Source organism: Pelophylax lessonae (assembly GCF_965119305.1).
Source record: "Pelophylax lessonae genome assembly, chromosome: 6".
Lineage (NCBI taxonomy): Eukaryota > Metazoa > Chordata > Amphibia > Anura > Ranidae > Pelophylax > Pelophylax lessonae.
The window spans coordinates 97,011,846-97,156,024 of NC_138773.1; the positions used below are offsets into that span (position 1 = coordinate 97,011,846).

The 144,179-nt window shown below is 44.1% G+C and overlaps 2 protein-coding genes across 2 annotated transcripts in view; one reads left to right on the forward strand and one right to left on the reverse strand.

Moving 5' to 3' along the window:
* SUN1 (Sad1 and UNC84 domain containing 1) overlaps positions 1–31,268 on the reverse strand; it is a 135,659-nt gene extending 104,391 nt beyond the window's left edge. The window contains exons 1-2 of the mRNA XM_082260650.1: positions 31,071–31,268; positions 14,683–14,779 (exon numbers count right to left, since the gene is read on the reverse strand). Of these exons, the coding sequence (XP_082116776.1) occupies positions 14,683–14,759 (77 nt within the window). The 5' untranslated portion in view covers positions 14,760–14,779; positions 31,071–31,268. The remainder of the gene's footprint in view (positions 1–14,682; positions 14,780–31,070) is intronic.
* A 21,364-nt stretch (positions 31,269–52,632) lies between these two features.
* On the forward strand, positions 52,633–104,720 carry LOC309557686 (uncharacterized protein; the record flags this gene model as incomplete). Its single annotated transcript, XM_082260466.1, has 5 exons — positions 52,633–52,833; positions 91,773–91,808; positions 91,902–92,024; positions 98,483–98,601; positions 104,592–104,720. Exons 1-5 carry the CDS (start codon positions 52,749–52,751, stop codon positions 104,718–104,720), a joined length of 492 nt encoding a protein of 163 aa, XP_082116592.1. The 5' UTR covers positions 52,633–52,748.
* Positions 104,721–144,179: the final 39,459 nt, after the last annotated feature.

The following is a 144,179-nucleotide window of genomic DNA, read 5'->3' on the forward strand; positions in this document are numbered from 1 at the left end:
AGGGGGAGAACGAATGGGCCACCTACTGGACCCCCAAAAAACAAGGGGGGGGTCACCCTCCGAGCCCTCCATGGAGGGCTTAATAGGAAACAGCCCCCTTAAAAAGAGCCAATTGTCAGGAAACACAGGCAGTGAACCCTGATGGTCCCACAGCACTAAAAGGAGCAGGTGCCCCACACAATAATGGCAGCAAGGCTGTCATTCACAAATGAAGCGCCCCCACAGTGTCACCCTTCAAAAGGGAAGGCGACAAGCTGACCAAATGGCCTAGCAGGCCGCAAGCCGAGGCCTAAATTTTTATGGAGGTCTAGCCGCAAGTGCACTGAGGCCTCAACAAGGCAGATGCCCAAAGGAAGAGCAGGGGCTTCAGTTAAATGCACTGGGGCCACCCCCAACAGAGGCGCCCGACTCGGCTGCTTGGCCTAGTAGGCTGCAGCCTAAATTTTTGTGGTGCCCAGCCGCTTAAACGCAAGCCCCAGCAAAGCCGACCACCCAGGGGCAGCGGAGGGGAAGGCGGATGCCCAAAACAGGAGGCAGTGGTCTCAGCCACCTGCACAGGGGTTGCCTCACAAAGTTTCCAACGAGTAGGCCGCAAAGCCGCCGCCTAAATTTCGGCAGGTTCTGGCCGCTTGAGGCACGTACCGGCAGCAAGGATTCCAAAGAACATCCCTGCCCTAGTCACCAACCCCACAGGATAGCCCTGCTCAACCCCCCCATTTCACACCAGGCAAACCCGGTCAGCAGCAACTCCAACCAGCCCCCCTAGAGAGCATGTGGCAACAGCCAGCTCATAACCCGAAAGACCCACAGTGACCACTGAAACTTTTTAGGGGGGGGGGCGGGGGGGAACCGGGGGGTCCCACATCCACCCCAAAACCCTCCAGTGGTAGAGGGGGGGGGGGAACATCTACTTATTACACCAGAAACAGGGTGGGCACCGATCAGGACAGGACACCACTCCATCGTAATGTGGGTGCGGTTTGCCAGGAGGAAGCACTGCGTTTGAGCTGTTCCCTTGCAATCCACGGACCAGGGAAGCCTCAGACTCCCTCCCAGGAATCCCCTCACTGCGGCAGCCAGCATGGACACAGCAAACCAGGACCCCCAGGAATCAGATGCACAGACGTTTAGATTTATCTTACAAGCTTTTAAACAAGCTTTCCCTTGTGAGAAAGTTTTTTACATTTGATATTAAATTTGTTTCCTGCTGCACTTAAAAGGCGCTGTGATTTTCTCTCCTTTCTATCTCCAGAGTTGCTTCTACCTCCTCCTCCACCAGCAGCCGCAACAGTGAGCAGCATTCAGATGGACTATTTTTAAAATGTTTCCCTTAAACCCCCCCCTTTCTAGATCACACCCATCTGGTGTTGTAGTGACTTTGTGAACCAATTTATTTGTATTGAATAGGGATTATGACCCAGAATTCTCATCCAGGAAGATTGAGGGGGTTTGCTTAAATCAGAGGAAACTCCCATGAGTTGGTATATCCTTGTTTGGAACCTAGAGCTTTCGTAGAGATCTGGGAGGAATGAAATCTCCAAATCCTGGGTTTGTGTTTTAAGAAGCATCAGCATACCAATTGGGCAGGTGTTTGCTGGACTTTAACCACTTGCCGACCGCCTCACGCAGATTTACTGCGGCTCGGCTGCGCATAATCATGTAGATCTACGGGAGCCAGACTGTGGGAGGAGCGGGCACGATCGCAGTGGGACTCCCTCGGTCTTCAGGGAAACTGAAATGTAAACAAGGCAGGCGGCTCTCCTGTCAGACAGGCACAATGAGATTGTGTCTCTCAGCTAAGCTGACACAATGAGATCTTGTGTCTCAGCTAAGCTGAAACACCGATCTCTGTGTGCATGTCACAGAGCCCCCACCCCACCCCTCCCCCCCACCCATAGTTAGTAAGCACAATTTAGGAGCACGCTTAACCCATTGATCACCCCCAGTATTAACCCCTTCCCTGCCAGTGTCATTTATACAGTAACAGTGCATATTTAGCACTGATCACTGTATTGGTGTCACTGGTCCCCAAAAAGTGTCATTTAGTGTCATTTGTCCGCCGCAATGTTGCAGTCCCGCTATAAATCGCTGATCGCCACCATTACTAATAAAAACAAAAAATAAAAAGTCCAAAAATCTATCCCATAGTTTGTAAAACGCTATAACTTTTGCACAAACCAATGTACACTTTAGGACTTTTTTTAACCAAAAATATGTAGCAGAATATAAATTGGCCTAAACTGATAAAAAAAAAAAAGGGTTTTATTTTTTTTTTTTTTTTTTTTTATTGGGAATGTTTTATAGCAGAAAGTAAAAAATATATTTTTTTCCCCAAAATGGTCACTCCATTTATAGCGCAAAATCTAAAAACCGCAGAGGTGATCAAATACCACCAAAAGCTCTTTTTTCCCCGCAAAGAGAACATTTGTATTTGGGTACAGCGTCGCACGACCACGCAATTGTTAAAGCAACACAGTGCCGAATCGCAAAAAATGGCCTGGTCATTAAGGGTGTAAAACATTCCGTGGCTGAAGTGGTCAAGGAGAGACCTGACTAGAAATCTGGGCTCCACAATGGCAGACAGAGGAAGTCTCTGCCCAGGAATAAGGAGAGCTCCACCTATGAGAAATGATTAGTCTATAAATTTAAATTAGTCTATAAATTTAATGGTAAGTTTATTTTAACAGTGAGAGACAGAACTAAAAAAAATCCTGAAAAACGCATTTTAAAAAAAAAGTCATGATCTGATTTTCATTTTAAAAGTGAAATGAGTATTTCATCCCCTATTAATTAGCAAGATTTCTGGCTCCCTGGTGTCTTTTATACAGGTAACAAGCTGAGATTAGGAGCACTCTTAAAAAGGGAGAGTTCCTAATCTCAGCTTGTTACCTGTATAAAAAGGCACTTGTCCACAGAAGCAATCAGATTCCAATCTCTCCACCATGGCCAAGATCAAAAAGCTGTCCAAGAAAGTCAGGGACAAGAGTGTACACAAGGCTGGAATGGGCTACATGACCGTCACCAAGCAGCTTGGTGAGAGGGCGACAACAGTTGGTGCGATTATTGGCAAATGGAAGAAACAAAAAAATAAAAAAAAATTGTCAATCTCCCTCCGTCTGGGGCTCCATGCAAGTTCTCACCTCATGGTGCTTTAATGATCATGAGAACGGTGAAGAATCAGCCTAGACCTACCACGGGAGAATCTGGTCAATGATCTCAAGGCAGCTGGGACCATAATCACCAAGAAAACAATTGGTGACACACTACGCCGTGAAGGACCGAAATCCTGCAGTGCCTGCAAGGCTCCCCTGCTCAAGAAAGCACATGTACAGGTCCATATGAAGTTTGCTAATGAACTTCTGAATGATTCAGGTGGAGAACTGGGTGAAAGTGTTGTGGTCAGATGAGACCAAAATCAAGCTCTACGGCATCAACTCAACATGTTTGAAAAAGAAGAATGCTGCCTATGAACCCAAGAAAACCATCCCCATCGTCAAACATGGAGGTGCTAAGGGGACAGAACAACTTCACCACATCAAAAGAACGATGGACAGGGCCATGTACCATCAAATCTTGGATAAGAACCTCTGTCCCTCAGCCAGGGCATTGAACATGGGTCGTGGATGGGTATTTCAGCATGACAAGGACCCAAAACACATGGCCAAGGCAACAAATCCCACGAGAAAAAAAAAAGAAGAAGAGGAGGAAGCTGAAGGTTCGAGTAACCAAACGTCAGCCACAAAACCTTGTAAGCGATCATCTATCGTGAAACGCGTTAACCTGGCATGTCTCTTAGGCTACATTCACACCTGAGCGTAGCGTTTTTCGCGCGTTTTTTACCGCGATTTTTGCGGCGATTTTTACCGCGATTTTTGTGCAGGCGTTTTTAGATTGAATAGAGATCAATGGAAAACGCCTGTAATCTGCCCAAAAAGAAGCTCATGTACTTTTTTGAGCGTTGGGCGTTTTGTATACAGCTTCAAAACGCTCAGATGTGAACAGGGGCCATTGAAATGAATAGGATTTGTCTTGTTGGGCGTTTTGAGAGCTGATCCTAGAGCAGAAAAACGCCCCAAAAACGCCCCAAAACGCCTACATGTGAACGGAGCCTTAATGCACTGTGTGCATGGATTCGTTTATGAGGAATAAAAGACATTTTTGATTTCATATATTTCCGAGTGCGGTCCAACTTCTTTGGTTTGCGCTAGTTTTGCCACCAAGTACTAAGTGTTTTGCGAAAGGGTCAAATACTTATTTCAAGCAATAAAATGCTTTATAAAACTTTTTTGAAATGCTTTTTCTGGATTTTTTTTGTTATTCTGTCTCTCACTGTTAAAATAAACCTACCATTAAAAAATACAGGCTGATCATTTCTTGGTCAGTGGGCAAACGTACAAAGTCAGCAGGGGATCAAATACTTTTTTCCCCTCACTATCTTTGGATGGAAATGCTGAAAACCCCTGCAAGGGAAACCTGCTGATTTTGATTTCTGGTACTTTGAACTTTTCCCCTAAAAAGAAGAAAAGCGAGAATCGATGTCCTTAAAAGCTCTACTAGTTGAAGCTAGTTCTCACAACATGCTAATGAATACTAATCAGGATACACATAAAAGTGTATAAAATATGACATATGGGGTTTGATTTACTAAAGGCAAATAGACCGTGCACTTTGCAACTGCAGTTCCTGCAGAGCTCAGTAAATGAAAGGAAGCTTCACTTTGCAAAGAATACTCAATCACGTGCAAAAACAAAAAAAAAAAACCTGCATTTTGCTCGCACATGATTGGATGATGAAAGTCAGCAGAGCTTCACTTAATTTACTAAGCTGTGGAGCAACTGCACTTGCAAAGTGCACAGTCTATTTGACTTTTATAAATCAATCCCATTAGGTCTCATACTTATGGGGTTACAGTGACTGTCCAAAAAACAGGGTGATCCCATCTTAACTGTCAATGTCTTTGGTCTCCAAATAGGGTTTGCCCATCATAACAGGGTCTTCAGGGTCTAGGCTCTAAAGGGATGGGCCATAGCCCTGGCACGGTATAGCACTCTGTGGCCGACTACACATGTAGCACCAAGAGCCAAGGTAAGCACCCAAGCAGTATCCAGTGTTCTAAGCAACACAACAGGTTGTCTTCAAAATGTGGGGTTGGGTATGACTCCCAAGACTTTACCAAGGTTGCACCAATCTTTATGCACCGCATCGATCGCAGTATCAGAAGGAGTTGATTGAAGATTCTAAAAGTAAAAATTTAACTAGTTAAGCCAAGAGTGATTTCTCCGTAAACAAGTGGACCACCTTAGGACACAAAAAAAAAAAAAACAAAAAAAAAAAACGGAGGACTCACAGAATGGGGTACAATTATTTGGGGGGGGGGATGCAATTACCTGAAAGTAACAGCCTTATTAACTCAAAGACCAATAATACACACTGGTGCACTTTCCACTCTTTTCCAGGGCAACATAAGTACATAACTATTTCCCAATAAATCCTATGTAACTGTTCACACTCAAAAAATGGGCACGATTCGATCACCGAAATTACGTAGCTCACCGCCGCGCTAAACGTGAAGAAAACCGATCCGATTACCCCATGAAAACAATGTAAATCAAGCAAAAAAAAAAAAAAAAAAACCTACAATGTGGTTTTAACTTGCTGCTATGAAGCAGATGATGCAAACATTGAAATATGGGTGGAACTCTGCTTTAATTCTCTACATATTAAAAAGTAACCCCCCTCATATAGGAAACGCCTAACAAATTGAGGTTACATTCCAGCACCATTTCAGATATGTTGTCTACCATATATGCATCTCTATGCAGTGTTCTCCGGAAATCCCACATTGTCAGACTTCCCAATTGAGACATGAAAACTATGTGTTCAGCTATTAATGCCTTTTTGAAACAAACACTTTACTTTTCTCTACCGATCTCTAGATTCCAAAATGGATTCACTCATTCTCCTCCCACCATTTTAAACTATATTTTCTGCCTCCACAAGATTAACTGAAAAAGCTCACAACATTTCCACCCAAACAATAGAATTCCCATGTCCTCCTCACCAAGCTGTACCATTGCCACACACACACACACATATATATACATATATATATATATATATATATACACACATACATATACATATATATATATACATATATATATATATATATATATACACACATACATATACATATATATATATACATATATATATATATATATATATATATATATATATATATATATATATATATATATATATATATATATATACACACATACATATACATATATATATATATATATATATATATATATACACACATACATATACATATATATATATATATATATATATATATACACACATACATATACATATATATATATATATATATATATATATACACACATACATATACATATATATATATATATATATATATACACACATACATATACATATATATATATATATATATATATATATATATATATATATATATATATATATATATATATATATATATATATATATATATATATATTACACATATATACATACATACATATATACACACACATCTATCTATCTATACACACACACACACACACACACACACACATTTTTTATATATATATATATATATATATATATATATATATATATATATATATATATATATATATATACACACACATACACACACACATATATATATATACATACATACATACATACATACACACACACATACATACAACATTCATAGTAATGTGACAAAAAGTATATGCATATTTATCACAAATAACCTAAATACAATTGTTCAGTCACTTCCTTTTCTGTGCTACATTACAATGAATTCCTTCAAAACCCAAATATATTAAAGTTTTAAAAATATAGGTCATATTAAAATGTAATGTTGAAATGATTGGATGATACGTTTAGGCCATATAATCTGAGATACTAAACACTCTACAATATGGCTACAGTTAAGTGCTGTATTTATGGCAAACAACCTTATGGCTGGTAACAGAACATCTGAGCATTTACATGTATACAGGGAAGGATGTACATCCATAGACACAAACTGTCCAAGAGCTCACACCCATCCTTGAATGCATATAAAGACTCAGAAGGGTTACCACCGTACATCCACAGCTTGGCATTGATGGTTAGAACAGGTGGATGTACACCAACAGCTAAAACCCTGGAGAGCGGAAATATACGCTTCTAAACCCGGTATACAGCACTCTGCAACTGTTTAAAAGAGCCCCTAAAATTGATGTCTGAATTATGCGACTAGTTGGATGTAGTCACTGTTCAGCTGACAATTTTCCATCCGGCTATGTACATTTTTCAATCAAAGTCTGTTAAGCCTGGCGATGCCAATAGGGCCACCTGCAACTTGAATCACAGCAGATTTGATAAAAATCAGCCAAAATCTGAGCAGTGTATGGACAGCTTAAGGCCTCATGCACACTGGATGTTATAAACACACCAGTAGGATTAGCTGTGGCATGCCATGTAAAAACGCAAGTTTTGCATTAGCGTTTTGCCGCATTTCACTTTTTTTTTTTTTTCGCAATACTATACTCCCACAAATGCTTGAGGCTCAAAAAGGCTCGACCGCTATGTTTTTACAGCTGAGAAATTGCTCTTCAAAAAACGCAGTGGTTCTGGGGTTTTTCCCCCATCCTGAAAACCCTCCCCTGCCAAAAAACACTGATGACGCCTGTGTGTGTGCATGGATACATTGGATAACATGCTGGGAGTTTACTGGCCGTAGATATAACACTCCCGATGGCCAAAACAGCAGCTGTAAAAATGCCCAGTGTGCATGAGGCCTAAAACAAAATGCATCTCATTACTATAAAAAAAAACAAAAAAAAAAAAAAAAAACCACACACACAATTTTTTTTTTGCTAACTAAATAACTTTGTTCTGTGTTTATGTCTACATACTATCACTGGGTGGGGATGTTGTGAGCATCCAAATCCAAAATGCCAAACAGCTGACTCATCTGCAGAGGCACAGCTTACTGCCAGTTTACTAGCACCAGAGCAATAGCCAGAGTCTTGTTAGCAAACAAAACTAGCAGAACAGCCAGTGGCTTCACTGCCACATCTATCAATCATATATACAGTTCTTCAGCTATGAAGTGATGTATAGCCATACTTTTGTTAAACCAGTCTATTTTTGCCATGTGTCCTTTTGGGTGGGAAAGAGGGAGGAATTTCACTTATCTTCTTGCCCCATAGAAAAAGAAAATTAAAATATCTACAAAGTGACAGGAATGAACCTTTTAGACAGTTACCCTCACCCCTTGGTCTGATGACAACTGGAAAGTTGGACATCCCAGCACTGAGCGACAATGAGCACCAGCACAGCAATAATAAATAAAATTCCAAAAGATTCAGGCCCCGTTCACACTGGGGCGACGCTACTTCCCCAGGCGACCTCACAGGTCACGGCTCGCTGCTCGCCCCGCGGCCTCGGAGCGGCTGGCACGGACTTCATAACATTGAAGTCAATGCAGGTCGCTCCAGGTCGCCCGAAAGAAGCTCCGGACCCTTTTTCTAAGTCGGAGCGACTTGTGTCGCTCCTATTAGAACGGGTCCACAGCTTCTCTATGCCAGGCGACCTACGGCGACCTGTCAGGCGACCAGGTCGCCCCAGTGTGAACGGGGGCTTACACCCTTCTCCATTTCACTGAAATTGAAACACCGCCCCCCGTGTCCCTGATATGGAGATTTACCCCTCTATTTTTACATGCAAACATTGTCTAGGTGTCACTAGAACAGGAGGTGTAGGTAAATCAGTGAGGACAAACATTTCAGCAATTGTCTAAGATGGCAAATCACTTTGCTTTAGGAGACTTCCTCATTCGAGTCTTCAGGGCAGAAAGACAGGGGGGGGGGGGGGGGGGGGGGACAACTGCCCTATTCTATCCAAAGATGGACAACAAATTGGCAATACATACACTATATTGCCAAATGTATTGGGACGCCTGCCTTTACGCGCACATAAACTTAATGGCATCCAAGTCTTAGTCCATAGGGTTCAATATTGAGGTGGCCCAACCTCTGTAACTACACTGCTCAAAAAAAAGTAAAAGGAACACTTTTTAATCAGAGTATAGCAGCAAGTCCATTAAACTCCTGGGTTATTGATCTGGTCAGTTAAGTAGCAGAGGGGGTTGTTAATCAGCTTCAGCTGCTTTGGTATTAATGAAATGAACAGGTGCACTAGATGGGCATTAAATGAGAAAGCCTCCAAAAACAGGAATGGTTTTAAAGGTGGAGATCACTGACATTTTTTTCCCCTACTCATCTTTTCTGTTTTCGCTAGCATTGCATTTGGCTAGGATCAGTGTCACTACTGGTAGCATGAGGAGATATCTGGACCCAAGAGAGGTTGCACAGCCAGTCCAACTCCTCCATGATAGCACATCAATAAGGTTTGCTGTGTCTCCGAGCACAATCTCACGAGCATGGAGGGGAGTTCAGGAGACCGGCAGCTACTCCAGGAGAGCTTGACAGGGCCGAATAAGCTCCCCAACCCACCAGCAGGACCGGTATCTGCTCCTTTGTGCAGAGAGGAACAGGATGAGCACTGCCTGAGTCCTACAAAATGACCTCCAACAGGCCACTGTCAGACTTCATGAATGTGGCCTGATACCCTTTAGTGGGCCCTGTGCTCGCTGCCCAGCACCCTGGAGCTCGATTGGCATTTGCCACTGAACACCAGAATTGGCGGGTCTGCCACTGGCACCTTGTGCTTTTCACAGATGAGAGCAGGTTCACCCTGAGCACATGTGACAGAAATAAAAGGGTATGGAGAAGCCGTGGAGAATGTTATGCTGAATGATGCTACAGGCAGCATGACAGGTTTGGTGGTGGGTCAGTGATGGTCTGCGGAGGCATATCCATGGAGGGACACACAGACCTCTACAGGTTAGACAATGGCACCCTGACTGCCATTACATATTGGGATGAAATCCTTGGACCCATTGTCAGACCTTACGCTGGTGCAGTGGGTCCAGGGTTCCTCCTGGTGCATGACAATGCAGCCAGTTCCTGGAGGATGATGGATTTGATACCATTAAATGGCTCCCCATGCTCGCCTGACCTAAATCCAATAGAACACCTCTGGGACATTATGTTTCGGCCGCCAGGTTGCACCTCAGTCTGTTCAGGAGCTCAGTAATGCTCTGGTCCAGATCTGGGAGGAAATATCCCAGGACACTATACGTCATCTCATTAGGAGGATGCCCCGACGTTGACAGGCATGTATACAAGAACCTGGGGGCCATACAAACTACCGAGTACCATTTTGAGTTGCTGCAATGAAATTTCGGAAAAATGGACTATCCTGCTTCATATTTTTATCACTTTGATTTTCGGGGTCTCTTTGAATTCAGTCCTCTGTAGTTTGATCATTTTCATCAAACGATGTGGCATCCTTTTGTTCCTTAACCACTTAAGCCCCGGAAGATTTTACCCCCTTCCTGACCAGGCCCCATTTTGCAATTCGGCACTGCGTGACTTTAACGGACAATTGCGCGGTCGTGCGACACTGTACCTAACCAAATTTGACGTCCTTTTTTTCCCCACAAACAGAGCTTTTGGTGGTATTTGATCACCTGTGCGATTTTTTGATCACGCGCTATAAACAAAAAAAAAAAAAAAAAAAAATCACAATAAGCATATTTTGATTGATTTGCGCAAAAGTTTTGCGCAAAAGTTATTGCGTTTACCAACTATGGGAAAGATTTGTCTTTTTTTTTTTAACGAGTAATGGCGGCGATCTGCGTTTTTTTTTGCGGGACTGCGACATTGCGGCGGACAGATCGGACCCTTGACTGACATTTTTGGGGGTACCAGTGACATACTACAGTAATCAGTGCTATACATATGCACTTACTGTAAAAATGACACTGGCAGGGAAGGGGTTAACTTTATTGGGGAAGGAGGGGTTAAGTGTGTCCCTAGGGGCGTGTTTCTAACTGTGCAGGGATGTGGCTTTACATGTAACAGCAGAGATCTACGGTCCTACATAGCAGGACCGTTGGATCTCTGCTGTTACACAGGGAAGAATGACAGACTGCTTTGATTACATTAGCCGCCTTTCTACCTTCACGGCGGACGATCGCGAGAGACAGGTCCAAGGTCAGGTCCAAATCATTTGGTGAAGGTGAGACCATGGTGTGGGGTTGGGCTTGGCCCCTTAGTTCCAATGAAGGGAACTCTTAAGGCGTCATAACCAGATATTTTGGACAATTTCATACTTTGTGGAAACAGTTTGCTGCTGGCCCTTCCTGTTCCAACATGACTGCGCACCAGTGCACAAACATGGTCCATAAAGACATGGATGAGCAAGTATGGGGAGGAGGAACTTGACTGGTCTGCACAGAGTTCTAATCTCATCCACTAGAACATCTTAGGGATGAATTAGAGCGGAGACTGCGAGCCAGGCCACTCGTCGAACATCAGTGCCTGACCCCACAAAATGTGCTACTGGAAGAATGGCCAAAAATATCCATTCCCATAGACACTCCTAAACCTTGTAGACAGCCTTCCCAGAATAGCTGCAAAGAATGGGCCAACTCAATATCGAATCTTACGGACCAAGACTGGGATGCCATTAAAGTTTATGTGGGTGGAAAGGCAAGGCGTCCCCAATACTTTTGGTAATAGGGTGTATACGGTTAGGCATAGTTTACATGGTCAGTACAGTGCCTGTGCAAGGGCCGTGTTTACCTGCATGACAATGCATCCGCATGCAGGTAGTCCCATTTGTGTCCAACGGGATGCAGGGACTGTGCAGGCACAATTGCTGCTCCCAATCCGACAGCCGTGCAGGGGCTCAGCCCTAAACGCACATATGAATTCTGCAAAAGCTTTGTCCCAATTAACATGAATAGAAGGACTGCCTCCAAAAGGGATGCATGGAATACCTGTGCATCCCTGGGCCCTTTCTTGGGCGTATGCTGTAGTAAGCCCATCTGAATAATGTCTTAAAGTAAATCCTTGGATTTAAATAATGCTGTGCCTCAGACCACAACCATCCCTGCTTACAGAAACCTTACATAGTTACATAGTTACATAGTTAGTGAGGCTGAAAAAAGACACAAGTCCATCCAGTTCAACCTATGATGTGTGTGTGTGTGTTTGCTTTTAACCGTACATTGTATACCCCTGTATGTTGTGGTCTTTAAGGTGTCCATCCAATAGTTTTTTGAAACTATCAAGGCTCCCCGCTGATACGACTGCTTGCGGAAGATAATTCCACATCCTTACCGCTCTTACCTGTTGAAGCACATCAGAATAAACTGCTTTATAAACAGGACTGTTGCAGGTCATCTTCAAAATGAAGAAAAGCAATAAGCTGGCTACGTTAGTGGCGGCTGTAAGCACTAATTTGTCAGAAGATACAAAAGTAGTCAAAATAAAAACAAAGACTACTAGAATCTGGAACCTATTCAGTCAGAGGATTTTACACATTGACAGAAGAAATCCCTAACAATTGATGTAATATTTACCACATTTTAGAGCTGATTTTGCAGGGTTGAAGTTAAATGACTAAGGGCTCAATTCACAAAGTTAAATACCGCATGATTAGCTTTAAAATAACTCCTGCAGTATTTATCTCACAAGTATTCCATTTAAGGGGAAAAAAAAGAAAAAAAAACACGTTAAATACTGCATGCATTAAAATGTTTAATTTTGCAGTAGTTAGCATGTTTTCCTCCCACCTTATTTTACCATAGACTGGACTGCCAGGACAGTTCAGCACAGGGTTGGGTGATTTCCCACTGACAGCAAGATGTAAATTGAAGAGAAGACCGTATAAAAAAAAAAAAAAAAAAAAAACACACCACACAACAAATAACATGCGGTTCCCCAACACAATGGCTGCTACTATCGAACAAGCTTTACAAAAGTTTATAGGGTTTTAAAACCAACATACACGGATAAGATTTATATTGTATTCCTCTTTTACACAAATGCACATGAAAGGCTGACTGCTATAGGGAAAAAAAGCTGGGATAGGTATGTAGCACAGGCACCAAGAGGTTCCAACAAGCAATACTTCAATTCCTTGGCCAGCCTTTCACAACCCCTTATGTTCCTTTTGAACCTTCACTATTATAGGCTGCCACACAGCCCAATAGGAATGTGAAGGAGGCAAGAAAGAGTACGCAACTTTAAGCAGCATCAGGAAGTGTCAGACCTCTTCCCCTTTAGATATATTAAAGCTATGTAATGTTAAGACCAATCTAATTAAAAAAAAACAAAAAAAAAAAAAAAAAAAACACAAAAAACACCAAACATGCACACATGCAACAAGCTTTCAAAAAAAAAAAAATAAAAAAATAAAATAAAAAAAAAAAAGGGAATCAAGCGAGAAAAAAAAAAAAAAAACAAACACACACACACACACACAACACTAAAAAGCTAAGGCCTCATGCGCACTGGCAGTATTTTCTCCCACTCCTGGACACCTTTCCTCCTTGCAGTGGTGCTTTGGCAGAAAATAAAAGCACAGTGGCTAACTGGTTAGCACTTCCGCCTAGCAGCACTAGGGTCGTTCAAATCCCAACCACCTGCCAAAACGCTGCCGCTATTAAATGCCCCTGCCTCCAAACTAAGTGCATGGACACATAGGCTAACATGCAGGGGAATTTAGGAGCATGAAGAAAAAAAAAAAAAAAAAGAAGAGTGTCAAAAACGTCCAGTGTGCATGAGGCCTTAAAAGTCATGGTCCATTTAGATTTGATCTTAGGAAGCCAACACTAGTCAATTTTTTCTCAAGGGTTTGAATTGCTTTATGAATGTGGTGAAAGTGCTTTTGTGGTAAAACACCCTTGACTGGGTAATCAAAGATGGCATCAAAAATATTGTGAAGTGACAGTGAATAATTCTTGTGTATAAAGAACAGAGAAAGGTGTCGAGAGTGCATATAATTATTTGCACAGTGACTAAGCTAGTCTTAACACAAATACGGTAAGACAATTTACACCTGCAAAACACTATTACACTTCTAAAAAGCCAACACATTACAGGGTACAGGGGTCCTAAACTCCCCTTTGAACTCCTAAAAAATTTGAAAAAAAAAAAAAAGAGAAAGTAAAGAAAATATAATGCAAAGAAAATTGTCATCAATTAGTGTCATTGAAAATCCACAAAGAGATTATATATATATATATAGTAATAAAACACTTTATGGCTGTATTTTCCAGTGCCAAAACTGCATCTCCATCCTCGGTCTCCATTAATCTGGCCTTCACAGCCTGTTAATCATGGGTCAAATTTAGGAACTGCAGAAAAGACCAATGTAAACCATCCAACAAAGCTATGCATTAGATATGGAATGCTTCCTGGGTTATATATCCAATCATGTTTCAGATGCACATACATTAACCCTTGACTCCGTTATGGTGTCTTGGCTGATTGCTATGGGTTACTGCTCTCAAAAAAGAACCTTTAGTCATGCACTGATGAAGTTCAAAAGATGGCCAAGCATACCTATTCCAGTATCTGTACAGTTTTATCTTAAGTGCATTGTCTGACCAAATGAATCCCACCCAACCTTCCCATCTCTAAGCACGGAACAACGATTGCTTTCATAGTATTTAAGAACAGTAATAAATGTGCCTTTGTGAAGAAATCTCACCTTAATGCATACGTGTACCCAGTATTTTCTGGGACATACTGGGGAGGCGCATAGGTGTGTAGATGGGAATAATCCATTCTCAGGGTTTCAGATCATACTGCAGGAAGGGAAAGTTCAATAGAGAAGAACAATGTCGAGTTAAATTATAAATACACACCTTATTAATCAGTTCCAAGATGCAAATATGAAAGCTGCAGCGCAAACTCCAAATAGACAGGCTTCTAATAAAGGACACTTTACATGGGAGTAGCAATTTCAAGCAAATTCGGCATCTGCTTATTAAGCACTTTAATTTTATTGCTGCCAAAAATCACAAAGATACTTGAAGCATGGGTGAGCAACAAAACTACATCAACTTTATCAAAAAGGCACAGCCGTACAGGAGGTCCAAAAATACCATATTCATAAATATTTATAGGAAAAATGATCGTAACAGTTTCCCTCGAGGCTCAGCTACCACACCCACAGCGTGAGTCATGAGGATGCTAGCTGGTTTCCTAGACTCCTCCAAACAGACTCACTTTTAAAAGAAAACAAGAACTGAAAATATTTAATTCGAAGAATGAAATTGACCATTTAAGTATAGTCAGAATTACAAAACCTTGCACACTTTGTAATACAGTACGATGACAGAAATGTTCAGTAAATCATTCGATGAAACATCTGTCTTATCTGAACAAGTCAGAAGCATCTATCATTGAACTTGACAACTAGTGGCCGACAGTCAAGAAGAAATCTGAGATATTAAAACATTAAACATAAAATCCCAAAGTACATTAAGTGTTTGGTCCTGTTTGGATCTGTCCACTTATTGCTAAGCAGCGTGATCAGACTCTCTTAACATTCTGCCCCCCCCCCCCCCCACACACACACCTTCCGACCACCCTGCTAGAAAAGAGACCGATTTGTGATCGTTTCTGGCCGCAGGGGGGCTCTGGGGATCAGAATTCCTGACAGAGCTTTGGGGCTGTATCCCAATCCGGCTGCTTGTAAACCTGCATAGCCCTTGCAGGTGGATCACACAGGGCCACAACGTTGAGTGACTTTTTTTAACACTGGTGTGACCAGTGCCATGTATGGCACAGACCGCAGCACTACTGGTTCACAACCGTATAAAAGACTGCAAAGAGCTGTGTGAGCTGCCTGAAGCTGCTTGTAAAACATTCAGCCTCAGGAGGTGGGTCACAGCATTGCAGGTTAGGTCAGCTTTTTATGAATGAACTGCCAGCAGCACAGGGCTGTGAAATACATGGCACTGGCCCTGACTGTGCCCATTGTTCATTCATAAAAAAAGATCACTCAGCACTGCAGGGCTATGTGATCCACAAGTCGGAGTGGGGTGTATTTACAAGCTGCCAAAGCTGGTGTGATCTTTATTTTTAAGGAAGAACAAGCAGCAATGATTTACTTTCAGGAATGACCAATCAGTGCTGTTTGCTCATTTCATAAAAGTAAGAGATGACTCCCCTTAGGGAGGAGGAAGGGGCTCAGTGCTGGTTCTACCTCCCCCCATAGGAGTGCCCATAAATTGGGCTTTAGAATGGGGTAGAGCTACAGCCAGCAAGAGAGGGGCCTACAACCTAAACAGAAACCCCAATTAGAACAGGGCCCAGTGCTTATGAAATTGGTCCCTTAAGGCAGTGGTCCTCAACTCCGGTCCTCGGGGCCCACTAACAGGCCAGATTTTAAGTATTACCTTGGGGAGATGCAGACTAGAATACTGCGCAATCACTGAGCAGCGAATGAGATCACCTGTGATGTAATTTAGTTATCTTGCAAACCTGGCCTGTTAGTGGGCCCTGAGGACCGGAGTTGAGTACCACTGCCTTAAGGGATCCGATTTCTAATCTAGTAGCAGCAAAATTAGTAGAATTCAAGGAGCAAGTCAGTATAACAGAAGTTAGAAGCCAACTCTTAAAGCGGTAGTATACTCCGCTTTTTAATTTTTACCTACAGGTAAGCCTATAATAAGGCTTACCTGTAGGTAACATTAATATCTCCTAAACCTGCACGGCTTAGGAGATAGTCACCCTGCATTCAGCCACTGACACCAGCGCTCTGAAGATCCGGCGTATCCTGCCGCACCATCAGAGCTCCTTGCAGGAAAGTGAACTCCTGCACGCATGCGCAGGAGTGAGGTCATCGCAGCTCCAGCCACTTACAGCGCCGGAGCCGTCCAACCGGAAGAGATGCTGAGGGAACATGTCAGCTCCCTCAGCAGTATCCGGCCAACCGTGTGGGGCTTTGTTCTAAGGCAAGTATTTCATAATGTGCTAGTATGAAAGGCATTAACTAGCACATTATGCCATTGTCCTGCAGGGTTTTTTTTTTTTTTTTTTTTTTACACAGGGGATACAACTTCTTTAACCCACTTCCAACGCACCCGCCGCCTTTTTGCTGCGGCAGGGTGGCTCTCCTGCACAACGTTGGTCGCGCGCGGGAAGCTAGGGGGGCGAGCGTGCGTCGTGCTCCCGCCCCCACTTGGCAGTGGGGAAGCCGATGCACGGGTCAGGCAGCTCCGATTGCCACCTGACACCTGCGATCGCTCCCTGCTGAGAGAGAAGTACGTCAGCGGTTGTAAACACAGCTGACCGTTCTCCCTGAAATCATAGAGCCCAAGTGATCCTGCTATACGTCTCTTTGGTCATTTCAGAAGCCACGCACCCCACAGTTAGAATCACTCCCCTAGGCTCACATTTAACCCCTTGATCACCCACAGGGTTAACCCCCCTCCCTGTCAATGGCATGATTACAGTAACATTGTCTCCAGTTGTCCATCAGATCAGTCGGGGACTCCCCTCGCAGAAGATCGTCCAGGTACCCCAGTACCGCAATCCCCTGCTGACTCAAACAAAGAATGCCAGCACCGGGGCAAACACTTTTGTGAAGACCCGAGGAGTGGAGGCAAGACCAAAAAAGGTCCACGCCACAAACTGATAATGCTCCTCGCCCCCAGGAACAAAACAAAGATAGGAAAAAAATTCCATTTGTAGCCTTTAGACACTTTTTGTAGCGGCTGACTTATTTTCTTTTTTGACAGGTGGCTGGAACTCAAAGTTTTAATAAAATCAGAGCATGACAAGTTTTACTCAGTTTGACTACAATGTAGTCTCCCTTTCCTTTGCACTCCTGAGTTGGACTACAAGCAGCGGTTTCATTGCAAACATATCTGCACATTCTTCTGTATTCGCCACAGTAAAATGATGTTCAGCAGCCGCGGTTCAGCAGCTGCTGCAGCACTAAGGTAGTCCCTACAAAATGTACACAGTGAAGATTAGCTGCGGGAAGCCCATGGAAAGCAATGGGAGTCTGGCAGCTCCCACAGCTACCTGCAGCCACTCGAATGTAATTGCTATACAGCAATCACCTGCGAGTGATCACCCCAGGGAGCAGACAGTGTGTCCAGGGCAGATCACTTGGAGGTGATCGGTGCATAGCATGTAAATTAGCTGTGGGAGCCATTAGCCTCCCATTGCTTTAAAAAGGCCTGCCTCCCGAAACTAATCGCTGGGACCCCAGCTGGGGTTCTTGTACGTACATGCTATGAGGCCAATATGCAGTTGTGAATGTAAAATAAAAAAAAACACCATATTTCATTTACAACATGCTATAAAAACTATTTTTCATTTGGATTTGGTTTTACTTTAAAAGAGGAAATAAACCCTCCTCTGACACTTGTACCTATAGGTACTGTAAATATCTCCTAAACATGTACTGTTTAGGAGATATTTACCTTACATGCAGCCAGTGATGTCACTGGCGCATGCGCTCTGAAGGAACGGCCGCTGGTGCCGTTCCTTCAGAGCCCCGTGCTGTGACCGTCGGCTCCCGCGCGTGAGTGACGTCACCGCGGCTCCGGCCAATCAGATGGCCGGATGCCGCGATCCCGGAAGTCGGGCGACTGAACATGTTGCCCGTCACACAGGTAAGCGGGCAGCATGGCGGGGGCTCGTTCTAAGGTAAGTATTTCATAATGAGCTAGTATGCGATGCATACTAGCTCATTATGTGTTTCTCTTTCAGGTTGTAAAATAAAAAAAAATTAAAAAATTAGTTTACAACCTCTTTAAATTTCTCCACAGTGCCTGTGGCTACAGAGCTCAGTGAGGGCTTATTTTAAAGCTTTTTTTAAGGTCCATTAGACTATGTAAATGTAATGTCCATAGTCTGGGCACAAGTGCATTTTAGGTACTCCATGTTATCTAATCAAAAGTTCACAGGTTTGATTTTAACACAATTTTATTTATTTTGTTGCAATTTTTTTTTCCTGGCTTGATAGGTCGGATTAAAGTGGCTTCAGGTATTTTAAACATCAATCCAATTATTCCTTTATGTTCAGATCTGCCACTGTGATGGGTAACAACTTCACATTCCAATGAAAAAAAATGTAAACAATAGGCTGCTAATCAACAGTTCTGGCAATGAACAAGATCAAATAAACTGCACAGCTAGGAAGCACTCTGCATGTCATTTCCTAGAGGAAATGTTCAGAGTCAGTCAACTTGCATAGTGTAGGCCTGCAATCATTTCAAAGTCCACCTGCTGTAGTCATGGAGAATTAAGAACAAACAGCTGGAGCACTTACACATTAAAATGACCTATCATAAAATAACTCCATAGTATTTAGGCTTTATTATATAGACTGCCATTGCTGTTTTTCTAAAAAGGTTACTAAAACCACAATAATAAAATCAGTCTGTATATGCAGTAAAGCAGGCTTGTTCTACTCTGATCCTCCCCTTTTTCCACTGTCCCCAATCCATCTCCTGATAAGACAGAGCCTTTTGAGTCACACTGCACATGCTCAGTTTGACGTGTATTGCTTGAGTTTTTTTTTTCCTTGGGAGGGTGCATGTGATCAGCACAGGGCCAATCAGCGCTGTCCAGACAAAGGGTCAGGGGTCCTGCAACCTCATAGGACAGTCAGAGGAGAATGAAAACTCTTCCTACAAGATTTAACCAGACCCTGATAGAAGACAAAACACTATATATTGCTGAAGAGAAAAAAGTTATTTAGCGCTGATGAGAAAAGGTATTTAGCAGTTTATAGTTCCTAAAATGATTGCATTTCCATGTTCTGTGTATTGTGGGAGACCAGGCATAGTGAATGCAGAGTCCTGGTTTTAGTAACACTTTACCAGTCATAATGATGCATAGAGTGATTTTACTTTCTTTTAAATAAACATTATACTTACTTGCTCTGTGCAATGATTTTGCAGAGCAGCCCTAATCCTCCTCATGTGGGGCCCCCTGCTGGCGCTACTGGGTCCAAGTCATGGCAAGTGCCCCCATAGGAAGCTCCTTGTGTGGGCTCGATCCTGAGCACACTGCCTAGGTCTATAGACACTGACAGCGCAGCTTGGCCTCGCCCCCTCACCACAGGACTTGAATGACAGCAGCAGGAGACAATGGTTTCTGCTGCTATCACTCTGCCTTGTGAGGTAGAAGAAAGTGGAGCACTGCTCTCTGGCACAGCATTTGATAGAAATCTGTCTCAGGTAAGTATAATGAGGGACTGGGAGGATCTAGAACCAGTTTAATGGTCTCAGAAATCACTTCACTGAACAAGTGCAGAGAGGTAAGAAGTACTGACACTCATTTAAAGAGTGCGGAAGGTCAACTCAAGTATTGCCGCCAAACCCTGTCAGGAAGCATTTTTATAAAGGTAACCAGTGGAGGCATCTCTCAAAACAGATATACTTGTTTACACCAGACTGTTTTTGTAGATGGAGAACACCCAATTTAACCATTATCTCCAGAAGTTTAAACTGCAAACAGTACACCATGTATGCAAATGGTTAGTGAATGGCATTCACAGTGATGCCGAACAAAGTATTTGGTGCACAAGAAATAAAATAACACGATCATTAGCGATTAGTTGGAGGGAGCTTAAAAAGTAAATTGAAATATTACACCGAGGATTTAACCATTTAATGTCTAGATTAATTGCTGCCTACAGCCAAGTAAAATATTATTATACAAATATGCAAGTGATGCAACTGCTAAATAGTTACAGGTAATGTATCCTATATTATCACTTGGTAGCAAAAAACAATATTTCTGGAATGATAAAACTGGAATTTTCCTGGAACACCGAGGTTCCTCCTATTTTGTGTAACAAAACAGTTAAGAAGGTATTTTTACCCCTAATAATGAGGGCCAGTTTACACCAACATGTAAGGGTAAAGCCTCATACACACGCATTGAAAATTGGCAGGGAATTTTCGGCCAATGTCCGATCTGCCGATTTTCGGCTTGTTAGTATGATGCTTCCGACAACCGACCGACTTTTCGGCCGAAAAAAATCTGGTGTGCAGACTATAAAATTTTTGTTGGCCGTCAAAACACGGCCGATTTTTGTGCTGTCAGTACAGATTTGGACAGGGAAAAATCTTATGAGCAAGACTGGGCATGCTCAGAGAAGAAAACACATAGAAAGCAAACCAACACATGACATCACTTCAGAAGCAGATTTTTGTTGGGCGAGAAAATTCGTGTGCAGTCTAGGCACATTCCAACCAACAAAACACCACTCTGGACAAAAGACGGACGACCGGTCGGCCGATAATTGTTGCGTGTGTACGTGGGGTTTAACATGCACAATTTTCGCACGCAACATGCATCAAGGAGTGCCCTCGCATTGCAGTAAGGCAACACTAGTACAAAAAATAAAAACATCAATGGATAAATGAAGAGTCTATGAATGGCACACAGTAGTCTTGTACGGAAAGTATTCAGACCCCCTTAAATTTTTCACTCTTTGTTATATTGCAGCCATTTGCTAAAATCATTTAAGTTCATTCTTCTTCCTCATGAATGTACACATAGCACCCCATACTGACAGAAAAACACAGAATTGTTGACAATGTTGCAGATTTATTAAAAAAGAAAAACTGAAATATCACATGGTCCTAAGTATTCAGACCCTTTGCTCAGTATTTAGTAGAAGCCCCCTTTTGATCTAATACAGCCAGGAGTCTTTTTGGGAAAGATGCAACAAGTCTTTCACACCTGGATTTGGGGATCCTCTGCCATTCCTCCTTGCAGATCCTCTCCAGTTCTGTCAGGTTGGATGGTAAACGTTGGTGGACAGCCATTTTTAGGTCTCTCCAGAGATTCTCAATTGGGTTTAAGTCAGGGCTCTGGCTGGGCCATTCAAGAACAGTCACGGAGTTGTTGTGAAGCCACTCCTTCGTTATTTTAGCTGTGTGCTTAGGGTCATTGTCTTGTTGGAAGGTAAACCTTCGGCCCAGTCTGAGGTCCAGAGCACTCTGGAGAAGGTTTTTGTCCAGGATATCCCTGTACTTGGCCACATTCATCTTTCCCTCGATTGCAACCAGTCGTCCTGTCCCTGCAGCTGAAAAACACTCCCACAGCATGATGCTGCCACCACCATGCTTCACTGTTGGGACTGTATTGGACAGGTGATGAGCAGTGCCTGGTTTTCTCCACACATACCGCTTAGAATTAAGGCCAAAAAGTTCTATTTTGGTCTCATCAGACCAGAGAATCTTATTTCTCACCATCTTGGAGTCCTTCAGGTGTTTTTTAGCAAACTCCATGCGGGCTTTCATGTGTCTTACACTGAGGAGAGGCTTCCGTCGGGCCACTCTGCCATAAAGCCCCAACTGGTGGAGGGCTGCAGTGATGGTTGACTTTCTACAACTTCCTCCCATCTCCTGACTGCATCTCTGGAGCTCAGCCACAGTGATCTTTGGGTTCTTCTTTACCTCTCTCACCAAGGCTCTTCTCCCCCGATAGCTCAGTTTGGCCGGACGGCCAGCTCTAGGAAGGGTTCTGGTCGTCCCAAACGTCTTCCATTTGAGGATTATGGAGGCCACTGTGCTCTTAGGAACCTTAAGTGCAGCAGAAATCTTTTTGTAACCTTGGCCAGATCTGTGCCTTGCCACAATTCTGTCTCTGAGCTCTTCAGGCAGTTCCTTTGACCTCATGATTCTCATTTGCTCTGACATGCATTGTGATCTGGAAGGTCTTATATAGACAGGTGTGTGGCTTTCCTAATCAAGTCCAATCAGTATAATCAAACACAGCTGGACTCAAATGAAGGTGTAGAACCATCTCAAGGATGATCAGAAGAAATGGAAAGCACCTGAGTTAAATATATGAGTGTCACAGCAAAGGGTCTGAATACTTAGGACCATGTGATATTTCAGTTTCTTTTTTAATAAATCTGCAACAATGTCAACAATTCTGTTTTTCTGTCAGTATGGGGTGCTATGTGTACATTCATGAGGAAGAAGAATGAACCTAAATGATTTTAGCAAATGGCTGCAATATAACAAAGAGTGAAAAATTTAAGGGGGTCTGAATACTTTCCGTACCCACTGTACATAGCCATATGTAGCATCCGAATCAAAACTAAAAGATCAAATAACCAACTATTGGAACAATCCAAAATTTAGAGTCAACAGAAACTACATGTGGCACTTAGGACCGGTCTCAAAGCAAAATAGTATCCTGTAGCAACTACCCTCATAAACAAGCCATTTAAGCAGTATTAATCACTTGAGGACTAGGCCTTTTCTGGCACTTTGTTTACAAGCTTAAATCAGAATTTTTTGCTGGAAAATTGCTTAAAACCCCCAAACATTACATTTTATTTTTAGCAGAGACCATAGAGAATAAAATGACAATCATTGCAATATTTTATGTCACACGGTATCTGCGCAGCGGATTTTCAAACGCAATAAAAAAAAAAAAACACTTTAGTGAATTAAAAAATAAAACCACATCATTTATACCCCAATTTTTTGTAATATATTAAAGCTGATACACCAAGTAAATTGATACCCAATATGTCACGCTTTATAATTCTGCATGCTTGTGAAATGGCGATAAACTACGATATTTAACCGCTTAAAGACCAGCCGCCGCAGATATAATGCGGCAGTCTGGCTCTCCTGCGCAAACTGCCATACCCGTACGGCGGAGCCATCGCGTGCCCGCTCTCTACCCCTGCAGCTAAGCAACATGTCCGGCAGCTGCGATGGCCGCTGGGAGCCTGGCATTCTCTGCAGGGACTGACAGAAGGTGGTGTGCCGTTGTAAACACGGCACACCGCTCATCTGTCACTGATTGAAACAGGGCTCCTATGTTCCTGCTATTTTGGAAAACAGGAGCCCTGTTTCCATCCACCAAGTCTGGCCCCCACACAGTTAGAATCAACCCCTAGGTACACATTTAACCCTTTGATCGCTCCTGGTGGTCACCCCTTCCCTGCCAGTGTCATTATTACAGTAACAGTGCATATTTTTAGCACTGATTACTGTAGCAATGTAACTGGACCCCCCAAAAGTGTCAAAAATGTCCGTTAGGGGTCCGATCTGTCAGCCGTAATGCCCCAGTCCCGCTAAAAATCACACCATTACTAGTAAAAAAAATTTAAAAAATGACAAATCTTTCCCCTAGTTTGTAGACACAATAACTTTTGCGCAAACCAAGCAAAGTACACTTATTGGGATTTTTTTACCAAAAATGTGTGGCAAAATACAAATTGGCCAAAAATGAAAAAATTTGATTTTTAATTTTTTTTTTAAATTGGTAATGTTATATAGCAGAAAGTGAAAAATACTGCTTTTTTTTTTTTATAGCTCATGATCAAAACCGCAGGTGATCAAATACCACTAAAAGAAAGCTGTGTGTGTGTGTGTGTCCCAACTTTATTTGGATACAGTGTCGCATGATCGCCCAGTTGTAATGCAGTGCCAAATCGCAAAAAGTGGCCTGGTTAATAAGGAGGCAAATCTTTCCAGTCCAGAAGTGGATAAAAATCTCCATAGGCGACGCTTTAAAGAATTTTTCAGGTTACCGCTTTAGAGTTAGAGGTCTAGCACTAAAACTATTGCTCTCATTCTAAGGTTTGTGGCCATACATCACGTGTGGTGCAAACACAGTTCATATATGCATAACCGACTTACGTATGTGACCGCTTTTGTGTGTGAGCACGGAGGGATGGGGACGCTTTAATTTTTTTTTTTTTAATCACTTATTCCTATCACAAGGAACGTAAATATCAATTGTAATAGAAATAAGGACGACAGATCCTCTTTATGGAAAGATAAAGCTGATACCCTACATATATTGGGATATGAAGGTAAGCGTCCTTGACATCGAGAGAGGCCAGAAAATGCCCTTGATGAAGGGATGCCACCACCATGCGTATGGACTTTCTGAAATTTCTGAACCTGCACAAAGTGATTTAGGGCCTTGAGATCCAAGATCAGATGGACCTTGTTGCCTTCCTTTGAAAAAAAAAAAAAAACCCTGAAAACTTTCCAACTCGATAACAGATCTTGGGGGGGGGGGGGGGGGAGAAAATACAAGAAAAAATTCAATTCAACAAAGGAAAGAAATGCCAGGACCGTAGATCCCAGCAGGAAACCAGGTACTTACTCCAGATTAGGCAGAAAAAAAAAAACTGAACTCCTATAGCAGAAGTGTGAAGTATACCCATAGGACTGCCCTAGCAGAGTAGTCAAGTTTTGTTTCCACCTAGCCCTACTCCTATGGAGAGCAGTATAACCCAGGGGTCAAAGATGATATGGAGCGGTGTCCATCAATAAACAAAAGAAAAATTATATGTTTTACTTCTGCCCTAGACTGAAAGGGACGTCACTCCGGTCCTCCAAGACCATAGTGGTGATCAGGGGCCATCTGGTCTCTGGTAACCACTATGGCCAGCCGCACGATCAGTCAGATCATTTCTCGGGAGTGCCAGTAAAAAGCGGTAAGCTCAAGAAACCACAGGCAAGTGGCGGGAGTGGCCGCTCTGACCACTTGCGGTTGGCAAGCAGTTAAACCCAAAACAAAAAAATGTAACCTATTGCAGCTTACCAATCATTAGATGTGGTGGATCCCTTAGTATTTTTTTCAGCCTTTTTTCCATCCGTTTTCACCTGGTGATCTGACCAGTAACGCACCTTGTGTATTAAGCGTGCCCCCACTCCGTTTGAAAGAGCACGGGGGGGGGGGGCACAGTACACAGCAACATTGTCAGCCTTCATATTAAAATGTACTAGAAGATTTAAATACACTAACAAATTGAAGCCAAACTTCAGCCCACACTTTAGCATTGGTTGCAGCAGTTTTTTTTTGTTTTTGAATAAAGTTTTTAAAATAAAATTAAAATGTAGTGGTGCACCGAAATTTTCGGCCGCAAAATTTCGGCCAAATGGGTTAAAGATGCCGAAATTAAATGATGGCCGCTGCAGGCGCAGCTTTAAAAAGTCCCGCCTCCCGGTTAGTACTAAGACTGGGTGTATGAATGAACACACCGGGCGGGCGAGCAACCGCCAATAGCTATAACTATGTGAGCCCTTCGCTTCCCTGTCAGGCGGGTATCTCCACTGACAAGGAAGTGAAGGGCTCACATAGTTATAGCTATTAGCGGCAGCTCGCCTGCATGCCTGGTGTGTTAGTTCAGTCATACACACAGTTGTAGTAGTGACATCACCGGGAGGCCGGCCAGAGGCGGGACTTTTGAAAGGAAGGACACAGGAGGAGCAGAGAGTTTGCCTGTGACATGGAGGTGCCGACAAGGTGGGGGGTTGGGGCTGAGGCGAGGTTACCCATGGTATTTGTATTATGCAGCATGAGGGGGTTATGTATTGCCACTGCTGGTCACTGATGCATTAGTGACCGACCAGTGGCAATTAACCCCTTTGTGCTGCATTAGTGCAACCAGTGTCAGTGCAACCAGTGTAAATTAACACTGACACTGGTTGCACTAATGCAGCACAAAGGGGTTAATTGCCACTGGTCAGTCACTAATGCATCAGTGACCAGCTGTGGCAATACATTAACCCCCTCATGCTGCATAATAAAAATACCATTGGTAATTAAATTAACCAGATATTACCAACAGCGCATGTCTAGAAAAAAATAATAAAGTATCTGTGGTGGGTGGTCTATTGGGTCCTCAGAATACATTGGAGAATTGTACACTGCAGACACGTCCGTCTCCTCATACACAGCGCTGTGCACAGGTAGAGGGGAGGCCGCTGATTGGCTGGAAGGAGAAACCCAGGACCACCCGGACGGATGGGACCCCGCTGGTGGACATCTATTACTAAGCTCTACTGACCCACTTGCCGTAAGGTATTGGGGGTCAACAACTTCCAGTGAGTTTGAATTGCCTACACTATACTGCACAAGCACGGAGGGTGACACCACCACTGCACTATTGGAAATTCTCATCTGACCGTTTTTTATTGGACACTAATACTGTATTTATTACTTGGACTCTTTGGACACTTATCACCATTAACCATTTTCTTCTATGAATTTCAAGGAAACTAAGAAGTATTTTTTACAGACATTTATAAAAACACAAACATTTCTTTCTAATATTCAAATATTGCTGTTAATAATATCACATGATAATCTTGGTATCGGTTCCCCAATAATGCACTAATTGTATGCACTGTTTAAGCACTTTATATGCATGTTGCAATGTTATATGCACTTAAGGTGACAGGTAGCTGATAGGCTATCAAGTACGATTTATAGGAGCAATAGTATTTTTATATGCAACATATCTTGGTATCAATTGTCTTGACCCAATAGACCACCCACCACAGATACTTTATTATTATTTTTTTTAGAGACATGCGCTGTTGGTAATATCTGTATTACATTTATTTTCACTGCACACCCCTGCGGGTTGTCTACAGCAGCAGTCCTTCGTTTATATATATGCAGCTTTACACACACACTTTTTACCTTTCTTGGCGCGAGTGTTATTTCACTATTTTATATAAATATACCACTTGCTAACCCGTCACAGTACATATACTGCGACAGGGTGGCAGCTACAGGTGTACGTCACTGCCCGTTTGTGGCGTATGCCCCTGTTCTATTTTAAAATCATTTGGGGGGAAAAAGTCATTTTCGGCCCAGAATTTTCATTTCGGTGCATCCCTAATTAAAATGCCAGTGTTAAATGGTTTCATCCCTGAAGACATATGGAAGAAAGCTTTTTTTTTTTTTTTTTTTTTTTTTTTTAAACCAGACCTACTGGATGGATCACCAGATGAAAATAGAAGAAAGTCGAAGGCCTCATGCACACTGGATAATTTTGCAGCTGCTCCTAGGCATCAGGCTGTTTTTTCCCCTGCCTATAGGTTAGCCTATGTGTCCATGCGCACATAGGCCTTTAGCAGTGTTCAGTAGCAGGGGCTTTTAGAGGCAGAAAAGAAAACCCACTACCAATGCATCCAGGAGCAGCAGAGTTTTGACGCTTGTAAACGCATCTAAACACATGTTAATGCTAGGTGCATTTAGGAGCTTAAGCATTAGTTTCATGGCCAGAATAAGTTATTATTCTGGCCAATAAAATGAGAATGACCAAGCGCTTGATGCCTGAAAAATGTGCCCAGGTGTTTTTTTCTGCCAAAACGCTGCTGCATGGAGGAAAGGCTTCTAGGAGAGTTTGCAAAATGTTCAACCTACACATGGCCTTAAAAAAGAAAAAACAAATGTAGTCATCACATCCAAGAATTGGTAAGCTGCAATATAATAAAGGGAATCTTTCAGAAGTATGGGATGCTATTAAAGCTGTATTCACCCAAAAGCAAACATTACAATGGGCTGCAAGCTTATTTAGCAAGAAGTAGACACAATCAGAGAACGGTCACATCAGTGCACTTCAGCTGAAAGATTAAAATGGTTCTAAAGGCAGAACTGTTTTTTTTTTTTTTTTTTTTATCTTCATACATTCCATGCATTAAGATAGAAAACCATCAGTGTGCAGCAGTCCCCCCCCCCATACTTACCTGAGCCCCATTTTGATCCAGCGATGTGCACGAGAACCTCGGCTGCCCGGGACTCTCCCTCCTGATTGGCTGAGACATCAGCGGGGGCCACTGGCTCCCACTGTGGTCAGTGAGCCAATGAGAGAGGGGGCAGGGCCAGGCTGCGGCTCCATGTCAGAATGGACACAGCTGTGGATCAGGTGCCCCCATAGCCAGCTGCTTGTTGTGGGGGCACTTGGCAGGAGGGAAGGGATCCAAGAAGGAGGAGGATCTGGGCTGCTCTGAGCAAAACCACTGCACAGAGCAGGCAAGTATAACATGTTTGTCATTTTTAAATTATAATAAATAAATCAAACCTCACACAACAAGGCTTTAGAGTTTATCCACATTAGCGCGACTTGTCAGGCGACTTTTCAGCCTGACAAGTCGCGCTCCCTCGTGGTCCATTGATCGCTACAGGACCCGTTCTAATAGGATCGACACAAGTTGCTCCGACTTAGAAAAAGGGTCCTGTACTATTTCGGGGCGACCTCGGAACGACTTGCATAGACTTCCATTATGTGAAGTCCATGCAAGTCGCTCCGAAGTCGTGGTGCATGGGAATGCACAAGTCGCCCCCGAAGTAGTACAGAGTCGTGCCGCCCCAGTGTGAACCAACTCTAAATGTCACTTTAAATAGGGCAGGATGGCATGGGTTACTGCTGTTTGAATGCTTAACTTTGACTTGTTAAATGCGTTTGATAAAATTGGACTAAAGCATCTACTTTCACTGCCATAAACCATAAAGACACCCAGAACAGGGCATTCAACATACCCTTGGACTATTCTTTATTTAAAAACATTAAAGTTATGCCAGGTTTCCATCCACACAGAAAAAGTTCAGTGCCCAGTGAGGAGATTTTCATGGAACATGGAATTGGCAAATCAAGGCTAAGCCTAGAAGTCAGATCCACTTACCAAAGTGAAACAGAATCAATGAGGCAATAAAGATGCAGCCTTTGGCAACATTTGTAGGCAGGACCAAAAAGTTTAAAACAGCTGGAAAAAAAAAAAAAAAAAACCCAGGACAACCAGGAAGAAACAATTTCACTAAAACCCAAGTGGAAACAAAAATCTCACTTTCATCTGCAATTTTCCTGCTTAGAAAGTGGTTTGCCACTTAGTTTCTTTCATAAAGCAACATAGTTAGCAAGCTAATAAATCAAGAGTATAGTACAGTCTATTGTAAAGCAACTTGAAATTTCCTAAAAGGCATGCAGAGGAAAGTGCGCTCACTATTACAAATATGCACTTAAAGTAGAACCAAAAGGAGCAGCTAGTTACACCTTAAACCGATTTGATTTGAAGTAATCATCTTATGGTTCACTTTGCAACACTGTACTTTGAAAAATTACAATGTTATTGAAGGAAAACCAAAGCTTTGAATAACATATCTTCCAAGTATCTGACCCAAATTCAGCTACGTAGCAAAAGAGCATCAAACACACACGTGCCTCAAACACACACACACACACACACACACACACACACACACTACATTTAAAAACCCACCTGCTGCTAGAAACCATTTTAGCTATGGTGACAGACATGCTCTTCATGGTCAAGGCCAGACCTAGTCAATCTTTCCGTTATCTAAGTAGCAAGTCTAAAATTAAAAATTCTTACCCAATAAAAAACATGCCAACCCTGCAACACATTCGTACAAGCTCACAGACAGAACCTGGCTTTCAAATATGCCATCAGGATGCACTGAAGGGGGTTAAATCAAGACTTGCACAATTAGGACGGAAGACTTAGCATTCCCATTCACTCCAAAGCAGGATGACAGTAAAAGGAATTGCTCACAGCAGGGGTCTGTTCAATGGGCACTAGAATTCGTCTGCTGATCTAAACCACAAGCATTCAGTGATCACACTGACATCTGCCTAGAGAGTTTACAGAGCAGAGCTGCAGCAAATGTTGCCATACAATGGAACACATGTGCAGGAACAAGGAGCTCTTTATAGGACAGAATCTACAACTGTCACTTCCAGACAGAGCTGCTGGTGTTAACCCCTCGTATCACAGCACACCTGCTAGGATTAACCACGTTGTCCTGCAGGAGGCAAATATACAAGCCGCAGTGCTTGTAAATCCAGGAATGAAGGACTGAATATTTACGATTGAATTGATTTATACACTTTATTCCTGTGTGTGTGAAATTGCCATTAAAAAAACTTCATTTTTGTTTAAAGAAAAAGCATCATCATTACCCAACAACCAACCACTTAACATTATAAACCACAACCTAAATAAAAAACAAAAAAGAAATGGACCTTAGAACCAGACTGCACTACAGATCAGAAACTCCGCTGTCACAAAAAATTGTGAAGGCAGATTTCCCCTGGATACACAACATAACACGGCATGAGGCTGGCACAAAATAGAATTCCAGTTACTTTATAATATACAATGAATGTGCCACTCAGGCCTCCTATTTGGAGCTGCGCTGAAGCTTTCAGAGAGCAGAAGCTTTACAAAACATAATATAAGCAGCATAGCAACAATGAAAGATCATTCAACTATTTATAACTTGCTACGATCAGTCTGAAGGAGGAGAGAAAGCACACAAGCAAACCTAGCTTTCCAGGTTCCTGAAGCCTCTGCGACACATGTTCTAGAGGAATGAAGACACACCGCTACATGCCAAGTCCTTTCATATCCAGCTGTGGTGGTGGGAAAAGAGGAAGTTTGCAAGTTGACAGTATCTGCTATTCCACACTGCTGCAAGATCCCAAAATGGCTTCCCTATCTCAACAAAGCCTGAAGGATCAGCCTAATCCGATACACCCACTCCACAGTTCAGCCTGTCTGTCTGAGCCTCACTTCAAACCGATTGGATGACTGCAATACAAGACAGCCCACAAGCCTAAACTTAACCAGTTACCTGCTGTGCATAGTAGAAAGCAATGCCAGAGCCCTGTCTGCATAAGATCACTGGGAAATTGTAAGTACTTTGATCATGGGATTGGAAGCTGAATAGGAAAAAACAGCAGGTTTCCCTCAATGCAGGACATGACAGCATTGCATTACAAGTGGTTGGGAAATAAAATTACTTTACTGATAGCTGCACTCTGCATTTAAAAACACAAATACATAAGAATTTAAATGTATGCTGTTCAGGAGAATAAGTTGTGTTTACTATAGGAATTTAAATTAGTTTTTTTTTTTTTTTTTTTTTTTTAATGTTAAAAAGTTATCCCAGAGGACACATTTGCTTTTTCAAGCGCCGCTTGATCCAAGCAAACCTTTCATACATGTGGACAATAAAATACTACATAGTAACCTATGGCAACCAGTTAGAATTCACCAACCAGGGTATAAAGCCTGATCTCTGGCTGGTATTTATGCAAATAAATCCAGCGTAATCTTAAAACTTGCAGCCGCAGATGTGCACTTCGACGTGAACAGCAGATAAACAAACTTCTCATTCCCACACAGCAAGAATGTGCAGAGACAGGACCGGCTGGTAATAGGCAGCGCTGGTATCAATGTGTGTACTGCAGATATTAATCTCACAGCACAACTATAAACATCTGAACTTAAAATATAACTAAACAGGGCTACACAAAAAAAAAAAGGGGATTTAAAACTATGAACAAAGACTTGTACTAAAGCAATGGAAGAACTCATTCATCAAGCCAGAGAAACATCCCAGAAATTCAACACAACCTGGGCTGCCTGGCACCACTTTACCAAAAACAGCAGAATACCACACACTCACGGCTTAACCCAAGATAACCCTTAAACACGACCACATGGAGGAGAGGGGAGACCCCCTTCCCAACTCTCTTTCCACCCTTACATCGCCATCTCTCAAACCTTTAATTATATCTCATCACCCAACCTGACCCAATTAGCATACCAGCCCAGCACTAACGCCCTGAACTCGCTCAACCAAAGCATTGTACCCTGTGAACATAATCGCTTACAACCAACTCCTCCAGACTACGAAATGCACACCCCATGCATCCCAAGCTTACAAAACCGAGCTCACGAAAATGATCTTCCATGCATATCCCACACACCTAACTATCATTACACACCTCAGACCCAATAGCATACCTTCCACTCACTCCCGCTTATGCCAGTACTCCTTAGAAAAGGTATTGCCAAGATATCCCATAAAAACTTTTCAAGGTTCAAGGTACTGGTCCTAAATCCCCCGATTGTCTCTAATACCATAGAAAAAGCCCTGGATTTCCTCCCTCATTGGACACAGTCAGATCCCGTAGGGGTATTCTGGACCACAAGACAAACATGTTCCCATACACAGCCTCAAAATCTGAACCCACCCAACAACGTTTTTTCCTGATGTTCTGTTAAGGTCTTATTTCGTCATATAACCTCATGGAGGACTTTACACAAGCTATTGTAAATGCTAGTTGAGAGATGTTTCCTCACTAATCCTTTCAAAAGTCTTGTACTCCTGTTATTAAAAACCACTGATGTATATCCTTGATACTGTATGTTCACAAAACCTCAAAATATGTTGAAAGAAAAAAAAGAAAGAAAAAAAAAAAAAAAAACATACAAAAATTGTCATACAACATAGGTATTTTTTTTTTTTTTGTTTATGGTTTCTGATCATGTGCAGTCTTCGGGCTCTTTCACATGGGCGATCCGATCAGAACCGCCTGTCAGTTTTTTAGGCGGATCTGATCGGATCCTCCATGCAGCTCTATGGGACACCCGCTGCGATCCGCTTCCGATCCTGTGCTTGAAATCTGGACGGATGGAAACCCTATTTTTCCATCCGTTCAGTAATCGGATCGGATCTGATGAGAGCGGACAAGCGGTCCGCTCTCATCCGATCCCCCATAGAGGGCAGCGGGTGCTGAGACACCTCCCTCTCCGCTCTGCAAGCGGAGACGGAGCTGTAATCCGCCCGGCTCAGCGGGGATCGCGGATCGATCCCCGCTGAGCAACACGGATCCGCCTACGGAGGCGGACCGTGTGAAAGAGCCCTTATGATTTTTCTTGTACGAAAACGGTAGATATTAAAAACGAAAACTGTTTGTTCTGTTCCTGTACGAGAAAAAAAAAAAATTGAGTTTGTCCCTTTGGGAATTTTCTTACAAAAATTTGGAATCGGCTGTCGAATTGTGTACAGACTATACACAAATTGGACCAAAACGTTGGCCCAATTTTCTTATATAGTGTGTACGAGTCTTAAAGGAAAAACTTTTTTTTTGTTTTAGCTAGAGTGGGGATGGATTAGAACACCTGTCAGTTTTTATTGCCATCTGTGTCCCCATTAAGGAGATTCCCCCTACTTGTCCTGTTTACCGTTATCATTGAAAGTGAAAGAAAATCCAACATTTTGGGTTGTCCCCAGAAAAGTAAGAGAGGGGAATCTTCCAATGGGGACACTAGTTCTAGTGACCTGGGGGGCCCCCCCAAAGGAATTCCAGTTGTCTGGATAAATGGAGCCCAAGTCCAGTTGTAGAGATTACATTTTGTCTTCCCAAAAAAAAAAAAAAAAAAAAAAAGGCATGCCATGCTTACCTGCTATGTGCAGTAGTTTTGCACAAACCCACCCTTCTGGGGTCCCCCACCAGCTGTGGGGGGGGGGCACACCATGCGGGCTCAAACTCCCCACCCCCCATCCATAACACAGCACACAACAGAGCTGAGGCTGTCAATCATAAGTTGTGTGCTGGAGCTCACTTATTTTTCCTCTTGGTGCCAGGAAAACTTGTAACAAGTGACTCATGCAGATAGAGAAAAAAGCAGCAGACACAAATTACACAGTGGAGACAGATACACACTATAGAGGCATATGCTTTGTTTATATTTCATGTCTGAGGTTTACAACTACTTCAACCCTGTATTGCATGTTCGGTGTGAATAGAGCTGATTGTAACGGATTATAGGAGTAAGATAAGCATTTGCTCCCTGTGTCCCCCTGGACATCAGTGTTTTTTTTTTTTCTCTGGACTATAGGGGTCAGCAGTAGTAAAATTGGCTGCCAACAAACAAGAGATCCAAGGACAGTGGTGGCCGGTGCGTTGAGGGAGCCTAATTTACATGCAGGGCGCCGGACGCATGGAGTTCAATGGGGTTTTGTTTTTTTTCTGAATCACCCGATTAGAGCCAGAGGCTCTAATAGGCTTCAGAAAAGGGAGGACCCGGGGCGCAGAGCAGTTCGCCCCGAGCCCACCCATTGTGTGACAATAGCGAATGAAAATTCGCTATTGTCACTCGGATCCTCCTCCTGGCCAATCAGGAAGCGGGTCCGAGACCCGCTTCCTGTTGGGCCGAAAGGCAAAAACCATGCCATTGGCCGAGGCGGAGGCGGGAGGACTCAAGGAGACGCCGGGGGACTGAGGAGAAGCCGTCGCTGCATCAGGATAAGTGCACTGGTCTGGGGGGGGCACACTACGCCACGCTGGTCACTCTGCAGTGAAAGGGGGCACGCTATACCTTGATTACTTAAGGCCCCTTTCACACTTTTGTGAACTCAAAGTCACGCACTTTTTTTACAGCGTTTTTTGCTGCAAAGCAATGCCTATTAGATTTTTCTGTTTGCGCGCCAATTTTTCTGTTTGAGCACCAGCTGCCACTGTCCAAGGATGCACGACATTTGTCCTGCCCTAAAAACAAGGAAGTAACTGAAGAAATGCTTTTAAAAAACAAGTTTAACACAAGTAAATATGATATACAGCACTTCCCTATCTATTTATCAATACTAGCAGCAGGATTAAAAAAAAATAGTCCATGTTATTGAATGAATGAAGCTCCAGGCTCCTTCAGAAAAAAAAATTAAAAGTCAGCAGCTACAAATACTGTAGCTGCTGACTTTTCAGGGCCACATTACCGCGACGCTACTTCGGGTGGCGTCCTCCGAGGTCGCGGTGCGAGCAGCGCGCCGCGACCTCGGAGCGGCCGCCATGGACTTCATAACATTGAAGTCTATGGCGGTCGCCTCCTGGTCGCCCCAAAGAAGCTCCGGACCCTTTTTCTAGGTCGGAGCGACTTGTGTCGCTCCTATTAGAACGGGTCCGCAGCTTCCCTATGGGAGGCGACCTGCGGCGACCTGTGAGGTGACCAGGTCGCCTCACAGGTCGCCCTAGTGTGAATCGAGCCTAAATATCCAGGAATCCAGCAATGTCTTCACCTGAGACGTTTTTCCAACTCGGCTAAGGGAAACCGGCAGTGAAGCCTTGTGGATTTAGAGGTGTTACCTACTGCACATGCATGGGAACGGCCTGGCGGCGGGGAAAGGAGGAGGGGGGCCGAACTTCCGGCTGAGGTCACCGCAGCAAAGTCAGCCGGAAGTGGGAGCAGGCATTTGTCAAAACCCTAAAAAGGTGCCAAATGTGGCAGTAGACGGGGGGGGGGGGGGTTGGAGGCAACAAGCGGAGCTTCCCCTTCTTAGGTGGAGCTCTGCTTTAAGCTTAATTCCAGGCAGATATGTATGACAGGGCTTGACAAATTTGCTTGAAATCTAGGAGCCATCTAAAGTTAGGAGCCAGTTTTTGTTCGCGCATGCCGAATGGCCGGCTTCTGCGGGACCGGCTGCCATACACACGGGCCCAATGGATTGCCAGTTTTTAATGAACCGGTTGATGTTGCCCGGCATTTGACCTGTGTGAACTTTGTTTACTTCTCCTGAGAGATATTAAAGAAAAACACTCCAACCACCATGAACACTTCAGTGATATGAAGTGGTCATGGTGGTAGGAGTCAAAAACACTGCACATGCTAGGATATTTACAATTATGTGCTAGGGGCTAGTTGCACCCCTAGCACATGTGACTTACTGCTGGCGGGTACTGCTGGATGAGAGTGTGAGGATCGGCGCTGGAGGAAGCATGCAGAGCTGATGCTTCCTGTATCTATCCTCTTACAGGCGGAGTGCATTTGATATCACTCCGCCTGTCTCAGGACGGAGCCGGAACTATACAGGAAGCATCGGCTCCGTTCGGTCACAGCTGACAGACAGCCGGGACATTGCGCGGCACTTGCGGGTGTCAGGGAGCCGCAGCCCGCATGCGGGAGACTCCCGCACCTCGCAGCAGACTTTGGATGTCTGGCGACAAGACACCCACCTCAGTGTAACCCAGGCGCCAGGCCGCTAATTCTAGTCACCAACAAGATTCGGGGTTTGTCGAGACGTGATGTATGACAAAAAAAAAAAAAAAAATCACCACGCATCTATAGCAAAAATGTTGTATTCTAGTAACTGTATGATGGTAAAAATCTGATCCCCATTTTACAGGCATTTATACCTTTTCTATACCTTTACAAGCGGGTGAAGCTGTCCAGCAAGAATGCCTTACAGGCTTTGTGACAAAGCATACAATGCAGGGGTTGCTTACAGCAGTCAGCTTTTATTCATATAAAGTGGTTCTAAAGTCACAAGGTTTTGAAACACGAGAGAAGAGCTCCAGTCTCCCAAGAGAAATGTAAAAAGTCAGCAACTACAAATACCAGGGTTCGTACACATTTTTACCAATAAAATTCCATGACTTCAAGTAAGTATTCATGAATCATGACCCAATGTTTCATGAAATGTCTATGTAACTATTGTAATTTAACCAATATTAGCTATATTCGAATTACTGGAGAAAGAAAAAAAGTTTTGATGGGCGCTCCTGCTTGGGGATAAAGCTTCAGTTCAGGCAGTCATGATGGATAAGGTGCAGCCGGACTGGTATGGATGGCACAGATGCAGCGCTTACATCGAGGGCAGCTCTTTGTTAGGCCGAAAGCAGCAGTCCCACAGAAAAGAGAGAAAGGCACCACTCAGTGTAGCACCACTCAGTGTAGCAGATGTAAATAATTTTATTGACACATAAAAAAAAAAAAAAAAAAAAAAAAAAACTTACATGGGAGGTAAGTGTATCTTCATAGCTCGGCGTCCTTCGTGTCCGCGGTGTTTCAGTCACTGAGGCTGGCCAGCAGCCGGGAGATGACACTAGGGGAGAACCAATCAGGGGACTCAGTCAGATCGAGGCAGCGGTGAAGCGCATACCTCACTGGAGGGCCGCACGCATGCTCCGAAACCCGTTACCGCCCACCTTAAGGAAAACCAGCAGTGAAGACTTCTAGCTTTACAGCTGGTGTCGTGCTGTGCTTAATGAATGGTCCTGCAGTATTCTGGGACCTGTGTGTGTGTCCCAGAACACTGCAGGGGGGTGGTGGGGAGGCAGGGTCAAATATTCTCAGATCGCTTCAGTAGTCTGACTCAGAAGAGGGCTCCCCTCCACCCAAAGTGCCAAATGTGGTAGTGGAGGGTGCAAGCAAGCAGAGCTACCCCCTTAGTGTGGAGCTCCACTTGTATTACAATAAACAAATGCCCTAATGACCTGTTAACCAACCCACCCTCCCCAAAATACTACTCCCAAGTCCTGTATCAATCCAGCTCTTTGCCCATTCACAGAAGCGTTAAGCCCCGTACACACGTACTGATCGTCGGCGAACGATCGGCCGTCTTTTGTCCCCGGGCTGTCGGTGTCTGTTGAAAAGTGCAAAGACAGCACAAGAATTTTGTCCGCCGACTACAGAAGTGATGTCATGTAATGGTTAACTTTCCCTGTGTTTTTTTCTTTTCTGAGCATGTCCAGTCTTGCAAACCTGCGGTCTGTCGGCCGAATTCTGTACTGACTGGCGAACAATCGGCCGCTCTGGTGTCGGCATACAAAAATTTTAATGCTTGCATGACAGATTCTTATCGGCAGAATGTGCACTGACGGCTGTCGGAGGCATCATACTAACAAGCCTACAATCGGCAGATCGGTCGTCGGCCGACGCTTTTCGGCCGACGATCGGTACGTGTGTACGGGCCTTTACTCTCTAAGAGGGAAGGGGGGGGGAAGGGGGGGAACCCGGGGGTCCGTCCATCCCAGGGAGGGGGCCCACATCTATGCCAAGACCCTCCAGGGGTAGTGGGGGGGGGCAGCTACTTACCACACCAGGAACAGGGTGGGCACCGCTCCGGACAGGACACCGCTCCATCTTAAATGTGGGTGCTGTCAGCCAGGAGGATATGCTGCGACTCAGACCGAAGCCAGTTCGTATTCGTCCTCGTGAGACGTTTAACTGGCAGGCCAGCCCCCGTCCAGGGGGGCTATGTCGCGGCCAACCTGCAGTCTGTGCGTGCCTGCTGGCAGGACTGGGGGGCCCTAAGGATCTAGATTATCCAGTTTGTTGACCAGTCCGGCACTTGATTATAGTTTTCACAGAAACAAAATAATGAAGAGGAAAAAAAGCTGAGTAAAGCCCCATACACACGTACTGATCGTCGGCCGAACGATCGGCCGTCTTTTGTCCAGGGCTGTCGTGTGTTGAAAACTGCAAAAGACTTCACGAATTTTGTCGGCCAACAACAGCCGACTGCAGAAGTGATGTCATGTGATGGTTAACTTTCCTTGTCTTTTTTCTTTTCTGAGCATGCCCAGTCTTGCTAATCTGCTGTCTGTCGGCCGAAATCTGTACTGACTGGCGAACAATCGGCCGTTCTGGTGATGGCCAACAAATATTTTAAAGTCTGCACGACAGATTCTGTTCGGCCGAAAATGCGCTGTCGGCAGCATCATACTAACAAGCCTACAATCGGCCGATCGGTCGTCAGCTGAATATTTACGGCCGACAATCGGTACGTGTGTACGGGGCTTTAGGCTTACCGGTAACTCCTTTTCTGAGTCTTCCAGGACAGCCCATGAGACCTAGGGCTCCTCCTACCAGGACAGGAAACACATTAACCCCACCAGATAAAAGGCGGTCCTCTAGTCCTCACCCTTCAGTATTCTCGAAAACCGTAGAACATCCTGTAAAACCTATGCATAATACATAAGGCATTACCGGGTGGGAATCCAGCTGTCCTGGAAGACTCTCAGAAAAGGAGTTACCGGTGAGTAACTCGCTTTTCTCAAGTCGTCTTCCAGGACAGCCCATGAAACGTTGAGCCAGAACTTACCAGATTAGGAAGGGACTACTGCCTGGAGCACCTTTCGACCAAACGCCTACTCCTGAGAGGAGAGGAGTTCCAGGCGATAAGGTCTAACTAAGGTCGAAAATTTAGACCAGGTAGCTGCCTTACAGATTTGTTCCGGTGAGGCACCAGCCCTTTTCGGCCCAGGACGCACACAAGGCTTTTGTTGAATGTACGTTGATAAGGTGGAACATGATTGCTGACTTTGTAGGCCTCAGTAATTGCCGGCTTTATCCACCTAGCTATGGTGGCTTTAGAGGCTCCATTACCCATATTCCAAAAAATACTACAAATAAGGTTTCAGACTTCCTAAAGGTTTTGGTCACCTCCAGGTAGGCTAGAAGAACCCTTCTGACATCCAAAAAATTAAAACTCCTTTCTTTGTCATTTTCTGGAGTATTACAAAAAAGTTGGTAGTACAATATCCTGTGATCTATGAAAGGAAGTGGCTACCTTAGGTAAAAAACCTGGAGCGGTTTTTAACACTACTCTATTATTAAAAATCATAAGGAAAGGTTCTCCAATTGAGAGGGCCTGTAATTCACTGATCCTAGGAGCTGACTTAACTGCAATTAGGAACACAGTCTTCAGTGTGAGTAACTTTATTGACAAATCCTTCAGAAGCTCAAAAGGAACAGTCACCAAGGCTTGAAGAACTAGAGATAATTCATGTCCTACTTGAGACCTGACTACTTTTGGTTTAGATCAGGCAACTGCTCTAAAAAAACCTAGTTATGAAGGGTTTTTCCAGAAGGGAGTACTGGAGAAAAACACTAATGGCCGCAGCCTGCACTTTTAGGGTACTAAGGGATAGACCTTTGTCGGCACCCTCCTGAAAAAAATCCAAAACAGACGGAACATTAGGGAATAATATTTGATTCTCTGACAACCAAGAATTAAATCTATTCCAAACTTTGCAGTATATAGCTCTAGTGGTAGGCTTTCTTGAACTAATAAGGGTCTTCACCACTTTGGCTGAAAACCCCTGGAAGAGCCATTGGAGGTTCTGAGGCTAGTGTCTGTAGACATGAATACCGTGGCCTTTTGTGCCAAGAGGGGGCTATTAGAATCAAGTTGGTGTCCTCCAAGAGGAATTACCAGAGGACTTCCATGATTAGTGTGATAGGAGGAAAGGCATAGCAGAGGCCGAATGGCCAGGGATTCGCAAAAGCGTTGATCCCCAGGGACCGATTCCTTGGATTTAGGAAAGAAAAAAACCTCTGTTTTGCTGTTTATTTGGTTCGCAAAAAGATCCACCTCTGGGAAGCCCCACCTGGCCGTAAATCCAGCAAAGGTTTCCTCCTGGTTGAGGGACATTTTTGGTAAACTCATTTAATGAATCCAAGCTCTGCAAGCTGAGATAACATGCACTGCATTGATGTATTCACACAATTTCACACTACCAGCAAGAATAAGTCCTTACATTTGAAGAGCACCTGTCATTTCAGATCCATGATGGGAGCAGGCATCCACTCACCTGCCACCACGTGCCTCACCTTGTGTCACTGCCGCATCACCAGCCATCCCATTTAAGTGAATGGGACGGTCGGTGAGTCAACAGCAGGTCACAGGAGGAGTCGCTGTAGGACAGAGCTGACAGTTGCTCTTTAAAAATTATGATTTAACCCCTTCCTGCCCACGCTATAGCCGAAAGACGGCTACAGCGTGGACCTAAATTGCAGGGAGAGCGTCAATGTACATCCTCCTGTGCATGAGTTGGCTCGCTCTGTGGTTAGCGAGTCCATGAGACTTGGCTGATCATAGGTCGGAGTAAGGAGTTGATCCCAGCCCCTTACCACATGATCAGCTTTCAGGCAATGGCAGCTGATCACATGAGGAGAAAAAAAAACCCCCCAAAAAAGCAGAACACACATCGGTCCAGAACAGAGAGCGCCACTGCCGCCTCATCAGTGCACATCAATGAAGGAGAACAAAACTATGAAAACTTTTTTTTTTTTTTTCAAAAATTTTCGGTCTTTTGTTTGTTTGTTTAGCAAAAAATATAAACCCCCAGTAGTGATTAAATACCACCATAAGAAAGCTCTATTTGTGTGAAAAATTATAAAAATGTCATTTTGGTACAGTGTTGCATGTCTGTGCAATTGTTTAAAGTGCAACATCGCTAAAAGCTAAAAATAGGCCTGGGCAGGAAGGGGGTTTAAGTGCCCAGTAGGCAGGTGGTTAAATTGAATTGATTTAACTCAAGACCTTTTTACTAGTGATTTAAATCAAATTTTAAGGAAAGCTTCACCTTTAGGCCCCTTTCACACAGGTGGACCGTTCAGATCCGTCTGTCCGTTTTTTTGGCGGATCTGAACGGTCCCCCCTTGCATCTCTATGGGGGATCGGATGTCTGCGGAGACATGTCTGCTGACATCCGATCCGTCAAATCTGGACGGATGGAAACCCTATTTTCCATCCGTTCAGCGGATCGGATGAGAACGGACCGACGGTCCATTCCCATCCGATTTCCCCCATAGAGATGCATGGGGAACTAACAAAAAAACAAGCAAAAATTTTTTTTTTAAACAAGCAAAACATTTTTTTGCTTGTTTATTATGTATTCGGTCTGACCAGACTACCGAGGTTGAGCAACCCACCCCACCCCCCACACACACACCTGTACTCTATCGGTGTCCACTATCAAGTGGATATAGGAGGAGTCCCCTGTAGTGCATTTGCACATCTTTCCCAGCAAGGAGTGTTGTCTCCAAGGGTTAGAAAGGCTGGATTCATCTCTTTTTTATGGATAGTGTAGGACCCACTGATAATGGGGTACTTTGACGTAGTGGTGGGCTTGAGCACTATATGGCCATATGATGGGGCCAAACCCCCATTTTTATTTATGGATTGTCTTCAAATTTGGTAGTAATTCTTTTGCATGTGTGCGCTATTCTTTTTTAATATGCATGGGGAACTGACAGCTGTGTCTCCGCACACAGCGCGGAGACACAGCTGTCATCCTCCTGCTCAGCGGGGGATCGGCGGCTAGATCCCCCGCTGAGAAAAACGGAATCCGTCCGACGGACAGATAGTGTGAAAGGGGCCTAAGGCTCTATTCACACTAGTACCAACTCCAAAGTTGCACAGACTTTGGAGTGCAACTTTGGATGCGTGCAACTTGGATACAACTTTGCCTTTGACCAGTGATAATTGACAACCATTGCACACAAGTTGAATTGTATAACACTCAGGCAGGACTTTCATACAACTTCTGAGGGTTAACATTAAAGTCTATGGCTCTCAAGTTGCATGGACGTCGGAAGTCGGAAAGTAGTGCATGAACTAAAGTTGCTGCAACTTTAACGCATATATGAATAGTTATCATTGGAAACCATGGGGAACAACTTGGTTCATGCAACTTTGAGGTCTAAAGTTGCATGACAAGTGTGAATGGGGCCTTAGTGATGTTGGTTATTACTAAATTCCCCACCTGGGATAATACTTGCCTCAAGCTATCTTTCCCCTGACACTGCCTTAGCCTTTTCCTTTTTTTGAAACGCACAGGTCATAGGCCATTGATTCCTAAGGACAAGTAGCATTCGTGGTGGCTTTCAATGGTGCCTCAGAACACATCACAGGAATAAATGGGGCCTCAGCACATATGTGCAGTTTTCAAAACACCATCCAGACAGGAAAGATCATTGGGTTATGGCTGAGGAAGTTATCTCAGGTGGGCTGCACTCAGGGGTGAAATTTTTCTTTAACCCACCCCCCCCTGCCTAGTGCCTACTAAGGTACGTTTATATAAATGTCGGTTCACATTTGTGTGATGCGGGAACACTAATATACAGCACGTTCCCGCATCGCATCCGCACCCCTGGCAGTTCACACTGCCATATGCGATACGCTGGGGGTGTCAATTAACAGTCAACACCCCCAGATAAGATCACATATCGCAGTGCGATCTGTAAGTTTGCACAGAATCGGATACACTAGTGTGAACCACCATGCGATCCGATTCTGCTGCGGACCAAAAAAAAAGGGTCCTGTGCGTCTTAGTGCAATTGCGGTGCAAATTCAGCCATACAAACTGTATGGCTGAATTTGCACCACAAAGAGATCGCATGCAATTTAGGAGCAGTGTGCTCCAAATTACATGCGATCTCTGATCGTACTAATGTGAACCAGCACTCAAGGGGTTAAAACAAACTAACAGCTGCAGTATTGTTCATTATATCCAGCTATCAAGTAAAGATTATCTCAGCGACTGTGGAATCGCCTGATTGCTTTTATAGGTTTGCATGAAAATATGCAGGAATGAAACTATAATGTACGCCGCATCTGAAAACTGCCGACGTCAGGCAAAGTGTCCCTAACAGTAGCCATATACTAAGCATTTCAGTTTAAAATTCTGGATTCTTCCACCAGCCTACAACTGCAGCATTTGTGCAATTGTTTCCAAGTGTCAGGTAAATTAAAGCACTGTAGTTCCAGTGAAAAGTTCGTTTAAGTTGATCTCAACCCCAATTTCAAGATTTGATCATTCAATACTGGGAAATAGGTAAAATAATGGTTTATAGAATGCTGTAGTAATTAAAGCTGATAGAACGCTTCAAATTGAACCAGAACCCCCAAGTGTACAGGGTTTTTGATATTTCATGGCACAAGATGGCAAAAGGATCAGCACATTACCAACTAGGCTCTGACTTCCAATAAGGGCAGGCCAGTCTCCCGACACCTAGCCAAGTCCCCCAAACCCCCGAGCAAGCAAGGGGCCCGCAGGTGACCCCCAAACCCCCGGCAACCAAGGGGCCGGCAGGTGACCCCAAACCCCAGCAAGCAGGGACCCGCAAGTAACCCCAATGCCCAGCATGCAAGGGCCACCAAGTCACCCCAATGGCCAGCACGCAATTCCCCATAAGTCTCCAAAAGTCCAGCAAATAATGGCCTGCAAGTCATCCCACAACCCAGCAAGTCACCAACGCCACGCAAACAAGAGCTTGCAAGTCAACCCAACTTCCAGCAAGCAAGAGTCTGCAAGTCAACCCAATGCCCTGCAATGAAGGGCCTGCATGTCACCCCACAACCCAGCAAGTCACCAATGTCCAGCAAGCAAGGACCCAAAAGTCAACCCAATGCCCAACAAGACTCCCAACACCCAGCAAACAAGGGCCTGCAAGTCACACTACAACTCAGCAAGACACCCCAACGCCCAGGAGGCATTGGCCCCCCCACGTCACCCCCCAACGCCCAGGAGGCAAGGGCCCCCCCACGTCACCCCCCCCCCCCAACGCCCAGGAGGCAAGGGCCCCCCCACGTCACCCCCCAACACCCAGGAGGCATTGGCCCCCCCACCAACACCCAGGAGGCAAGGGCCCCCCCACGTCACCCCCCCAATGCCCAGGAGGCAAGGGCCCCCCCACATCACCCCCCAACGCCCAGGAGGCAAGGGCCCCCCCACATCATCCCAACACCCAGGAGGCAAGGGCCCCCCCCACATCATCCCAACACCCAGGAGGCAAGGCAAGGGCCCCCCCACATCATCCCAACACCCAGGAGGCAAGGCAAGGGCCCCCCCACATCATCCCAACACCCAGGAGGCAAGGCAAGGGCCCCCCCACGTCACCCCCAAAACCAAAAGCACAAAAGCCTCAGACAGCAAAGCACAGAATACCAAAACTCAGCAAACAAGGCCCAGTACATGTAGTTTGGAAAACCAGTGCTAGGGATACATAACACTACAGCACCTCATACAGTGTAACACACGTCCAGCAGGTACGGAGCCGACCCCTCCCGGACCTCATACTCACCACACAGGCCGCTCCGGTATCCTCACACTCTCTCGATCACCGAAACTAAAACCGACGACACTCCTCTCCCGGGTCAGCTGATGGTCACAGAGCCGCAGAGGCCGCTCTGTATAGAAATGTCCGTGACGTAATCACGCAGCTGGGCGGGAAGCTTGTGAGGCTGTAGTAGAGTATGGAGGAATGAGGATAGATAGGGAAAGCTTGTGACAGACGGCTGTCATAGAATGTGGAGGGTATAAGGGAAGGTAGTATGGACCACAGAGGAACGAGCAGTATGTATAGGAGAGTAGTATAGTGGTGTGTGCAGGAAAGGAAGGAGGGTATGATGGTGGGTACTGAGTACAGGAGAGGAGGGTATGATGGGTACTGAGTACAGGAGAGGAGGGTATGATGGGTACTGAGTACAGGAGAGGAGGGTATGATGGGTACTGAGTACAGGAGAGGAGGGTATGATGGCAGGCGGTTCAGGAGAGGAGGGTATGATGGCAGGCTGTTCAGGAGAGGAGGGTATGATGGTGGGTACTGAGTACAGGAGAGGAGGGTATGATGGTGGGTACTGAGTACAGGAGAGGAGGGTATGATGGTGGGTACTGAGTACAGGAGAGGAGGGAATGATGGGTACTGAGTACAGGAGGGGAGGGTATGATGGCAGGCGGTTCAGGAGAGGAGGGTATGATGGCAGGCTGTTCAGGAGAGGAGGGTATGATGGTTGGTACTGAATACAGAGGAGGAGGGTATGATGGCAGGCTGTGCAGGTTAGGAGGGTATGATGCTGGGTACTGAGTACAGGAGAGGAGGGTATGATGGTGGGTACTGAGTACAGGAGAGGAGGGTATGATGGCAGGCTGTGCAGGAGGGGAGGGTATGATGGTGGGTACTGAGTACAGGAGAGGAGGGTATGATGGTAGGTACTGAGTACAGGATAGGAGGGTATGATGGGTACTGAGTACAGGAGGGGAGGGTATGATGGCAGGCGGTTCAGGAGAGGAGGGTATGATGGCAGGCTGTTCAGGAGAGGAGGGTATGATGGTGGGTACTGAATACAGAGGAGGAGGGTATGATGGCAGGCTGTGCAGGTTAGGAGGGTATGATGGGTACTGAGTACAGGATAGGAGGGTATGATGGCAGGCGGTTCAGGAGAGGAGGGTATGATGGCAGGCTGTTCAGGAGAGGAGGGTATGATGGTGGGTACTGAATACAGAGGAGGAGGGTATGATGGCAGGCTGTGCAGGTTAGGAGGGTATGATGCTGGGTACTGAGTACAGGAGAGGAGGGTATGATGGTGGGTACTGAGTACAGGAGAGGAGGGTATGATGGCAGGCTGTGCAGGAGGGGAGGGTATGATGGTGGGTACTGAGTACAGGAGAGGAGGGTATGATGGTGGGTACTGAGTACAGGAGAGGAGGGTATGATGGCAGGCTGTGCAGGAGAGGAGGGTATGATGGTGGGTACTGAGTACAGGAGAGGAGGGTATGATGGCAGGCTGTGCAGGAGGGGAGGGTATGATGGTGGGTACTGAGTACAGGAGAGGAGGGTATGATGGTGGGTACTGAGTACAGGAGAGGAGGGTATGATGGCAGGCTGTGCAGGAGAGGAGGGTATGATGGTGGGTACTGAGTACAGGATAGGAGGGTATGATGGTGGGTACTGAATACAGAGGAGGAGGGTATGATGGCAGGCTGTGCAGGTTAGGAGGGTATGATGCTGGGTACTGAGTACAGGAGAGGAGGGTATGATGGTGGGTACTGAGTACAGGAGAGGAGGATATGATGGCAGGCTGTGCAGGAGGGGAGGGTATGATGGTGGGTACTGAGTACAGGAGAGGAGGGTATGATGGTGGGTACTGAGTACAGGATAGGAGGGTATGATGGCAGGCTGTGCAGGAGGGGAGGGTATGATGGTGGGTACTGAGTACAGGAGAGGAGGGTATGATGGTGGGTACTGAGTACAGGAGAGGAGGGTATGATGGCAGGCTGTGCAGGAGAGGAGGGTATGATGGTGGGTACTGAGTACAGGATAGGAGGGTATGATGGTGGGTACTGAGTACAGGAGAGGAGGGTATGATGGCAGGCTGTGCAGGAGGGGAGGGTATGATGGTGGGTACTGAGTACAGGAGAGGAGGGTATGATGGTGGGTACTGAGTACAGGATAGGAGGGTATGATGGCAGGCTGTTCAGGAGAGGAGGGTATGATGGTGGGTACTGAATACAGGAGAGGAGGGTATGATGGCAGGCTGTGCAGGAGATGAGTGTGGAATGTATGACAGTGCTATGAGAGCAGTACAGAAAACGAATGCAGCCCTCACATGACTGATTATTGATGGCACACCATGCATCTGGAAATGTAAGTGCCACTCTACATGGTGATGCAGTACCCTGTGGTTTGGTGTGGGGCATTATTATTTTTTTAATTCAGGTGCGTCTTTTGTGTTGCTTGCACATAGGGCACCCCATTGCAATGAATAGGCTGCACTATACATGACGCATGAAAAACACGCTGCGTTTAGTTGTATGTGTGAATTCAGTGCCGGTTCACATTTGTGCGATCACAGAGATTGCATGTACCGGTAATTCGGAGTGCACTGCTACTAAAATTACATGCGATCTCTGTGCGGTGCAAATTCAGCCATACAGTTTGTATGGCTGAATTCGCACCACAATTGCACTAAAAGACGCACAGGACCTTTTTTTTTTTGGTCCGCAGCAGAATCGGATTGCATGGTGGTACACACTAGTGCGATCCGATTCTGTGCGAACTTTCAGATCGCACTGAGATATGCAATCTTATCTGGAGGTGTCGTTAACTTTTAATTGACACCCCCTGCGTATCGCATATGGCAGTGTGAACTGCCAGGGGTGCGGATGTGATACGGGAACAAGCTGTATATTCGCAGCGTTCCCGCATCGCAGAAGTGTGAACCGGCACTAAGCCTAACTGAGACTATATACAAAGTAACAATCCATAAAAAAATACAAATTGTTCACAATCGCTGTTCATACAATTGTGCTACCATGCAAAAAAAACGGATGATCATTCATTAATATCCCAGGATAATCTGTATAAGTGTATGTATTTGGAAGTAATGACAGTGCAGCTGTATATATGGGTATATATGTTCACTTCTGGTGGTATTATCACTATTTAGTATAACTCTTTGTATGTTAAAGCGGAGTTCCACCCAAAAGTGAAACTTCTGCTTTAAGTACTCCTTACATGCCATATTTGGCATGTCATTTTTTTGGGGGGGAGCGGGTACCTAGTTTTGACAGGTACCTGCTCCCATTTCCACTCGGAGGGCCGCAGCGTTTTGAGCGGAAGTTTTCCTCTCCCTCCCTGCAATCCTCTGGGACACGTCAGAGGTCCCAGAAGATTGCCCGGTCATTCAAGATGCGCAGCGTGACTCGCGCATTTTCAGTGTGCACCCAGCTGTCACAGCCAGGTGCCCACATTAGTGATGTCGGCGCCACCGAGAGGATCGAGGCTTCGGACAGCCACATTGCTGGATCGTGGGACAGGTGAGCGTGTGTTTATTAAAAGTCAGAAGCTACACTTTTTGTACTGTACATATAACTAGTAGCGTTATTTTATTTATTATAATACTTTACCGGGACTGTACGCATGTGCACCACTGTAAAGACTGAGCCCCAGCGCTAGCCAGCTGAAATGCTAGGGCCAAAGACTGCTCATTCAGAGAGCTTCTTTACAAGAACTTTGCCTGTTGTCCATAGTAAGAGGTACCTTTTTAGGAAGTTTTAAATTTCATCGCTGCCGAGAGCCTGGGCTAGCGCCTCTCTCCCCTTCCACTCCACAGCCCAGCACTCCAGTGAGTGAGGGGCATTAGACAGAGCAGAGAGCCGGTGACTGATAGTCACCGGCTCTCTACTCACGGAGCACTGAGAACTGAGCAATTAGCAGTGTTTGTAGCCAGTGGGGGACAGATGCTGCATTCACCTAGGTAAGTATGATTCCAAAAAAAAGCAAAACCATACTTCTTTTTTAAAGACTTTTCTCAAAAGGTGGACTGTGCCTTTAATTTCATGTTTCAGCTAGGGGGTAGTGATTAGGGTAAAAATAGGGTGGATTCTGGCAGATGCAGGGTGTATGATGGTGCGATTCTGGAAGAAACGTGGTGTATGAGGGGATTCTGGAGGATGCAGGTTAGAGGATGGTGGGATTCTGGAAGAAACATGGTGGATGAAGGTCATTCTGGAGGATGCAGGGTGTATGATGGTGGAATTCTGGAAAAAACATGGTGGATGAGGAGATTCTGGAGGATGCATCGTGTACAATGGTGGGATTCTGGAGAATGCAGTGTGTAAAGGGGGAACGGTTCCAGAGGATGCGTAGTATATGAGGGTATTCTGGAGGGTCCAGCATGAACAGTGTGGAACTCTGAAGATTGTGGGGTGTATGGTGGAAAATTCTGAAGAATGCAGAGTGTATGGTAGGGCTGCAGGAGAGGGCAGGTTGAATGGGGGAGGGGGGGCACTAGAAAGAAAACATGACGACTGCCCATTATTTATTGGGGTGGCGCTTATGCAGTTAAAAATCTGGCCTATCTTATATTAGTGTGGTACCTGTGTAGTTGCTGCCTTTTGTTATTTGCCCAGGAAAAAGAAGAGAAAGGGTGAGGGACAAACACACCAGAAGGACGTATATCAGACCCAGCCAGTCATCAGTGAGCCAAGATTGCATTAGATGTAATGTATGTCCTTGTATAAATTCATATAATGCAGGGTGTATGGGAGGATTATGGAAGAGGCAGGGGGTATCAGGAAATCTTCTGGAGGGTACAAGGTATATGTGGGATGCTATATGATGCAGAGTTTATGTGGAGATTCTAGACAGTGCAGGGTTTATCGTGTGTGGGGGGGGGGGGGGTGGAATATGTAGGGTGTATGGGGTTGTTCTGGAGGGAGCAGGGTGTGCGAAGAACACCAGAGAGAAAAAAGGGAGGAGAGCCTATTTATATTCTGTATGAATAAAGAATATTCAACCTGGAGAGAAAATAGCCTTTTGGCCCCATTCGCATGAAATTTTACAGGATGATTAGCGCCACAAATTTTTTATTCATGTGTAGCACCCTCTAGTGTGCTATTAGTGTGAGTGTAGGCAAATTTATGTTCTGACTCACAGTTAACTTGTGAGTCAAAATTGGGTCAAAGGTTTACTGTAGGTCAGGCTGGATGACTCATACAGGCAGGTCTTTGGTGCTTCTACCTGGTTCTAGAAGTTTGGAGAAATTTCTAGAAGTTAGTGGGCAGTAGGCAGGAGGGTTGATCTGCATACTTAGGAGAACTTGGCCAATCCCCAGGCAGTGGGCCTGGCAGTGTGGCTAAACCAGCCCTTACATATGGACAAGTTAGGCCTAGCAGGGTTGTCAGGTGGAAGATGGAGTGCTGAGCCCCCCCGTGCTGGGGGTAACTCTGCCTCGGGCTGGCTTGGGAGGATCCTGACAGCATTACGGTTTGAAAGGAATCTTACCTAAGGAGCAGCAAGGAGAACAGTGTGAGTACATCAGAACACCTAGGGACTCACAGGGGGAGAGACGGTCACGTGTATCAAGCCTTTCTGGAAGACAGCATTGTGCCTAATATTTCCTTTCCCTTGCCCAGGGAGATCTTCAGCGCAGCCGGGTGGGACTCTGTATTATTTGGAAATATATTGGGGACAGTGGAAGAAGGAGAGGATCGGAGAACACAGGATCACACAGCCTTTTTACACAACGCAGGAGATTAACCCCTTAGGTTCCACAGTGGGTATAACAGGCATGCTTTACTGCTTATACAGACTTATTTTATTGTTGTGGGTTTAGTAACATTTTAAGCTTAAGGCAGCCCTTTGAAATGAATGGGCTGCTCTACACACAAAGCGAGGAAATGCACACTTGGATTATGTACACAAAGCCTCAGTGATAATAGTAAACAGGACAAATTACAACTCCAAGACAGTGTGAATCTCTATAGGGGGGACATGACAGCAAAAAACAAAACCTTATAGGTGTTCTTATCTCACTCTGCTCTATCCAAAACCAAAAAAACAAAGGTTTTTCCTTTAGTTGTTCAGTAAATAAAGGTCTGATGCACACTACAATTTTTCTAAATGGCTTTCTTTTGGCAGCCTTAAAAACGCACCTAAAGTTGCTTTTTTTCAAACGCAGTTAGGTGTTTTAGACACATTCAGGTGCATCAAAAGAAAAGTATGGGTTTAAATGTTTTTTCCACTTTTATGCTTACCTAGGTGGATGCAGCATCTGTCCCCCGGAACCTCTACACTGAGAACCAAATGATCGAACACCGCCGATTGCTTGGTTCTCACAGCTCTGTCAACTGTCAGTCAGCAGATCTCTGCTCTGCCCCCTCCTCGCTCACTGGAGCGCTGGGCTGGGGAGGGGGCGGGAAGCTGCCAGCTCAGGCTCCCCATGGCTCACTGAGAGGCTGAGTTGGATCTCGGTCCAGGCACCTGGCGGATCCCAACTTCCATTGTCGCGATGACGCGGTGCCTGGACTGACTTCTGTGATGTCAGCAGGATGCTTATTTCAGACCGCTCTCCGCTGAAAACGGGTCAAAACAAACTGCACTCCTGTAAACCAGCTTTGACTGTATATCTCCTTTAAGCATTTTGGCATTGGGTTTTACATTTTTGCCTCTATGTTCCCCTGCCTCTAAACGCTTGTAAACGCCTATGTGTGCATGGAAACATAGGGTAACACAGGGGGTAGAAAAAAAAAAAAGTAAAACTCCCTAAAAAGCGGCATTTGTGATGCCTAGTGTGCATGGAGCCCAAGTGAACCTCTTGCATGCTTGCCCATCCAATTGCCCTATGGTGTCCTGCATTGAGAATTATTCATCTACATCTCCGGCCCTTCTCTTCTTCATTTCTTGGCAAAAAATATGACTTTGGAAATATGAATTATTAGGTGCCTGTGAACCCATACTCTAATGCTGGCCATAAGATATACGAAAAATCGTTTAAACTCATTATCGAAAAACGAACACTCGGCTGTGAGAGCAGACGATCGTGCCATCATGTAATGATCGGTAAATTTTTCAATGGATATAAATCAATCCGTTTTTTGTTTGTTTATTCACATATACCTAGTTCAAACAGTTTGGGCAAGAAATACATTATCCTTTCAATTTATCGTTCATTCGGCAGAAAATTTTCCAAACTTGTCCTTGGGTTTTTTAGCTCAAAAACGTCACAACCAATTTGTGCCCATTAACTGGCCGAAAAATGAACCAACTGTCCAAATGACTGAATTTCGGCTGATTTTTCGTATAGTGTATGTCCACCATAAGAAAACCTTTTGTTTAACAGTTCCTCATTCCAGGCTCGTTCTCCTAAACACTGCCGTGATCAAACAGGTTGAAGTGCTAACAGATTGTTGTCTTTTCTATGCATTGTTACTGTGGTGACAGCAGCTTAGCAGGTGGGCGGTGGAGGTTGCCGGCTTGTAATTTTAGAATCAGGTCTTCTAGTCTAGCTACTTTTTAGACTTTTCAAGGACTTGATTCCTGCAACAGTCATTGTACACATAGCATTGGTTTTCCAGCAGCAACAATGAACAGTTTTGGCTTCATTTTGGTATTGCTGACCATGTTGACAGTCTGGGCACAGGATCACCTACCTCCAGGAGTTGAGCGACGTAAGTTGTACATTTTGTTTTATACACATTTTTGGCTAAGGGTTTAAAGGGTTAGACTATAAATCCTATGTTTTAGGTGTAAGTGGACGTTGGAAGATTGTATCATCCACTGCCTTTTTTTTATTTCTGGGGCTCTGGTGACAAGATCTCAACTGCTGAGATTACAGTCACAAAAAAAAAAGGTAACAGCCCCGCCTTTAACTACGATCCAACAAGTTTTGGACCGGAAGGATTTGCCTCCTTAATGACCAGGCCCTATTTTGCGATTCAGCACTGCGTTACTTTTTTTTTTTTAAATTCTTTTTATTTCAATATGTGCATAAAAACGAACATTCCAAACGTCCTTTCAACAAAGGGACAAAACAATATAAAATAAAAAAATTATACAATATCCAAATAATTATCTGTTACTGTGTTACTTTAACCACTTTACCACCGGAGGATTTTGCTGTCTTCCGTCCAGGCCACTTTTTGCGATTCGGCACTGTGCGACTTCAACTGACAATTGCGCGGTCGTGCGACGCCGTACCCAAACGAAATTTACGTCCTTTTTTTCCCACAAACAGAGCTTTCTTTTGGTGGTATTTGATCACCTGTGCGATTTTTACTTTTTGCGCTATAAACAAAAAGAGCGTTTATTTTGAAAAAATAACAATATTTTTAACATTTTTTTATATGAAATTCCCCCCAAAAAAGATGTAAAAACCAATTTTTTAAAAAATTTTTGGCCAATTTGTTTTCTGCTACCTATGTTTGGTAAAAAAAATCGCAATAAGCGTATTTTGATTGGTTTGCGCAAAAGTTATTGCGTTTACTAACAAAGGGAACTAAGGCGTAATGGCGGCGATCTGCGATTTTTTTTTTGCGGGACTGCGACATTGCGGCGGACAGATCGGACCCTTGACTGACATTTTTGACACTTTTGGGGGTACCAGTGACATTACTGCAGTAATCAGTGCTATATATATATGCACTGTTACTGTAAAAATGACACTGGCAGGGAAGGGGTTAATTTTATTGGAGAGGGAGGGGTTAATGTATGCCTGGTGCTTACTGACGTGTAGGGGGGGAGGTGACTGAGTGAGTCATGGACAGATCGGATGTCCAGCTATGCTGAACAGTCCGATCTGTCACTCCCTGTCACTATGGAGATCCGCCCGCTGTGTTTACACACAGCGGGCGGATCTCCAGACTCGATCCCCGACGATCGGGTAAGAGCAGCGGCGATCGCCGCTGCTCCTCCCCTGGCCCGACTCCCGCTGTGAATGAAAACAGCGGGAGCGAGCCTCCGGCAGCGCGCAAGCGCCGCCCAGAAGGGGGAGTGTCTGACGACGTTAATACTACGTCGTCAGACGATAACGAGCCACTCTGCCGCAGTAGTATTACTGTGAGCACACGTAAAGTGGTTAACGGACAATTGGGCGGTCGTGTGATGCTGTCCCCAAACAAAATTTACGTCTTTTTTTCCCCACAAATAGAGCTTTCTTTTGGTGGTATTTGATCACCTGCGCGATTTTTATTTTTTGCGCTATAAACACAAAAAGAGCAACAATTTTGAAAAAAAAAAAAAACAATATTTTTCACATTCTGCTATATGACAGTCTCAAAAAAAAAAAAGAATTAAAAATCAAAATGTTTTAACATTTTAGGCCAATTTGTTTTCTGCTACATATTTTTGGTAAAGAAAATCGCAATGAGCATATTTTGATTGGTTTGGGCAAAAGTTATCGCATCTACTAACTACGGGAAAGATTTATGTCATTTTTAATGTTTTTTTTTTTTTTTTACTAGTAATGGCGGCGATATGCGATTTTTTTTTGCGGGACTGCGACATTGCGGCGGACAGATCGGACACCTAACTGACATTTTTGACACTTTTGGAGGTACCAGTGACATGGTAACAGTGCTAAAAATATGCACTGTTACTGTAATAATGACACTAGCAGGGAAGGGGTTAACAGTATAGGTGATTAAGGGGTTAAATGTGACCCTAGGGGAGTGATTCTAACTGTATGGGGGTTGGGCTTCTGAGATGACCATAGAGACATGCGATCCTATATAGCAGGATCACGTGAGCTCTGTGATCATCCCAGGGAGAAGGACGGTCGGCTGTGTTTACAACAGCCGACCATCCTTCTCTCTCAGCAGGGAACGATCGAGAGTGTCAGGCGGCAATCAGAGCCATCTGACACACGCATCGGCTTCACTGCTGATGAGTGGGGGCGGGAGCGCACCCCAGGTGGCGTGCGCTCGCCCCCTAGCTCCTCCCAGGCAAATGATGTATGCATACGTGGTTTTGCCTGGGAGAGCCACTCTGCCGCCGTATATATACAGTATGCGGTCGGCAAGTGGTTAAGAGGGGTTTTTTCTCTCCTATCAGCAAAATTTCAGTCCATACAGATGCCTCTTACGTTCTCTGAGTTCTTAGATTCGCCTTTGCTGACATTCAATACAAGGGCGTTACCATGATGAATCTATAAACTGTGTAAGGCTTGGTTTACACTGCTGCAATGTGATTTTGATGCAATTTTTAGTGTGAATATGTAGTGCGAGTTTGATGCAACTTCGTATATTCTATGTGGCCAAAACACACTGTAAATCGCACCAAAGTAGCACAGGAACCTTTTTCCAAAGTCACACTATGCTGAGACTCATTAATGAGAATGAGCACCATTGAAAACAATGTGATTTCCATTTTAATGAAACTGTGTGACCCAAGTCGCATCAGAAGTCACACTAGTGTAAACCAGCACTAACATTACATAGGCTCTTCTATTGCTTTTTCTTCACTCTTCTTGATTCAATTAGTTATCATTTTAAAATCTTTGCTCAACCAGAATAAAACCTAAAGTTGATCTAAACCTGTCAATTTATAATGGATGTAAACCTAAATCTAACGTTTTTGCCTGGTAGGATATTTTGACAGAAGAGACCCTATCGGTCTCTTCTGTTATAAACCTTTCTCCTTGCCTGTCAATGTATGTGTACACTGAGCTACGCATGCATAGTTCAGCATACATTTACAGGATGGCTCTGTGTAGTAGTGATGTGACTTCCATATGTGTGCGCTGGAGTGACTTCTCCATGGCCTGCCCAATCTAGTGGCTGAAGAGTTGAAACCCTGAGCAAAGGCTGGGAGAAGATCAGGGCCGGAACAAGGGGTGGAACAAGGGGTGGGCAGGAGGGACAGTTGCCCTGGGGCGCAATGGTTTATTGCAGGGATGGGGGGGCACCTTGGCCCTAGGCCTAAGGGAAGGGAGGGTAGTTTGGCATCCTTGCCCTGGGCGCTGGATGACCTCTTCCCGGCACTGGTGAAGATGGAAGCGCTCATGACTGCCTGAAGCGCTGACAGCGCAGCACCAGAGGGGTTTGCTTGCCAGGTAGGTCTGCTGTAAAGTGTAAATAGGCTGTGCCTACATGGCTAAAAGCTCCTCATTTTTTTGCAGACGTTTAATTCTGCTTTAACTGTTTCCAAAAACAGGTACATTCAAGCTGTGTCTTGTGAGCTGCTACCTTTATAAACACCAAAAAAATCTAAACTCTAAAAAATATATATGGATACACAAAAGAAATTATTTTGTGTACAATTATAAAGCAGCTTCTACCTCCCACACACTCACGTAAATCAGTATACAAAGGGTGCTTTTTTTTACATACAAACCTCACACCATAATTAGAACCATAAAAAAAAAAACAAATAAATAATTAACACAATAAATAAACATTCAAAATGTCCCTCCACAGTCTTCATATAGTGCTCCATAGCTTAGTTACACCACTCTGTTACATAGTTACATAGTTAGTGAGGCTGAAAAAAGACACCAGTCCATCCAGTTCAACCTCTGTGTCCTTGTATCCTCCACACTTTTGTGAGTCCTCCACCAGTTGTGCTCTCACCTGAACTCCATGACCTTACATAACATGCAAGGTCATAGAGAGCAGTGGACTAATAATGTTATTTCCGTGATATGCCTGGTGGTCTTTGGTGGTAAAGTCCCACTATAGCCTCTGTTTATGATCCAGTTTTTCTTTTCAGAAAGTGTGTTGTCCCGTTAAAGCATTCTCCAGCTCTCGCCTCCACTCAGCAGTGTATGTATATATATATATATAAAGACAATACTAAAATAGCACTATGTGCCGGTTCACACTTCAGCGATGCCAGACATCACATTTTATTCAGAGTGCACTGCTCCTGAAATCACATTCGATGTTTGTGCGATGCAAATTCAGCCATACAAATTGTATGGCTGAATTCGCATCTGAAATGGACTGAACTCACACAGGACCCTTTTTTGGGTCCGCAGCAGAATTGGATCGCATGGGTGTTCACACCCATGCGATCCGATTCATGTGCGAACTGTAAGTTCCAACTGCAATATGCAAGCTGATCTGGGGTTGTCATTGCGAGTTCAATGCGATGCGGGAACCCACAGTGGATTTGCAGGGTTCCCGCATCGCAGAAGTGTGAACCGGCACTATATCCTTTTCAGATTTTATTGACGACTCTCTATTGTGCAAAATAACATTTACATTACACGAGTGCTACATTGCATCAAACATACCCAACATTAAAACTATATATATAATCCTCCTTTTGGATCCCTCTTCTATATGTTTTTACCGTTCCTCAGTACTATCCTGAGCATTGTGACGTCATCCAACAAGCCTACGCGTTTGGTCACCGGGTCACGTGACTTCATTAGGGTGATTAATCCATTTCATGTCTTCATACTCTGGCCTTCAATACTGTTGTCTTTGTCTTTTCCATTCTCTGCAACTAATTATAACTTTCCCAGCAACTACAGTGGGTACGGAAAGTATTCAGACCCCCTTAAATTTTTCACTCTTTGTTATATTGCAGCCATTTGCTAAAATCATTTAAGTTCATTCTTCTTCCTCATGAATGTACACATAGCACCCCATACTGACAGAAAAACACAGAATTGTTGACATTGTTGCAGATTTATTAAAAAAGAAAAACTGAAATATCACATGGTCCTAAGTATTCAGACCCTTTGCTGTGACACTCATATATTTAACTCAGGTGCTTTCCATTTCTTCTGATCATCCTTGAGATGGTTCTACACCTTCATTTGAGTCCAGCTGTGTTTGATTATACTGATTGGACTTGATTAGGAAAGCCACACACCTGTCTATATAAGACCTTCCAGATCACAATGCATGTCAGAGCAAATGAGAATCATGAGGTCAAAGGAACTGCCTGAAGAGCTCAGAGACAGAATTGCGGCAAGGCACAGATCTGGCCAAGGTTACAAAAAGATTTCTGCTGCACTTAAGGTTCCTAAGAGCACAGTGGCCTCCATAATCCTCAAATGGAAGACGTTTGGGACAACCAGAACCCTTCCTAGAGCTGGCCGTCCAGCCAAACTGAGCTATCGGGGGAGAAGAGCCTTGGTGAGAGAGGTAAAGAAGAACCCAAAGATCACTGTGGCTGAGCTCCAGAGATGCAGTCAAGAGATGGGAGAAAGTTGTAGAAAGTCAACCATCACTGCAGCCCTCCACCAGCCGGGGCTTTATGGCAGAGTGGCCCGACGGAAGCCTCTCCTCAGTGTAAGACACATGAAAGCCCACATGGAGTTTGCTAAAAAACACCTGAAGGACTCCAAGATGGTGAGAAATAAGATTCTCTGGTCTGATGAGACCAAAATAGAACTTTTTGGCCTTAATTCTAAGCGGTATGTGTGGAGAAAACCAGGCACTGCTCATCACCTGTCCAATACAGTCCCAACAGTGAAGCATGGTGGTGGCAGCATCATGCTGTGGGGGTGTTTTTCAGCTGCAGGGACAGGACGACTGGTTGCAATCGAGGGAAAGATGAATGCGGCCAAATACAGGGATATCCTGGACAAAAACCTTCTCCAGAGTGCTCTGGACCTCAGACTGGGCCGAAGGTTTACCTTCCAACAAGACAATGACCCTAAGCACACAGCTAAAATAACGAAGGAGTGGCTTCACAACAACTCCGTGACTGTTCTTGAATGGCCCAGCCAGAGCCCTGACTTAAACCCAATTGAGCATCTCTGGAGAGACCTAAAAATGGCTGTCCACCAACGTTTACCATCCAACCTGACAGAACTGGAGAGGATCTGCAAGGAGGAATGGCAGAGGATCCCCAAATCCAGGTGTGAAAGACTTGTTGCATCTTTCCCAAAAAGACTCCTGGCTGTATTAGATCAAAAGGGGGCTTCTACTAAATACTGAGCAAAGGGTCTGAATACTTAGGACCATGTGATATTTCAGTTTTTCTTTTTTAATAAATCTGCAACAATGTCAACAATTCTGTGTTTTCTGTCAGTATGGGGTGCTATGTGTACATTCATGAGGAAGAAGAATGAACTTAAATGATTTTAGCAAATGGCTGCAATATAACAAAGAGTGAAAAATTTAAGGGGGTCTGAATACTTTCCGTACCCACTGTATGTATTTAGGATGAAATCACAACATTTCTCTGCAGCTCTGTTTAGGGTCCTTTCACACCTGTCCGTTCTGCCGACGGACCCTGTTCTGCTCAGCGGGGGATCGATCTGTTGAGTAGGCAGATGACAGCTCCGTCTCCGCTCTGTGTGCAGAGATGGAGCTGTCAGAGCCCCACTCTTCTCTATGGGGGAATCGGATGAGAATGGACTGCCTGTCCGTTCTCATCTGATCTCATCTGATCCGCCAGACGGATGGAAAATAGGGTTTGACGGACAGGATCAGATCGGATGGCAGCGGGTGTCAGTGGAGATGTCTCCGCTGACATCCGCTGCCCCATAGGGATGCATGGGGCATCCAATCAGGTCCCCCTGAAAAACTGACAGGCGGATCAGATCGGACCATATGTGTGAAAGGGGCCTTATACTTACCTGCTTTGTGCAAGGATATTGCACAAAGTAGCTCCTTACCTCCTCTTCTGGGGTCTCCGGTTGGTGCTCTCTACTCCTCCTCTTCTGAATGGAGTCTGAGGAAGAACTGGCTGGTATCTGAGTGGAGTGATCTTTGCTCTTGGCTTTGAGCATCTTATTGTCATTGCAGCGCTGCTGAATGTGTTTTTTCTGCAACACTATGTGAGTGCATTTTTAATTATCATTCAATAAATAGCAAACAGAGAACACAATATGGTTTGTTTTTATTCTGAGAGCATAATTGTGGGATCCAATTAACCCCTTAAGCTCTGGACGATTTTACCCCCTGCACACACAAATTAAATTCATATCATTTTTTTTTCACACACCTTTCTTTTGATGGTATTTGATTACCACTGGGTTTTTTATTTTTTATTATAGACCTGAAACAAGACCAAAAATTTCAAAGAAAGAACAATATTTTTTACTTTCTGCTATAAAACATATTCAAGAAAAATGGGTCAAAATGTATCCTACTACATGTCAATGATGCATTTTACTCCGCCCGCCGGGATATGACTAAGCCCTGGTGGGCAAAGCAAAACGCAATAGGAGCCATTGCTTAGCGGAGACCCGCAGACTGAAGCTGTATCTGACTTTTGCATTACACAGGCTGGCTGGGTTGAGCGGCGATCCCTAAACAGACACAAGGTTGCTCTCTGGATGTGGATACTGCCAGCACCCCTTAAAACCTGAGGATCTTAGGAAGAGGTTTATTCCTGCTTGGAGTGGCGCCACGAGCTATGTTAAAAATTACCCTATTTTTTTTTAAATGGTACATTTTCTCAGTTTAAACATTTGGTATTCTACTTTCTATTGTGAATAATACATGGGTTTATGAGATTTGCAAATCATTGCATTCTGTTTTTATGTAGATTTTACACAGCGTCTCAACTTTTTTGGAATTGGGGTTGTACAAAATGCACCACAAACGCACGGCAAATGCATGTAAATGCACATGCAGAACTGCACACAGAATATGCTGATTGCGGTGTGAATGAGCCCTAAGGGCCCTTTATACACGTAAAATGTATCAGCTATATTTTTGTCACACTATACTCTATGCTCTACCCTTGTTTAGGCTAAAGACTGGTTCACAGAACTTTAATCTGCATTTCTATTCAACTCTCTCTCTCTAAAGTGGGGTACATGCTATAAGAAAATTGGGTGAACGATCGTCTGTTTACTATGTTTCAGTTAAGAATGGACAGAGTCAGTGATCGGTATGGATCACTGACTTTCTATTCAGAAAAGACAGGGATTGGTAAATGAGTAAATGACACATTTACCGACCCCTTCTCTGCTCTCCATCCTGACGGATTCAACTCAGCAGCTGGCAGGAGAGGGGGGGGGGGGGCCTGGCAGAGCTGCCAGTGATGGGGGGGAGAAGAGAACATTGGGGGGCAATAGGGGGGGCTGGCAGAGCTGCCAGTGATGGGGGGGGGGGCAGAAGAGAACATAGGGGGGCCAGGAAGAAATGCAGGGGGGCTGGAGAGCACACAGGGGGCAGCAGAGAGAAGCTGGATAGGAGGAGCAGTGGAGCAAGCTGCATACAGAGAAACAGGTCTCTCCATTTTGCAGCCACTGAATTAAATTAGTATTAAATTAGGCCTCTAGACTAATAAACATATAATATTAAAGAGGAAGAAGCCTCAAAAGATTAATCACGGAGTGCTATATATTAAAAGATGACTTTGTTGTAGAAAAATGCAAACACTATAAAAAAATATGAAAATACACCTTCACCAATTACAGTATTTCATAAAATTTACAACGTTGTCATAGGGGACAGGTAGTTGCTTCACACACTCCTCCATTCAAGCATGCATCTATCTAATAAGGGCGTATAAGGCAATATATATATGTGTGGACAATACTAAATAAGCCCAAAAGTAGTTAAATGATACAAACAGTAAGGTCAGATTCCATGAAAATGAACTGTGTTACTGATCAGGGCAATAATGAAAATAGATTGTCATATATGCTGAGGGATCAAGATAGGAGAGAGGGATTGATAGATGGTGTAGATGTCAGCGAAAATTGCAGCTAGTGGACTGACACAATGACTGCAGATCAGTATGAAGTGTATGGTACCTCCAAACTGCCTGGTAACTGGCTGTAGACTTGAATAAAACTGCCGGTATTTATGTAGATGAAGCAGTATAGCCAACATGAAAGCCAGCACTTCATTGAAACCGTCAGTGTTCAGTACTTGTAACCTGTCCTGCCAGATCAAGGAGATAAAGCCCGGCTGGGGCTGATCGTTTGCTCGAACAGTAAAATCACACACACACACACTACCTGCGAAGTCTACTGTGAAGTTATTGTGTCAATCCACCAGCTGTAATATATGGCGATCTATTTTCATTATTGCCCTGATCACACAGTTAATTTTCCATGGAATCGGACCTTACTGTTTGTATCATTTAATTACTCTCGGGCTTATCTAGAATTATTCACACATATATATATTGCCTTATACGCCCTTATTAGATAGATGCATGCTTGAATGGAGGAGTGTGTGAAGCAACTACCTGTCCACTATGACAACGTTGTCAGTTTTATGAAATCATTGGTGAAAGTGTATTTTCATATATTTTTAAAGTGTTTGCATTTTTCTACAATAAAGTAATTTTTTAATATATAGCACTCCGTGATGAATCTCTTGAGGCTTCTTCCTCTTTAATATTATATGTTTATTAGTCTAGAGGCCACCCTCATAATACTAAATCAATTCAATTTTTAAAATGAGGGACTTTTTTCCTAAATAATGGCAGGATTTATTTAGAGAAGGTTTATCCTTCCTACGGCTACACAATTGTTAGTGGTTGAGCTGCATCTTTTTATAGTATTTAGATGCTCTATATAACAGCTTTTAAATTTTGTAAAGCCAGTATACACAAAAGTAGAGGTAGAAAAAGCACTTGTGGGTTTAATCAATAATTTCTGTTCATATCACTTCCTGATGATCAGCATAATTGGGGCATGGTAGGGATAGGTCTTCTGCCTACATACTCAAGGGTACTCAAAGGTGTTCTTTTGCATCTCAGAAAGTTGGGAGGTATGGTCACCAGCAAGGCCATACTGGGCAAGGATGCTGCCCAGGGTGGCCATTTTTTTTTGTATGACAGGCAGAGCGGCCAGCTCAGTAACGCTGAGCCTGTGATTTTAGCAAACTCAGCATTACTGAGCTTCCCTGAGAATGGAGTGTCTGGTATGGACACTCCAGCTTCAGTGCCATCCCACCCAGCTTCACTGGCATGGCCCTGGTCACCAGTACTTCTCAATACAAATCAAAAAATATGTTTCTCTTACGTCCTCCGACAGTCGCCGCCTCTTCATATTCGTCACATATGGGGTATTAGACTTTGCTCCGAAGGAGTAGCTAGGCAACAGAATATGTTAACAATAAAGCTTTTAACATATCCCACCCTCAAGGGGTGGTCCCCTCAGTCAATACCCTCCTACTTCCTGCAACCATATCTCAGTTTTAATGTCTAGCTTGTCAGGAGTGGCTGGCTTTTTCTGTGCTGGGGCTTTCTGCCCCAGACTCTTTCTTCTTTTTAAAATTTTGTTTGAGTTTTCTCTCTACCTTTACTTAGCTGTTATTTTTGTCAGCATTAGTTAGTTCTTCGGATGAAGAGGATCATGCAGACTGGGTCTCGGGCTGATCCCCCTGATCGCAGGTCGTGGGTCAGTGGCTTCCCAGTCTGCCATCGAGCGTTCAGCCAGGTAACGCTCCTGGCACAGTGAACGACCCATCCCTGTTCGGTGCAGGGATGATTGGTGAGGTGGCTACCTCACTGGACGCTGTGCGGTTTCTTAACCCCCATTTTGTGCGTCTTGAATGCGACTCTCCCTGCCTCATGTGCAGCGGCTTGTTCGCCTGTGCGGGTCCCCCACGCCATGTGAGGTAAGTGTATTTATGTGGGGACCTGTCTGTCTGGGGGGGTGTCAGTCTGGGACTGTGTAACCTGCCTTTAATCACACTGCTTGTCTCCCTATCTCTCGGCTGCATGCTGTGGGCTGCAAGGGGGGGGGGGGAGATGTGTGACACTGTCTGTGTCAGGCTGATCAGTGTGTGAAGCTGTGTGCTGTGGGGCATGTTTTTTGGCATGTTTGGGCACTATACAGCGATCGCTGCGGCGATCTGACATGTATTCTGATACTGGAATGTAATGTGTGTTTTTTACTGCACTGTGGAGCGGCGGTTTCGGCGCCAAACGGCGCCATTTTGCCTACACCCGCTCCGGCCGCATGTTTTACATGCATGGCGGCCATTTTCTTGTAGCCTCCATAGGCTTACATAGAGCGCCCTGGCAGCATCACTTCCTCTTTCCAGGAACACCGATCGAGGCAGCAGCAGCGGCGAGGGTCTCCTCAGGTTTTACCCTTCTGTTCTTGCTATCCATTGCCTGTGTTCAGTTTGCATATTCCCTGTGGGGGTCTTATTGTGCTTGAGTGTGGTGCGGTGGGCTGCGCTTGCCGCGCTTGCTTAAAAGGGGCAGTTAACCCTTTGTTGTCTGGCATTACAGGGGCAATGGATTCTCAGGAGGGAAAATTTCCTACAGCCTTGGTGGAAAGCCAGGGGACCGCTGTCTCCCCCCCAGGGGGGGATTTGGCCACTATTGTGGCTGGCCTTGCTGCTCAGGTGCAGATGCTGGTGGCTGCTCAATCTACTAAAAGGCCCAGAGTTGCTCTTTCCTCTGATTCTGAGGGTGAAGGTGATAGGGCTGTTATGGCGGGGGCCTCCTTATCGGGGTCCCGCTCCTCTCTTGATCTAATAGGGTCTGAGGTGGAGGCTGAAGTTGAGGGGGTTGATAATTCTCCCCCTGGCTCGCCTGAAGAGCTTGCAATCATGGATGAGTTGATTGCTTCCATAAAGCAAACGCTGCGTTTGCAGGATGAGGTGTGTCCCCCCGCCGCCTTGGCGGCTTATGGGACGCAGAGAAAACGCAGGACGCCGCAGGTTTTTCCCTGCAATGATGATTTTCAGCGCGCTGTTAAGGAACAATGGCGCAATCTACGCAAACCTTTTGCTGTACCAAGTAGATTCAAGCTGCGTTATCCTTTTTCACCTTCCACTGATGAAAGGTGGTGTGTGCCACCCCCGGTGGATCACGCAATTGCGGTTTTAAACAAAGCCACTGCGATTCCTGCAGAGGATTCCCCTGTGTTCAGTGACGCCACGGATAGGAGACTGGAGTCTCTTACCCGTCATACTTATTCTGTTACGGGCTCTATGCTTAAGGCTCTGTTTGCTTCTCTCATGGCGGCCCAGGCGATCGCAAGTTGGACGCAGATGCTTAGGCGCGTCCTAGTGGCCGATTCGGCCTCACCGGCGACCCTGGATATGGTGGATCAAATCCACCAGGGTGTCATGTATCTGTGTGATGCGGACCTGGACCTGGTTCCGTTGGCTGCACGTGTGCACAGTGTGGCGGTGTTGTCTCGCCGCCTGATTTGGTTAAAATGTTGGTCGGTGGACCAGTCTTCACGTAAGACCTTAGCCAATCTACCTTATGATGGGTCTCGCCTTTTTGGGGAGTCCCTGGATGTATTGACTAAGGGGATCACCGGGGGTAATTGCCCCATTTCCCCAAAGCTAAGGGGGCTTCTGGGAAGAAGCATGCTAATTTTCGGCCCCCTCAGGGGTCCTTTCGTGCCTTTCGGCCGCACTACAAGGGCAAGCCGTTCAAAGGTCAAGGCTCTCAGAAGAAGCCCTGGTCTGGTAAACAGAAGTCCGGCCAATCCGGATCTGCAGCCCATAACAGTGCGGCCTGAAGGGGCGCCCTCACCCAGTTTTGGGGTGGGGGGACGCTTGCTCGGTTTTCTTCAGCCCTGGTTGGCCCGTGTGCGGGACAGATGGGTTCAGGAAATCGTTTGATCTGGTTACAAGATCGAGTTTCTCTCTCGGCCGGAGAGCAGATTTTTTCCCTCAAATCTTCAACTGTCTCCAGAGCGTTTGCGGGACCTGCACCTGGCGGTGCGGGACCTGAGGGCTCAGGGAGTGGTGGTTCCGGTGCCTCATCGGGACAGATTTCGGGGGTTTTATTCCAATCTGTTCACCGTGCCCAGGAAGGAGGGCAAGGTTCGTCCAATTCTGGACTTGAAGGCTTTGAACCGCTCTGTGCGGGTTCGCAAGTTCCGCATGGAATCCCTGCGGTCGGTGGTGGCTGCCCTGGTTCCGGGGGAATTCATGGCCTCCATCGATTTGAAGGATGCGTACCTTCACATCCCCATTTTCGAAGGTCACCAGAGGTACCTTCGATTCGCCATTGCGGAGGATCACTACCAGTTCGTGGCGTTGCCTTTTGGTCTCGCCTCGGCTCCGTGGGTCTTCACCAAGGTGCTTGCACCGGTTCTGGCATTGTTGAGGGCCCAGGGCATTTCTGTCCTGGGGTATCTAGACGACATCCTGGTTCGGTCTGCGACCAGCCAGGGTCTGGAGAAGGACCTGTCTGTCACGATGCAAACTCTACAGGAGTTTGGTTGGACGATAAATTTTCCAAAGTCGACGCTGAGTCCGTCGGTTCGTCTTCCCTACCTGGGAATGATTCTGGACTCGGTACAAGCGAAGGTCTTCCTGCCGGAAGACAAACTCAGAACTCTTCAGGAGGAAGTCAGGTCCCTCAGGGACGTTCCGCACTCGTCTTTAAGGACGTGCATGAGATGTCTGGGATTGATGGTCTCGGCCTTCGAGGCGATTCCCTTCGCCCAGTTTCACACGCGGGGTCTCCAAGCGGAGATCCTGTCCAAGTGGGACGGGCGACCTCAATCTCTGGATCTTCAGGTCTCGTTGAGTCATCGCACCAGAAGAGACCTTCTGTGGTGGCTCCAGTCCCCGATGGTGTCCGGGGGCAAGTCGTTTCGTCCTATCTCGTGGACGGTGATCACCACGGATGCCAGCCTGTCGGGCTGGGGTGGTGTTCTGGGCGTTCTGTCTGCCCAGGGGACTTGGTCGGAGGCAGAGTCTTCCCTTCCGATCAACATTCTGGAATTACGTGCGATATATCTCTGTCTTCATCGCTGGACGGACCGGCTGCAGGGCTGCCCGGTTCGGGTGCAGACGGACAATGCCACGGCGGTGGCCTACATCAACCACCAAGGGGGCACCAGGAGTGCCCGGGCGGCTCGAGAAGTGGCCGACATTCTGTCTTGGGCCGAGACTCATGTCCCGGCGATAACGGCAGTTCACATTCCGGGGGTGGAGAACTGGCAGGCGGACTATCTGAGTCGCCAGACCCTGGATCAGGGTGAATGGTCTCTTCACCCGGCTGTCTTCCAGATGTTGTGCGCGAAGTGGGGTCTTCCAGATGTGGACCTGTTCGCGTCTCGTCTCAACAACAAGGTGAGAAGGTTCGTGGCAAGGACGCGCGACCCTCGGGCAGACGCGTCGGACGCGTTAGTGGCCCCGTGGCATCAGTACAGGCTGATGTACGCGTTCCCACCGATTCAGTTGCTGTCCAGGTTCCTTCGCAGGTTACTCTCGGAACGCAACACGGTGATTCTTGTGGCACCGGACTGGCCTCGCCGGTCCTGGTACGCTGACCTCGTGAATCTGGCGGTCGACGCCCCTTGGCGTCTACCTCTTCGAGACGATCTACTGTCTCAGGGACCGATTTACCATCCTGCTTTACAGTCGCTGGCTTTGACGGCCTGGCTGTTGAGACAGAGGTCCTGAAGGAGAAGGGTCTCTCTCCAGAGGTCGTTCATACTTTGATCAACGCGAGGAAGTCTTCCTCTGGGAAGGTTTATTACCGTACTTGGAAGGCCTATTTTGCCTGGTGTGAGTCCAGGGGGTTTTCACCCCGCACGTACTCGGTTTCCCGTGTGCTGTCTTTTCTTCAGACGGGTGTTGATCAGCGTTTGGCGCTGGCTACGATAAAGGGTCAGGTGTCTGCGCTGGCCGTTCTGTTTCAACGTCCCGTGGCTTCCAACTCCTTGGTTGGCACTTTTATTCAGGGTGTGCGGCATCTGGTTCCTCCTAGGAGGGATCCTTTGCCCCCTTGGGACTTGAATCTCGTTCTTTCTGTGTTACAACGTGCTCCTTTTGAACAGATCAGGGAGATCTCGTTGTCTATGTTGTCCAAAAAGGTCGCCTTTTTGGTGGCGATCACTTCGGCTCGCAGAGTGTCGGAGCTGGCGGCTTTGTCCTGCAAGTCTCCGTACCTGGTTATTCATTTGGATAAGGTGGTCTTGCGACCTAATCCTTCTTTTCTTCCGAAACGAGTTTCAGAATTCCATCTTAATGAGGATATTGTCTTGCCTTCGTTGTGCGCGAAGCCTAAACATCCAAAGGAGGTGAGATTGCATTCTCTGGATGTTGTTCGGGCGATAAGGGTTTACCTTAAATCGACTGAGTCTTTTCGTAAGACGGACTCCTTGTTTGTTCTTCCAGAGGGTCCTCGGAAGGGCATGGCGGCTTCGGCCTCTACCATCGCCAAATGGATCAGGCAGACCATTGAACAGGCCTATGCTTTGCAGGGTAAGGCTCCTCCTGTCCCTGTGAAGGCGCACTCTACTAGATCTTTGAGTACGTCTTGGGCCTGTCGTCATGGGGCTTCTGTAGCCCAGGTGTGTAAGGCGGCGACCTGGTCGACCGTGCACACTTTCACAAAATTCTACAAAGAAGATGTTCAGGCATCGGCGGATGCTTCCTTCGGCCGCAAGGTTCTTAGTGCGGCTGTTCCATAGGGTCCCTTGTTGGGGACTCCTGGCTGTTGGGATAGTTTTTTGTATCCCCTGGTTTTTTGTCTTTTCCTGGGTTGTTGCTCCTGTTGAGCACTTGTTTTTTACTGTTGCCCAGCTGGTTTCCTTCCTTTGGTAAGGTTCCTTTCTTTGATGCGGAGACTGCGTTGCCTTTTCGGCGCGGATGCGTTTCCCACCCCTCATGTTTGCACTGCTTTGGGACGTCCCCATATGTGACGAATATGAAGAGGCGGCGACTGTCGGAGGACGTAAGAGAAAACGGAATTTTTGTAAAATCTTACCTGTAAAATTCCTTTCTCTGATTCCTCCGACAGTCGCCGCCCCCGCCCCTCTTTTGGGGTTTGGTTGTATACTCTACTGCTATTCCACTAAAACTGAGATATGGTTGCAGGAAGTAGGAGGGTATTGACTGAGGGGACCACCCCTTGAGGGTGGGATATGTTAAAAGCTTTATTGTTAACATATTCTGTTGCCTAGCTACTCCTTCGGAGCAAAGTCTAATACCCCATATGTGACGAATATGAAGAGGCGGCGACTGTCGGAGGACTCAGAGAAAGGAATTTTACAGGTAAGATTTTACAAGAATTCCGTTTTTGTCTAAACTATTTAAAGCAGTTCTACAGTCAGTTCTACAAAAACTAAAAGTCAGCAGCTACAAAAACTGAGGCTGAAGAAGAAGGGATATTGCTTTGAAACAGGTTCCTATCTCCCAGTGCACTCCTAGCGGTGTCAGCCATCCTCTCCACCCCTGGTCAGGTTGTCTCTCTGCAGCAGCGGCTCCCTTCTGCCTGTGCTCTTCTCCCCCTGCTCACGACCGAAGCAGGGGAATTCCAAAGTGGCTCCAGAGGCAGCAGCTTTGACTTTTAGCACAAGTTCCCCTTTTGTGAGTGTATTTTTAAGTACTAATAAATATTGTTTACCTTGTTTACTACACTATAGAGGCTGTGCTTGTCTTTTCCCTTTTGTTTTCACAAAAACTGTAGCTGCTGACTTTTAATAAACAGACGCTCACCCATCCAGGGATCCAGCGCTGTTCTCACCCAAACTGGTTCTTCACCGGTCTTTGGGTCCCCGGCATCAGCATGTTAACTGTGCGCAGAGCCTTGCAGCTTTACAGCCGGCTGCCCACTGCACATGCACGAGCCATACTGTGCTGAATGGTCTTGCAGCCTTTCTAGAGCTGTGACATGTCCCACAAGGTTTCTGGCAGGGAGGGGGGAGGAGAACTTCCAGTAGATCTGCCGCGGTGATCTGATCGGAAGTGGGAGTGGGAGTGGGTACCTGTCAAAACCAGTTCATAACCAATAACCTCTAATTTATAATATATAATGACATTACACTTCCCAATTGTCGCAATTATTATTGCTAATAAGCCACAGTTAAAATTAGCCATAAAGTATACTGCTCATGTTTTTTTTCTAATCTTTATGTGAAGTCTTTATTTATGAATTAGTATAAATAGTGATTATCGATGTATCATTTCTGTATTACTGTGGACCCAACCCAACACTGATGCATTAAAATAATAACCCAGGGGAAAATATCAATAATATACAAAAGTAAGCATTGCTGTGTCATCTCTGCCAACTCCACCACCACACCCCTGCACATCCTGGCTCTCCTGAAATTGGCCTCTTACTGCAGTGCCAGGGGAGAGGTTTATACAAGAAATAGCATTGTTAACTAGAGGAATAAGTGAGTAAAATACACATGACTGTTCGGTAAATAGGTGTAAAAATGATTTCATTATATGGAAAAAAAGACGCATGTCCAGAACATAAAAAAAGAAAAGCGTACTTACAACTCTAAAACCACAGTTGATCTTAAAGAAGAACTAAAGGAGAAACGTTTTAGACAGGGGTTATAACCCCCCTCTGGTTTTCATTTGCCACCTGTGTCCCATTTAGGAGATTTTACATCACTTCCCATGGCCAAAATAGGAAGTGGGAGGAAATCCCTCCAAAGTAAAGGAATCCCTGTTTGTCTACAGCAGGGGTCTTCAGACTATGGCCCTCCAGTTGCTGAGGAACCACAATTCCCATTGTGCCTAGTCATGTCTGTGTCCCCATTGGATCATTGGAAGTTTTACTTTTCTAGGGATCACACAAAATTTGGGATTTTCTTTCACTTTTGGTGATAACGGTAAACAGGACAAATAGAGGGGAATGTATCTCCCTATTCACACCAGAGCAACTTGTCATGAGATTTGACAGGTCAAATTGCATGACAAGTCGCACCCTATTGTCGTCAATGGCACTGTTCAAATTGGTGCGATGCCGACTTTGCGGTGCTGTCGATTTAAAAAAGTAGTTTCTGCACTACTTTTGGTGATTTTAGGCATGACTTGCATATACATCTGTGCATGAAGCCACAAAGATTCCAATTCCCACCTAAAGTCACGCAGACATGCGGCTGTGAAATCATGCAATTTCAGATGAAGTCACACAATTTCAAAGCCACATTTAATGTGAATAAAAGCTAATGGCCACACATGCAGCAAAAAAAAAAAAAAAAAAAAAACCTGACAGGTGACTAGTCCCTCGCCACTCTTTCTGAAACTAAAAAAAAATTCTTTACCTTTTACTTTAAAGCTTAACCACTTAAGCCCCGGAGGATTTGGCTGCTAAACGACCAGGGGGTATTTTGCGATTCGGCACTGCGTGACTTTAACGGACAATTGCGCGGTCGTGCGACGCTGTACCTTAACGATTTTGGCGTCCTTTTTTTCCCACAAACAGAGCTTTCTTTTGGTGGTATTTGATCACCTGTGCGATTTTTTTTGATCATGCGCTATAAACAAAAAAAGAGCGTCAATTTTGCAAAAATAGCAATATTTTTCACATTTTTTTATATGAAATTCCCCCCCAAAAAAATGTAAAAATCAAAATTTTTTAACATTTTAGGCCAATTTGTTTTATGCTACCTATGTTTGGTAAAAAAAATCGCAAAAAGCGTATTTTGATTGGTTTGCGCAAAAGTTATCGCGTTTACTAACAAAGGGAAAGATTTTTGTCATTTTTGTTGTTTTTTTAACGCGTAATGGCGGCGATCTGCGATTTTTTTTTTTTGCAGTACTGCGACATTGGGGCGGACAGATCGGACCCTTGACTGACATTTTTGACAGTTTTGGGGTTACCAGTGACATTTCTACAGTAATCAGTGCTATACATATGCACTGTTACTGTAAAAATACACTGGTAGTGAAGGGGTTAACTTTATTTGGGAGGGAGGGGCTGTGTGTGTCCCTAGGGGCGTGCTTTCTACTGTGATTGGCTGTGGCTTGAGCTGTAAGGACACTGATCAACGGATCTACATAGTAGATCCGTGTGATCAGTGTCTTTACACCGAGGAGAATGACAGGCAGCTTGTTTACACAAGCTGCCTGACTTTCTCCCTCTCCTCCGCCGATCGCAGAGTGGCCGGCGGACATCGGGTCCGCCGGTCACACGCGCGGGGGGGTCCGTGACCACGCGGGAGCGCGCCTCCGGGGGCGCGCACTCGCTCCCTAGACCCTCACAAGCAAGCGACGTAGACCTACGTCAGTTTGCCTGTGAGGGGCTGACCGCCGACGTAGATAGTCGTGCGGCGGTCGGCAAGTGGTTAAAGCAATAGTAAACTCAGATATTAAAAAATAAAAAAAATTGTCCCCCTGCAAGTTTAGGACATAATTTACTAGTATACACTGCATACTAGTACATTATGACAGACTTACCTACAAACGGAGCCCTCCAGTGCTGTGCTGTCACGGGTCTCCCTGGTCCCGGTAGCTTCCATCTATCCCCGGTCTTCCTTCTGGGTTCTATATCTTTGGCCGCTTAAATGGCCAGGCCGAAGCGACGTCACTTCCACGCATGAGCATGGGAATCACATTGAAGCGGCATGTGCAGCTCAGATTACAGGCAGGGGGGGGGGGGACATTTATGACAGAAGAGACCTCTAGCGTCTTTTCTGTTATAAAAATCCTGCCTGTCAGTAGTTTTTTTTTTTTTTAAATCCTTACTTCACTACCAGTTTAACTCTAAGCAATGAGTTACCTTCATTGGAATTTATTCCTCAATAGCCATGAAGGATAGAAATCCATTTTGTGTGCACCACATGTCTTTACAAACCTAGATATTACCTTGTAAAAGTAGCAGCAACATCATCAGTGACATCAGCAGACCCCACCCAGTAGAGGCTGCCAGCAGAAAACTTCTTGATGGGCCGGGAAAAGACCAGTCATCCTGCATAAGGAGAGAGAGCAGCAGTCAGTGGTTTGTATTACAGGAAGCTCCTTCTCTGTACTCTGTCCATTTACAGCACATCCTTCTTGAGGACTGGTGACCAGAACTGGACAGAATACTTCAGATGTGGCCGCACCAAAGTTTTATAAAGTGGCCAGATTATACACTGCTCAAAAAATGTAAGGAACACTTTTAAATCAGAGTATAGCATCAAGTCAATAAAACTCATGGGACATTGATCTGGTCAGTGGGGGTTGGTAATCAATTTCAGCTGTTTTGGTGCTTATGAAATTGGCAACAGCTACTCTAGATGGGCAACAATGAAAAGACCTCTAAAACAGGAATGGTTTTGCAGGTGATTGCCACTGACATTTTTTTCCCTACTCATCTTTTCTCACTCTTTTTCACTAGTTTTGCATTTTGCTAGGGTCAGTGTCACTACGGGTAACATTAGGCGATACCTGGACCCTTTAGAGGTTGCACAGGCAGCATAACTCCTCCAGGATGGCACATCAATACATGCTATTGATAGAAGGTTTGCTGTGTCTCCCAGCACAGTCTCAAGACCATGGAGAATACTCCAGAAGACCGGCAGTTACTCTAGGAGAGCTGGACGGGGTCGTAGAAGGTCCTTAACCCATCAGCAGGACCGGTATCTGCTCCTTTGATCAAGGAGGAACAAGGTGAGCACTGCCAGAGCCCTACAAAATGACCTCCAGAAGGCCACTGGTGTGAATGTCTGTTACCAAACAATCAGAAACAGACATCATGAGAATGGCCTGAGGGCCTGACATTCTCTAGTGGGCCCTGTGCTTAAAGCCTGGCACTGTGGAGCTCGATTGGCATTTGCCATTGAACACCAGAATTAGCAGGTCGCCACTGGCTCTCTCTGCTTTTCACAGATGAGAGCAGGTTCACCCTGAGCACATGTGACAGATGTGAAAGGGTCTGGAGAAGCCGTGGATAACATTATTCTGCCTGTAACATCATTCAGCATGACTGGTTTGGTGGTGGGTCAGTGATGGTCTGTGGAGGCATATCTTTTGAGGGTCACACAGACCTCTACAGGGTAGACAATGGCATCTTGACTGCCATTAGGTATCAGGATGAAATCCTTGGACCCATTGTCAGACCCTATGCTGGTGCAGTGGGTCCTGGGTTTGTTTTGGTGCAAGACAATGCCCGGCCTCATGTAGCAAGCCTATGCAGCCAGTTCCTGGGGGGGGGGGGGGGTGAAGGAATTGATACCAGTGAATGGCCCCCACATTCGCCTGACCTAAATCCAAAAGAACACCTCTGGGACATTATGTTTCGGTCTATCCGACGCCACCAGGTTACACCTCAGTATGTTCAGGAGCTCATTGATGCCCTGGTCCAGATCTGGGAGGAAATACCCCAGGACACCATCCGTCGTCTCTTTAGGAGCATGCCCCGACATTGTCAGGCATGCATAAAAGCATGTGGGGGCCATACAAAATACTAAGTACCATTTTGAGTTCTTGCAATGAAATTTCAGCAAAATGGACTAGCCTGCTGCATCATTTTTTCACTTTGATTTTCAAGGTATGTTTGAATTCAGCCCTCTGTAGGTTGATCATTTTCATTTCCATCAAAGGATGTGGTATCCTTTCATTCCTAACACATTACTCAGTCCATACCAGTATAGATATCTGGCATGATATTTTTCCCAGTTGAGATCTGATGTGTTTTCGAAGTGTTCCTTTAATTTCTTTGAGCAGTTTAGTTTTGTCTCTTGAGTATATCCCCTTTTTTATGCATGCTAATAGTCTGCTTCCTTTGCTTGCATGCCAAGCTCTGTCATCTACTAGAGCCCCAAGATTTTTCTCCATCCTGGATTCCCCCAGAGGTTCTCCCCCTAGTGAGTAACTTATTTTCATATTTTTAGCTCCGAATTGCATTACTTCAATATTAAACCTCATTTGCCATGTATTTGCCCACCCCTTTATTTTACTGAGGTCTTCTTGTAAAGTTTCAATACCCTGCAGTGAAGTTGTTTCCCTGCTTAGCTTTGTATCATTAGAAAACACTGAGATTGAGCTATTTATACCAACCAATATATCATTTATAATTAAATTATACAGAATTGGTCCCAGAACAGAGCCTTGCGGTACTCCACTTACAACTCCAGACCAGTCTGAGTACTCGCTATTTATCACCACCCTTTGGACGCACCCCTGTAAGCAGTTTTCTATCCATGTACACACCTTATGGCCCATGCCAACAGACCTCAATGTTTAAATTAAGTGTTTATGTAGAACTGTATTGAATGCTTTTGTAAAATCCAGATATACCATGTCCCCAGGCCTTGACTTATCTTGATGACATCTCATTTCCTCATAGAATGTCAACAAATTTGTTTGGAAAGAATGACCTTTCATAAATCAGTGCTGATTACCACTAATGATACTGTTTTTATTATCTAATTCTTGGATATAGTCCCTTACCATCCCTTCCAATTGTTTACATACTATTGATGTTGGACTGACTGGCCTCTGGTTTCCAGGTATATATCTCTGCCCTTTTTTAAATATTGGTACCATGTTGACCTTTGCCAATTAGCTGGTACCATTCCCATCATTACACTGTCCATAAAAATTAGGAATAAGGGCCTTACTATAAGCTGGCTGAGTTCTTTAAAGGACTCTCGGATCTAAGCCATCTGGTCCTGGTGCTTTACTTGCGTTAACCTTTCCAAGCCTTTTTCAGCCCCCGGCTTCTGTTAGCCACAAGGATACACATTGTGATGCATTACTAGTAATACAGTCTTGATTATGTAGCAGGTTTTCCAGGCATTTGGCCGGATGTGCGTCTGCCATTGTTACCAGTTACCTCTCTAGCCCATGTGAGCTGCGGCCCTGGGCGTGAGAACCGACACATTGACAACTCCGGCATCTTTGTTTGGTTGTTTTATTGTATTTTTAGGGGATGGGAGAAGGGAATGAGTGGGATACTCCTTTGGCTCGACTATATACAATTCTGGGACTGCTGTAGAAAAATGCCCTTTAGCGCTGTCTTGACGCCAGTCGACGCTAGCCAACGCTTACTGGCACTTGGAACACACTATAGGCTGTGCTGGACACACTCTCTGAAGGCTGTGCTGGAACTCCGACTTAAGTCCAGAAGATCCAGGACTGTAGAATATTGAACTTCTGACACTACTTGCACTCAAAAGTAACTGACTACCCCCTCCTGCCTTGCACTGGCTTGAGGTAGCTTGTTGCGAAAATCCTGTATGGCTACAACTCTCAACAGATGCACTCTCACTGTGCACTATCTCTTCAGGGCCCGAACTGCAGGCACCCCCTTTAATACTTCAGGGTCCTCTGACCAGGTACCCCCTTTACCGCTAGCTGATACTTGGATCCTAGAACCTTCTCCGGAGTGGTCCCCACTGACACTAGGCAGACCCCCAGGGGCAATCCTCAGTACTCACGACCTGTGTAGGCTTTCCTGGGACTGGACCCCTCTCGCTCTCCGCTGGTTCTCGGCACACTGGATCCCCTTCAGCTCAACTCAGCACTCTCTGGATTCTCAGGCAGCACCCGAGACATCCGCTTCCTTTGACAGGAGGAGAGACAGCCGTCCTCTACCTCCTGGGACTCTGCTTCCCGCCAAAGACGCTGAGTCACGCACTCCCCTCAGACTTATACCCACTCCCAGAATTCTTTGCTGCGGAATCTGCCTTCTGGGGTAGTTACAAGCCTAAATGTGTCCCTGATTGGGTTTCCTCCACTGCCCTATGAGAAGCCTCCCACAGAGCCAGCGGGGAGACTCCCCCTTCAGCAAACACACCTGGAAGCCATGACACCCTAACCAAAAACAATCATGGCCCTGCTGTTAGGCAGACAAGGCCCACTATGCATTTACCTAGCACCTACCCGTAGAGTGCTACAATTACTAAACCCCTAATTTTGCTGGGGAGAAGATGGTATTTAGTACAGTTGCCTTCTCCTTGTCATTTGTAACCAATTTCCCTGATCATTCTATAAGGGACAAATGTGCTCTGACAATGCTTTTTTTACTGTTAATACATTTAAAGAAAATTTGGGGAATTTTTTTCTTTCCTCTGCTATGTGTCTCTCGTGGTCTATTTTAGATGCCCTGATGGCTTTCCTGAATTTCTTATTGCATTCCTTGTAGTGTTGGAATGCCGACAATGACCCCTCTGCCCTATATTTTTTTAAGGTTATTTTTTTCTCCTTAATACAGTGGGTAAATAAGTATTTAACATGTCACCATTTTCCTAGGTAAGTATATTTCTAAATAGGCTATTGACATTAAATTTTCACCACATGTCGGTAACAACCCATGCAATCCATACATACAAAGAAACCAAAACAAATAAGTTCAGAAATTAAGTTATGAGTAATAAAATGGAATGACACAGGGAAAAAGTATTTATTACATAAAGAAAGCAAGGTCAAAAAAGGCATGGAAAGCCAAGACATCAGCTGAAATCAGCTGTAATCAGTAATTAGAAAGCAATCCTGCCCTTTTTTAATGCAAATTAATATCAGCTGGTTCAGTCTCAACTGATGGCCTATAAAAAGGTGTTACATTATCAAAGTGTCACACAAGAAACGTCTCATGTAGGATAAAATGACACAGGGAAAATGTATTGAACACGCTAACCTAAATTTATTTAATACTTCATACAAAATCCTTTGTTGGTAATGACAGCTTCAAGATGACTCCTATATGGAGAAACTAGTTGCATGCATTGCTCAGGTGTGATTTTGGCTCATTCTTCCACACAGTCTTCAAATCTTGAAGGTTCCGTGGGCCTCTTCTATGAACTCTGATCTTTACTTCTTTCCATAGATTTTGTTTTGGATTCAAGTCAGGTGATTGGCTGGGCCATTCTAGAAGCTTTTTTTTTTTTCTTTGAAACCAATTCAGTTTCCTTGGCTTTATGTTTGGAATCATTGTCTTGCTGAAATGAAAAGTAATAAATACTTTTTCCATGTGTCATTCCATTTTTTTACACATAACTTCATTTCTGAACTTATTTGTTTTGGTTTCTCTGTATGAATGGATTGCATGGGTTTTTACCAACGTGTGGTGAAAATGTCATGTCAATAGCACCTTTAGGAATATATAACCTAGAAAACTGGTGATGTGTTTAATACTTATTTTACCCGCTGTATATCTTTTTATGGTAAAGTTTAGCCACCCAGGGTTAACCTTCGCTCTTTTATATTTGTTGCCCATTGGAATCCATTGCATTATACCTTTATTTCAAAATGTTCCTAAAGTGCTCCCATTTTTCCATAGCTTTCAAGAGGGCTGTCTATTAGCTTATTCTTTCAGCTCTAAGGAGGATTGATCAACTACTCATGAACTGGGTTGTTGGAAATTTTTGCTTCAATCAGCACATACAGTCAATAGGCTGCAGATTGATTAGTGTATCAGTGTATGCTGATGATGGGGAGGTTACACCATCAGAATACAATGACATAGCAGGGAGGATTCCCCCATCCACCCTAAATGTGTGGATTTGGAAATAAGTCCAGTTAACTTTCGATCAACCTGCTGGCTTAACGAAAAAAAAACAGAACCATCTACGGCCTATTTGCAGTCAGCATACAATGGGATACAATCTGACCATACAATCTTAGTATAAGCAACGTTAGATTTACCAACACTATGTAATATGAGGACCTGTCTAATCTATTTAATCACTTTGTATCCAACCAAGCAGGTCCTTGCACTACATACTTGTTGGTAGATCTAAAGGAGGTAATACAACCGGACTATAACAGACAAAGACAATGGATACCTTCCATGATCAACATTTCTTAAAAGCTTATTAGCCATTTATATTTTGTGTTAGATGGTTATTTATAACAGAGAACTGAATGCTGGCAGGACACCATAGTGTTTTCTCCATCCTGCACCTGCATTTTACAAGTCTATTGGGTGGTCTCTGCGTTGTGCTATCATAGGAAATAATGTGACTGAGTTCTCCTCCTCCTGCCATTTTTTTCCGTATTTATTAAAATAAATAGGGCTTCACTTGTTTTGGGACAAAGGGTACATAGTAGTGGTATGGCCTGGTAATGTCATATCACTGTTTTATAAATGAGCCTCCTGGAAAAATATTTTTTCCTCACCATTTCAAATTTTTACAACCTTTACAATAAAGAATAATTTTGTATGTCAAAAAATATTTTTTCTCCTGAAATTCCACTTTAGAGTAGAATTAAACCAAAAAGAAAAAAAAGTTGACAGGATTTTTATGACAGAAAAGACTCTATTGATTTCCTTGGTCATAAGCCCTTCTCGTTGCTTGTTGGTGTTTGTGCATACTGTACAGCTCAGCACACATTTACTGCACCGCTCTGTGCCGTGATGATGGGACTTCCATGCGCGTGTGTGTGAGGGACATCATCATGGCCTGGCCAACCAAGAGGCTGAAGAGTTGAATCTTGGAAGGAAGACAAGAAATGTGCCAGTGTCAAAGAAGAAGAGTTGGCCGCATTTCAAGTGGTAGATAAAACAATGTTTATTGAAGTCTTCCAAGTACAAAAAAACATATAGACATTACAGCTCCATAACACAGGACAAGGCAGTTAACGCGTTTCACATGGAATGTCCTTAACTGTGTTATGAGTACACACATTCCATGTGAAACTCTTTAACTGCCTTGTCCTGTGTTATGGAGCTGTGAGCTGTGATGTCTGCATGTCTGTATGTTTTATACTTGGAAGAGTTAAATAAACATTGTTTTATCTACCAGTACGTTGGAGTGCGGCCAACGCTTATTCTTTGTCTCTGCATTACTGTGATCATGGATCGGTCCAGCACCTGTCAGGGTTAGAGGGGTTGTATGTTCATCCACTCACCTGGAGTGGTGATTTTTTTTTTCTTTTGTTCCCAGAAGATGCCAGTGCCCACGACTGTCAGGAACCCTGATGGTGCAACACTGGAGGGGATAACTGCCATAATGTGCCAATATGCTGTGCATACATTATTAGTGTATAATAGTACATTATGGCCAAAAGTCCCTTGGGCCTATTTATATATTTCTTTATTTAGCAGAGGTTCAATGCATTTTTAAAGCTCCCCTATATGAAAACAGTTGACCACTATGGCATTATAGTAATGGGAGGTAAAGCTAATATTTTACCACAAGACACATTATGCACAGCAAGGTTTGTGGTGTGCCATGGTGCTATTCATTTACAACACACCCATGCATTGTGGTGCTCTAGATTACAAAAAAAAAAAAAAAAAGGGTCATAAGCATTCTTCTGCTTGTTGAGGTGTATTGGCAGCCAACTTTAAATGAAAGGGCCACTTTAAAGCGTAACTCCACTTTGGTAAAAAAAAAAAAAAAAAAAAAAAAGCATTCCCCTCTTGGTGATCAATGTACATTGCAAGGATTTTAACAAACTTTGTTGCAGTTTACTACCTTTTGTTATTCTGAAGAAATCACTGTTTGTTCCTCTGTGCCTCTGTCCCGAGTGGGTATAGTGGGAGTGGTTTCATAATTATCAACCAGCTGCTGCAGATTCGGGGCTCTTATAAGGAAAATTGCAGGGTTTGCATCCCTTTAAATGTTATTTCCTATTGGGAATATCTCACCAAAAATGAAATTTTTGTTGCAGGGGATGCAAAAAATTTGCCTTGTATCTTAGTGCAGACTTCTGGGAAATCAGTGAGGCAATCACACAAGAAGGAAATGTTTCTGGGGGCGTTCTGTACACATTCTTTGCACAGAACACCTCCAGGTAACTATATTGCATTGCACTTTACATAATTTTTTTTTTTTCTTTTTTCTTTTCTCATGAAATTGGAGCTACCAAACACATTTTAACAGAACGTACAGATGTGATGGAGCCCCAAATATGCTAACGCACACCATTACTGGCATCAAGCCTATCTCTTTCAAATGCAGTTCTTAAAAAATGAACATAAAGATACTGCCCTTTAAGATCTCCAAATGTTAAATGTTTCACATGAATTCTAAAATTGTCCCCTGGAGCTTGACCTTGATGTGTTGAAACTATTTCAGTTATCTGTACTGCCATCCATGTATAAGCTTTTCAGACAAACCAGAGATTTCTGGGCTAGGCCATTTGTAGCTGTACATACATATTATGAAAGGTGATCAGAGATCTGCATTCAGATAGTTTTATAGTTCAGATGTTTTGTTCCAATAGTTTTTATTACAAATTTAAGGCAGCATACAGAAGTTTATACTTAATTGTAGGAAAGTTATCAGAACAAGAATGCATTTCTCAATATGATCAGAAACCCTGACCAGGTAAACATAGAAAAACGATATCAAAAAAGATTTAGGCCCAACAATCCGGCTCTACTCATAAGCATGACTCATTGGCATGTCTAAGGCTATGAGCCCATATATCTCAGCACCTAGGCACCAAAAAATCCCAACAGGTAATAAATAACAAGTATCAAGTAACAGAATAATTTGGCATAGACGATAAGTCTCCACAGGAGAGTGATTGTAATGTTTCCTTAAAGTAGCTATGTTGTCCTATCCCCTTATGGTCTATAAAGTGTGCTATACTGTAAAGACCCTTGTTGACCCACAACGTGAATTGATTAATCTGTTGGCCTGGGAGAAAATTAGGGTTGTTGAAGAGGGGGGCCACCGGTGAGTGGGGGGATTTTAAAGGGTACAACTTACAGGCCGTGTCCCACAAACGCAAGGAGTGGGTAAGGTAGGGGTCAACACCGTCTGACGCTCCTTCGCAGGAAGCCACATTAGGAGATCCAAGGGGAGGGTTGGATTAGCATGCGCCTCCAAGTGGACCCAATAAGGCCTGTATTTTTCAGCGAACATTTGGTATAACTGGACCAATTGCCTTATACTATCACAAGATATGGGAAACTCCCAGCTTGCCTCGCCATTTGGACCTATACAAAGTAGAGCGGGCCACCCGACAGTAACCCTTGTTCCAGATAAATTAATAGATCAGAGATGAGTGGAACTGGTATCAGGAGGGACCGAAAATAGCATAGTATTTCAGGGAGAACCGTCATCTTAACGGCCGCTATTTTACCCATACAGGAAAGAGGCGTGTAATTTGCACGATACAGTGTGGCAAGGTCATAGGTCAGTTTAACCCCAAGATATGGGAGCAGCTGCGTACACCATTTAAATAGTCCAGATGTTTTATAGAGTAAATTGTTTATTTTAGCCACTTGCCGACCGCCGCCCAACTATATACGGCAGCGGTCAGCCCCTCCCAGTCAAAGTGACGTACCGGTACGTCACTAGCCTGGGAGCCAATAGGGGGCGAGCGCGCGCCGCCGGAGGTGCGCTCCTGCCCCGCTCGTACCCTAAGAGGCCCGCGCGTGTGACCGGCGGACCCGATGTCCACCGGTCACTCGCGATCGTCGAGTGGAGAGGGAGAAAGGCAGGCGGCTAATGTAAACAAAGCCGCCTGTCATTCTCCCCTGTGTAAAAGCACAGATCATACGGTCCTGCTATGTAAGACCGTTGATCTGTGCTGTTACACCACTAGCCACAGCCAATCACAGTTAGAAACACGCCCCTAGGGACACACTTAACCCCTCCCTTTCCAATAAAGTTAACCCCTTCCCTCCCAGTGTCATTTTTACAGTAACAGTGCATATGTATAGCACTGATTACTGTAGTAATGTCACTGGTACCCCCAAAAGTGTCAAAAATGTCAGTCAAGGGTCCGATCTGTCCACCGCAATGTCGCAGTCCCACAAAAAAAATCGCAGATCGCTGACATAACTCGTTAAAAAAAACAATAAAAATTACAGAAATCTTTCCCTTAGTTAGTAAACGCAATAACTTTTGCGCAAACCAATCAAATACGCTTTTTGCGATTTTTTTTTTATCAAACATATGTAGCAGAAAACAAATTGGCCTAAAATGTTAAAAAATTATGATTTTTACATTTTTTGGGGGGAATTTCATATAAAAAAATGTGAAAAATATTGTTATTGTTGCAAAATTTACGCTTTTTTTTTGTTTATAGCGCATGATCAAAAAATCGCACAGGTGATCAAATACCACCAAAAGAAAGCTCTGTGTGTGGGAAAAAAAGGACGTCAATTTCATATGGGTACAGCGTCGCACGACTGCGCAATTGTCCATTAAATTCACGCAGTGCCGAATCGCAAAATAGGCCCTGGCCAGGAAGGGGTTAAAATCTTCCGGGGCTTAAGTGGTTAAAGATATTTTGTATATTGATGAGTGAAACATCTATGGTTGAAGGGCTTGGGCCTATTGTTTGCTGGCATCAAAAGATAACATTAAACTAAGAGTCAAAATATTCTAGTTCCAGTGGTTTCATTCCTGTGAAAGTCTTCGCTGGTGCTGGCATCTTCTTGCCAAAGTGCCAATCTTCACCCATTTTGATTGGCCGGAGCAGGATGATGTCACTCGTGTGCATGCGCAGTAGAGTAGGCACCCCGGCACACAGGCACACGCAGCCCAGTGTACGTTTTACATGGCATTGCAAACAGGCAGATAATTGTATTTTATTGCAGAATAGATATTGCGTGTTTTATTTTTTAAACTTATTTTTTTTATTTTTTAATGAGCTGCGTTAGGCTGATGTCAGATCTCCAATTTTGTAGCAGATGCCAATGACATTTGACAGCAATTTGTAGCTAGTAATTTAATCATTAAGGTAGGGACGCTGTTGATTTGTTGCTAAGAAGCAGTTTGTTGCTGCTACAAGGTAAGCTAGTGCTACAGCATTGGGTTATTGTGCTCTACTACAAATTGTTCTCCTTCTAAGCCCAAAGAGTTGAATGAAGAGTGATTAGGGTTGGTAATCCTATCGCCCACATGAAATGCTGCTAAAACTTAATCGCTGAGCAGCTAAGTGACAAATTGCAGAAAAAAAAAACTAGTTTGCCCTTTCATACAAAATAACCACAAATGTCTTACCAAGAAAATGCTTAAAGTTATTGTTAATTAAAATAGCAATCAGATTTATACTTACCTGCACTGTGCAATTGTATTGCACAGAGTGGTCCTAACCCACCTCATCTGGGGTTTCCCAGCAGCGATCCTGGCTTCTCCTCTTCAGTGTGCCACCATAGGAAGTTGCTTGTTATGGTGGCACACATGGGGGCTCAATCCCGAGCCAGGTTCTGTGTGTCCATAGACATACACGGTGCGGCTTGGCATTCTTTGCATTAAGGTGAAAGCCCTTCTGCGCGGCAGCTCCTCCCAGAGCCCCCCTTTTTCTTAAATGAGCCTGATCCGATCCAGCAATTTTGCATGAGCACCACGGCTCCAGCCGCTGTCTCTCTTCTCATTGGACAGATAGCAGCAGGAGCCATTGACATAAACAGCAGGACTCGGCAGTGAGCCCGCACGGGTTCCCCCCAGGGAAAGTGGCTTTCCATGGGGGGCACCAAATGAAGAGGAGGGGATGAAGAGGAGGGGCCTAGAGCGCTGGGACTCCAGAATAAGAGGATTGAGGCTGCTCTGTGCAAAATGATTGCACAGAGAAGGTAAGTGTATGCATGTTTGGTATTGTTATTTAAAAAAATCAAGGGTTTTTAATAGGAAAGCAGAGGGACTGCCAGGGACACCAGGAAGCAATACAAAGAGAACAGGATACTTTATAATACAAATACATCGTACAGGAGGCACATATCAGGAATTTATAGTGTTTGGGTAACCAACGCTTTAAGTTATGCTTTAAAAGGATGGGAAGGAGGATTTGCTGTGAATAAATCACCTGTCTGATATCAGTCATTTATTGTGACTTTAATGGTTTACATTTTATTTTATTTGCTTTCAAAACTACCAAAGCCTTTGTGATGGATATTGAAGATATTTAAAAAGGGCTAGGCTACCCAACCCGTTCAACAAGATTTTCCAGCTGTACAACTCAGTGCTGCACTTTATTCTAAGAAATGCAGCTTATTAGTGGATTGAATAGCTTCATCTGTGCATACCTAGAAAGTCCCAGCCAAAATCATAAGGTAAATGTGTGCATTGCATTTGCAATCTAAAAAAAATAATAATTTTTTAGTCCAGGTATTGGATGATTATAACTTGTATGGTAATGTATGGGATCAGAGATGTTCTGAATGTCTGAAGTAATTAGATAAAAAGTGGCTCATTTTATATGACTTACTACTACTGTATGCAGAGTGCTCGTATAGTCATTTTTATTTGCAATTATAATGTGCATTTGTCACATTATTTTTCTTTATTAGTGATTTTTCATTACTAGTAAGCATTTATGGATTGCGCTCATAGGTCTGGAATAGTTATTATTTGTTACCAATAATGAAGATATGGTTTTAACAAGTCAGTTCTGTGTTCCCAACTGATTCTAGATTTAGGCCCCATGCACACAGGGCGTCAGAAAAAACGAGCTGCAGAGCCACTTCTAACGCCAGGAAAAAGCAGCTGTAAAAACATGCTTTTAGTAGCTTTTTCCATTGGCGTTATTGCACGTGTAGCACCCTCCTAGGTAGATGCTAGGAAAGAGCATATGGGTGGCCCTGTTTGCATATCAGGGGGGCCTGATCATTAAGTTAGGCTGTCACATGTTTCCAGGTGTGACCTGTTGAGCCTGGGGAGTCTCCCCACTGTTTCCAATGAGGGCTCTTATTGGACAGTGGAGGAAAGCTAGCCAATAGCACACCAGGGCTTATGGCTATCTCAGTGGGCGGAGTTTTCCGCAGTGTGCCCTGGGATGAGTTATAAGTCTGAGGGGAGCATGTGACAGGGGGTCTTTGGCGGGAAGCAGAGTTCCCAGGAGGAGGGTGACGGCTGTCTCTCCTTCTGTCAGTGGTAGTGAAGGTGTCCTGGGCAGTCGGCCTAGAGGATGAAGGTTGAGCTGCAGAGAGAGGGATCCAGAGTGCTGTGGACCAAGTGGAGCTGCTGGGCAGTAGTTTAGGGGAAAAACAGTGTCGTGAGTACTCGAAACCGCCCACGGATCTGCCTAGGAGAGGGGACCACTCCAGAAGATCAGAGGGATCCGGGAGCCAGCTAACCTGTGCAGCAGGCTTAGAGAAAGGGGGTGCCAGTCCAGCCCTGAAGATAAGTGAGAGAAAGAGGGTGCCGGTGTGGGCCCTGAAGTGTTTAGCAGTGCAGAAGTAGTACAAGTAGCTACCTCAGCAAGGAGTGCTTAAGGGAGCTCAAGAGAACTTCTTTATGCAAGGAAAGCAGTCCAGAGTCAGTTTTGAGTTAACAGGCAGCAAGCCAGCGTTAACCAACATCAACCGGCATTGACCGGCATTTAGCCAGCATCAAGTCAGCGCCAAATGGCATTTACAGTTGTCCCCAGCAAATTGTGCTTCGTTGAGCCAAAGCAGTATCCCACTCATTCCCTTCTCCCATCCAAGTTCTCAAATAAACCTAAAAACCCAAAGATACTGGACTGGTCATTGTCTCAGTGCTCACACTTGGAGAAACATGCACAAAGGTACTTTTGTTGCACCCGGTGACCCAGGGGGACCCATTTCCAGCTGGGAATCCTGCTACACACGTTTGGCTATGTTGGCTTTTAGCAGCGTTTGTATGCCTCCATTCAAAATCAATGGTTGCCTAGGAGCCGTCTTTGATACGGCTTTCAGACAAATTGATTTGAATGGAAGTCGCATCACAAGTCGAATCAGGGTGATCCGACTTGTGGTGCGACTTGCACTCTGAGGATCTTGAGGGGGAACTCCACGCCAAAATGGGAAAAGAATGGCGTGGGGGTCCCCCCCCAGGTTTCAAACCAGGCCCTTCGGGTCTGGCATGGATTTTGAGGGGAGCCCCACACCGAGAAAATGGCATGGGGTCCCCCCAAAATCCATACCAGACCCTTACCCAGGGCCCCACCCCCCTGGACAAGCTCTGCACTCCCACCCCAAAGCACCTTGTCCCCATGTTGATGAGGACAAGGGCCTCTTCCCGACAACCTTGGGCACCCATTCACATAGGGAGGGGGTCCAGGATCTGGGGTCCCCATTGTTACAGGGGGCATCCATATTCCAATAAGCCCCCTGCCTGCAGACCCCCACAACCACCGCCCAGGGTTGTCGGGAAGAGGCCCTTGTCCTCATCAACATGGGGACAAGGTGCTTTGGGGTGGGGGGTGCAGAGCTCCCCCTGCCCCAAAGCCCCCCCCCATGTTGAGGGCATGTGGCCTGGGTATGGTCCAAAGACAAAGCATGTGTGAATCAGTATCACATGACAGAATAAATGATGGGGCTATGTAAGCTCTAAGGCTAAAAAGTAGAAGTAAACCCTAACTAGATGACAGTTCTTTTTCTCACAGCGCTGTGAATTATAAACAATTGGCTTTTTTTTTTTTTTTTTTTTTTTTTATAAAGTACTGTGTTCACCCTTTTTTTTTTTATCCATCTCAGGGCTGCTGATCACCTCCAGGCTAGTTCAGCCACTTCCTGTCTACATGCATTCTTTCCAGCGACAGCTGCATGTCTTGTCTAGACAGGCTTTCCGATAGTGACAAATCTAGATAATGCCTGCACAATATTTCTTGGTTTGTAAACTCTGAGAGAGATGAGCTTGGCAGGGAGACAATGCGGCAGCAGAACCAGGAGACGTTTGCCACCCTATGGCTGTTGTTTAGTGCAGTGACTGGCAGTTTTCTGCGCTGGATGCCAATGCCAATTATTTTCCATGTGCCATGTTCGTACGGCAACACAACATGGAGGCGCTGTGCACTGAATTCTGGTAAAATGCAGACATGCTGCATTTTAACACAATACACAGGTAGGCATCACATGTTTCTTCACAGCAAAACAAAACAACGTGCTACTAGATGGTGACATGAATAAAGTGACACTTTGTGCACTATAAATAAAATTAGCAAAAAAAAAAGTAAACTGTAATCCAGATAGCAAGCAATTGAGATGCAAGTTTGAAAACGATGTGCTAAGCTTTTGCTGGACTTGCCAGGATTCACAAGTTTGTTGCACAATTGCAGCAAGATTGCATTGCATGAATCCAGATCAACTTTCTTTGCCAATATTCTGAAAGCCTGCTGCAAATTCAAGTTCAGTTATGTTGTGCAATAGTCATCCCACCACAGGGGTCACTGTGACTTGCAGAGCTCTTGCTGTAGACTCACCACTGCAACTTTGCTCTTGCTAGAGACTTGGCACGTAAATTGGCTAGAAATTGGAAAAGTGTCAACTAGAACTTGTGGCTCCAGTGCTCTTCAAGTGTACAACCTGCCAGTGAAAATGTGCAGGAGGTTAAAGGAGAATTTCAGCCAAAGCTTGTTTGGCTGTACTTCTCCTGTGGATTACAGGTGTGCAGTTTATTCTGCACTCCTGTGACCCGTTTTCAGCTGACAGGGGACTGAAGTATGCTGTCAGCCGACGTCACAACGCTCGTCCAGGCTCGGAATTGATCGTGATTATATGGTTGGGATCAGCCCACATGCCTGGACCGTCACCCGGCTCATCCTCTTAGCAAGCCGCTGAGAGCCTGGGCCAGCAAATCACACCCCCTCTAGATCCCAGCACTTTAGTGAGCGCAGGGGGCAGAGCAGAGAGCCGGTGACTGATAGTCACCTGCTCTATGCTGACAGAGCTGTGAGAACCAAGCGATCGGCGTTATTTAAAAGATTGGTTCTCAGTGTCAGAGCCGGCGGGGGACAGATGCAGTGTCAGACTGATGCTGCATCCGGCTAGGTATGTATAATTTAAAAAAAAATCCCATACTTCTCTTTTTACAAGATTTACAATTCAACACCGCCACACATTTATAGCAAGTTATCCTTTCTATCTGAGAATGTGTTGAAACTCATATCAGGCCACACCCTCACTGCAACCGGAAACTGACAGCTACCCACACACTAACTGCTCTGGTAGTGTAAATGAGCCATTATACAGAAAATGCTTGAACGATGAACTTCAGGGCAGGTCCTTTTAATAAAAGCTGCAAACTTGATGATATTGAAAACAGCAATTTGGTTTAGATCTAGAACAAAACTGAATTCTGGGCACAACATCTTTTATTTAAATATATTCCTTAAAGGCCACAAAAGATATAAATCCACTTTATGTTCACCAAATGCTATTTCAAAACCAGATACTACCTTGTAAATGTAGCAATGACATCACCACTGTGTTGTGCATAGCCTGTGAAGGGAGCAAAGCTGTGGGAGGGACCCAGCATGGCAACCTACTACAGACTGACTGCAGAAAACCTATGGGGGAGGCGAAAGGAGTGTAACAAGACCAGAAAGAGGAAAGAGAAAGAAGCAGTTACTGGTCTTTAGTACAGGAATTTCCAGCACAGAGTCAATATTTCACACTGGATTACTGCACAGATCTGTAAAAAAAAAAAATACACAAATTAGTTTAGGTAAGAATCCTCATGCCTCTTGTGTATATCCCCGAGTTTAGCTTTAATGCAGTGGCTTCATTGAATACTACCAAGTGATTGTGTTGTACATCAGATTTCAGAGCATGTTGTAAAGTCTGTTAGGGCTCTTTCACACGGGCGGTCCGATCAGATCCGCCTGTCAGTTTTTTAGGCGGATCTGATCGGATCCTCCATGCAGCTCTATGGGGCAGCGGATGTCAGCGGACACCCGCTGCCACCCGTATCCGATCCTGTCCGTGAAATCTGGACGGATGGAAACCCTGTTTTTCCATCCGTTCAGGTAACGGATCGGATGAGAGCGGACAGGCGGTCCGCTCTCATCCGATCCCCCATAGAGAGCAGCGGGGGCTGTGACACCTCCCTCTCCGCACTGCAAGCGGAGACGGAGCTGTCATCCGCCGGCTCAGCTGGGATCGCGGATCGATCCCCGCTGAGCAGCACGGATCCGCCTACGGAGGCGGACCGTGTGAAAGAGCCCTAAGGCCTCTTTCACACAGGCTTTCCAATCAGATCTGCCTGTCAGTTTTTCAGGTGGATCTGATAGGATGCTCCATGCACTTCTATGGAGCAGCGGATGTCAGCGGTGACATCTCCGCTGACACCCGCTGCTCTCCAATCGGATGTGGTCCGTGAAATCCAGACGGATGGAAACCCTATTTTCCATCCTTCTGGAGGATCGGATGAAAACGGACAGGCAGTCCGTTTTCATCCTGATCTCCCATAGAGGAGAGCGGAGCTCTGACAGCTCCATCTCTGCAAAGTAAGCGGAGACAGACCTGTCATCTGCCTGCTCATCGGGGATCGGCGGATCAATCCCCCGCTGAGCAAAACAGAGTCCGTCGGGCTGAAAGCCGTGTGAAAGGACCCTTATTGTCGAATGAACAAATTCTTTTCTCCAGAGAAAATGGCACAGCCCTTACACTGCTTGTGCACCACACCCTCCTACTGAAAAACTCCTACTGAAAAACTACTGAAACCTACTAAAAAAAATGTGGTGGCTAGTGGTAGTATGCAATTGGGAGGTTGCATGCAGATTTGTTCTCTCAAAATACCATCAAGAAAAAATACATGACATTCTTTATATTAAAAATAATTTCACCACTATGCCCAGGCCTCATCTGAGCTTTCTGAGGACCTGTTGGTTACTACTGGGGATGAACACTTAGGTTTGAACCAAACCCAGAAGCAAGCTGTCACTCCGCCAAATCACTGCCCAATCAGCCATGCCCAGGGCATGCCCTGCTCTGCAGCCACACATAACAAGGAGCAGGGATGCTCATGACGCCATCATCTTAATTTGGTAAAATTACCATATTTGGTCAATAACATTGTTCAAAAATGGTCATTTGGCTATATTGGATCAATGATGTCATTTAAATTCTTGCCCCATTTTTTACATACTGTACATCTGTAGGGCAGAAAATTACCTGGCTGTAGCTGATTTGGCTCTGATGGTTGGAGGGACAGCTTGCTTCCAGGTTTTAGCTTGAAACCACTGCTCACCATAGCCGAGCACTTTATAAGAAAGTCCAGCATGGATTTAATAAACTTTGGGACAATATATTTACACATTTGTTTGTTGATGGACTGTACGGTATTTTTCACTATTTGGACTATATATTTCACGGATTCGTTCTCTTTTGCTATATACTGTATGCGTTGTAGAACATTATGTAAAGATCATTATGTAAAGATCAAAAAATTGGGTAGGAGGATAAGAGAGACCTCAGACTCCCCAGTGTAGAGGTACTCAATGGGACAAAGGGGATGGGGGAAGAAAGTTGCTTCTTTAAAAAACTGTGTCTTCTCCTGAAGAAGCGGCTCAGTCCACGAAACATGTAGAGAGTAGACGACAAATAACTGTGGAGACATTCCGACTACTCTCCATAGCTTGTGTAAATTTCTAAACTATTATCAGTCACCTGAATGTCTGTAACTATTTATTGTCACTTTGCTTATCTGTTGGCTCTGTTTTTATTTTTATATGTAATAAAGATATGTCTTTTTAAATAATAATATTCTAACTTATAATTATTAGTTATTGGTACCCCAAAATCCAGAACATTTCCTTTCTTCCCCCATCCCCTTTGTCCCATTGAGTACCTCTACACTGGGGAGTCTGAGGTCTCTCTTATCCTCCTACCCAATTTTTTGATATTTGACCATTATCTGGATGCTGGTACCGCTGCTAACTGAACTACTGTAGGCACTCAATACTATAACATTATGTAAAGGATTGTTTAGGTGTTAAGCACTTTGAGCAGCAGCAAAAGGATTTGATCATAATTCCTTAGCATGAGTTTTTTTTGGGTTAAATCCTTACTTACTACTATCTTTGGGCATCATCATTATTCCTAACCGTCTTTCCTATTTGAGTACACCTGTCACAAGAAAAATACAGGCGGCTGTTGTTGTCAGTCTGCTACTTAAAATGCTTTTTGCCTCAATGTCTCTGGCGTCAAATCTTTTGAATTACATACATTGACAAGCATGCAGCTAACAAAAGTCACGCATAAAGTCACTATTCCCATCTCCATACTTGTTCTGCATCAGTGACTATAAGCATTGAAACCAACAAAGCTTCAAGATTGCCAGGTATTAACATTTACAGAAGGAGAGGTCATCAATGACAGTCTGAATATTTCTATTTAAAGGAGCCCACATGTAAAGTGTGAGAAGTTTGTGATCCAGACGATTATCATGTCATAGGTGTAAAACATGAAATACTCACTTTGTGTTTTCTTTTCTCAGGAATGTATTGTGAAACCTGCTTAGCAACAGTTCAAGGTATTTAATCTCTTTCCTGCATGTAAACAGTTTATCGCTGATGAGTAACCATAATGTGTACCTTTTTATGGCTATGATTGACCTCTCTTTCAGGGCTGAAGAAGATATTGAATGATTCAACCAATGTGTCGAGCAGGACAAAGATCATAAAAGAAGCGAAGAAAGTGTGCAGCACTTTGGAAGATAAAGCTACCATTGCCTGCAAACACCTGCTAAGTAAGTCTGCAGCCTCTGACCCAATAAGGCAAAGGTGACAGGGCCTAGGGCAGCAAGATTTTTTTTTATGTTTTATATTTAAAACGCATACAAATGCATACAAAAAAACAACAAAACACAAAGTTCAGGAAAAAATATGTACAGTAAACCCCCCTCCATTGCGGGGGTTACGTTCCGGACCCAGCCGCGAAAAGTGAAATTCCGCGAAATAGAAAAACCCTATTAAAATGCATTGTAGGCATGTTTTTTTTACTGTCACTGTACGTGTAAAAGCATTTTAAGATCTTTAAACACACTTTTAAAACAATAGAAACTCATTTAAACACATAAAAGATACTAAGCGACAGAGCAAGAGCTATGGAAAACACAAAAATATTTAATTTTTAATGATTTATATAGTAAAATACCATTACAAAAAAAAACGCGAATTACCGGGACCGCAAAAACTGAACCGCGATGGAGCGGGGGATTACTGTAATGGTAATAAGAAATATGGCTTTTAAATATGCTTTTGGCAAGTAAAAAAGTTGTATAAAATCTTGGCCTGTAGAAAGAAATAGATCCTGTCCTATATATTGCTCTGTTTTTGTACATAGTAGCCTGTAGTCATTTTGCTACACCACCTTAGCCTAACTTACCCCACCCTATCTAGCCTAGCCTACACTACCCTACCTTATCCTATCCCTATTTCAAATCATGAATGCAGGTAGTACTATGGGTTTTTATTTTAAACTTGATATAGCGATTGCATATTCAAAATAATAATATAGAAGCTTCAATAGTTTAGGTAGAAGGAGTGGCAAATAGTGGGGCTGTAGTTAAAGTAGTTGTAAGGTCAAATAACGACTGACTTATTATTCCAAGAATAAATGTTACACTGTCCTAAATCCAGGGTTTTTTCTTGACATACCTGGCTATAGTATTATTCCTTGCTAAATTGCAGATCATGTGATTGCTCTAGCTTACTGAGCGATCCACGGACCTGCTGGTGGGAGTGCCAAGAGTGGGGGGCATGGCCTCATTGCAGAAAGGTTTCTATTGCAATGAAATGCAGTCATACCCTGCGATAACGTCACTTCCCCCTTTCCCCAGCTGAGTGCAGTAAGAGGAAGGGAGAAGCGGCTGGAGGGGGTCTGGCTTTCCACAGACAACGGAAGATACGGGCACGCTATGGACAACACAGGCAAGGCTGAATAAAATGGTAATATTCAACGATGTATTACATTGCTTTAAAGAGGCAGTGCCAGCATTGTTGAAGGTTTCAAACACTTAATAAATAAAATATTTCTCTTGAAAGTAAATGAAATAAAGGATACATTGGGATTTTGGACTTTGGAAAATGACTGCTGCATTAGAAGGGTTTGATAGTAATGGGAGTTGTGGGCATCTTAGTTTTGGCTTTCCTCTTCCTCTCAGCCACAAGTATGCACTTTCTTGACCTTTTTTTATCTTTTCTTTGGAAAGCATCTCCAGAAGCCAGAGAACTGACTGGTTAATAGGCTGAACTGGGGAAGTGGTGATGTTACAAGAGGGAGAAGAATTTGGCACCAAGAAATTCCAGGCTCAGCCTCTCCTCTACTCTTTATGTCCCTGAAAAGAGGTCTGGGACAGTGGTGGAAGTTGCTACCTAGCAGAAAGATGCAGTGCACTGGAGTGTTGAGGTTCAGTGAATGGGATGCTGGGAGTTGGGAGGTTTCAGAGTCAGCAGTGCAGAAGTTGCAGTGTCCAGGGTGCTGGAAGGAAAGAATGGTGCAGGGAGGGTTCAGTGGTAGGGGTGCTGAACTGGGGAACTGATCAGGTGGCTGTAAAGCCAGAGAGCCCATCATAGGCCCAGTGTATGTGTTTAAAATCCCATTCTACCAGCTGCCGTTTATAGACAGCGCTGGTAGACAAGTGGTTAAATTGTAACTGCCCCTCCAGAGCCCCATAACAGCAATGAATAGAGAGTACACAGTGAATGCACGGGCCCAACTCAGAGGAGTAGCTCTGCAGGTTTATGGGTAATATTTCACTAGATAAGAGACAGGTGAGTATATAGTTAGCAGAAAGGCCTTTGGGACATTGCAAGCTGCAAAAAAGTATAACTGCATCTTACTATGCCTAACTATGAACTATTAAAGTAGAGCTAAAGCAACGTTTTTTTTTTTTTTTTTGATACAGTAAGGGAGGGTTACAACCCCTGTCAGTTTTGTTTTTGCTGTCTGTGTCCCATATGGGAGATTTTCCTTTATTTTCTGTCCTATATTCAAAACAAGAAGTGAGAGGAAATTGAAAGTTAGGTTATCCCTGGTGTCCCCATGGAAGATTTCCCCTATACTCCTGTTCTGATGACAACCCAAAATTTGTGATTTTCTTTCACTTTCAATGATCACAATAAACATGACAAATAGAGAGGGTGACTCCTCATAACGGGGGCACAGACAGCAATTAAAACCTGGCAGGTGTTCTAATTCCTCGCCACTCTATCGCCTCTAGTTATACCTTAACAATATGCCTCAGATTGTCGGTTACAAGGACTGCTTATATTGAAGAAGCTGACCAACTATATAATTAGCTGCCTTTCTTTGGATTTACCTGGTATCAGTGTAAGGCTTAATGTCTATGTATCCTACCCCACCATTGCCTTATTATAAGGGTTTCAGAATCAGGCTACTTAACTATAATGTGCTGAGGAGTGACAATTGTTAGTCACCTGTACGCCATAAAGTAAGAAACTTACTCTTAAAAGAGCTCCCTGTTCTACAAAACCTCCACAGTTATCAATTTCAAGTTGTTATAATATAGTCTAAACTTTTGCAGACTTGGGGTACATAGGGCAGCTGTGATTGGCACTCTAAAAGTGCACTTTTTCTTCAACTTATTATAATTGTGCAGGCTTACTAATATTATATTGGCCCTGTGACCTTTTACTGTGAAATCCCAATGCAGACTGCTGGAGGGGAACTATCACGTCCCCAAAGGTGAGCCTGAAACGGTGAGGAAGGCCTTTCTTAAACCTCTGACTCAGGGCCCCTGATAGTGCAGACAGGAGGCGCCGGAGTATAGAGTAGCACAAGTGCTGGTGGAAGCTGGAAGCAGGCCGGTGTCCACGGACAGGGATAGCCAGGTATATCCAGTGGATAAGCAGGTGTGCAGGCAGCAGGTGCTGGAGGCAGGAGTCAGGATAGCAGGGTTGGCTGACAGAACCATCCCTGGGCAGGTTATCGGATCTGGAGAAGACAGGAGCGTAGTGAGACAAGCCGGGTCAGAAGCCAAACAGTAGTGTAGTAGCTAGAAGGAGCAGACTGGAGCGGAGGTCAAAAGACAAGCCGGGGTCGGTACAGGCGGAGAGCAGAGGATGGTCAGGACAAGCCGGGTCTGGAACTGGTAAACAGGATACAGGTTGCAGGTACAGGTCAACAAAGGCTGAAGACAAAGCAGCACTGGAGCTGAGCCAAGGCTGGGTTTAAATAGCCCATTTGGCACCAATATCTGTCACACGTTGCGTGCTTGCATGCGCATTAGCCAAGTCTCTGCCGAATTTCACAGGAGCATGTCTTTGCCTATGAACAGCAAACCTCCTCTTACAGGAACCATGATCTTGATGCCTGAGGTTAAAGCATAGGGGTTGTTCCTGAATTCCACCAGTTTTTTTCCTGTTGTTTCATATTATGCACCAGTTTCAGGGTGTACATCCTAAAATGATTGCCAATATGTCTGTAAAGGTTCTCATTTATACAGGTAAGGGTATAGGTGGTAGTAGTAGTTAGCCACATTCAACTGGACTTCTTTTGAGGACAGTGAGGTGCACATTTCGGGCAAAAAGGTCAACTGGTTCACACAAGACATGAAAAAAACATCTATGTAATACAGGAACAACCATCCCCAACAGGGTTGGGGGTCTATGACGCTATCTGTCTACCACATATAATGCAATTTTAACATCTCTACTTTGGTGAATTGACCATTCACGCCTTCACCTGAGTGAACTGAAGGATTACCACCTATGCCGATCTCTAGATACCAAGGATGGGATTATGTAACTAGAACAGGGTGGTTTTACAACTTTCACACCTCCCATCATGTTCTTGGATTATCAACATCTGCCTTGACACATTCCACAGTGAGTGTCCTGTGCAAATATAAATGGTGAGGTATGTTTCTAGCTCTTACTGGAACTGAAGACGTGGCTTGGATAAGCTATGAGACATCTTTATTGTGCAAACACACTACACAATTCTCTTTCGATTTTTTCCTTTAGATTTACCAAAACCATATAATATGAGGTCAACTCCAAACACTTTCAATTAGTATGCATCAGGCAGGTCCTTGTACTACATAGTTGAAGATAAATCAAACAACAAAATTTGTATTGTGTGTATCCAGTTTTACATTACAGGACAAGTCAAGTTGAATGTGGCTAACTATTACTAGCTATACCATTACCTGGACATACATTTTCATAGTGTAGCACTACTCCCTTGGGAGCTGCTGGTTAGGGGTTCCCCTGGGTTACCATTAGCAACAACACAACAGTTCAACATTTTCCCAAGTGTTTTAGCTCAGTCAGGAAACAGTCCAGTAGCTTTGGTTTTTGTGTTTTTATTGAGAACTTGGGTAGGAGAAAGGAATGAGTGGGATACTCCAACTTATACAACTATGCACAATCTGCTGGGATGACTGAATATTGCTGAATGCGGCAAGGCCGCTGCTTCACCCTGTCAGTAGCGGTGAATAAGTAGTTAATGAACTATTGAGATAAACTTGACTGTACTGCAGAACACTCTTCATGGCCCTTCCTGGCACCCCCTTGTCCCTATTCTTCAGGGTTATCTATACGGCACCCCCTTGTCTGTAATACTCTCTGTGTGAGCTAGCTCCTTGATCCCCTGACTTCACTGGAGTGGTCCCCCTTCCTGGGCAGACCATTAGGCAAATCTTCTGGTACTCACGGACACTGTTTTTCCAGAGAGACTCTGCCAGCAGCTCCACTGTCAGCACTCTGGATTCTCAGCTGCTCAGCTCCACACCTGGTTCACTAGGCCGACTGCCTAAAACCACCTTCCTCTCACACTGCAGGAGGAGAGACAGCCGTCCACCTCCTCCTGGGACTCTGCTTCCCGCCAAAGACACCCTGTCACATGTCTCCTTAGTATTTATGATCAATCCCAGGATGCATTGCAGGAATGCCCTCCCACTGGGACTGCCATAAAACCTGATGTGTCACTGGCTGGGTTTCCTCCACTGTCCAACAAGCTCTCTCAATGGATGCAGTGGGGACACTCCCTCAGACCCAGTGAATCACACCTGGAAACATGTGACAGGCAAACTAATAGATCAGGCTCCCCTGATAAGCAGCAGGAGTATGCTTTTTTTTTCCTAGCACCTACTTAGGAGGGTGCTGCATCAGGTAAGCCTGCACAATTCTAATAATAAGGAATGAGTATTCCTGAGTTAGCCAAACCAACTGTGGTAGCTGCAAAATGCCCATGTATAATGTGCTTTCTATCTTATGAATAATCACCTTCCATTGTGCATTAGATCATTGCCGACTCATGTAACATGGATGAACTCATTCATGATTGCTTTTGTTTAAGCTCTTTTTACACGTAGTCTAAGAACAGCTCAGACAGTTATTTTGTGCAGTTAAAGCGGAGTTCCGGACACAAAATCGACATAATCGATTTTGGGCCATCCGCTTGCTTTTGGTCACCTGAAAAAGAAATGGATAGTTACGATTTTTTTTTTGTGTTTACTTACCTTGTTATTGAAGAAAAATATACTCACCTTTCTTCCACTTCCTCCCTCTGCGGCTGCAGCCCGCGCCGTCACTTCCGCTTTGCATTGATTCCTGGGAGCTGAACGCCATCGCTCCCAGGAATCAATGCGCCTGCACCGGTCCTGCTCGTCACTTCCGGTGCGGCGCCTTATTCCCTGCTAAACAGCTTCTTGGCATGCCCAGAAGCTGTGGAGGGATGACGTGCCCGCACCGGAAGTGACGAGCGGGGCCGGTGCAGACGCATTCTGGGAGAAGAGGACACGGAAGAGGACGCAGAAGAGGATGCGCTGGCTTCAGCTGCCCACATCCGAGATGGCAGCGCTGTAGAAGAAATTTTCAAGGTAAGTATTTCTTCTAAAAGGTAAGTGCGACCCGGGACAGTACAGAGGCTATCCATTGTGGAATGCACTAGCCCTGACTGTCCCGGGGGTATTTTTATTAAAAAAAAAAATTTGTGGCCGGAACTCCGCTTTAACACCTGAAGGAATTTCAGTACAAAAGCTAGTGTGCTTGGTTCTTAGTTATTTCACTATATGACAAAGTACTTGGATGTATTGAAGCAGTTTGGTTTTGAGCAGTGGGGCAGAGCTCCATAATAATGTAAGGTAAATATCACTTTGTTGGTTGGCCATATTGGAAGATTTGCTGATACACATCCATTGTGTTTCTGTAATTCCTGCATCTTATGTGTTTATAACAGAATCCCATGAAGATAAATTTGTGGAAATTCTACTAGCGGAGAGGGAAAAGACTTCAGAGGCTGACCTGTGTTATATTCATACCATGGCCTGTGCTGGAATGAAGAAAAAGCACTTAGAGGCAAGTCGTTTATGGATTAGGGGTTATATTGTGGGGTTTTTTTTTACAGTACACCTAAAGCCCATCTAAACTCAACAACAAAAATGTGATATATTGTAGGTTGTTAGTGACTACTTTCATTTTAGTTTATCAGGTTTTTTTTCTTTATTTTCACCTGATGATTCTTCCAGTAACGCACTTTCTGTCCTAGAATGACAGAAGTCACTCACCATACTAGATCTGTGGAGGAGCAGTATTGTCAACCATTGTCAACCAAGGACAGAACCAGTGTTTCCAACCTCCCACAGCATTTTTTACTGACAAAACATGAAAGATTTATTGACAGGACACTTTTTTTTTTACTGACAACCTAAAAAATGACAGAATTCCTAATACAAGCGAAGACATCTGATATTTAAACAGTATAAACACAGTATGGAAACACTGACAATATCCATAGCAAGTAATTTGAATGGTTTAAAGCCAACACACCATAACAAATTATCAGCCCCTGATATTTACAAGACAGTTGGAAAAAATCATTGATTTTTTAAACTTAAACTGTTCGTAAATTTACTGACGGTTGGCAACCCTGGACAGAAATCCCTTTTCTTTTTTCCATAGCATAGTGTTAAAGTAGTTCTAGAGGCTGAAGGCTTTTTTACCTTCATGTGTTCTATGCATGAAGGTAAAAAAACCTTCTGAGTGCAGCTCCCCCCTACTACTTACCTGAGCCCGATCCTGATCCAGCAATGTGCATGAGAGCAGCTGCTCTCCTGGCTCTCTCTGTCCCCACTTGCTCAGACACAGCAAAGGGAGCCAATGGTTCACAGCCACTGAGAGGGGAGTAGGGGGCAGGGCTCAGAAGGGAGCACACACACGAGTGCCCCCAGAGCAAGAGACTTGCTATGGGGGCAGTCAGCAGAGGGAAGGAGCTCAGTCTGAATTAATATGTCAAGTCCAATATGTATTGCAAAAGACAAAAACCTAGGTGCAAATATGCACAGTAAACCCTTCAAGGACTTTTAAAGACAGACCAATAGGTATAGTAAAAACATTTTTTTATTGCATTAAAGCTTACAAAAAAAAAAAAAACATCACAGAATTGTAAATGGTATACAAAAATATAAAATGAAACATCTAAGTCCCCTATAACAGCATAGGAACATGGCAGAGAATGTGCCACCCGTAAATTGCCATCGGGCTAGCCGTCATAAACTCTTGCGTGAACACCTGACATGTTTCGGACTATTGTAGTCCTTCTTCAGAGGTTTTTCAAATGGGTACTATTTGTTCTCGAGAATGTAAATATATTAGAATAATAAATACGGTCATATGTTGCACGTTTGTATAACAAAAATTAACAAAAAATATGCAAAAGATATATATCAAAAAGTATTTTCGCTGTCTATACATTACATAAGCTGCAATTGTACTTACAAAATTCAACAAATATACTGCACATCATAGCTGAATGGAATTTGGTGGCTTCTGCTGGGTGGACCTATGCAAACATGGACTTGTTATGGTGTGGACTAGTAGGGCCATCAAACGGAGGCAGAGCTGCAATCACAAGGCCCCCGGAAGAGCAACCATCCAAATAGACACCAATCAGTCAGAAATGTATAAACAAAAATGGGTCATAGAGGCACTAGTGGGAAAAATAAATATTTCAGAGAAACTTAGTATGAAAAATATATATATACTTGCTGAATATTGCTGTTGCAAAAAGAAGCGTTTATAACTGAGGGGAAATAAACTCCAACAACATAGTGAAGCCTCCACACAGTTAACAATAGAGTATAAAAGAGATATAGTGTGTATCCCAAAATAGTATCTGTATTTTTTGAACTCACCATTCATTTGTGAGACCATCAGCTCCATGCAGCATTATCTACCCGCATGGAGTGATGGTATTATACCTTACCAAATTGTGGAGTCGATTGGTTATTTAATAAGTGATTGAAATCAGCTGGCTGATGGTGCATAGATGCCTTCGCCCATACAGTGACAAACAGCGTCTCTGTGGGATCCCCCGGCAAGATGGTGCTTGGCGCAAGCCAGCCTGTGGGCAGAGTGGCGTCACGCGTTATCATGCCGCCGACACATAAGCGGCTGCCCATTTGCGCTCCATGCTGGGACGCAAACAGGAAGAAAGTCACAGATTCCCCGATGGGGATCCGTGAGACATACAGGCATAACAATGGTTCTCCTACGCCCCAAGAGGGGCACAAAGAGGACCTTTGCGCGTCAGGTGATACAGATCTAGTCCTACATCCAGGCCCCACCAGTCATTCCAAGGTCCAACCGTGTCTGTCCAGGTTCGCAGAAGCCTAACAAGGATTGTACAGTTAGGATTTACATACACTCCAAATACACACGTATCTGAAAATGTCAGCTTCTGCCAAATGATTTAGGAGATTTTGCTTAGGCACAGAAAGCTCCAAGCGTGATAGATTTGGTTAAATGCTTGTAGGGCCAAATTTGGATCCATCCACTAAAAAAATTAAATTTTTGTTGATGTTGGCCAGTTACCCACTGACTTTAGTTGGTGAGTAATGGGGGATCAGTGACTGAATAAAATATCTAAGAGCAGATATTATGTTTAATTGAACAGTAAAGTTTTCAGGGTGTGTTAAGGGTCTGATTAGAGAATTATTAAACTCTCAGCATGTTTTGGTTTAGCACAATAAGCACATCACAATAAACTATTTGTTAAAATTGTTTTATACAAGATATAATACTGTAGGTGTGTGTCTATCAGATGGATTCTGGCTGGTAGCTAGAAGCAGCAACACTTTGAACATTATTAAGCTGCATGTCAAATGTCTATGCACTCCAATAGACCCTGGCCTTAAAGTGAACCTGTCAGACTCTGAAATGTCTAAGTTAATAACACTGCTGATGTACAGACAGATTGTATCTATGAAAGTACCTTTGATAATCTTCAAATCATTTCCTACATCTTTAATCAGCTGCTGCATTCCAGGCTCGGGCCATTGAATGCCTACCGAATAAAATGTGAAGAAACATGCTAAATGAGAGAGAGTTAATGGCAACAGCTAGAGCGATAATTAGAGACAATCAGCAATGGTAATCTGCAGAGAAGTGACAGGATTAGCTGTCTATAATGACTGTGACGTCTCTCCATAATCCCATCTCTATCAGCTTTCAGTTACTATTACACTCTAAGTAAATCATTAAATTCCTGCTATCGAATGAAATTCCAGGAAAGAGTTGTGGATGCTATAAATGGCACTGATAAAAAGTAAAACAAGTGAACATAAGGTAAACCAAATGTCAGTTTAAGTTTTTTTCCTAGTAGCATGTTGGGTATGTAATTTAGAGATTTGATACATATTTATTTATTACAAGTATTTATAGAGTGCCAACAATTTATGCAGACCTATATGTTGTACATTCACATCAGGCCCTGTCCTCAACAAGCTTACAATCTAAGTTCCCTAAGGGTCCTTTCACACAGGCTTTCCGCCCGGCGGACTCCATTTTGCTCAGCGGGGATCGATCCGCCGATCCCCGCTGAGCAGACGGATGACAGCTCTGTCTCCGCTTACTTTGCAGAGACGGAGCTGTCAGATCCCCGCTCTCCTCTATGGGAGATCGGATGAAAACAGACCGCCTGTCCATTTTCATCCGATCCGATCCTCCAGACAGATGGAAAAAAGGCTTTCGTCTGGATTTCACGGACCACATCGGATCGGAGAGCAGCGGGTGTCAGCGGACATTTCACCGCTGACATCCGCTACCCCATAGAAGTACATGGAGCATCCGATCAGGTCCACCTGAAAAAACTGACAGGCGGACCTGATCTGAAAGCCCGTGTGAAAGTTAGTTGCCCTTTTAGATTCAGAAAATAGAACAAAATTGTTATTAGTTTATACTTAGAGCAGAAAGTCTGGAGTTTAGGGACCTGTTCACACCAGCAGAACGCTACAATGTGTAGCCACTGGTTTATGCTGTTAAGGGAACAAGACAATCAGTTTGATTTAAGCACATTGCACTCTTTAGTTTTTTTTTAAACTTTATTGGAATTTCACACTCTGGCATTCCATTTCTCTTTATTCATCGCAGCTCATTGCAATGCAGTGCAGTATTACACAACCTGCCATGCCAAAAAAAGTGGTTCATGTCCTACTTTTTTTCAGTGTACACCACCGTAACACAGTGGTGTGAACTGATCACATCATACTCTCCATGCATTAGGCAAGGTTGGCCAAACTCCTATGGTATAAAATTATACTCCCTTGTTGGCTAACTTAAAGCGGTGTTCCAGCCTCACTCCCTCCCCCTCCAAAAATTAAAAGTCAGCAGCTACACATACTGTAGCTGCTGACTTTTATGATTAGGACACTTACCTGTCCTGGAGTCCAGCAATGTCGGCACCGCAGCCAATGTTTCCATCGGCTGTCGGGTGCTGCCGCCGCCATTGCCAGGGGGATGGAGGAGGGGGCCAAACTTCAGAGGAACAGCGCCGTTCCCCCCTGAAAGGTGCCAAATGTGGCACCGGAGGGGGGAGGAAGCAAATGAGCAGAAGTTCCACTTTTGGGTGGAACTCCACTTTAAGTTATTAAAGGATAAGTTCACCTTTTGAGACATGTCACAAGTTACTTTGGTATTCAGGGTGTAATATGTAACACGTTACTGTTGCAGCAGCCCCCGCACCACCCTGATCCCCCTTTGTGACAACAAGCCCGGGATCCTTTCCCAATACCTGCTGTCACAATTTAAAAAAATGTGGCAGTGTGGTGCTCCACCCACCTGGCTGCGTCATTCATTCACAGAGTTCTGTGAATGGGTGAACTACATGAACCGACAGACTTTGCAGCCGTCGGCTTGTAGTTCTCAATTAACTACTATGGCGCTGATGAGCTCTCTAGGTAGCTCATTGATGCTGCCTATTGTTGTGTAACTACCTGCCCATACGAGGTACAAGCAGACATCTTACACCGACAGTCTGCAGGAGTCTTGCATTGCACCTGCGATCTTCTGATCATGGGTGCAATGCTTTGCAGGTTCCGAGTTAAAAAAAAATAAAAATAATAAATGCACTTCTTTTTTACCTGTCAGAAGGTATGCATTTATTTATTTATTTATTTATTTATTTATTTATTTTTAAAGGTGAACTTATCCTTTAAAGATCTTTTTGGGCTAACTTAGATCCGCTCTTCAGAATTTATTTAGAAATGTATAAAACCAGAAGAAAGGAACTTGAAGGCTTGCTTCTTTAATAATCAAACGAATTAACTAATTAACTTTAATAGCTGTGGTTTCACCTATCAGGAAGATTTTTTAGAAAATCACCCTATGCAATTCTATATCCGATGAATTGTATCTACCATAGCTCCTCCTGTTGGAAATTATGGACCTCTCATTTCAGATGTAGCTGTTTTGAGTCCTCTCCAGAAAAAGCACTGCTTCCCCCCCCCCCCCCCCATTACCTCTACATATAAAGTTGATTAACATGGTACAACAACGTACTACTGCTACTTAAAAAACTAGAGAAGTTTAAAATCAGTCCAGAGATCTTCAGCCTGGGTTCACACATATGCGATGTGGGAACCAGCGTGATTCTAGTGCAGGTTCTTGCATCGCATCTCCCCGGCAGGCAATTTACACTGCCCTCTGCGAACCGGGTGTCAATACAAAGTTAATGACACCCCCGATCGGTTCGCAGATCGCACTGCGAACTGTGAATTTGACATAAATCGGATTGCATGGGTGGGGAAAAAAAGTTCCTGCAGCATTTTCATGCGAATGGGATGCTAGTTCAGCCATTCAAACTGTATGGCTGAATTTGCATCGCACAGATATTGCATGTGATCTGCACAGCAATGCGGTACGAATCACATGTAATGTCTGTGTTTGCAATAGTGTGAACCCAGGCTCAGTGTAATTCCAGATTTTTTTAAATGTAAGCTCCTGTAGCGATCATGTTTATTTCTGAAATAGATGTATGAACACATGATGCAATCTGAATTCATTAATTCTAGGTGGCGGACCATAAATTTGAAGATGACTTAGAAAAGTTTCTCCAGAAGCATTCAGACCGAGTACGTCGTGTCAACCCAACTGTAACAAAAAGTGATGAAAATGTAGATCGTAAAAAGGAGGAACTTTGACCTTCAGTTCTATAAATGCAAGTGTATGTTTCTTAATGCACCACTGTGCCTATTTGTGAGCTACCTGCACAGTTAGAAATATATTTCCTGTTTTTTTTTCTTGGGACTGCATTTTTAAGTGCTTATGAAGTTTACATGGCTGAACCTATAAAAACAATAAAGCACCCACTAAATGTTAACTTAGGTTTGCATCTTGAATTACAATTATTGTAGCTCAAATTTCTCAAATTATTTCTGGGGGCTAGGGGAGGCAGAACCACCTAATGTTTATTACACAGACCCATTGAAACAATTCTTTTTTACCCTTTAATTGTAGGGATGGGCTCAGACATGTTAAGATCCTAGCCTGACTCTTTTTTTTTTTAAACATATTTTTGCACATATGCATGACTGGGCAAAATGTAGCCTTTTTATATTTGGTAAAATGGGGAAGTGTTTGAGCCTCTTTTTTTTTTTTTTTTTTTTTTTTATATCTCTATCCCCGCAGAAGAGATTTCCTGTTAAACTGACCAAACAGAAAATGAAGAGAACCTCCCCAGTGTGGACACATACAGGAATAAGAGAAAGGGGGTTATAACCATTCCCCAGTATACTCAAAACTAGCTGTGTCCACCTTGGACAGAGTTTGCTTACATTCTGCCCCAATACAGGAAATTAGAGGTTATAACCCATTTTCACATTTGCTAAAATGCATGCATTTATGTGCCTTGCCACAATTTATAGCACCAGACCTGCTCTATGCTCTTAGATCCCCTTGCTTGAACTCTGTTTAACGCAGATTGTATAAAATTTGATTGATTATTTATAAATGGACACAAAAGCTATTCCATTAAATTAGCAGAGATTTCAAGTTTTCATATACTTTCCAACTGTAGCATCCCAATCATCTCCTCTTATAGAACAATCAAGAAGAAGATTTATCATTATCATTTTTATTTTACATTTACGCCCCCTATGAGACAAAATACATGTACTGTAATACTTTTTCCCATGTACTGTAGCTAGGTGCTTTCTAACCATAGCTTTGAGGTTCATGGATAATTCAACAACAAACTAGGAAGTCCAAAATTAATGTGATTGGCTACTACTGGCTATGTTATAACTGGATAAATGGGAACCTTCACAGACACAGCAGTAAAAACACCACTGTCAAGAGTTCTAACCCTTCCAGGGCTATGTAAAACAGCAAGCAAAAAAATGTTGTTTAGTGTTTTCACAGTTTCATAGACCTACCCACAGTACACTTCACTACCACTTTGTTACCAGCTTATTTTTGAGAGTCTGTGCGGTAATAAATGAGGCTTAGTCCTCCTCAATGGAAATAATCTTTTTTTGTGTTGAGGAGGACTAAGCTTCATTTATCAAATAAATATTGCTGTGTGAATGCCTCAAGCACAAATATACTCTGTACTTTACCTAATATATTTTTCCCATGATGGTCAGCTCCACATAGTGCCCATAATGCATTTTATTTCTGATTAAGATATTTCATGAAAATACCACCTTGATGGCCACTAGATGGAGTGATGATCATGGGTAATAAACAATTAAGCAAATTCCAGGGATTATTTATGATTGCTGTGCAATAATTTGAGGCATTTGCACATCGTATGCACAGGCAGATATACAATACACAAACTATTCAGCTTTAATACCTTAGCAATGGTCTTTGTTATCAGGCTTTGGGCTTGGTATCAGCTTTAAACATTTCTGAAATCATTCAGAACTCATTGACTGATGCATTTTATCTGCTGGTTTTGTAGATGTCAGGGTGCATGAACCAGGCAAAGAAAGAAAATGCAGTTAAAATCACACCTTTAATGTAATAGTAAAAATAATACAGATCGGGAACGTAGTCAAAAACAGAAGCCAGGGTTAGGAAGAAAATACAGGTAATCAAACGAGCTGGGATCAGGAAGCCAGGAATCAGCGTTGTCAGAAGCCAAAGCTCAGGAACCACAAGAAACATCAGCCAGGCAAAGTCAAACCAGGAACACAACAGAGACACACTGGGGATGTTGACCAGGCTAAGGCACAGAGGGAATGAGCAAGGCAGTTTAAACAGCAAAAAGGGGCTGGCTGTAGGTTGGAAGCAGGTAATGGTAACCAGGTGAGTCACTGTGGAAACAATGAGTGGCTGGTAATTAACTGACATCTGAGCAGCCTTGAGCACTGAGAAGAGAGCTGCTAGAAGCCCAGCCCTGACAGTACAAGAATGCAAAACCCATCTGAAGCCAACAAAAGCCTGTTGAAACAGGCCCTGAATATATTTTTTTTAAAGGTAAGCATTATAAGTACCTGAATTTGACCTGGTATCAGCCTCTTGCAGTCCCTGTACAGCAGGTCTGGAGTGTAAAAAGGAAGAAGCAATACAAGGAACCCATCAGTTCATGTGCTGAAAAAAGAATGCTGAGAGGAAGAGTAAGCAGAGTGAATGTAGGGTAAATTTCTGGCTTAAAGATGAATATTGCAGCAAAAGATTGTTGTTATTATATCCCTTTGGGCTATTAACTTGTACCTTGCTAACCCTGGCTGGAGTTCTTCTTTGGTTTTAAGAAGGGTAATGGGTTAGAACCTCTGCCAGATTTTTTTGCCATCTGGGTTCATTGGTACTGGAACTTAAAGTAAGGTAAAATACAAAATTTTCAGTACAGTGAAAATATTCCAAAAGGGACCCCTAATTCCTGGAGAATCCCAAAAAGGGATTTTCCTAATTTTGGGGAGATTTTCTCTCACTTTGTGTTGAGTCGACTGTCAGGAAGTGAAGGGAAATCTCTTTGCCCGATTCCATCACATATCCCAAATAGTATTATTCCTCAATTTAGGATAGTGAACAGAGCTGTGAATATCATTCCCAGCACCATATGGTCAACAACTACCTTAAGAACTTCTGGTGTATAGCACAAATATGGACTAATAGAACTCTCTAGGTTGTACTTTTGGAAAAACATAAACTTTTAAAAAGTTTTGGCTTTAAATATACTTTGATATTTTTGATCATAGGTTTTGTAACTTTTTGTTTGGAGTCTTCCACTCCTTTTTTTCCAGGTCTTAATCTGTTTTGGATTTGTTCCTCTTGAAAATAAAAGCCAAACTACTTGAAGCAGCGTGTTATGTGTTAACTAAGTACTTCTCTTTTGTGTTCCTTGGCAAGAATCTATCTTCATATGTCAAGATAACCCAGAATTATTTTTACTTGTTAACAGCCAAATTACAAAAACTTGAATCGGAACACTGCTGTAAAGGAAGTCTTTCATCCAAATTGTTACAGAGGAGAAGTGTTAAATTGCTTGTGCTAACTGATAAAGAGAAAGGCAGTTCCATGTGTTTAGCCTATGCGCCACTATCAGATTTATACATAACTAAAGACTGATTTTTTTTAATCAAGTCATTTTTATTGTCAATTTTAACAGTAAAAAAAGTGTTTAGCAATATAAAGCATATCGCCAAGAAAAGCTTCATGTACAAACTGTATAATAAACAAAAAAAACAAAAACTAAGCAAAATTAAATACAGTAACTCAAAATGAAGTTATTCACAGCCTATTACTGAACTCCTATAAACATTAAAGGTATATGGTTGTAAGTACCGTAAAACTCTGATGTTTACACATTGGCCTTTATTGCATGCAGTTTCTTTAATTGCATTTAGCAATAAATAGGCATCTTCCACTATCCTAAATATGGAGTTTTGTGCTTAAATTATTGTTTCCCTTCCTATTGATCCTTTCACTTCGATCATCCCCGTCCAACTCATATCTTGTACCCTCAGTGGCAATCGTCCATAGACCACTCCCCCCCTTTTATGTTATGTCTTCTAGATCCCGAATGGGGGAATCAAACAAAGGGATGCTCGAGTCCACTCACCAGGACCACATTTTTTTTAATTTATTCGGGCAACTCCTGTGTTTGTAGGTTAATCTTTACCTTTTCAATGTGTAATTAAGAACATCACACCACTGTTTATGTGTTGAGGATGCAGGTGAAACCCATTTGCATAAAATGAGTTTTCAAGCTAAATATAATGACCTTTTCCACATAATGTGCATTTCTCAAGGGAGTAAATCTTCTGGGATCACTTCCAGAAGTGCACACTTAGAATCCAAGGCCACATTTGTTGAGCAAAGGGAGTTCAACAATGCAAACACCTTTTCCCAATAACGGTGCAGTTTGGGGCACCTCCAAAGCATTTGAATGAGAGACCCAATGGCCGAGGTACAGTGGGGAGATAGTGGTGACGTATACTTTCCTCATGTGTAAAGTTTTTGTGGCGTGTAATGAGCTCTGAACAATGAACAACTGGGTCAGACGCTGGGAAGGAGAGAGGGAAACCCTCTGCAGTACCTACAGTGCCTGTGTAACGCTCCTGCGTTTCTTATATGGTGTGGATTTTTGGCTGCAGAAATAGTTCCACGTCAGTTGTCATGTTAGAGATATGCTGAGATACCATTCCCAACCTCAATGACTCATCATGTGTGGAAGGTCTTATTTCAGCCAGTAAATACACACAATTAGCAAGCTGGTTCCTAGAGTGACTTTATATATGTGGTAACACAATGATGAAGGTTTGAGGGATAGGTTGAGTGGAGGTGGTAGGTGATAGACACTTGAAGGTGAGACAGTAGCAGATGGATGCAGGAAGGTTTAAAAATGTTGTATGATAGCAGATGATAGAATAGCAGGTGGACATACAAAAGAGATCAACCCAGTGCAGAAAAGTAGCAGTAGTCTCAAGAGCTAGCAATCTAGTTTATGCAGATGTGATAAACAGTCTCTACTATGCAGAGCTAGATAGTGTAAGCTTAGTATAAGTTTATAGAGAATTCCCCTGCGGGGTACTTAGCACTATTAGCGATACAGCCGAAGGGTGGTTCAGGAGAGGCGGATGATCCAGTAGCGGGATACAGGGATCAGCGCAGCGAGGTTCCGTCAGCGAAGTAAGCTTGCAAGCATGGAAGCTTCAAGCAAGGTTAGCATCCAGATAAGGGTGTTTGAACGAACACATGTGAGTGAGAGCCGACGCCTTAAATAGCCATCTAGTCCGGCGCTGAGTGATGACAGCTCCAGTCTTAAAGGTGTATGCGCACCTTTCCAAAAGTAAATGGTAGGGCGCATACACTTGTGGAAAGTGTAATTTAGGGTACCAAAGGTACCGGAACATTACAATACCCCCCCTTTAAGGCCTGCTCCTGAAGGCCTCTGGAGCTGGTTTGTCTGGGTATCTCGCATGAAAATTGCGGATTAATCTAGGGGCATGTATGTCAGAGGTGTTTAGCCAGGTGTCGTCTTGGGGCCCATAGTTCTTCCATCTAACCAAGTACTGAAGTCTTCTTCTGTAGATACGAGAATCCAGAATCTCTTTTATCTCGTATTCTTCTCCACCTTCAACTTGTACAGGAGGGGGAGGTGGAATATTAGGCCTTATTCCTTGGTCCGGAACATGGGGTTTTAGTAGCGACACATGGAAAATGGGATGGATTTTTAGGTCCATTGGCAATGTAAGCTGCACTGCAGCTTTTCCAATAAGTTTCTTGATTGGAAAAGGTCCCAAGAACAGAGGTCCAAGCTTTTTGCTAGGGATCTTCAGTCTCAAGTTTTTTGTTGAGAGCCAAACGAGGTCCCCCATAGTATACTGTGGAGAAGGTCTTCTACGAAGATCATAGTACTTCTTTTGTTGACTGTGAGCGTGTGCAATGGTAGTATTTAGTAAACCCAGAGAATCCTTTATTTGGGAAAGATAGTCTGAGGCTACTGGGTTATTTGAAGGAAGGATGCGTGGAGGGAGAATAGAGGGATGGAACCCATAGTTCAAGTAGAACGGACTCTGCTTGGTTGTACTGTGAGTTGCGTTGTTGTAGGCAAATTCTGCCAGGGGGAGAAGATCCAACCAATCATCCTGTTGGTAAGAAGTGTAACAACGTAAATACTGCTCGATGCATTGGTTGACTCTTTCAGTCTGTCCGTTGGTCTGCGGATGGTAAGGAGAAGTGAGCTTCCGCTCAATCCGTAGTATGTGACATAGTTCTTGCCAGAATTTAGAAATAAATTGGGATCCACGGTCAGACAAAAGAGTTTTTGGGATACCATGTAATCTGAAGACATGTTTCATCAGGAGTTCTGCCGTTTGTTTGGACGAAGGTAGTCTGCGAATAGCAATAAAATGTGCCATCTTTGTCAGATGGTCCACTGACACCAAGATGGTATTAAATCCTTTGGAAGGAGGCAATTCTACGATGAAGTCCAATGACAGAACCTCCCATGGAGTTTGGGGTATTGGTAGACTGCATAGTAGGCCGGATGGTCTCGTAGTGTCAATTTTGGACCTGGCACAGACATTGCATGAAGAGACGAATTTTTGTATAGATGTTTTCATGTCAGGCCACCAGAATTGCCGAGAAATCAAATTGAAAGTCTTTGTCATACCCATATGTCCTGCCATAGGCACATCATGCGATAATTCCAAGATCTTGGTGCGTAGGGTAGGTGGTATGTAAAGTTTGTCGTTGTAGTAGAGGAAGCCTTCTGCATCGGTATTTAGTTGTGGTGGGGGTGAATCCAACCTTATACCATGCAGAACCTCTTCCTTCAAGGAACGGACAACTCCAATAATGCGTTTGTGAGGTATTATAGGAACGGAAGGAATTTCAAAGTAATTTTCTTCAGTTAGTCGTGATAGTGCATCCGCCTTTTTGTTCTTATCTGCAGGTGTGTAGGTCACTAGGAAGTTAAACCTTAGAAAGAATAGTGACCATCGTACCTGTCGATGCGAGAGAGTTTTGCTAGTCTGAAGATATTGGAGGTTTTTATGGTCCGTGTATATAATTATTGGTAATTGGGTGCCTTCGAGTAAATGTCGCCAATTCTCCAGAGCCAATTTTATAGCAAGCAGTTCCTTCTCACCCACGGGGTAATTTATCTCGGGACTGCTCAGGGATTTAGAAAAAAAGGCGACTGGATGAAGTGGTGAAGTGGGGGTAGGTCGTTGGGAGAGTATTGCTCCTACTGCCAGGTTTGACGCATCTACCTCCAGAATGTATTGGAGGGATGGGTCTGGATGGCGTAATATGGGAGCGGAAGTAAACCTTGTCTTTAACAAGTGGAAAGCCTTATTTGCTTCTTCTGACCATTTAAATGGTATTTTTATGCTAGTGAGCTGTGTGAGGGGTCTCATAATAGCAGAAAAGTTTTTTATGAACTTCCTGTAGAAATTTGAAAATCCCAGGAATCGCTGTAGCGCCTTGCGTGTAGTTGGTGTAGGCCAATCCTGAATGCAGGATATTTTACTCATGTCCATCTCGATTCCTGTTTTGGATATGATGTAGCCTAGAAAGAGTACCTCATCTTTATGGAACAAGCATTTCTTCAGCTTCACATAAAGATTATGTGCAAGCAATCTCGATAATAAAAGTCTTACATGTCTTATGTGTTCAGACAGGGTCCGTGAATATATAAGTATATCGTCCAGATATACCACAACACAGACATCTAGTAAGTCTTTAAATATATCGTTAATAAATCGTTGGAAAACTGCAGGGGCATTGCATAGGCCGAATGGCATCACAAGATACTCGAACAATCCGTATCTAGTTCTGAACGCAGTCTTCCACTCGTGTCCATCACGGATTCTAATGAGATTGTATGCTCCTTTCAGGTCTAATTTTGAAAAATAGGTAGCTCCACGCACCTGCTCAATGAGCTCAGGGATAAGTGGTAGAGGATAGCGATCTTTTATTGTGATAGCATTCAATTTCCTGTAGTCGATGATAGGTCTGAGACTTGAATCTTTATTGCGAACAAAAAAAGAGTCCTGCTGCTGTGGAAGAAGTGGAAGGTCTAATAAAACCTTTTTCCAAGTTCTCATCCAAATAGGTTTTGAGATGGGCAAGTTCATCCTGTGAAAGAGGATAAACATGACCGAACGGCAATTTGCTATTTGGGAGTAGATCAATGCTACAATCATAGTCTCGATGAGGAGGTAATGCTTGACCATTTTTCTCAAGAAAAACCTCAGAAAGATCCTGATAACATAGTGGTGCAATCTCATCTGTCACCACAGACAGAATCTTCCCGGAAAACGGGAGGTTACACGTTTCCTCGCAATAACAAGAAGGGAAGGTCAAGGACCGTTTCTTCCAATCTATGGTTGGTTGGTGTGTGTGCAACCAGGGAAGTCCCAACACAATGGGAAAGTGGGGTGATGGTATTAAATCGAAGGTAGAAGTCTCCCTATGAGACTCGTTAATAGTGACTAGAAGTGCTTGTGTCTGATCGGTGATCGGACCAGAGGATAACGGAACACCGGTAATAAGACTTACTGAGACAGGTTTGAGTTTAGAAATAATAGGAATTTTATTTAAAGCAGCAAAACATATATCCATATAATTTCCACAAGATCCTGTGTCAATCATGGCCTTAGTAGTAATCCTGTTCTGGTCCCACTGTAATGTCAAAAAAACTGAAATGTAGGGGTTAGTGAATGAAGTTGTCAATCCTCCTAGAGAGACATGTGAACACTCACCCTTCTTTTTGTTGACTAGGGGACAGACGTTTATCTTGTGATCCGGGGATGCACAGTACAAGCAGAGATTTTCATTTCGTCTTTTGGCTTTTTCCAGAGTTGATAGCGGTGGGCGTATGGTTCCTACCTCCATAGGAACGGGGTCAACGGCCGGAATCCGAGAGGAAACGGATAATGGCATTCCCATCTTTTCAGCCTTTCTTTCTCGTAGTCTTCTATCTATGGTAATACTGAGTTGTATTAATGCATCCAGGGTTTTTGGCAGATCCGCTCGGGCGAGCTCGTCCTTAACGGCTTCTGATAGGCCAAGCCTAAATTGGGTTTTCAGAGATGCATCATTCCATTCTGAATCAAGGGTCCATCTCTTGAACTCTGCGACAAAGTCTTCCACAGGCCTCCTTCCTTGTTTCAAGGATCTTAACTGAAGATCAGCAGTACTCTGCCTATTGGGGTCAGCATATAGGCTAGTGAGCTCTGCCAGGAACAAGGCATAGGAGTTGAGAAGCTGGTCGTTTTTCTCAAAAAGAGAATCTGCCCAGGCTCGAGGATCGCTTGATAGGTAAGAAATAATAGTACAAACCTTAATGTGATCAGTAAGGTAGGTACGAGGTTTTAGCAAAAAAAGTAACTCACATGCGTTTTTAAATTCGCAAAATTTTTTGCGATCGCCTGTAAATACCAAAGGGGGATTTATCTTGGGTTCAGGGGACTGAGCAGAGGTAAGTTGTGTCAGTCTAATTACCTGCTGCGACAGAGCCTGATTGTCTTCTTTTAATTCAGCAAGTGCGTGTATTAACGCAGATACTTGCTGTTTTAATTGTGTCACCTGAGTGGCTATTTCTGCTGAATCCATTTTTTAGGTTCGTTCAATCTGTAACGCTCCTGCGTTTCTTATATGGTGTGGATTTTCAGCTGCAGAAATAGTTCCACGTCAGTTGTCATGTAAGAGATATGCTGAGATACCATTCCCAACCTCAATGACTCATCATGTGTGGAAGGTCTTATTTCAGCCAGTAAATACACACAATTAGCAAGCTGGTTCCTAGAGTGACTTTATATATGTGGTAACACAATGATGAAGGTTTGAGGGATAGGTTGAGTGGAGGTGGTAGGTGATAGACACTTGAAGGTGAGACAGTAGCAGATGGATGCAGGAAGGTTTAAAAATGTTGTATGATAGCAGATGATAGAATAGCAGGTGGACATACAAAAGAGATCAACCCAGTGCAGAAAAGTAGCAGTAGTCTCAAGAGCTAGCAATCTAGTTTATGCAGATGTGATAAACAGTCTCTACTATGCAGAGCTAGATAGTGTAAGCTTAGTATAAGTTTATAGAGAATTCCCCTGCGGGGTACTTAGCACTATTAGCGATACAGCCGAAGGGTGGTTCAGGAGAGGCGGATGATCCAGTAGCGGGATACAGGGATCAGCGCAGCGAGGTTCCGTCAGCGAAGTAAGCTTGCAAGCATGGAAGCTTCAAGCAAGGTTAGCATCCAGATAAGGGTGTTTGAACGAACACATGTGAGTGAGAGCCGACGCCTTAAATAGCCATCTAGTCCGGCGCTGAGTGATGACAGCTCCAGTCTTAAAGGTGTATGCGCACCTTTCCAAAAGTAAATGGTAGGGCGCATACACTTGTGGAAAGTGTAATTTAGGGTACCAAAGGTACCGGAACATTACAGCCTGAGCCCATTCCTCGTCATCTAATGATTCCAACTCCTTCTGCCATGTCTTAAAGCCGGTGATCTTTGTTTGTGCACATACTGTAATCTGTAGAGCGGAGTATAGATCCCCTATTAAGCCCCTTTTTGTGCAGGAAGTAGAAACAGCCATGGACAACACCGCAGAGGGACTATATTTAATCTGCAAAACAGACGTCTGGCTCTGTATAGCGTGACGTAGTTGTAAATATTAGAAGAAATTCGAGTTGGAAAGCTAATATCGCTCTTTAAGGGTATTGAAAGACAACAGTACATCCCTATCATACAATTCTCGGTGTCTGTATTTCCAGATAAAATCTTGAAAAATAGAGTCAATGGAGTAAAAAAAACGTTGCGTTAACCACACTGGACAGTTGTGAAGGATATACAATAGTTGTGGCATCCATATCATCTTCACCAGGTTTTCTCTGTTTGCCTCAACCTGTTGACTAGAGGGATCAAGTTCCTCTCTACATAATCCTGAACTTGAGGAGTAACTATTACCTCCAAGTATTTTAATGATGTTACTACCTTAATTTGGTTTGCTTGTGACGGAAGCTCTGTTGTGATGGGGTCAAGGGGCATTATTACCGACTTGTCCCAATTAATACCAAAGCCCAAAAAGGAGCCAAACGTATCAATTAAGGACATAGCCGCTGCCAGTGATGATGTGGTATCCCCCAGGAATAATAGGATGTCAGTCATCGGCATATAATGCTATTTTGCCTTCGCTCCTGGGCCTCCGGAAGCCATTAATCATAGAGGAGGTACAGATGGCCTCTGCCAAGGGCTCCAAAGCCAGGGCAAAAAGGAGTGGTAAAAGTGGGCATCCCTGCCTCGTTCCCCGAAACAATGGAAAAGGGTCTGATGTATATTTGTTTACTTGCACTCTGGCTTTCGGTGTAGTATACAGTAGTTGTATCCACTGGCTGAACTTTGGCCCGAATCCATAATGCACGAGACAATGTCACAGGAATTCCTATTCTATGCTATGAAAAGTTTTTGATGCATCAAGGGACATTATGGCTCTGCTACTCGTATTAGTAGTTGGGACTTGTATGTTTAGAAATAGACCCCTGATATTAATGGCTGTGGATCTGTTTGGGATAAATCTAGATTGGTTTGGGTGGATCAATTTAGTAATATGTTTTGACAGTCGGGAAGTCAACACCTTTGCTAGGAGTTTTATATCTGAGGTCACTAGTGAAATTGGGCGATAAGAATTTCTTCTAGGGTTCTTACCTGGCTTCAACAGCACAAAAATAATTTCCTTTCCATGGTCATAGAGGGTGGGAGGAAACCCGCGTCAAATGCATGGTTAAAAACCTCCAAAAGCTCTGGTAACAGTGTTTCCCCATATTTTTTGTACACTTCTTCTGGGAGATCATCCACCCCCGGAGCTTTGTTATTAGAGGAACTGGCAACGGCAAGTCTCAACTCGTCCAATGTTAGAGGGCTTTCTAGGGCTGTCCTGTCCTCATCTGATAGTTTTAGTAAATCAATAGTATCAAGGAGCTTGGTCAAATCCTCAACTGCATATGATACTTTAGTACTATAGAGTTTTTGAAAGAACTCACAAAATTCTCCAGAAATCTAGGGAGTAGTAATAATTACCATCGTATTCAATTCTGTTTGCATTTCTGATACATAAACTGATGGTCTTTGGGCCTTCACGATGGTAACCAACAGGTGCCCTGTACCTTCCCCTTCCTCAAAATATGGTTGTTGCAGAAAGAACCATTTGTTCTCTGCCTTCTGGATAGCTATTGAGGCGTATTGATGCTGGCTTTGCAACCATGCTGACTTAGTTTCTGTATTAGGATTGTTGATATATTGACATTCCGCTTGTAACATCTTAGCTGCCAATGAGTTTTCCCATTTCCTGGACTGTTTTTTAATTTTTGAAATCTGGGAAATGAGGCGCCCTCTCAGATATGCTTTCAATGAGTCCCAGTATATAGGAAGAGCTACTGTGGATTTGTTAGTCGTACCATATATATTGTGATACCCTCAAACGAGGGAAACAGTGCCAACCAATAGGGGTTTATTTTCCAAAACGATTGAGTGGGGCATATACATCCTGAACAATACATATATCAATCCTGTAAAAATTAATATTCAAGCATGATAGCGATAAATGCCCAGATGAAACTCCAAAATATAAAGAACTGATCCATACCTGAGGCGTGGACTAGGTATTGGGTAAGGTGATATGTGAGCCAGAGCCCAGGGTAAGAAAGCTGACGTGCCTAATGCTAAATCAAATCTAGAAAGAGCCGTATGGGTACTAGAGAAACACGAATATTGTTTTTTTTTTGTTGGGTTTCTCTTTTGCCACGAATCCACAAGCCCAAGCTCCTGTATATATCTGGCAAACACCATGGACACTGAGGTCACCTGGCGCTCTGGGGGGTGGTATTTATCTAGTGATGGGTCCAAAAACGTGTTAAAATCTCCCACCAGCAACCATGGAATGTCTGTTTTGTCATAGACAAAATGAAGGAGGTCTTTAAAGACATCTGATGAGTATGGGGGTGGAATATAGATATTATATGGCATTCAGTATAGGAACAAATACCGGCCCTTACTATCCCTCTAACTGCCTGCAGGAGAAATCCACCCCATTAGCAATTAGGACCGAAACTCCTCTAGAATAGGAGGTATAAGTGGAATGATATTGAATATTATACTGCTGCCTTTTTAAATAGTGCAGCGTGTCACTATGGAGATGTGTCTCCTGCAAACAGATCACCGAAGGAGAGAACCTCTGCAGTGTGGATAATAGCTTCCCTTTTAGAGGGTTCACTCATTTCCCGGACATTCCAGGAAGTTAAGACATCTTTTAAAGTAGTCATGGCCACAACAGAGCAATATGTACTAGCCATGTGAATAACGTCTTATAGAGCAGGACAAAGCCCAATAAAAGCATTAGTCCAATTCCTAAAGGTTTGTTGGCGTTCAAGAACCCTCCTTTCCCTGATGACACACATTTGTAGCGACTATATTTGTCTTACAACAGCATAATCTGCTAGATATTTTGGACTATTATGGTTAGCATTGTACATAAATAGAGTCCCCATGTCTATTCTTTGGTAGTGTCTGTGAATTTCTGGAATTAAAAAGAAAAAAAAAAAAAACTACATACATATACAGTAGACCATTCAATAAAGGTCAGAGAATTAGTAGAAAACTGGCTTCACTCGGGAGCTACTACCTGGGGGGATGTGTGACCAGGGAGAACATAGGAATTACGAATTGCACCATAGCAAGACGCAGAATTGATACTACCAGGTGGCAGTGTTCAGAGCCCTTATGTGGGCTATTTCCTGAAACATAACTTTCCCATTGAAATCTTTGGGTAGAGCTTCTTATTAGCTTTTAAAACAAAACAGAAAAGACTGAATTGGTTTGAAAGAGTCCGGTATCACAGGGAATCAAACTGGATCAGAGGACCGGCCTGGTTGCTTATAAGTATCAATCCAATGAACTGCATTTTCAGGAGAATCAAAGAAATGTGCGGTGCCTGTGCTACTACTTGTAATCTGGCAGGGTAGAGAGTAGAATAGGTGAGATCCAGTTGCCGTAGAAGACGTTTCACATCAGGGAACTCTGCTCATTGTCGTTGCACTGCTGCCGAGAAGTCAGGGATAGGATCCTGGAGTCATCCATCTTTATGTCTGGAGGTTGTTTAGCTCTCTGCAAGATGATGTCTATATCTTTATTATTAAGCATCCGCAGTATGAAGGTTCTTGGTGCTGCCCCTGGTGGCGGTGGTCTGGCAGGGACCCTATGTGCCCTTTCTACTGCAAATAACGGTGTAAAGTGCTCCTCTTCCAACGTGGATTTGAGCCATTTTTCTATGAATTCCACCGGTGCCTTTCCTTCCACTATAAAAGGCAGGCCCACAATTCTCACTTTATTCAGGAGAAGCTGGTTTTCCATATCCTCCAGACACGAGTCATGCATGGCTAATTTTTGTGATGTAGTATTAGAGGACTGCACTAAAGGATGCACAGAATCCTCAGGAGAGCTAACCCGTTCCTCCACTGCTGAGACCCTTTCTTTAAAAAAGAAAGGGTCTCAGCGAAGAGGAAGACCAGAGAAGAGGAAGATCGGGGCTGCTCTGTGCAAAACCATTACACAGAGCAGGCAGGTATAACATGCTTGTTATTAGAAAAAAAAAAATAACTTTAATTATACATTCAAAAAAAGTATAAGCAAGGTATAATACTAAACAATATGTTCCCAACATATATATTTTTCCGACTGTATGTCTGATTTTGTTTGACTGATTACAAGAAACAAAATGAACCCTACAGTTAAGGCCTTAGAACAATATTAAACAAATCTCAACCAGCATACTGCTTCTATGGGTTCAGGCTTCATACTATCCATCATTAAAAGCTACACTGCCCGGCCAAAGTCGCCACCAAAAAAAAAGTCACATACTCTAATATTTTGTTGAACCGCCTTTAGCTTTGATTACGGCATACGCTGTGGTATTGTTTCGATAAGTTTATGCAATGTCACAAGATTTATTTCCGTCCAGTCTTGCATTAATTTTTCACCAAATGAAGGGAGAGTCGGACCACTGCGCAAAACCTTCTCCAGCACATCCCAAAGATTCTTAATGGGGTTAAGTTCTGGAATTTGTAGTCACCAATCCATGTGTGAAAATTATGTCTTATGCTCCCTGAACCACTCTTTCACAATTTGAACCTAATGAATCCTGGCATTGTCATCTTGGAATATGCCCGTGCCATCAGGGAAGAAAAAATCCATTGATGGAATAACCTGATCATTCAGTATATTCAGGTGGTCAGCTGACCTCATTCTTTGGGCACATGCAGTAACTATCCAAAAGGGCAGTTACTGCAAGCTTAGTTTACTTAGTTGCTTAGTTAATTCCAGGTCTGCAGTGTATTTTGTGGTGGATAACATATGTCTCCACTTTACCAGTGAGACATGCAATCCTTCTATTTATAATTATACACTGATCAGCCATAACATTAAGACCACTGACAATTAAAAGGGAATATCTCGGTACAATGTAATCTGAAAATAGGTGGGATATATTAGACAGCAAGTATACATGTTAATAGAGAAAACACTCGCGGCCAATGGATATTTAAGAAAAAAAAAAAAAAATATATATATATGTAACAGTATATATGTATATAAAGGTAGCTGCTGTGATAGACCTTTTGGGGTAACAGATATGGGGATAGTTGTAATAAAAATGTTATTACATCAACAGCGCATACCTGGTAGCAGGAATGGAATATTAGGGATCTTGTTGCCAATAGCCCTGACAAATGTTTGTACGCAGCCAGTGCTGTGGTATGGTGGATTATTGCCACCTATATGCTGCCTTTTTATGTATAAACCACTTGTGTTACATACATCTATATGTGCAATAAAAAATCTTCATGTGAGTTTAAAGTGCTATAGTTGTGCTGGTTGCGCTCTTAAATAAAATAATTAACATTTCATAATAAGAAAAAAGATGGATAGTCATATGCATGCATTGCTATATACTGATCTATCAATGAAAATACGTATTTACACTGTATCTCATAAATAGATAAAAACCATCTAAAAAACTTTTAAAATAAATAGAAAGTGCTCAGTGCCAAGAGAAAGATGTCCATATGTTTCCAAGAAACTGGTGTTAGTTCAAATGGTGATTCAAATAATAATTCAATCTTGAATATAATGGTGTAGTTCAAAAACCAAAAGTGCATAAGTGATGACACCCTCTGTGCTCCTATGTGTGAGGTGGGCAATTCAAACTCACCAGATGTTGTTGACCCTCAGTACCATACGGCAGGTGGGTCAAAAGTGCTTTGTGGTGAGTGTCCAGCAGGGTCCCAGCCGTCCGTGCTCGGGTGGTCCTGTATCCTGTTGGTTGTTACCAAAGAATCGCACTCCTCATGGTGTAGTATTAAAAATTTTGCTTTTATTTGTATAAAAAGATTGCCATAAAATTCCAAAAAATGCTTAAAAAATATATATACAACGTTGGTGGTACAGTGCTAGTGGAAAGATATGCAGAGCCTGGGTACTGGGAAGCCGTGCGGGACGCCGGTGACGGTTCGCCCGCTCTCTGCACGGACTTCCGAAGATGTCGCACTTTGACGACGAAACGCGTCAAGTTGAGCCGCACGCAGCCTCGCTTTCACTGTGGTACGTGGAACGCAAGCCGACGTACACCCGGAAGCCGAGAGCGGGCAAACCGTCACCGGCGTCCCGCACGGCTTCCCAGTACCCAGGCTCCGCATATCTTTCCACTAGCACTGTACCACCAACGTTGTATATATATTTTTTAAGCATTTTTTGGAATTTTATGGCAATCTTTTTATACAAATAAAAGCAACATTTTTAATACTACACCATGAAGAGTGCGATTCTTTGGTAACAACCAACAGGATACAGGACCACCCGAGCACGGACGGCTGGGACCCTGCTGGACACTCACCACAAAGCACTTTTGACCCACCTGCCATATGGTACTGAGGGTCAACAACATCTGGTGAGTTTGAATTGCCCGCCTCACACACAGGAGCACAGAGGGTGTCATCACTTATGCACTTTTGGTTTTTGAACTACACCATTATATTCAAGATTGAATTATTATTTGAATCACCATTTGAACTAACACCAGTTTCTTGGAAACATATGGACATCTTTCTCTTGGCACTGAGCACTTTCTATTTATTTTAAAAGTTTTTTAGATGGTTTTTATCTATTTATGAGATACAGTGTAAATACGTATTTTCATTGATAGATCAGTAAATAGCAATGTATGCATATGACTATCCATCTTTTTTCTTATTATGAAATGTTAATTATTTCATTTAAGAGCGTTGCGCTCTTAAATGAAATAATTAACATTTCATAATAGGAAAAAAGATGGATAGTCATATGCATACATTGCTATATACTGATTGCCAGCACAACTATAGCACTTTAAACTCACATGAAGATTTTTTATTGCACATATAGATGTATGTAACACAAGTGGTTTATACATAAAAAGGCAGCATATGGGTGGCAATAATCCACCATACCACAGCACAGGCTGCGTACAAACATTTGTCAGGGCTATTGGCAACAAGATCCCTAATCTTCCATTCCTGCTACCAGGTATGCGCTGTTGAAGTATACATGTTGTCAATGAAGTTGAAAGGTGAAAGTAGAAAAAAAATGGGCATCGCAGTTTGTTGTGTATAGGGCTGTGAAGCCCATGGTGACCCGTGTTCCAATGAGTCCCAGTATATAGGAAGAGCTACTGTGGATTTGTTAGTCGTACCATATATATTGTGATACCCTCAAACGAGGGAAACAGTGCCAACCAATAGGGGTTTATTTTCCAAAAGGATTGAGTGGGGCAGGATTGGAGATACCGTTTTAGAACTAAGGGAAAGTGGTCCGATAGACCCCATGCCATGTACTGAATATCGTTGACATATGGTAAGAAAGTCAAAAAAGGGAGGAAGTATCTTGGGACTTTAAGGTGCATACAGTATTAACTCTTCATATTGATACATCCAATAAAGGACAAAGCATTTTAAAAATGCATATACATTTTATTAATCATATTAAAACTAAATTCACAAACATATAAACAAGAGAAGCTGATTGTATATTGTATAGCCAAAAGCTTCTACAAGAGTTACTTGAACATCAGAACTGGACCACAGAGCAATGGAAGAAGGTGCTAAAAGGTTTTTGGCGCAAGGCACCAGTTCCCTGCGCTCAGAGAGGTGTAGTTGCTAGTCCTCCTTATTAGGGTCTTTCCACTGTTTCTAGAGCTGTGGACTCGACAACCCAGGATGAATGCTGCGACCTTGCTGCCCTTTATACGACCAGGGAAGTCTGGAAATACTGCAAACAACAAACAAACACAGGGGTGCACGGGCCTAGTGCATTATCCTTTGGTTGGTTTATTAAAAGAAAAAAGATTAAAAATACTCACAAACGAGTTCTTGGTTAAAAGCATATCACATAAGGAGCGCAGTCCTCAGTTGTGTGATCCGAGGGTATGTTGTCCCTTGAATTCGTATTGGCTAACGCGTTTCGAGGCTTAGCCTCTTCCTCAGAGCCTTGGAGCCTTTTAATAAACCAACCAAAGGATAATGCACTAGGCCCGTGCGCCCCTGTGTTTGTTTGTTGTTTGCAATGGAAGAAGGTGGCCTGGTCTGATGAAACAAGTTTTCTTTAACATCATGTGGATGGCCGGGTGCGTGTGCTTCACTTTCCTGGAGAAGAGATGGCACCAGGATGCGGTATAAGAAGGCAAGTCGGCAGAGGCAGTGTGATGCTTTGGGCAATGTTCTGCTGTGAAACCTTGAGTCCTGCCATTCATGTGGATGTTACTTTGGTGTCCATGCCTCAATGGGTCAGGGCTGTTTTAGCAAAAGGGACAAAAACATAAAATGCTGGCGCTCAGATATAGACAAATGTAGAGTGTATTAGTTAGGAAAGTCCGTATAGTCCATTGGAATGTCCATATTGGTTTAAGTTGGTGGGCTGGAAGTTATCAATATATGTTTGGCACTAGGGCAGAGCTTCTCTTCTGGAGTGAAGCCAATTCTAAAATATGATAAATGGGGGATACTTGTCAAAGGAGCGCGCATGCTCTGTGTGAGCCTCGCACATGCTCTGAAACGTGTTGTGCTTTCCCTGCTCCATGGTGACGTCACACGCCAGCTGGCACTGCGTTCCACTCTGTTGGCCCTCACAGCGAGGACCCGAAACCATCTTATCCTCACCGGAGACTACACGTTAGGTCGCGGCTCCCCATCCTCCAGGTTGGACGCATGGATTTCCTTCCCCGCTGATGAAGCAGCGTCCCCACAGATGAGCTTTGCACATTTTTACTTATGTAAGTTTGGCTTTCTGTTTTGTATTAAAAAAATATTGCACTTATAGGGCCTCTCCTGTCTCCCCGTTTTAGCAAAAGGGGGCTATACTCAATATTAGGTGGATGGTCATAATGTTATGGCTGAGCAGTGTATATCAGCTCAAAAAAAATTAAAGGAACACTTTGAAAACACATCAGATCTCAATGGGGGAAAATATCATTCTGAATATCTATACTGATATGGACTGGGTAATGTGTTAGGAATGATAGGCTGCCACAGTGTTTGATGGAAATTAAAATTATTAACCTACAGAGGGCTAAATTCAAAGACACCCCGGAAATCTAAGTGAAAAAATGATGCAGCAGGTTAATCCAATTCATTGCAGCAACTCAAAATGGTACTCAGTAGTTTGTATGGCCCCTACGTGCTTGTATGACGGGGCATGCTCCTGGGACGATGGATGGTATGCTAGGGTATTTCCTCCCAGATCTGGACCAGGACATCACTGAGCTCCTGAACAGTCTGAGGTGCAACCTGGTGGCGTCGGATGGACTGAAACATATTGTCCCAGAGGTGTTCTATTGGATTTAGGTTTGAGCGAGCATTGGGGCCATTTAATGGTATCAATTCCTTCAACCTCCAGGAACTGGCTGCGTACTCTCGCCACATGAGGCCGGACATTGTCATGTGCCAGGAGGAACCCAGGACCCACTGCACCAGCATAGGGCCTGACAATAGGTCTAAGGAGTTCCTCCTTATGCCTAATAGCAGTCAGGGTGCCATCTAGCCTGTAGAGGTCTGTGCGTCCCTCCATTAATATGCCTCCCCAGACCATCACTGACCCACCACTACACCGGTCATACTAAGCAATGTTACAGGCAGCATAACAATTGCCCCAGCTTCTCCAGACCGTTTCATGTCTGTCACATGTGCTCAGGGTGAACCTACTCTCATCTGTGAAAAGCACAGGGCGCCAGTGGTGGGCCTGCCAATTCTGGTGTTCAATGGCAAATGCCAATTAAACTCTACGGTGCCGGGCAGTGAGCACACTAGAGGTCTTCCTGCCCTCAGGTCACCCCCATGAAGTCTGTTTCTGATTGTTTGGTCAGAGAGATTCCCACCAATGGCCTGCTGGAGGTCATTTTGTAGGGCTCTGGCAGTGCTAATCCTATTTCTTCTCACTAAAGGATTATATACTGGTCCTGCTGATGGGTTAAGGACCTTCTACGGCCCTTTCCAGCTCTCCTAGCGTAACTGCCTGTTTCCTGGAATCTCCTCCACGCTCTTGAGACTGTGCTCGGAGACACAGCAAGCCTTCTGGCAATAGCACCTATTGATGTGCCATCCCGGAGAAGTTGGACTGCCTGTGCAACCTCTATAGGGTCCAGGTATCACCTCATATGCTACCAGTAGTGACACTGACCCTAGCCAAATGAAAAACTAGTGAAAAACAGTCAGAAAAGAGAAGTAGGGAAAAAAATGTCAGTGGCCTCCCCCTGTAAAACCATTCCTGTTTTGGACGTTGTTTCATTGTTGGCCATCTAATACATCTGTTGTTAATTTCTTTAACACCAAAGCAGCTGAAAATGATTAACAACCCCCTCAGCTACTTAGCTGACCAGATCAATATCCCAGGAGTTTAATTTGACTTGATGCTCTACTCTGATTAAAAAGTGTTCATTTTATTATTTTGAGCAGTATCCATGTCCTTAGTCTGCTTGTCCTCAGCAAACCGTTTGCCGGCTTTCTTGTGCATCATCTTTAGAAGAGGCTTCCTTCTGGGACGACACCCATGCAGACCAATTTGGTGCAGTGTGCGGTGCATGGTCTGAGCACTGACAGGCTGCCCCCCCCCCACCCCCACCCGCCCATTCAACCTCTGCAACAATGCTGGCAGCACTCATATGTCTATTACCCAAAAACAATCTTTGGATATGATGCTGAGCATGTGGACTTAACTTCTTTGGTGGAACATGTCGAGGCCTGTTCTGAGTGAAACCTGTCTTGTTAAACCGCTGTATAGTCTTGGCCCCCCGTGCTGCAGCTCAGTTTCAGGGTCTTGCAATCTTCTTAAAGCCTAGGCCAGTGATGGCAAACCTTGGGACCCCAGATGTTTTGGAACTATATTTCCCATGATGCTCAACTACACTGCAGACTGCATGAGCATCATGGGAAATGTAGTTCCAAAACATCTGGGGTGCCAAGGTTCACCATCACTGGCCTAGGCCATCTTTATGTAGAGCAACAATACTTTTTTCAGATCCTCAGAGAGTCCTTTGCCATGTAGAACTTCCAGTGACCAGTATGAGAGAGTGAGAGCGATAACACAAATTTAACACACCTGCTCCCTATTCACACCTGAGACCTTGTAACACTAATGAGTCACATGACGCCGGGGAGGGAAAATGGCTAATTGGGCCCAATTTAGTCATTGTTACTTAGGGGTGTACTAACTTTTGTTGCCAGCGGTTTAGACATTAATGGCAGTGTGTTGAGTTATTTTGAGGGGACAGCAAATGTACACTGTTATACAAGCTGTACACTCACTACTTACATCATAGCAAAGTGTAATTTCTTCAGTGTAGTCACATGAAAAGATATAATAAAATATTTACAAAAATGTGAGGGGTGTAATCACTTTTGTGAGATACTGTGTGTGTATATATATATATATATATATATATATATATATATAGTACAGGACACCAAGAATAGGAGCTGGATTGGAGGAAGGTGTCCCCATTGTTTTGGTTATGGTCCCTTTATTTGGGACGATAAGAAGCAGTTTGAGTACTCACCCGTGCAGGGTGAGCGGTTCTGGTGTAATCCAGTAGAGAGGGAAAACTAATTTATGGTTTACCAGAATAATTAAGTCCTAATATAAGACCTGGAAGCCAAAGGCTCTGAGAGATCTTAAATGGAAAAGAGCCTCCAACCCTTACTACGGATATCTTGTTCTTTTAGCAGCTAACCCACTTGCGAGAGAGGGCTGAAAAGGGCATGAAGCAGGCAGTAGGTGCCCATGAGGTGTGGTGTAGAACAGTGTGAGAGCTGTGGGCAGTTTATCTGCTGAGATGCTGCTGGACCCTGTGGTGGGACAGGTTTATGGTGGTGGTGAGAATCTTTTTTGTTGCACCAGAAGATTATGGACTGTTTTATTTGGTATATGCTGAAAAGCTATTTTTGTTTGCCTATTTTGAAGAACTAAAAACGGTCTGCTTTTACAAAGATGGTTGCCTGGTATAAAGACCATCTGTATATTAGCATCCCAGAACACACTGTGTACCAGAAATCAGATGGAAATTAAGCAGCATACAAAAATTACGTATATAACGCAGAACTACAAAGCAACAAATATCTCTGCAAGTTCCTTCACTGGTGCCATCATCTTAAGCCCCGTACACACGAGTCGAAATTTGGCCGGGAATATTCGTCCGACGACCGATCTGCCGATTTTCGGCTTGTTAGTATGATGCTTCCTACAAGCGACTCCGACTTTTCGGCCGAAAAAATCCTGGTGTGCAGGCTATATAATTTTTGTCGACCATCAAAACACGTCCGATTTTCGTCTCATTAGTACAGATTTCGATGGGGAAAAATCTTATGAGCAAGACTAGGCATGTTTAGAGATGAAAGAACACATACAAAGCAATCCAACACATGACATCACTTCTGAAGTAGAATTCTGTCGTGCGGGAAAATTCGTGTGCAGTCTAGAGCACATTCCAACCAACAGACACCACTCTGGGCAAAAGACGGACGACCGGTCGGCGGAAATTCGTTGCGTGTGTTCGAGGCTTTATTCTCAGCTTCTTCGGTTATCTTGATTGGCCAGTGCAGGATGACGCAACACATGATCATTCATCCCAGCACTGAGGGTTTATATGAATGTACATCGAGTTACACAATATACATTCTAAAGAATATTGCAAACTCAAAAGGTAAGTTTGTTTCATAAGCAGAAGAGACAAAGCATGCCTCTTCTGCAAAAAGGAGCCAGCCTGTTGCAATTTCTTTTACTTGAGTAAACTAAAACTTTAGTTGTGTCTTAAATATGTGGCTTTCGTAATTTAAGTAAATGACATTGGCTTGATAAACCCTGTACAGGGTTTTCCTTCCAACATAAAAATGTCATGCCATCCGGGAGTGAAACATTATGATCAACCATTTTACAGCTTTTTATAACTTTATTTTGGATCATGCTGAGGGGCGGAGCAATGGAGGAAGAAAAATAAAAACAGATGTGTCCTCTAAGAATAGCTTTGTTCTCCCTGTGAGCTTTCCAACTTTTTTGGAATTGGGGGTTGTAATTTCCAGAGAGCATGATTTCTTTTGTTAATTTTTCCGTCCACATGGCAGGATCACTTTAAACCCAGCATCCCAGTGCTAGAACACAATAGTGTTAACCACTGAGCCATGATGTCACCTAGCTATGGCTGCATGCATGTCACTCACAAAGGAAGTAAACACCCACAAAATGCAAGAAATATTTGGCATATCATAATATAGAGCAACAACAAGCAACCAAAAAAGGTCAGCCAGGTTGGGATAGTCGTAATTCACGAAGCCAGGAGTTCCCAAACTGTGGGTGGCGAGCTCAGTTTGAGTGCGTCGCCCGGAGTGGAACCGCTCAAACCATAGAAAGCCGGAGCCGCTGCCTTTCCTTAAAAAAAAAAAAATGGCTGCAGCCGGCCCATGTCCACTGCACATAAGCCATCGCCACCGCTTGGGGAGGCCCGTACACGTTCGGGCAGGCGGCCCATGCACAGTAACGCAGAGGCTGGGCGGCACCATTTTTAAATGGAAGGTGCCTCAGGGATGGGTAAGACAGACCCCTCCTGCACCATGCTCACAGCCCATCATCTCATGCACCATGCCCGCGGCCCATCATCTTCTGCACCATGCCCACAGCCCAACATCTCTTGCACCATGCCCATAGCCCTGTACCATGCCCACAGCCCCTGCATCTCCTGCACCATGCCCGTAGCCCTGCATCTTTTGCACCATGCCTGTAGCCCTGCATCTCCTGCACCATGCCCGTAGCCCTGTATTATGCCCACAGCCCCTATATCTACTGCATCATGCCCACAGCCCTGCATCTCCTGCACCATGCCCACCGCTCTGCATCTCCTGCACCATGCCCACAGACCTGCATCTCCTGCATTATGACCACAGCCCCTGTATCTCCTGCACCATGCCCACAGCCCTGCATCCCCTGCACCATGCCCACAGCCCTGCACCATACCCACAGTTCTGCATCTCATGCACCATGTCCGCAGCCCTGCATCTCCTGCACTATGCCTGTAGCCCTGCATCTCCGGCACCATGCCCGCACCCCTGCACCATGCCCACAGCCCTGCATCTCCGGCACCATGCCCACAGCCCATCATCTCCTGCACCATGTCCACAGCCCATCATCTCCTGCACCATGCCCGCAGCCCTGCATCTCCGGCATCATGCCCACAGCCATCATCTCTTGCACCATGCCCACAGCCCATCATCTCCTGCACCATGCCCACAGCCCTGCACCTCTTGCACCACGCGCTCATAGCCCTGCATCTCCTGCACTATGCCCACAGCCCATCATCTCTTGCACCATGCCCACAGCCCTGCATCTCTTGCACCACTCCCACAGCCCTGAATCTCCTGCATTATGCCCACAGCCCCTGTATCTCCTGCACCATGCCCATAGCCTTGCATCTCTTGCACCATGCCCACAGCCCTGCATCTCCTGCATTATGCCAACAGCCCCTGTATCTCCTGCACCATGCCTACAGTCCCTGCATCTTCTGCACCATACCCACAGCTCTGCATCTCCTGCACCATGCCCACAGTCCTGCATCTCCTGCACCATGCCCACAGCCCTGTACCATGCCCACAGTCCTGCACCATGCCCGCAGCCCTGCATCTCCGGCACTATGCCCGCAGCCCTGCATCTCCTGCACCATGCAGGTAGCCCTGCACTATGCCAACAGCCCTGCATCTCCGGCACTATGCCCACAGCCCTGCATCTCATGCACCACGCCCACAGCCCTACATCTCCTGCATTATGCCCACAGCCCCTATATCACCTACACCATGCCCACAGTCCTGCATCTCCAGCACCATGCCCACAGTCCTGCATCTCCGGCACCATGCCCGCAGCCCTGCATCGCCTGCACCATGCCCGCAGCCCCGCATCTCCTGCACCATGCCCACAGCCCCCCATAGTTTTTTCAGCGTTGGGCAAATGCATCGTGCTGGGTGAACTGTATTCAAAGGAAACCATTATTTTTGGTTGCCATGCATTGGGAATGCGCTCACAAACGCAATCTAGAGCACCTGGTGTGAATGAACCCTTAGGCAGTTCACAAGCTAAAGTAAGTAAATTAGCTATACCTGTAAAAGACAACCAATTATCGGCAAAGCCGATGTATCGAGGGCCAATCTGCACTTTCCCCGATATATCGGAATTGGGCCCTGAGGTTACCGATATTGCCAATATTTTGGGAAAGTGCTGTACTGGAGTGATGCCTGCAGCTAGAGGCATCACCCCAGTACCGGCGTCCATAGCCGATGGTCGGCTGTCATTACAAGGAGCAGGAGGGGACGTTTGGTGTAAAAGAAAAAAATTAAATGTCCAAAAATATCGGTATCTGCGAGACCAAAATATCGGTATCGGCAATAAAAAAAAAAAAAAAAAAAAGATTAAAGTTATTTTGGTGGGATTCTCGCGCTGTCTTGGAAAATCAATAATACTAAAAAATTATCCCTGATGCTGCTCGTATAGTGACTGGAACCTTAACCACTTGCCGACCGCTCTGGTGTGCGCGCGCGCGCTCCCGAGGTCCCGCCGATGACTCGATTGGGTTCAGAACCGATCAGTCATCAGGTCCAGGCCAATCATTTTTGGTCTGGACCTGTTGATCGGTCCTGCCCAATCAGATCACCCTCTAAGCCTGTGAAATGTAAACACAGGCTTAGAGGAGATGTGCCCTCCCCTCACAACAGTCTTTTTGGATCCAGCGTGAGAGGAGAGCACATCAAATTGTAAGTACAGCACCAAGCACGTACATACACACTTAGATAGGCACATTTCACCCCCGATCGCCCCCCCAATTAACCCCTACAGTCCCTGACACAACACACACTATATACAGCATATAGCATTTACCTATATACCTGTATAAGTGTGATTTGTGGTCAGGTGTAGCGCTTGCGACCCCCCCTTTTCCACTCAAATTACCCCCCACCCCCCCTAATAAAGATTTAACCCACTGATCCCCCCTGACCCCCCCCCCCCGATCACCGTCGTTAACCCCTACACCCTCTGTCACATCAGCACTAATACAAACGTAATATACAGTGTTTTTGTATTTTTGTATTAGTGTGATTGTGATCAGAATTAGCACAGGCGACTAAGTTTCTGTCCCAAGAAGGTTTAGGGTCCCCGCCACCCGCCCAATAAAGATTTAACCCCCTGACCCCCCCTGATCACCCCTACACCCCCTGCCATAACACACACCGTATACAGTATATAGCATTTTGCTATATACCCGTATAAGTGTGATTTGTGGTCAGGTGTAGCGCTTGCGGCCCCCTCTTTTCCACTTGAATTACCCGCCACCCCCCCACAAATAAAGATTTAACCCCCTGATCCCCCCCTGATCACCGCTAGTTAACCCCTACACCCTCTGTCACATCAGCACTAATACAAACGTAATATACAGTGTTTTTGTATTAGTGTGATTGTGATCAGAATTAGCGCAGGCGACTAAGTTTCTGTCCCAAGGAGGTTTAGGGTCCCTGCCACCCGCCCAATAAAGATTTAACCCCCTGATCCCCCCCTGATCACCCCTACACCCCCTGCCACAACACACTGTATACAGTATATAGCATTTTCTATATACCCGTATAAGTGTGACTTGTGACCAGGTTTAGCGCTTGCCACCGTTTCTTTTATCCGTAGGATACCCGCCAGCCCCTTCCAATAAAGATTTAACCCCCTGATCCCCCCCTGATAACATCCCGTTAACCCCTTCCCCCTGTCACATAGCACACTAATACACACATAATATACTGTTTTTACTGTATTTTGTATTAGTGTGATTGTGACTTGAGGTTGCGCTAGCGATTAACCCTTTCACCCAGGTAAGTGTAGTAATCAATAGATTACTGTCACTTACAAAAAAACACAAAACACAAAACCGCTGTGTTAGCAGAGTCAGGCCTGATCATTGCTAGCATTAGCAGTTTTTTTGGTAGCGCTTGAAATAGTCCTTGACAACCAGGTGCTTTTATTACCTGTGAGTCACATCACTGTACAGGTAAATTTAGTTACCAAAATGTCTAAACGTTCGTACAGTGATGAAGCTATATATAGTATAATGACCATGTCAGGTGAGAGCGATGGGGAAGCCTCACCGGCAGAATCAGGGTCAGTATACGAACCAGATGACAGCAGCGGCTCCCTGACAGACAGCTCCGACGACAGATGGGTCTCTGTTAGACCCAGGCGTACCCGACCCCATTCTGGAGTTGTTGAGATGCAGGAATCGCAGGGTGCTCGTATGGAGCAGAGTGTGGTTACTAGTGCCGCTCATTTTTCTGGCGACCTGGCAAGCGCCAGCGGCCTAGTACACCCTGGACCTAGTACAACCAGCACTGCAGTAACACCTGGTGACGTGGCGAGTCCCCTAAGTGCAGTTGAAGCTGGTGCGGTGGCTAGCACGAGTAGTGGCCCGCAGCCACCGCGTATTCGAAGACAGGCCCGTAGAGCCCATAGTGCCCTCCCTGATGCGCTGGCATATCCCAATTGGCAACCCACTGATTCTACAGCGCCAGTACTTCCCCCTTTCACCGCCCAACCTGGAATCCACATGGAGACAGCTGGTTTTACGCCCCTGAACTTTTTTGAGCTGTTCTTCACGGAAGATCTTTACAGATCTATTGTGGATCAATCAAATTTATATGCACAACAGTTCATCGCCGCCAACCCAAATTCGCCCCTTGCCAGACCATTCGGCTGGAAACCTATAACGGTTTCCGAATTTAAAATCTTTCTGGGCCTTTCCCTCCACATGGGCATAACTAAACAGGGTGAATTGCCGCTATATTGGTCCACTAGCCCAGTTCACCATATGCGCATGTACTCTGCCTCCATGTCCAGGGGGAGATACGAGCAAATTATGCGATTTATGCATTTCAGCGACAATGAACTCTGTCGTCCTCGGGGAGACCCTGAATATGATCGGCTCCACAAAATTCGGCCCCTCATAGACCACTTCAATCAGCGGTTTGCAGCCTTGTTTACCCCCGAACAAGTTGTCTGCGTTGACGAGTCCCTGATTAAATTTACTGGCCGCCTTGCTATGAAACAGTACCTCCCCAGCAAGCGTGCCAAGTACGGGGTCAAACTGTATAAATTGTGTGACAGGGCCACAGGCTATACAGTTAGTTTCCGGGTCTATGAGGGAAAAGATAGCTGTGTGGAGCCCCCGAACTGCCCAGACTACATAGGGAGCAGCGGTAAGATTGTTTGGGACTTGGTGTCACCCGGAAAAGGGTACCATTTGTACGTGGACAACTTTTATACAAGCATGCCACTATTTAGTCACCTTCTCGATTTACAAATTGGCGCATGTGGCACCGTGCGACCTAATCGCCGGGGCTTCCCCCAACGGCTTGTAAATTCCCGTCTTAGTCGGGGGGCGAGAGCCTGCTTGAAAACGGACAAATTGCTTGCGGTGAAGTGGAAGGATACAGGGGATGTTTATGTTCTGTCCTGCCTTCACGCAGACACGACAGTCCAAATCCCTACGGCAACTGGCGTTATGGAGAAACCCCTCTGTGTCCACGAATATAACCTTAACATGGGAGGGGTGGACCTTAACGACCAGCTTTTGGCGCCGTATTTAGTTGCCTGTAAAGCCAGACGCTGGTACAAAAAAGTGTCTGTTTACCTTTACCAATTGGCTATGCTGAACGCCTTTGTCCTATACAGGGCGTCGGGACGAACTGGATCCTTCCAGGAATTCCAGGAAGCGGTCATCCTTGCCTACCTGTACCCAGGAGGCATGCCTGCCCAACTTCCCCTTCCAGATGCAGTGAGCCGGCTGCATGAGAGGCATTTTCCTTATGCCATCCCGCGTACCCCTACCCAAAGATACCCCCAAAAAAGATGTCGTGTCTGTAGCAGGCGCGGAGGTAGGAGTGAAACCCGTCATTATTGTCCCAAATGTCCTGACCAACCTGGTCTCTGCATCGGGGAATGTTTCGAGCGCTACCATACACTAGTGGAGTATTAGTGTAGGGTACAGCACGACACAGTGTAGGGCACACAAACACAGGGTCTCGAAAGATGTTGGATGTCCATCGACATTTTGAGAGACCCAAGCTGGAAGATCGCAGTCCCAAATCAAGACATCAAGAAACAGTTAGAAAGAAAAATAAAAGGATCCAAAAACTGTTGTTGTGTCAGTCATTTTATATGTCCTTCTACTCTTCCTACTGTACTTTTTTTAATGTCCTTTGTTTGTTTTTTCATTCTTTTGTGACCTGTTTCTCTTGCAGGTACTCGTCGGCTACCACGCATTGATTTTATATATTCTGACACAAACAGTGTTTGCGCTCAGCATATATGAATACCTTTGCTGATAGCAGCTGTGGTGATTTTCTGATTTCAGCACTGCAGTTAAAATCCTATTTTGGTATACATGGATAGTGTCGTGTATACCCATCATTAAATTCAGTGGGTGGTTGTTTGGGCGGTTAATGATGAAGATCCAAAAACTGTTGTTGTGTCAGTCATTTTATATGTCCTTCTACTCTTCCTACTGTACTTTTTTTAAAGTCCTTTGTTTGTTTTTTCATTCTTTTGTGACCTGTTTCTCTTGCAGGTACTCGTCGGCTACCACGCATTGATTTTATATATTCTGACACAAACAGTGTTTGCGCTCAGCATATATGAATACCTTTGCTGATAGCAGCTGTGGTGATTTTCTGATTTCAGCACTGCAGTTAAAATCCTATTTTGGTATACGTGGATAGTGTCGTGTATACCCATCATTAAATTCAGTGGGTGGTTGTTTGGGCGGTTAATGATGAGTAATACTTTGCATTATTCCTGTGCTGATTTCTGATAGGTTCTCTTTTTTTCCGTTCAGCCCACAGGCTGCATGAAAAAAAAAAAACCTATATGCCAAACAAGGACCAGCAATGTACTGGTACGTTGCTGGACTTTGAGTGGTTATACCAGGATGATGCCTGCAGATTTAGGCATCATCTTGGTATCATTTTTTACAGCCAGCGGTCGGCTTACATGTAAAAGCAATCCTAGCAGGTAATTGGCCGCTAGACTGCTTTTACAAGCAGTGGGAGGGGCCTCCCCCCCCACCGCCGCCTTCTGTGGTTTTTCTCGGGCTCTCCTGTCCCACCGGTTAACCCGAGAGTGCAGCCGGTGGTTCAATTATCTAACCATAGAGCTAATTGGAGATGAGAATGGCTCCAATCATCTCTATGGCCTAAGATGCCGGAGGCTACGAGCATTTCATGACTTCTGTTTCGCCAGAAATAAACAGGGCCATTGGGAAATTGGGAAAGTATTTTATCACACCAATTTTGGCGTGGTCAGATGCGTTAAGGTCAGAGGAGAGATCTAGAGTCTAAAAGACACCAATTTTTTAAAAAAAGAGTACCTGTCACTTCAGATTGCTATCATAGGGGATATTTAAATTCACTGTGATAACAATAAAAATGATTAAAAAAAATAAAAAATTAAAAGGAAAGGTGTCAAAATAACAAAAAAGCAAAAGAAAAAAAAAATTGAGCCCCCCCCTTCCCCCCGTGCTTGCGCGCAATGGCGCACGCAGGCGTTGGTCTAGTGCAGTGGTGTCCAAACTTTTTTAAAAGAGGGCCAGATTTGATGAAGTGAACATGCGTGAGGGCCGACCATTTAGCCTGACATTTGAACCATTCAAATTAAATATACATATATACATACATATACACACACACACACATACATACACACACATAAAACACATAGCATATACATACAGTGGGTACGAAAAGTATTTAGACCCCCTTAAATATTTTTCACTCTTTGTTATATTGCAGCCATTTGCTAAAATCATTTAAGTTCATTCTTCTTCCTCATGAATGTACACATAGCACCCCATACTGACAGAAAAACACAGAATTGTTGACATTGTTGCAGATTTATTAAAAAAGAAAAACTGAAATATCACATGGTCCTAAGTATTCAGACCCTTTGCTGTGACACTCATATATTTAACTCAGGTGCTTTCCATTTCTTCTGATCATCCTTGAGATGGTTCTACACCTTCATTTGAGTCCAGCTGTGTTTGATTATACTGATTGGACTTGATTAGGAAAGCCACACACCTGTCTATATAAGACCTTCCAGATCACAATGCATGTCAGAGCAAATGAGAATCATGAGGTCAAAGGAACTGCCTGAAGAGCTCAGAGACAGAATTGTGGCAAGGTACAGATCTGGCCAAGGTTACAAAAAGATTTCTACTGCACTTAAGGTTCCTAAGAGCACAGTGGCCTCCATAATCCTCAAATGGAAGACGTTTGGGACGACCAGAACCCTTCCTAGAGCTGGCCGTCCGGCCAAACTGAGCTATCGGGGGAGAAGAGCCTTGGTGAGAGAGGTAAAGAAGAACCCAAAGATCACTGTGGCTGAGCTCCAGAGATGCAGTCAGGAGATGGGAGAAAGTTGTAGAAAGTCAACCATCACTGCAGCCCTCCACCAGTCGGGGCTTTATGGCAGAGTGGCCCGACGGAAGCCTCTCCTCAATGTAAGACACATGAAAGCCTGCATGGAGTTTGCTAAAAAAACACCTGAAGGACTCCAAGATGGTGAGAAATAAGATTCTCTGGTCTGATGAGACCAAAATAGAACTTTTTGGCCTTAATTCTAAGCGGTATGTGTGGAGAAAACCAGGCACTGCTCATCACCTGTCCAATACAGTCCCAACAGTGAAGCATGGTGGTGGCAGCATCATGCTGTGGGGGTGTTTTTCAGCTGCAGGGACAGGACGACTGGTTGCAATCGAGGGAAAGATGAATGCGGCCAAGTACAGGGATATCCTGGACAAAAACCTTCTCCAGATTGCTCTGGACCTCAGACTGGGATGAAGGTTTACCTTCCAACAAGACAATGACCCTAAGCACACAGCTAAAATAACGAAGGAGTGGCTTCACAACTCCGTGACTGTTCTTGAATGGCCCAGCCAGAGCCCTGACTTAAACCCAATTGAGCATCTCTGGAGAGACCTAAAAATGACTGTCCACCAACGTTTACCATCCAACCTGACAGAATCCAATCCAGGTGTGAAGGACTTGTTGCATCTTTCCCAAAAAGGCTCCTGGCTGTATTAGATCAAAAGGGGGCTTCTACTAAATACTGAGCAAAGGGTCTGAATACTTAGGACCATGTGATATTTCAGTTTTTCTTTTTTAATAAATCTGCAACAATGTCAACAATTCTGTGTTTTTCTGTCAGTATGGGGTGCTATGTGTACATTCATGAGGAAGAAGAATGAACTTAAATGATTTTAGCAAATGGCTGCAATATAACAAAGAGTGAAAAATTTAAGGGGGTCTGAATACTTTTCGTACCCACTGTACATACATACACATAACACATTCATACACACACACACATACATAACACATACTGTACACACACACAACACATACATACATACACACACACACACACATAACACATACACACGCCTACATACACATACATAACACATACACACATATACATGCATCCACACACATAACAAACATAACATATACACACACATAATACATACCTAAACACACACACACACACGTGGGACTCAGCGGGACTCAGGAGCAGCCGAGCTGCTGAGGGAGGCCAGAGGCACAGCGCCCCCAAGCCATCACATCGTCATCGGGGCAGGGATGTGAGAAGTCTCAGAGAGAAAGGCATTGACAAAAGTCAGCTGTGTCTCAGGGGGCCGTATAAAACTAAAGGACGGGCCGCAACTGGCCCGCGGGCCGGACTTTGGACATGACTGGTCTAGTGTCATATGTAAACCGCAATTGCACCATGCATGTGAGGTATCGCCGCGATCGCCAGATCGAGTGCAGTAATTCTTGCAGTAGACCTCATCTGTAAGTCTAAAGTGGTAACCTGTAGAGACTTTTAAATGTTTTTAAAAATGTACGTATGTTTTTGCCGCTGCGCAGGCATGCGCAATTTTTAAAGCATGTCATGTTAGGTGTCTATGTACTCGGCATAAGATCATCTTTTAAATTTTACCAAAAAAATTGGAATTATATAGTGTATTTGTGCAATAAATTTAAAAAAAATGTATTTTTTTCGCAAATATTGCGTTTGGAAAATCTGTGCGCAAATACCGTGTGACAAAAAAATTTGCAACATCCACCATTTTATTCTATAGGGCCTCTGCTTTAAAGAAATATATAATGTTTGGGGGTTCAAAGTAATTTTCTAGTAAAAAAAAAATATTTTTTCATGTAAACAAAAAGGCACAGAAAAGGCTTGGTTTTCAAGTAGTTAGAAGAGTGGGTGATGTGTGGCTAAGATTGAGCATAAAATGCCGGGACGGTTCAAACACCCCCCAAATGACCCCTTTTTGAAAAGTAGACACCCAAAGCTATTTTCTGAGAGGCATGGTAATTCCATGGAGTATTTTATATTTTGCCACAGGTTTCGGGAAAATTATTATTTTTTTTTTTGTTTTTTTTTACAGAAAGTTGTCACTAAATGATTTATTGCTCACGTATGCCATGGGAATATGTGAAATGACACCCCAAAATACATTCTTTTGCTTCTCCTGAGTACAGGGATACCCCATGTGTGAGACTTTTTGGGAGCCTAGCTGTGTACGCGACCCCGAAAACCAGTCCACATCTTCAGGTTTTCTAATGGCGTAAATTGCTGATTTTACCCCTGACTACCTGTCACAGTTTCAGAGGCCCTGAAATTTCAAGATTGCAAAATGGGGTCATTTGGGGGGGGGTTTTGTGCTAAGTAGACACTCCAAGCTATTGGCTGAGAAGCATGGTGAGTCCATGGAATAGTTTATATTTTGCCACAAGTTTCGGGAATTTTTTTTTTTTTTTTTAATTTTTTTACACAAAGTTGTCAGTAAATGATATATTGCTCACACATACCATGGGTGTATGTGAAATGACACCCCAAAATACATTCTGCTGCTTCTCCTGAGTACAATGATACCCCATGTGTGAGACTTTTTGCCAGTCTAGCTGCGTACATGACCCCGAAAACCAATGCACACCTTTTGGCTTTCTAAGGGCGTAAATTGTTGATCTCACTCCTTACTACCTATCACACTTTTGAAGTCCATAAAAAGCCAAGATGGCCCAAACCCCCCCCCCCCCCCCCCAAATGACCCCATTTTGCAAAGTAGACACTCCAATCTATTTGCTGAGAAGCATGGTGAGTATTTTGCAGCTCTCAACAGGAAATGCATTTTTTTCCCTCTTTTTTCAATTTCCAAAACTTTGTGACAAAAAGTGAGATCTGCAAAACACTCAACATGCCTCTCTGCAAATAGCTCAGGGTGTCTACTTTCCAAAATGGGGTCATTTGGGGGAGTTTTGTGCTATCTTGGAATTTTAGGGCCCCTGAAACTGTGATAGGTAGTCAGGAGTGAAATCAACAATTTACGTCCTTGGAAAGCCTGAAAGTGGGGGTTGGATTTCGGGGACCTGTACTCGGCTAGACTGCAAAAAAGTCTCACACATGGGGTATCCCTGTACTCAGGAGAAGCAGCAGAATGTATTTTGGGGTGTCATTTCACATATACCCATGGCATGTGTGAGCAATATATCATTTACTGACAACTTTGTGTAAAAAAAAATATATATATATTTCCCGGAACTTGTGGCAAAATATAAAATATTCCATGGATTCACCATGCCTCTCAGCAAATAGCTTGGGGTGTCTAATTTCCAAAATGGGGTCATTTGGGGGGGGGGTTTTGTGCTATCTTGGAATTTTAGGGCCTCCAAAACTGTGACAGGTAGTGCAGAGGTGACATGAACAATTTACGCCATTAGAAAACCTGAGAGTGTTGATTGGCTTTTGCGGTCCTGTACACAGCTAGGCTCCCAAAAAGTCTCACACATGGGGTATCCCCATATCCCCATACTCAGGAGAAGCGGCAGAATGTATTTTGGGGTGTCATTCCACATATACCCATGTCATGTGTGAGAAATTTATCTTTTAGTGACAACGTTGTGTAAAAAAAAAAAATAAAAAAAAAATTGTAATTTTCCCAAAACGTGGCAAAATATAAAATATTCCATGGACTCACCATGCCTCTCAGCAAACAGCTTGGGGTGTCTACTTTCCAAAATGGGGTAATTTGGGGGGGGGGGGGGGTTTTGTGGTATCTTGACATTTCAGGGCCTCCTAAACCGTTATAGGTAGTGAGAAAATGCAATGAAAAATGTACGCCCTTTGAAATTCTGATGGTGGCGATTTGTTTACGGGGTCCCGTACACAGCTAGGCTCCCAAAAAGTCCCACATATGTGGTATCCCTGTACTCAGGAGAAGTAGCAGAATATATTTTGGGGTGTAATTACACATATACCCATGGCATGTGTGAGCAATATATCATTTCAATGACAACTTTGAAATGTCTTGCAGCGATCTACGGGTATCTTCGCCCATTCGTCATGGGCAAAAGCCTCCAGTTCAGTCACATTCTTAGGCTTGTGCACTGCAACTGCTTTCTTTAAGTCCCACCAGAGGTTCTCAATCGGATTTAAGTCTGGCGACTGTGATGGCCACTCCAAAATGTTCCAGCCTTTAATCTGCAACCATGCTCTAGTGGACTTGGAGGTATGCTTGGGATCATTGTCCTGTTGAAAGGTCCAACGTCTCCCAAGCCTCAGGTTTGTGAAGGACTGCATCACATTGTCATCCAATATCTCCTGGTACTGAAGAGAACTCATGGTACCTTGCACAAGCTGAAGCTTCCCTGTACCTGCAGAAGCAAAACAGCCCCAAAGCATGATTGACCCCCCGCCCTGCTTCACAGTAGGCAAGGTGTTTTTTTCTTCATAGGCCTTGTTCTTCCTCCTCCAAACATAGCGTTGATCCATGGGCCCAAACAGTTCTAATTTTGATTCATCAGTCCACAGAACACTATCCCAAAACTTCTGTGGTTTGTCCACATGACTTTTGGCATACTGCAATCGACTCTTCTTATTCTTTGGAGACAGCAAGGGGGTGCGCCTGGGAGTTCTGGTATGGAGGCCTTCATTACGCAGTGTGCGCCGTATTGTCTGAGCAGAAACTTCAGTACCCACATCTGACAAATCTTTTCTCAGTTCCTCAGCAGTCACACGGGGACTTTTCTCCACTCTACGCTTCAGGTAGCGCACAGCAGTCGAAGTCAGCATCTTCTTTCTGCCACGACCAGGTAGCGTTTCAACAATGCCCTTTGCCTTGAATTTGCGAATGATGCTTCCTATGGTGTCTCTTGGTATGTTTAACATCTTTGCAATCTTCTTATAGCCATTGCCCTTCCTGTGAAGAGTAATCACCTCTTCTCTTGTCTTCCTGGACCATTCTCTTGACTTCACCATGTTTGTAACCACACCAGTAAATGTCTAGAAGGTGCCGAGTATCACAGTCATTTTAAAGCTGCCTAATTGGTGCTTATTAGGCTTTATTGCTGCTCCCTGACATCCACAGGTGTTTTCAATACCTGATTGAAAACACTTCAATGAACCTCTGTTCTTTAGAGTGGTAGTCTTTAAAGGGGTTGAATAATTGTGTCAATGAAGAATTCACAAAAGAAACATTTACTACTGTATTACAAAACCAATTGATGTCATTTTAGTTGCATATGGTTCTTTAAGAAGTCCTTGTAGGATTTCATTCTGAATACAATTACAAATAAACCCTAAAACCCTTTACAGCATTGGGGGGTTGAATCATTTTGAATACAACTGTAAATCAATAAATATTAGCTGAAATAAGTAATTCAATAAAAAACAAAGTGCACAGTGACTTCAGTGCAAATAATAGTTGATATAAGGTGCATATAATAGTTGTAAACTATGGTGCTGTGCAATAATGCAAAGCTTCAAAGGAGTTATGAAATAAATATAAGGTGCATGAATGGTAGTGCATGAAGTTAATCAATGATACGCTAGGCAATATTGCAAAACATAAAGGAAGTTATTAAATAAATATAAAGTGCATAAGTGGTGTTGTGCACAAATGCCAATCTAAAAAATAGTAGTGTATAAATTAATCATAGTGCTAGTGCTGATCAAAGAAAATCTCAATTAAACGGTGTAATTGTTGAAAAAATGAATAAAAGTCCATAAAATCTTCTGATTTAAGATAGGTCAATTTTTCCAAAGTGCTTCATTATTATGAACATGCAATAATGTCCCAAGTAAAATCCTGTATCCTCTAATACACCTCTTTAATACGCGAGTGCTGGTGCTCTTCAGTGTTAAGCCACTTCTAGGTGTGAAAACCGCTCACCTTACTGCTGTAAATAATACCCTTTAGTATTATTTCCAGTGTGGTTGCTCCAATCTCTGTGGGACTATGGATACATTTATTTCCAATCCTCTGGGGTACTGTGGGATACGGTCAGGGTGTCCTGTATCGCACTATCCTCGCAGCTTTACTGTGATATCAGAAAACAGTGGGCCATCATGGTGTAGTATACTCAGGTTTTATTTATAAAAAATAGTGGTAACTTAAAAATTATCCCAGAAGTGACATTGTGTCTTTCGGCCGCTCCGAAATCGAGGCTTGGAACGCGAGCCGATGCCATTTTGAGCTCGGTCTGATGTGTACCAAGCGAGCTCTCTAATTGGAGGAAGCTTCTACATCCTATTCCATAAACAGGGGGGATTTTTATGTATTTGGCTGGAACTACCTTTTGATAAAAGCATTTATGCTGAAACGCGTCAAGGCCATGCTGCTGACAGCCTACCATTTGCATCTTTATACGCTTCTTATCACAAGATGTTTGTAAGTGTATTTTGGTTTATTTATATATAATACATTTTAGCAGTGTTACACTATTTGCGCTCCCTTGTCTTTTGGTTCATCTATGACTATCTGACGGAGTGGGAGCCTTTCTGGTGTGACGGTTTATCTGCTTTAACATCTTCACCTCAAAATCCGTGGTTTGCCTACCTGTTTCGGATCATCCATCCAAAGTTTAACAAGCTGGTTTGACCCAGGTGCTATATGGCACTCTGAGTCCTACGGTCCTGGTGAGCTTAATGTATCTCCATATCTTGTTGGTGTTGGGACCCAGTGAGCACTTGATTATCACCGCAGTGGACAGTTATGACACTTTACACTTGGGATTGTTGATTTCACATTCACCTCAACTCCTTTTGGATTTATTATTTTGGGACTCATTATTATTTATTTTTTATTCATATTTATATGTATACATGTTTTGATTATTCACTTTCACATGTTATTTATCATTTCAATACATTTATTGTTCACTAGTGCTGCACTTGTATAGATTAAATTAAAACTGCAACAATCTGCTCGTGTTTCAGCCGCGGGACTCGTTTGAATGTCCCGTAAGTCACGTCTGGTGTGCGCTTTCCTACGCGTTACGCCACGATACCACATAACTTCTTCAAGGGATCTCCCTTGATGAATTTGGGTCTTGCTACGTCACTTCCGGTAGCAGTGGTTCCGCACCGTGGAATGCGGAATCGCTAAGGCGACCGGACTGTGCACGCTGACAGTGAACTTTCCAAACATGAGTGGATGCTTTTTTTCCTATACTTATCCAGTACATACTATGCAATGGAAGATCTTTTATGCTTATATTGAAAGCTCAACACACGCCTGTGAAGTACCAGCGTGGGAGACCTCTGGCTGGAATCCAGAGATTGAAGTGCAACTCGATCCATAGGCTAGTCGTACGGCAAGTGCTTTACCTAGTGGGGGGCCACGGGTATTAGCACTTGCACCCACCAGCACGTATAGCCTTGTGAGCACAAATCACCCAACCTGTGTTACCTATCACATCACTGGTTGACAACCACCTGAGTGCCTAAATAAACTCATTCACTACAAGGCAGTCTCAGCACTGGTTATTTTAGCAATTTATACTAAAGCACTAATCACCTTTAGTCACTTAAGCATACCATCATATAGGCATCACTACCCTTTTTTTCTCTTCAAACATTTCCCAGCACGCTGGCACTTTATAACACATGGTCTGGTCCCCTTGCCCCATAAGGACCATATCTCACTGGGTCTAAGTATTTTTTTCCCAGAATTTTAAATCCAGCACTGAATACTTTCCACATGCACTGTGCACTTTTATAA